The 144,179-nt window shown below is 42.6% G+C and overlaps 5 protein-coding genes and 4 long non-coding RNA genes across 12 annotated transcripts; 4 read left to right on the top strand and 5 right to left on the bottom strand.

Moving 5' to 3' along the window:
• The first annotated feature begins 4,061 nt into the window (after window positions 1–4,061).
• Window positions 4,062–20,538, top strand: LOC138975772 (uncharacterized). Its single transcript, XR_011458743.1, has 2 exons — window positions 4,062–4,104; window positions 10,914–20,538. It is a non-coding gene; the product is annotated as an uncharacterized lncRNA (long non-coding RNA).
• Window positions 20,539–20,964: 426 nt separating this feature from the next.
• On the bottom strand, window positions 20,965–60,885 carry LOC138975778 (sulfotransferase 1E1-like). Of its 3 annotated transcripts, none has more exons than XM_070348528.1 (6): window positions 60,645–60,885; window positions 33,129–33,334; window positions 32,514–32,837; window positions 24,043–24,146; window positions 23,488–23,674; window positions 20,965–22,779 (listed from the first exon to the last, which is right to left on the bottom strand). In XM_070348528.1, exons 2-6 carry the CDS (start codon window positions 33,310–33,312, stop codon window positions 22,670–22,672), a joined length of 909 nt encoding a protein of 302 aa, XP_070204629.1. In that variant the 5' UTR covers window positions 33,313–33,334; window positions 60,645–60,885; the 3' UTR covers window positions 20,965–22,669. The 3 variants fall into 3 exon arrangements, with proteins under 3 accessions (XP_070204629.1, XP_070204628.1, XP_070204627.1); XM_070348527.1 differs by having other exon boundaries at window positions 60,536–60,885; XM_070348526.1 differs by having other exon boundaries at window positions 60,513–60,885.
• Window positions 35,491–38,432, bottom strand: LOC138975773 (uncharacterized). The gene is made up of 3 exons (XR_011458744.1): window positions 38,392–38,432; window positions 37,323–37,420; window positions 35,491–36,176 (listed from the first exon to the last, which is right to left on the bottom strand). It is a non-coding gene; the product is annotated as an uncharacterized lncRNA (long non-coding RNA).
• Window positions 48,050–50,068, bottom strand: LOC138975775 (uncharacterized). Its single transcript, XR_011458746.1, has 2 exons — window positions 49,794–50,068; window positions 48,050–49,258 (listed from the first exon to the last, which is right to left on the bottom strand). It is a non-coding gene; the product is annotated as an uncharacterized lncRNA (long non-coding RNA).
• LOC138975774 (uncharacterized) lies at window positions 50,089–55,008 on the top strand. Its single transcript, XR_011458745.1, has 4 exons — window positions 50,089–50,227; window positions 50,812–50,909; window positions 54,341–54,854; window positions 54,894–55,008. It is a non-coding gene; the product is annotated as an uncharacterized lncRNA (long non-coding RNA).
• Window positions 60,886–60,931: 46 nt separating the features above from the next.
• Window positions 60,932–71,277, top strand: LOC138975777 (NAD-dependent protein lipoamidase sirtuin-4, mitochondrial-like). Its single transcript, XM_070348525.1, has 4 exons — window positions 60,932–61,544; window positions 66,863–67,094; window positions 67,780–67,923; window positions 71,040–71,277. The coding sequence occupies exons 1-4, from the start codon at window positions 61,108–61,110 to the stop codon at window positions 71,193–71,195; spliced, it is 969 nt and encodes a 322-aa protein (XP_070204626.1). The 5' UTR covers window positions 60,932–61,107; the 3' UTR covers window positions 71,196–71,277.
• A 1,982-nt stretch (window positions 71,278–73,259) lies between these two features.
• On the bottom strand, window positions 73,260–94,573 carry LOC138975776 (leucine-rich repeat and WD repeat-containing protein 1-like). Its single transcript, XM_070348524.1, has 13 exons — window positions 94,471–94,573; window positions 89,816–89,929; window positions 88,596–88,716; window positions 87,903–88,009; window positions 86,869–86,938; window positions 86,343–86,465; window positions 84,752–84,824; window positions 84,121–84,285; window positions 83,676–83,764; window positions 82,647–82,805; window positions 82,114–82,220; window positions 80,414–80,467; window positions 73,260–74,283 (listed from the first exon to the last, which is right to left on the bottom strand). The coding sequence occupies exons 2-13, from the start codon at window positions 89,867–89,869 to the stop codon at window positions 74,191–74,193; spliced, it is 1,215 nt and encodes a 404-aa protein (XP_070204625.1). The 5' UTR covers window positions 89,870–89,929; window positions 94,471–94,573; the 3' UTR covers window positions 73,260–74,190.
• Window positions 94,574–94,676: 103 nt separating this feature from the next.
• On the top strand, window positions 94,677–98,116 carry LOC138975779 (large ribosomal subunit protein mL50-like). Its single transcript, XM_070348529.1, has 4 exons — window positions 94,677–94,834; window positions 95,896–96,026; window positions 96,979–97,114; window positions 97,694–98,116. Exons 1-4 carry the CDS (start codon window positions 94,751–94,753, stop codon window positions 97,985–97,987), a joined length of 645 nt encoding a protein of 214 aa, XP_070204630.1. The 5' UTR covers window positions 94,677–94,750; the 3' UTR covers window positions 97,988–98,116.
• Window positions 98,117–100,250: 2,134 nt separating this feature from the next.
• On the bottom strand, window positions 100,251–107,275 carry LOC138975787 (uncharacterized). 2 transcript variants are annotated; one of them, XM_070348541.1, is made up of 4 exons: window positions 103,708–107,275; window positions 102,944–103,174; window positions 102,425–102,785; window positions 100,251–101,122 (listed from the first exon to the last, which is right to left on the bottom strand). In XM_070348541.1, exons 1-4 carry the CDS (start codon window positions 104,142–104,144, stop codon window positions 101,093–101,095), a joined length of 1,059 nt encoding a protein of 352 aa, XP_070204642.1. In that variant the 5' UTR covers window positions 104,145–107,275; the 3' UTR covers window positions 100,251–101,092. The 2 variants fall into 2 exon arrangements, with proteins under 2 accessions (XP_070204642.1, XP_070204641.1); XM_070348540.1 differs by having other exon boundaries at window positions 102,430–102,785; window positions 103,708–107,268.
• Window positions 107,276–144,179: the final 36,904 nt, after the last annotated feature.

Raw genomic sequence — 144,179 nt, forward strand, 5'->3', positions numbered from 1 at the left:
GTCAAAGTTATGTTAGAAGACATCCCATGTTTCAAAGCTGAAGGTCATTTGTTGCCTTGGGTCATAACAATGTGTCAGATAAACAAAAAGAATGTGTAAAAGACAATAGACTGACCTGTGAACAATACTACAGTTAATATATATGTACAGCACCAACTTTATGGAGGTCTTGGGTTTTTTTCAGTGCAATTCAGGGAGGTTGTTTCCACGAAGAACATATAATCTACTGTGCCTGCAGTGCAGACATTGGAAGAACAAGCTGCAGGCGGCACTCATAGTACCTGGCTGAAACAAGAGATACAGACACCAGATATACATGGTGTAGTGAACACTCAGTGATATCCGGCTGAAACAAGAGATAAAGACACCAGAAACACAAGCTGCAGTTAATAGTGGCAGTGACATGTGTCTGAAACAAAGTGTTGTAGTCAATGCTCATGGTGATATGTGGCTAAAACAAGAGATACAGACACAAGAAACACATACTGCAGTCAGCACTCACAGTGATACCTGGCTGAAACAAGAGATACAGACACCAGAAACACAAGCTGCAGTTAATACTGGCAGTGACATGTGTCTAAAACAAAGTGTTGTAGTCAATGCTCATGGTGATATGTGGCTAAAACAAGAGATACAGACACCACAAACACAACCTGCAGTCAGCACTTGCAGTGATGTATACCTGGCTAAAACAAGAGATACAGACACCAGAATCACAGACCACAAACAACACAGGGTCGGTCTATTTGAAGGATTCTCTGTTGATTTATACTGGGGAGAAAAAACATGCATGTACAGATCGAGTGTGATGCTAGGTTCAAAACGTCTGGCAATTTGAAGAAACACATGTTGACACATACAGGAGAGAGAAGATATGCATGTCGTAAGTGTGATGCTAGATTTAAACTGTCTGGCCATTTGAAGGATCACATGCTGACACATACAGGAGAACGAAGACATAGATGTACAGAGTGTGATAAGAGGTTTACACAGTCTAGTGATTTGAAGCAACACATGTTGACTCATACAGGAGAGAAAAATCATGCGTGTACAAAGTGTGATGCTAGGTTCAGAAAGTCTGGCAATTTGAAGCAACACATGTTAACACATACAGGCGAGAAAAAGCATGCATGTACAGAGTGTGGTGCTAGCTTTACATTTATTGGTTCTTTGAGGCATCACATGTTGACACATTCAAGAGAGAAAAAACATGTTTGTTCAGAATGTAATGCTGGATTTACTGTCGCTAGTTCTTTGGTGCATCACATGTTGACACATACTGGAGAGAAAAAACATGTCTGTAGAGAGTGTGATGCTAGGTTTACGCAGTCTAGTGATTTGAAGCGACACATTTTGACACATACAGGAGAGAAAAAACATGTCTGTAGAGAGTGTGATGCTAGGTTTACGCAGTCTAGTGATTTGAAGCGACACATTTTGACACATACAGGAGAGAAAAAACATGTATGTAAGGAGTGTGATGCTAGGTTCTTGTTGACAGGTCATTTGAAGCGACACATGTTGACACATTCAAGAGAGAAAAAAACATGCTTGTTGAGAGCGTGATGCTAGGTTTGCACAGTCTGGTTATTTGAAGAAGCACATGTTGACACATAGGAATAAGAGAATACACACAGGCATAGAGTTAGATTCATAAAATGTTCCATAAAGTGCTCTGAAGCTAGACAACTAAAGGGGGCAGTTCCAAAAACAAAGAGACTGCCAACGTTCCAAATTCAGAATAACAAAAAAAGAAAGGTAAGTTGTTGGAACGTTTGTTATTGACAAAACAATACGTTACGATCATAAATATATCGAACCAACAGTCTTTTAATGCACAGACAATAATTAGTCACAAAAATGTATTCATTCGCTTGGCTTCCTGGCAAGCGGTCGAAGATTCCATCAAGATAAGTTTTTGTGAATTGTTTGTGCACTTAAAAGATCGTTGGGTCGATGTATTTGTGATTGTAACCTATTGTTTTGTCAATAATAAAGGGGACAGTGGTACCTAGCCAGGGAACATTTTAATATAATTATAATTGTTGATTTACAAGAACTTCAAATTCGTTTGCAAACCTGAAACATGTAGCATTTTGAAAAAAATAATCAGTTTTCTGGCCAAATTGGTAATTAGGCTATTATAAAAAAATAAAGAAGGCACCAAACATTTTATCTTCTGCTGCCAAGAAAAGCATATAATATCACTGAAGTATGAACACATTAATAAGCAATAAACAATAAATACGTGTATTTCTATTTGTGCTTGTCTGCACTTATGTGTGGTCAGGTGTGTTCCATGTGTGTATTGTGGGTACATGTGTGTGTGTGTTTGTGTGTGTGTTGTATGTATGAATTCTTTGTTTTCTTTCTCTTCCTGTTTTGCTTTGTGTCAGTTTTAGTCATTGCTCATCTAAGGTTGGTTTTTTTAAGTCTTTTTTTGCCTTCTCATCCTTTTTTCATTTAGTCAAGTTTTGACTAAATGTTTTAACATAGAGGGGGAATCGAGACGAGGGTCGTGGTGTATGTGTGTCTGTCTGTCTGTGTGTCTGTGTGTGTGTGTAGAGCGATTCAGAGTAAACTACTGGACCGATCTTTATGAAATTTTACATGAGAATTCCTGGGTATGATATCCCCAGACGTTTTTTTTCATTTTTTGGATAAATGTCTGATGACGCGGCACTGTCACACCCTCATTTTTCAATCAAATTGATTGAAATTTGTGTAAAGCAATCTTCGACAAAGGCCGGACTTCGGTATTGCATTTCAGCTTGGTGGCTTAAAAATTAATTGATGACTTTTGTCATTAAAAATCTGAAAATTGTAATAATTTTTTTTTATATAAAACGATCCAAATTTACGTTCATCTTATTCTACATCATTTCCTGATTCCAAAAACATATAAATATGTTATATTTAGATTAAAAACAATCTCTGAAAATTAAAAATATAAAAATTATGATCAAAATTAAATTTCCGAAATCGATTTAAAAACAATTTCATCTTATTCCTTGTCGGTTCCTGATTCCAAAAACATATAGATATGATATGTTTGGATTAAAACACGCTCAGAAAGTTAAAACGAAGAGAGGCACAGAAAAGCGTGCTATGCATCACAGCGAAACCACTATCGGCGCGCTAAACAGGCTCGTCAGTTTCACTCCGTTTTGCACAAGCGGCGGACTACGGTCATTGTGAAAAAATGCAGTGCAATGCGTTCAGTTTCATTCTGTGAGTTCCACAGCTTGACTAAATGTAGTAATTTCGCCTTACGCGACTTGGTTGTTTTGTTCAGTCACTCTCTTTTCTTTTTATGTTTTATGTATTCATTGTTTTATCAATTCTGGTGAAGCCGGTGAGGCAATTAATGCACATAAAACTGACCATCACTAGAGGATCTCTTCCTTACCCTCCCATGCACATTTTTGTGTGCATCTTACAGGTCTGCATTTACCAGTTTTCCCAAGTACTTCAGTGTCTCTACATGCTAGGCACAACCGCTGAATAGAGTCACCTACCCCCCCCCCCCCCCACCCCCCCTCCCCACTTTGATCCAACGCTCAGTCTCTGGGTGGGGTGTACATGACATTCAACATCAATGAGAACACTGGTGGAATAATAAATAATAATAATAATTTACTTTTCTATTGCGCAAGTCCCATCAATTGGCTCTGCGCAGGCGCTTCACAAATTCACTCTAAATTAAACTAGCACAAATTAAACGAGCATACAAAGCATACATATAACTGAGATAAAACAACAAAAACCGAAGCACTAAGCAATCTGGGCTTACATTGGAATTCATCGACCATTTGATTGGTGTTTTCGTGTCCTTTGTTATTTTTTCCTCATTCCCCCACTCTGTAAACTTTATTCACATGTTTAATGGACATAACTGGATGGTGGACTGCATGCTGACAAGAGTTAATTTGAGACACCGTTCTTGAATTTATTATTGCTAAAACTAGAGCCAGCCAGAGATCTACTTCATGCGCCTGTGCACAGGGTAAGGGGCTGAACTCTGGTACTGTTGAAGGATACAGTCCCCTGGATCTTGCTTTCAACTTCATTGACAAATGGCGGACTGCACTCGAAGCGATCCAGGTAATGGTCTATTTTAAAGGACGAGGAGTAAATAATCACGATTTCTTTCGTGAACATGAGCGACTTTTTCCCCCCTTCAAAACCTGCTCAGTTAGGGATACAGTTAGTACTGTTACGGGTTGACCTATATGGGTCAATGGGCCCACAGCCTGTATACAGTGAAACCCGGCTATATTGAAGTGGGCTATATTGAAATCCCGGCTATATTGAAGAATTTGTCAGGTCCCGGCTGAAGCTCTTCTTTTTCTTTGTTAAAAAATGTTGGCTACATTGAAGTCGGCTATATTGAAATCCCGGCTATATTGAAACAAAAATTCAGCCCACGGGACGTTTTTACCTGGCTATATTAAATATTTTCTCCAAAGATTTGTTGAATTTTTTATTTTTAAGAACAATGATTGCGCGGGCGCCGAATGATATGACATGTCTCTGTCAGCGCAATCAGTTGAGGAAGGGGAGGTTAAACAAGTTACCCCCACTGTTCATCACTGACTGACTGACTGTTAGGTTTTAACGTCCTCTTAGACCAACTGGTCTATATTGGGACAGGTATTGGTAATATGCTGAAGATTGGGTTTGTCTCGTCAAAGTATCGAAATACGATCATGATAATCAGAGACGAGAGATGATGCATGCGTGTCTTTGTGTTTTCCAAGCCCTGAGACTTTTGCTGTGAACTTGGGATCTTTTTCGTGCGCATGTGTGCACACGGGGGTGTTCGGACACCGAAGAGAGTCATCACTGTGTCGTATGATTAATGTGTCGTGTTGTGTGATGTGTGCAGAGTAGTGAGGGGGGGGGGGGGAGAAGAGAAGGTTCAAAAGTTACTCCCGCTTCTCTTGACTGTGTTGTAGGATCGATGTGTTGTTGTGTGATGTGTGCAGAGTAGTGAGGGGGGGGGGGGGGGGGAGAAGAGAAGGTTCAAAAGTTACTCCCGCTTCTCTTGACTGTGTTGTAGGATCGATGTGTTGTTGTGTGATGTGTGCAGAGTAGTGAGGGGGGGGGGGGGGGGGGGGAGAAGAGAAGGTTCAAAAGTTACTCCCGCTTCTCTTGACTGTGTTGTAGGATCGATGTGTTGTTGTGTGATGTGTGCAGAGTAGTGAGGGGGGGGGGGGGGGGGGGGGGAGAAGAGAAGGTTCAAAAGTTACTCCCGCTTCTCTTGACTGTGTTGTAGGATCGATGTGTTGTGTGTGATGTGTGCAGAGTAGTGAGGGGGGGGGGGGGGAGAAGAGAAGGTTCAAAAGTTACTCCCGCTTCTCTTGACTGTGTTGTAGGATCGATGTGTTGTTGTGTGATGTGTGCAGAGTAGTGAGGGGGGGGGGGGGGGGGGAGAAGAGAAGGTTCAAAAGTTACTCCCGCTTCTCTTGACTGTGTTGTAGGATCGATGTGTTGTTGTGTGATGTGTGCAGAGTAGTGAGGGGGGGGGGGGGGGGGAGAAGAGAAGGTTCAAAAGTTACTCCCGCTTCTCTTGACTGTGTTGTAGGATCGATGTGTTGTGTGATGTGTGCAGAGTAGTGAGGGGGGGGGGGGGGGAGAAGAGAAGGTTCAAAAGTTACTCCCGCTTCTCTTGACTGTGTTGTAGGATCGATGTGTTGTTGTGTGATGTGTGCAGAGTAGTGAGGGGGGGGGGGGGGGAGAAGAGAAGGTTCAAAAGTTACTCCCGCTTCTCTTGACTGTGTTGTAGGATCGATGTGTTGTTGTGTGATGTGTGCAGAGTAGTGAGGGGGGGGGGGGGGGGGGGGAGAAGAGAAGGTTCAAAAGTTACTCCCGCTTCTCTTGACTGTGTTGTAGGATCGATGTGTTGTGTTGTGTTGTGTGATGTGTGCAGAGTAGTGGGGGGGGGGGGGGAGAAGAGAAGGTTCAAAAGTTACTCCCGCTTCTCTTTACTGTGTTGTATGATCGATGTGTTGTGTGATGTGTGGAAATTGGGGAGGGGGGGGGGAGAAGAGGAGGTTAAACAAGCTATCCCTGATGCTTATCACTGTGTCGTAGGATTGATCAGTTGTGTATTGTGATGTGTGCAGAGTGGGGAGGGGGGGGGGGGGAGAAGAGGAAGTACTTAAATACCCCAACTGTTCCTTACTGTGTCGTATGATTTGTTTGTTGTGATGTGTGCAGAATGGGAGGGGAAAAAAGGAGGTACTTAATGTATCCTCACAGCTGATCACTGTGTCGTATTTCTTTATTTGGTGTTTAACGTCGTTTTCAACCATGAAGGTTATATCGCGACGGAGGTACACAAGTTACTCCCGCTGTTTATAAATAAATCGTATGATTGATGTGAACAGCGCAGGAAACTTAATTACATCCTCCTGTCTCCCCTCCCCCCCCTTTCTTTTACAGCACTGCGAGTTTGGGGGAGGGGGTAAGAAGAGACGCTACCCCTGCTGCTCATTACTGTGTCGTATGATTGATGTGTCGTATGTTTGATGATGTGAGCAGGGTGGGAGGGGGGGGTGAGTGGATGAACAGGAGGTTAAACAAGTTACCCCGCTGTTCAATACTGTGTCGTATGATTAATCTGTTGTGTATTGTGATGTGTGCAGAGGGGGGGGGGGGTGGAAGAAAAGCAGGTTACACAAGTTACCCCCGCTGTTCAATACTGTGTCGTATGATTAATCTGTTGTGTATTGTGATGTGTGCAGAGGGGGGGGGGGGGGTGGAAGAAAAGCAGGCTACACAAGTTACCCCCGCTGTTCAATACTGTGTCGTATGATTAGTGTGTTGTGCTGTCTGATGTGTGCAGACTGTGTGGTGGGGGGGAGGGGGGAGGAGGTTTCTTAAGTTACCCCCACTGCTCTTTACTGTGTTGTAGGATCGATGTGTTGTGTTGTGTGATGTGTGCAGAGTTTGTGGGAGGGAGTAAGATGAGGAGGTTAAACAAGCTACCCCTGCTGCTCAACACTGTGTCGTATGATTGATCTGTTGTGTATTGTGATGTGTGCAAAGTGGGGGGGGGGGGGGGAGGGGTTGGAAGAAGAGCAGGTTACACAAGTTACCCCCGCTGTTCATCACTGAGTCGTATGATTGATGTAAACAGCGCTGGTAACTTGTGTACATCCTCCCCCCCCCCCCCCCCTCTCCTTTTTAGCACTGCGTATCGGACCTGCACATCTAATTAGGGATTTTGCTTGTTCGTTTGTTTGTTTGTCTGTTTATTTTTGTGTGACAAATGCTTCATTTGGCGTCGGTCTGATACTGTGAATGGCTCTGTGTGTTTGTGTGTGTAAGGGACCGGGGGGGGGGGGGGGGGGGCGTGCGTGTGTGTGAGTGTGTGTCCGTGTGTGTGTGTGCAGAAAAAAGCAAGGAGGCTCGAAGAACAACAGCCAACAGGTGAAAGATTAATGGGAATATATCTCACATCAAACGCAATGTGTGGACACGGAAATAAGAACGTATAGTGAAAAAAGTTTGGTTATATTGAATTTTTGAAGGAACAAGGAGGGAAATTCAATATAACCGAGAATTGCCTATATTGAAGTTCCGGCTATATTGAAGGTCTTCCCGGGTCCCGTGCCACTTCAATATAGCCGGGTTTCACTGTAGTTGGTCTCTGTCAGTCTTCTTCTTCTTAGTGATAGGTAGCCAACATCAGCATGGTGATGAATCTGCTACGCTTGGGTGATGGTGGTTCCGGTCTATTGCTTGGTCAGGGGTGAAGTTCAGGGGGGGGGGGAGGTTGGGGGTAAGGGGGGGGGGATGATGGGTCAGTGGAGAGTTGCCAGCCTGGCCTGAAACTTGAAAGGATGCCAGGGATGGCGCTGTGGCAGTTTCTACAGGCAGGCGGTTCCACTCTGGAATGGTGCGCGGGAAGAATGTTTTCTGCCTGTAGGCTGTCCTAGAGTGGGGGATTTCGTAGGATAGAGGGTGGATCTGCCTGGTCGTGCACTTGGGTGGGCTTGGCTTTGGTGCGTGGTTGCTCTTCACTGCGACAAGGTCGTGGTGGACTTTGTAGAAGGTTGTTAGTCTCGCTCGCCTCCGTCTGCTCTCAAGCGTAGGCCACTCTTACTCTTAGTGTTAGTGTGTATTTGAGTTTTGACTATTTCTAGTCTTCTTCAAATACGATTAGGGAGGAACTGAGACCAGCCGATCAGCATGCAAGCATTGTGTCAGAAATAGGAGCACTTGTACATTTATTATACGAGAAAAAGCAAGGGTATTCATTCACTCTAATATTTCCCAAATCATCCATTTTAATATCCAAAACAAAATCTGATTTGTTAACACGAAGGTGATTACATGTATTACAGCTATAATATCGCTGAATCAGACTCTGTCAGAGACACCTCTCCAAAATACACAGGTGTCTAGCAGTAGCAGCCACTGGGGAGCATGTCTATGTTCCCCCAGGTCTATGTTCCCCCAGGTCTATGTTCCTCCAGTCATACCATGTGTCATGTCATGCCATATGTCATATATGTCAGGTCATGTGTCATGCCATATGTCATTTCACATGTCATGCCACACGTGTCTTCAATCCGCTCAGTTTCCGGGGGGTGACAGTGTTGTTCAGCCCGTAAAACTCGGATGTTGTTTTCCACACCGTCCGCCAATTCGACAATATTGGTAGTCAACTTTGCTCTACAATTCTTGTTCGAGACAACTCAATAATGAAATGCTGTGCAGGTATTCTGTGAGTGTGTGCTCACCAACTGAGACCTCATTTATGTCAATGACCCATACTCAGTGCTTCATTTTGCCGGGGCGCCCGCGCCATTCACGCGTCATTTTTCAAAATGACGCACGGCGGAGCCGAGCTATGCGCCCGTTGGGCGCACATTTAAATTTTTTTTTTTTTCATTTACGTCGCCGATTTCTCCACGCTAGCGATCGGAGGTCGCCGACATGAGATTAAACAAGTGAGTCACTGAATCACAAGTGTGTCAGTGAATTTGATTCATTGGCTTTGCAGAGAGGAATCAATCAGAAAGCGTCTTTCATTTCCGCTTGTGTTTCAAAAACTGAGCATGACGTCACGTTGATCTAACGAACAACTTCGCCATGCCACCTCCTCCTGTGAAGACATTTGGCATTTGACCTAAATGCCAAATATTTCACAGACCAAACTCACTTTCAAGCTTCCTGTAGCTGTCAGTGAGTCTGACGAAAGTAAATATTTTCTGTTTTTACTGAACCCGTGGGAGAAGGGGAAAATGGGTGAGGGTGTGCAGTGCACATGGGTTTGACATCACATCTTTTCTGTTTGTCTTCCGATTTAATTGGAGACAGATTCTCCGACTTTTGAGATTACTCAAATTTACTGTTGCTGCTGTTTGGAGTGACTTTCTCAGTCTCTTATACACCCCCCCCCCCCCCCCCCCCCCCCCCCCCCCCCCCCCCCCCCCCCCCCCCCCCCCCCCCCCCCCCCAAAAAAAAAAGTTTTTGTGTTGCTGCTCGATTATCTCCCGTATGGCGCGCTTTCAGTTTTATTGACCCCTTATTTTCAGTGGTCAGGGGTCATTTGACCCCTCATGCTCTAAAACAAAATGAAGCACTGCATACTTTCCAGCTGAGACCAGCTGCCTGACCCAGTTGACAGACACTGACCTTCTTACGCGAGGTCAATGACCAAATTTTACCTATGAGACAGTCTCCTTTGATGTCTGAGATGAAACTCTTCCTGTCCCAATTTAAAGACACTGACCTAAAGGAAAACCTGTGAACATGCCCCTAATGGCTTTGCAGTGAGGGTGTCAAGCTTGAATTTCTTCCCTGCCTGGCGATCTAAAAAAATATTGCTATTTCATATGTTACGTGGATTTCCATTGGTCAATTGGGCAAAAGTGATATCGATGACATTTCCGTCGATATCAGTTTTGATATTGACGACCTCTTTATTGCTTCCCCACTTCAAAAACAAAAACACCTAAATTTAAAAACAAACAAATATATATGAAAATGTAATGATCCCAGAATTTAGTTGAGCAAGTGACTAAAGACTTTTTGAAAGAAAAGACATTTTTAAATACTGAAAAGTACAAGAAAAGAGTGAACAAAAAGAAATAATAATCAGAGGGAGGGATATGGAACAGCCAAAACTGAGACAAATACTTTTGTAATTTCTTTACAGTAAATACAAAATGTCCAGAGAGTTAGCAATATATCTAACATTGACTGACTGTGTGATGATATCTTTTGCTATTGGTCTGTTTCGACAGTGATATCAAAATCGAGACCGGAGGTCGAGATTTTGATATCACTGTCTCAACAGACCATAGCAGAAGATATCATCCCGTCGCGATATAACCCTTCGTGGTTGAAAACGACGTTAAACACCAAATAAAGAAAGAAGATATCATCACACAGTCCATCAATATTGGGTACTGTCAGTACCCTACCACCCTCTGTTTTGTGTGGGTATATGTAGCACTAGCATCAACATAATTATATAGCTACCCATACCTCCTTCCCTCCCTCCCTCCCTCCCTCCCTCCCTGAAGGGTGTATGAAGGGCTTTGCCTCTGTAAAAGCATTGGTGCCTCAGTTACCCACATTTGATTTTTGTTATTTGCATTTTTATCAAGTTTATTCTCCATTTTTAGGATTACAATATTTGGATATACATTTTTAAATTATACATTAAGTCTCTTGTTTGTGACATACAAAGCAAAAAACTATGGTAGTTTATTGTGGTGTGGTTGCCATAGTCACCAAGGGTCATCGGAGAAGGTGTCAGTGGTGTATATAGTCTGGGAATAAAAAAAAGAATATGTAAAAGACGTCAGGCTGACCTGTGAACAATACTACAGTACAGGTAATAATATATGTACAGCACCAACTTTATGGATTGGTTTTGTTTTCTTTTTCAGTGCCAGTCATGGAGGTTATTTCCACCAAGAAGAAAGCTACCATGCCTGCAGTGCAGACATTGCAAGGACACGCTGCAGTCAACACTCACAGTGATACCTGGCCGAAACAAGAGATGCAGACACCAGAAATACAAGCTGAAGTCAGCACTCACAGTGATACCTGGCTGAAACAAGAGATACAGACTCAAGAAACACAAGCTGCAGTCAGCACTCACAGTGATACCTGGCTGAAACAAGAGATACAGACACCAGAAACACAAGATGTAGTAAACTGTCACAGTGATACCTGGCTGAAACAAAGTGTTGTTGTCAATGCGAACGGTGATATGTGGCTAAAACAAGAGATACAGGCACAGGAATCGCAGACCACAGTCAACACAGGGTCTGTTCATTTGAAATATCAAACATTGCCGCGTACAGGAGAGAGAAAGCATGTATGTACACAGTGTGATGCTAGGTTTACAAGGTCTAATCATTTGAAGCAACACATGTTGACACATACAGGAGAGAAAAAACATGCATGTACAAAGTGCAATGCTAGGTTCATGATGTCTGGTGGTTTGAAGCGACACATGTTGACACATACAGGAGAGAGAAAATATACCTGTACAGAGTGTGTTGCCAACTTTAAATGTACTAGTTCTTTGAGGCATCACATGTTGACACATACTGGAGAGAAAAAACATGCCTGTATAGAGTGTGATGCTAGGTTCAGGCGGTCTGGTACTTTGAAGCAACACATGTTGACACATACACCAGAGAAAGTACATGCATGTACAGAGTGTGATGCTAGGTTTAGAGCGTCTGATACTTTGAAACGACACATGTTAAAACATACAGGAGAGAAAAAACATGCCTGTGAAGAGTGTGATGCTAGGTTTACATTGACTAGTTCTTTGAGGCATCACATGTTGAAACATCCAGGAGAGAAAAAACATGCATGCACAGGGTGTGATGCTAGGTTTACACAGTCTCGTAATCTGAAGCAACACATGTTGACACATACTGGGGAGAAAAAACATGACTGTATAGAGTGTGATGCTAGGTTTACACGGTCTAATGATTTGAAGCGACACATGTTGTCACACACAGGTGAGAAAAAACATGCATGTACAGAGTGTAGTGCAAGGTTTACATTGACTAGTTCTTTGAGGCATCACATGTTGACACATCCAGGAGAGAAAAAACATGCTAGGTTTACACAGGCTGCTCATTTGAAGCAACACATGTTGACACATACTGGGGAAAAAAAACATGCCTGTATAGAGTGTGATGCTAGGTTTAAATGGTCCAATAAATTGAAGCGACACATGTTGACACACACAGGAGAGAGAAAACATGCATGCACAGAGTGTGATGCTAGGTTTACAGAGGCTCGTCATGTGAAGCAACACATGTTGACACATACACGAGAGAGAAAATACACCTGTTCAGAGTGTGATGCCAGCTTTATATGTACTAGTTCTTTGAGGCAACACATGTATATACATACTGGAGAGAAAAATCATTTATGTAACATGTGTGATGCTAGGTTCACACGATCTTGTGGTTTGAAGCGACACATGTTGACACATACAGGTGAGAAAAAACATGCATGCACAGAGTGTGATGCTAGGTTTACACAGTCTAGTAATTTGAAGCGACACATGATAGCACACACAGGAGAGAAAAAACATGTATGTTCCGAATGTAACGCAAGGTTTACAAGGTCTAATGATTTGAAGCGACACATGTTGACACACACAGGAGAGAAAAAACATGTCTGTGGAGAGTGTGACAAGAACTTTACAAAGTCTAGTGATTTGAAGCGACACATGTTGACACATACAGGAGAAAGAAAACATGCGTGCACAGAGTGTGATGCTAGTTTTACACAGTTTGCTCATTTAAAGCGACACATGTTGACACATTCAACTATTATCAAAGTTACCTCCCTTATTTCGTTAACATAGAAAGAGTTACTTCCCTTTGCTTCTAGAAATTGTTTGTACTGTCCGGTTAATTGTTTTCCTCCGCCATTTTTCCTTCTCTAAGGAGCAACAGACAGTCTCTAATATCACTGGCATTATGTGCTTGCAACAGGTGAACAGTATAGGCACTGAACTGGCCTTGCACTATCTATCTATCTATCTATATATATATACGACTAGTGTCTGTGTGTGTGTGTCCGCGATGCACGGCCAAAGTTCTCGATGGATCTCTTTCAAATTTGGTGGCCATATTCAGGTACACCCCGGACACAACCTGGTCGATGAGATATTTTAACACGTGCTCTCAGCGCGCAGCGCTGAACCGATTTTGGTTTTTCTCTGGATCCATTCCCAGTAACTCTTCCTTATCTTCTCCAGTGTTTTTAGCGTTTATCTCCCTTCCTTCGTGTGGCGTCAATCCATATTCCCGTTTCTATTTTTAGAAGGTCACTGTCGACAACGCTCAATCCATATTCCCGTTATACTATTTTTAGAAGGTCACTGTTCAGGCAAAGCCGGGTATTACTCTTCTCCAGTGTTTTGCGCGTTTATCTCCCTTCCTTCGTGCGGTGCGCCGGCTAGCCGGGTATTCGGCTCGACTTCTTCCCGGCGAAGCCGTACCCGGCGAAGCGGGTATTCATCTAGTATTATATATATAGGCTGTATGCAATAAAGTGGAGGTTCATAATCTGAAAAAGGATACAATGAATCTAGAAACTAAATCTCAGGTGCACATCTTCGGCTCCTAGTATAGTATACATAAATAGATAGAGAGCGAGTTTTGGCGTCAACTAAGGTGACTCGAGTCGAACCGGAGGTCGCAAAAACTCGGTCCGGTACGACTGGAGTGACGTCACCGGTTAACCAACTTTCAACCTTGCTTCCTGCGTAGGGTCTCTCCAGTTCCAAGATGGCTGCCAAGGCGAGGTGAGAAACTTCTGTAAATATTTTTTGACAAAGTTACGGATTGTGAGAAGACATTTGTTGTAAATCACTTAGCCTTTCAAAAATTAAGGATACTGGGTTGGATACTGTCTTGGTTTTAATGCATTTTATTTTAGCAGTGATGTTTATTTTGGGAAGAAATGAGGTCAACAGGAGTTTGGGTGCGATTTCGGCTCAAATGTACTTTAGCGCCCTGAACTTTTACCCGGCTGTTTTGCGCTCGATTTTCACGCTCACTTCTTCATTGACGTTCGAATCGATAGTTCGATGTTTTGGCATTACATTCACATCAACAATAAAACGGTACTGCTTGTTCATCATCGTCGTCCATCAACTCTCCACAACAGTAAATCCGTAACGCGCTTGTCGCCATCTTGTTGCAAGGGACGCGACTGGACACAACCCAACAGCGTTTCCGCGAAGAAAAAACCCAGACATGCGCAGTGACCCTACCGTAGCTCAACCCTGTTCCTCGCGAAAACTCGCTCAGAGATAAAAACACACCTTTTCCACAAACATTTACCGTAAAATGCATTTTCAAGCCTGGTCCGTTCCTGATGGTCACTTTTGTCCCATGTACTGTACATAGTTTTTTACGTACCTTTTTGTGCGCGCGTGAGTGCGTATGGTTGTGATAATGTATTAATGTGCAATTTGCTTTATGTAGTGCGTGTGTGTGCCCATGCGTGTGTTTGTGATGATTTTTAGAGCAATGTGTTCTTCATTGATATGTGTGTGATTGCACGTTAAATGATGTTTTGTTGTCATAGGATTTTGATTGTACAGCGCTTTGAGCAGGGTTAACACTATTGTGACTAGCACTGCCACGGCGTTTACGTCCTGCCTGCCCAAGCTTGCCACCAAGAAACTTCCCAAAAATCAGTAACTGTAAAGAAATCTGTCTAGCAAGCTTGAATTAAGTCCAATCACCACCAAATTTTGTGTACTAATTCAAAAATGGATGCCCAGTTCAGTCGTGCTATTTATAAGTTTGTCACGCGATTTGTTTTAGCAAAGGGGGGTGAAAGGGGGATAATTTGTGTTTTTTAACGTTTTTTTGTGTGTGTTTTATTTTCTACTGCTTTTTTTAAGAGTTATTTTTTAACAGAAAGTATTATAAATAATGTTATAACCAAACAAGGTGTAAAACCTATGAATTAGCTGAAATATTGTTAACATTGTACACAGAAATAAGGAGACAGTACAAAGAAAAAAACAAGCAAATCACGCATTCACTCACAGCATCCTGACTCAAATGAAACAAAACTGTAACACTCACCAAATGATGTCTAGGTAATCCATATTGAATATAAGTCACATTTTCACAACAAAGTACCAACTGTACACCTATGAACAATTCCAAAAGGATTTGAAGGCTCCAGCCATCCATTGTTATCAGTGCTACCACGCCCCCATAGCTCTTGCACGATTCCGAGATACATGTTCGTCTAGCAGTATCACCGCCTACCACGTGTAGTTTGCCGACTCGTACAAGCAACAACGGGACTGTTTCTTCCTCACTTTCACTGCTTGTATCGCTTTCCTGAGGCGAAAACGATACGTCCGAATCATGCTCTACGGGATCCTCTAGGTCCAACATCCGGAGAATCTCCTCCCGAGACAAGGCTCGCCTTTGATTCATTTTTTTTTCTCAAAAACGCACACAAATCAGGCGAATTTGCAAATGGCAGAAGGGGACGCCAAGTGTATCAAGGGAAACAACTCAATTTATTTGCAAGCTTCAAAAACCGGGAAGCAATCACGAGTCGTGTACCCTCTATGGCTGGTACTGAAAAATGCGCGTCCCGTCCATGGGCGTGTCAGCGCTGGTACTGATTTATCAGTGTCCCGTCGCGAAAGTGTTAAACCCTGGATACATGCGCTACAGAAATATTATTTATTATTTATTATTATTATTATCTAAATGAGCAGTTAAGCCCGGCTTCTCGCGATATAACCCTTCGTGGTTGAAAACGACGTTAAACATCAAATAAAGAAAGAAAAGCCCGGCTTCGCCCAGGTGTAAGCAGAGACCCAAAGCGTTTTACCTCCCTTGTTTGGATAAAAAAAACACAGAAAAGTAAGAGTTACCTCCCTTAGCTTCTAGAAATGTCCGGAACTGTCCAGTTAATTTTTCTTTCTTCATTTCCTATTTTATTTATTATTATTATTAGGGTTTAATTCCCGCAGTGGGGCACTGCGGTTATGAAATTAAAGGCCCCTCCTGTTTTTGGAACCGCAGGAGCTTTCTAGTTTGCTGTTAGGTAGATTTTTGGTTCCTCTTTCCTGTCATGCTCTCTTTTTCTTCATGAATTCTTTTCTTTTTTTCTGCCTTCTTGCTCATTCACCTGTATTTTTTCCAAAAATCTCTTCTCTTGCCGCTTGTCTCGCGATTCATGTATAGTTTAATCTGTTAGTGTTCTGATGTAAGTCCAGCAGTAGATAGGTTAAGCCTATTTTAACATACTGGAAACTGGTAATCTTCCAGTAGGTATTAATTTAGTTTTACTAAAGCCTGCTGGGACACAAGTAATGGGTTAGTGCATTTGTAAACAGGAATCGCTTGACAAGTGGCCCCCTTCATCCCCCCCTTCCTCGTCCTGATATGGCTCTGCGTAGTCGGCTGGACGTTAAGCAACAAATAAACAAACAAACAAACAAATTAGGGTTTAATGTCCTCTTAGACCAACTGGTCTATATTGGGACAGGTATTGGTAATACGCTGAAGATACGGTGTGATACTTTGATTCGAACAAGCCCGCTGTGGCTGTCTTCTTCGACACACCAGCATTGGGTTTGTCTCGTCAAAGTATCGAAATACGATGATAATCAGAGACGAGAGATGATGCATGCGTGTCTTCGTGTTTTCCACACCAAATAAATAAAGAAAGAAAGATAGAATATCTGCAATCTGTCGGAGGTGTGGAGAAGAATGTTGTTGTAGTGTTGTTTGATGTACTGATTAAGAAGGTGATAACATGTGAGGTTCCTCTTTCTTCACCTGCCTTCAGTCATTTGTTTGTAAGATTGTGATTTGTTTAAGTGTTTTGATCGAGTTATGAAATACATTGTTAGTCTTGAAGTTGTCTAACTTGTGATTATAGTGGCTTTGTCCGAACCCTTTTTGACTCACATGCGAAGCAAAAGTGAGTCTATGTACTCACCCGAGTCGTCCGTCCGTCCGTCCGGCCGGCCGGAAAACTTTAACGTTGGATATTTCTTGGACACTATTCAGTCTATCAGTACCAAATTTGGCAAGATGGTGTATGATGACAAGGCCCCAAAAAACATACATAGCATCTTGACCTTGCTTCAAGGTCAAGGTCGCAGGGGCCATAAATGTTGTCTAAAAAACAGCTATTTTTCACATTTTCTCTGAAGTTTTTGAGATTTAATACCTCACCTATATATGATATATAGGGCAAAGTAAGCCCCATCTTTTGATACCAGTTTGGTTTACCTTGCTTCAAGGTCAAGGTCACAGGAGCTCTTCAAAGTTGGATTGTATACATATTTTGAAGTGACCTTGACCCTGAACTATGGAAGATAACTGTTTCAAACTTAAAAATTATGTGGGGCACATGTTATGCTTTCATCATGAGACACATTTGGTCACATATGATCAAGGTCAAGGTCACTTTGACCCTTATGAAATGTGACCAAAATAAGGTAGTGAACCACTAAAAGTGACCATATCTCATGGTAGAAAGAGCCAATAAGCACCATTGTACTTCCTATGTCTTGAATTAACAGCTTTGTGTTGCATGACCTTGGATGACCTTGGGTCAAGGTCACATGTATTTTGGTAGGAAAAATGTGTAAAGCAGTTCTTAGTGTATGTCATTGCTAGGTTTAGCTGAAGGTCAAGGTCATGTAAAGGTCAAGGTCAAGCATGTGAGTCGTATGGGCTTTGCCCTTCTTGTTTTTTATTATGCACATCGTAGTAGCATTTGAGATTTTTGTCAGAACTGTCCAGAACCTAACTGTAAGAGTGACACTTGAAGGGAGTGCATCTTTTGTTTGTATCGTGTAATAACACAGAGACAACATGATGTGGAGTTGGAGTGCATTGTACATGTGGGTTGGGTTGGCAAGGAGAGTCAGGACAGGAATTAAAGAGAAATGTGAACAGCAGCCATGATTGTTCTAGATTTGTCATGTTGTATCCAGTGATGCATCTGTCCGTGCCAGTCTTGTCTATAGTTCTCCAGCTGTTTTTCAGAGTGCAAGTCTAAAAGACACTAAGAGACGACCTAATGGTGATCTCCTTACAACCTTACTCTGTGGGTTACTATTTTACCTCACCGACAACAACTTTAATTGAAGTAGCTTCTGCCCCCCGCGGGTTAGGGGGAAGAATTTACCCGATGCTCCCCAGCATGTCGTAAGAGGCGACTAACGGATTCTGTTTCTCCTTTTACCCTTGTTAAGTGTTTCTTGTATAGAATATTGTCAATGTTTGTAAAGATTTTAGTCAAGCAGTATGTAAGAAATGTTAAGTCCTTTGTACCGGAAACTTACATTCTCCCAGTAAGGTCATATATTGTACTACGTTGCAAGCCCCTGGAGCAATTTTTTGATTAGTGCTTTTGTGAACAAGAAACAATTAACAAGTGGCTCTATCCCATCTCCCCCCCTTTCCCCGTCGCGATATAACCTTCGTGGTTGAAAACGACGTTAAACACCAAATAAAGAAAGAAAGTAGCTTCTTCCTCCTTGCACCCCAAGGCCATGAGCCAAGAAAGTGCTGCCACTTTCACGAAAAAAACCTGCAGAAAGTGACAAGCCAGTATAGGGCTACAGCGTATCGCCAGCTTGCAGATCGCTTGAAGTGACAAGCGAGTATAGCGCAGTAGAGTGTGACAGGCTAAACTGTCACGAGTTTAGGGTTTGTGTTGAAGGGAAGTAGAACAGAGCTTGGAATCTTAATTTGCATTTCGTTTTGGTAAATGAGAGTAAGAGTTCTGACTCGGTTGTTATTGTCCAGTTAAGTTTTATTCATTCACGATTTTTCAATTCATGAATTCATCAATCACTCGCTTGCGGCTTCGTGGCAGGCGGAAGGAAAAATCAGCCAGATAAGTTTTCGTTATTGTTTGTCTGTGCACTTAAAAGACTGTTGGGTCGATATATTTGTGAATGTATTGTTTTGTCAATAACAAACGTTCCAACAACCTACCTTTCTTGTTTTTTTGATTTTGTCCAGTTAAGTGTTTTTGACTCACATGCGAAGCAAAAGTGAGTCTATGTACTCACCCGAGTCGTCCGTCTGTCCTTCCGGCCGTCCGTCCGGCCGTCCGGAAAACTTTAACGTTGAATATTTCTTGGACACTATTCAGTCTATCAGTACCAAATTTGGCAAGATGGTGTATGATGACAAGGCCCCAAAAAACATACATAGCATCTTGACCTTGCTTCAAGGTCAAGGTCGCAGGGGCCATAAATGTTGTCTAAAAAACAGCTATTTTTCACATTTTCTCTGAAGTTTTTGAGATTGAATACCTCACCTATATATGATATATAGGGCAAAGTAAGCCCCATCTTTTGATACCAGTTTGGTTTACCTTGCTTCAAGGTCAAGGTCACAGGAACTCTTCAAAGTTGGATTGTATACATATTTTGAAGTGACCTTGACCCTGAACTATGGAAGATAACTGTTTCAAACTTAAAAATGATGTGGGGCACATGTTATGCTTTCATCATGAGACACATTTGGTCCCATATGATCAAGGTCAAGGTCACTTTGACCCTTATGAAATGTGACCAAAATAAGGTAGTGAACCACTAAAAGTGACCATATCTCATGGTAGAAAGAGCCAATAAGCACCATTGTACTTCCTATGTCTTGAATTAACAGCTTTGTGTTGCATGACCTTGGATGACCTTGACCTTGGGTCAAGGTCACATGTATTTTGGTAGGAAAAATGTGTAAAGCAGAAGGTCAAGCATGTGAGTCTATGGGCTTTGCCCTTCTTGTTAGTTCATGTTGCCGAATGCTTTGTTTTGTGTAATGTCATTATCTGTTCTCAATTAAATTTTGAGATGCACATGTCCAGTCACCGGTAGATCCTAAGCGCGCTTAGACGTCTGCGTCAACGTTCTGACTAGTCTTTGATCCTTTGAATTTAAGCCGCTCTCCTAGGAAGAGATGGGTAGCCGCTGGCCAGCAAGTGGTCAGTTGCGTAACTTTTATGGCCTAACCGGGATTAGCTTCCCGGAGGATGCTCTTGCCATGTCTTTTGACGCGCTCCGATCAAAGCCTCGTTAAGAGGTTCATTCCTTTGATCCTGTGGATCGGTTGCCAGCTCAGCTGGCAGGTAGTCAGTTGTTCACCCCCCCACCCCTTCCCTTCCTCTTGTCTTACATTTAACCAATGAAACACGGAACCTGCTTAGAGTGTCGTGGTTACGGGTGGTTACTTATACTAAGATGTTGATTGGTTGTTTGAAATGATTTCTGTCACCCTAGCTAAAGTTGGATTATGTGTGTACATGCTAGGGGTGAAAGAGAACTTGGAGAACTTCGGCAGAGTGTGGACGTATGTTGTAGTGTGCTCCACTAATTCAGGAGATGTAGTCAACTTTGTATGTTGTGGCTTGTGGCCACCCGGCTTTGGCCGGGTAGGCGGAGAGGAGGAGAGAAGATAGACACAGGAATAAAGAATACCATGCCAGTTTTGGATTCAGAAAATAAAAGGGTATACAATGCAATTTTTTTTTTTTAATTTGTTCATGTGAATGTAATTTTAGGCCTTATTTTAATAGACAAATGAATTAATTTTTAAATGTCTAGGGTGAAATGCAATGCCATAGTCTGTCTGGATCGGGTCAAAGATTATTTGATAAAAAATGTCTGAATTTGATTGAAAAATGAAGTTGACACAGTGCGGCCTCGACCTTTTCAAAGACGTTGAAAATGTAAAAGAAAAAATGAAAAAGAAAAAGCCTCGGAACATTATCTGGAAGAATTCATGTGTAAACTTTCATCTACATCTGTTTAGTACAGTAGTATCTGTGAATTGCTATAATATGCATTCACAAACACAGACACATGCACACAGAAATACACACTCAATTATTATTGCACACATACACATACACAAACACACACACAAGTCAACCTCATTTCTATTCCCAGCTTGCCAACAATTATTTAATCAAGTATGAACCAAATGTAAAGACACAAAGAATGTGACATGATCATAACAGATTATAAACCTTTGTAAAGGGCTGAGAGAGGGGAGGAGGGAAAGGAAGGGGAGCCTGGAGGGGAGGGGAGGGGGAACTTGAGGAAGGAGTGAGAGACGTAACTAAATTAGTATTGCTAACAGTTGAGCCCGTCCTTAATCGAGCACGAAGCGGACTTGGCGAAGCTTCGTGAAGTCTTTATACCGAAAACCCGCAGCTACGGCGAAGTACTTTGTACCCTCCTTCGCTTCGCAAGTTTTGACATAGCTCTGCGACGAAGTTTGTTTTTGTCAGAAGAGTGCTTTTTGATTCAAGATGGACGTAGAAATCACACTCGAAAGAGCAGAGTGCATTCCCTTGGACTTCGTGAAGCTATGCTGAAAGTAGTTCAATTAAGGGACGAACACTCGTTTCGGAAGCTTCGCAAAGTGAGCTACGCGAAGTCGACTTGGTCCAATTAAGGACATGCTTAACAGACGCCTAGACGACATCAAATTTACTTCAGGCGCCTGTGCACAGCGGAAGGCAGTGAACTCTTGACTGCACATTAATTAATTCACCAATGGATAGTACAGTCCCTTGAATCTTTCTTCTTCTCCTTCGCTCATGGGCTGAAACTCCCACGTTCACTCATGTTTTTTACCTTTTTTACCCCGCCCCTCGGGCAGCATACGCCCATTAAATTTTCGGGGGAAGCATGCTGGGTATTTTCGTGTTTCTATAACCCACTGACATGGATTAAAGGATCTTTTCCATGTGCACTTGGTCTTGTGCTTGCGTGTACACAAGAAGGGGGACAAGGCACTAGCAGGTCTGCTGCACACAAGTTGACCTGGGAGATCTGAAAAATCTCCACCCTTAACCCATCAGGCAGCGGCGGCCAGAATTTGAACTCACGACAGTCTGGTTAGGAGGCCGATGTCTTACCACTACGCCTGTCCCTGAAATCTTTCAAATTCAACGGCCGACAGCACTGGATTAGACGTCAAAGCGATCCAGGTCAGTCAGCTTTGAAAGATGCTGAGTACATAACAACGATTTGTTTCAGGTGTCTTTTCACTGTTAATGTTGAATGAAGCTTTGTAAATTCAGGAACAGTTTTCTACTGCAAGCCTAACGGTAATGTTGAACTTTAGCGTGATAAATTGATAGCTCACAATCCAGTGGCGTTTTTGAGTTATTTTTGATAGGAGTCCCTTTTAAATCAAACCAAAGAATATTTATCATGAAATTAATTGATGGATTGAGCTCCGAACTTAAGCAGAATGAATTTATTTGGTCCTTTGATCGACGAAAATGACAAGAAAATGCATACAAAATATCGACAGTCAGACAGAGTTGCCTCCCTTCCTTTGAAATGGCGGCTTTGCTGATGTGTTTTCCATCAAAAACGCATGTAATTGAAAAGCATCTGTACAGTTCATTTCGTGACTTCAAAGGTATCTAAAACGACTTGTTATGCTAACAAGGGCAGGTTCTGCAAAATTGGAGGCTAAAATGCCCCTGAATTGTGAGCTATGAATTCATCACGCCAAAGTTCAACATTACTGTTAATAACATTAGAGGCTTGCAGTAGAACACTGTTCCTGAGTTTACAAAGCTTAGTCTCTTCTTATCTAGAATAGTAACTTGAAGTGCAAGATCAGAGAGAAGTTCAGGTGTACTGCAGTGTGTAAGATGAACCAGGCAGCTTTTCCTGGATGGCACCGTCCATCATTTCATTCATGGCAACAGTCAGGTAGTTCTTCCAGTCTCCAACCTCGCCTGCAAAACACAGATGAGCAATTAATCAAAGGCTGCAGTAATTTAGTGCCTACTGCTTGGAAAAACTAAGGACAAGGCGAGAAACGGGTGTGGTCCAAAAGGGGTGGGAGGGGGGTGGTTGGGGGGGGGGGGGGGGGATATCTTGAATGGGGAGGAGAAATGCATAGGCAGGATAAAGGCTGGAATCTATACTGTCCATCATAACAAAAAAAACCAGGCAGATACGTTTTAGTACAGGTCGTTGTGATGAGGCCGTTAATTATAAAACCATATTGTACAAAAGGCTATCCATTCCACTACAGTACCATATTCAACACCAAAAAATTGATTGATTTTACACAAGGCAATGTTTGTACAGTGGAACCTACAATACATGTAGACACCCACAAAATCAAATTCATAAACGCTAAGTTCCTGCAATAAAATCGACAACAAATCAGAACAGCTTCAACAGAACAAGTTTTGCATGTCATTGGAAAGAACTATCAAATTTTGTTTTTATCACCTATCTTGTCTAAAGTATCCCATGCTGAACGGTGTAGGTGTAATTCCTCTTAGAACCTTTTAAAGGTGGTTTTTGAAGCTGTTTAAGCGGGTAAATGTAATGATCAAGACAAAAAAACACAAAACCGGTAACTTTCAGAAGGTCCTCAACGCATTGCCTCATTCAAACTTTAGGTGAAACACACATACACACACAAAGCATACCCTTTCTGTACATCTTTGTGTCCTTTGTCATCGTATGAGAAGAGATTTCTGATGGGAGGGTCTTAGATTGGTCCGCTTGTTTCATCTTCTGGAAGCTGCACGCCTCAGTGATTCTCTCGCAGAGGTCTTCTGATGCCTCAACTTCAAGAAACTTTGCCAGTCTCTGCACATGCTGCACTTGGTTTTCCTGGTGAAAAAAAATAAAAAGACAATAATACAGATCCTGTAAAATGTAGCACTATATGAACATGAAAACTATGATGGATAATTATAATTTTTGGTCATTTAGCTGGAGGAAAAGTGCACTTGCTTAGGTTTACCTTTTTTTTACACTTAAATATTTGACCGGAACTGAGTTCAGTGGGTTTGTTATTGCACACACAAAAAACTTACCCCCCGAAACACACAGAGAAAGAGTCACATAAAACATTTTGTAAACAAGAAGTTAGAATTCTTAACGCAGTCGCAGACAACAGTAAGCGAGAGCGATGCGAAGCCGAACACCTGGTTATATATACATGTATTTCTATGTAATATTGATTTGAAAAATGTTACCTTTCGCATTGCCTCATAGGAAAGCTGGAACACTGGAACATCAGGATTTTGTTGAATGAAGGCCTCCATTTGTTTTATGAAGCAAAAGTAGTTGCCGTACACCACTGAAATGAGATGCAATAATGATTATAAAATAAATGTATTAGAAACTCTGATTCTTTTCCTCAAATGTTCAGCAGCAAAGTGATCTAACTGGCAAGACCCGCTGCAGGAAGAAAAAAAGAAGCATGCTTGGCCGGATGAGACCCCCCTGCAGGAGAAGCTGTTTGGCGACCTGATGGCCCTAAAGAAGACTGCTGCATTCGTGCGTGCCACAGGAGTGGATGTCGAGAAGAAGAACGTTGGCAAAGTGGGGGGTGGTGTGAGGATAGTAAGAATAGTTGGAAAGAAGGAAAGGAAAGTCAGCAAAAAAAAACATCCTCATCAACTTGCACACACATATATATATATATATACTAGCATTCCAGGGCCCGGCTTCGCCCGGGTTTTACGTTTGAGAATGATAAAGTATGCTTGCATGGTAAGAGTTACCTCCCTTTCATGGCTAGAAAAGCCAGAGTTGCCTCCCTTGGCTTCGAGAACATTCCTGTACTTTGCAGTCAAGCTGTTTCTTCTTCATTTATTCTACGTATAATAGCAATATAGAATGTCAATTATCACTGGCATTATGCACAGATGAACAGTAAGACTCTGTTCCGAACTTTATACGGTGTATTCCATAATGGGGAGTTGCATGATCTGAGAAAGGAAACAATGTATCAGGAAACTCAATGTATCAGGAAACTGAAACCCAGGTGCACATCTGTGGCTTTTAGACAGTGTGCATGCACATTTTCTTTTTCTTGCCTTTTGTCATAATAATAATGGACATTTGCTATAGCGCATAATCGAAAATTTTTATCTAAATTTTGATTTGATTAATATACTTACCCGAATCACATGATTTGCATTGACCCACTTCGATGCTTAGGTTATGATAAAAGCTACCCCGTCTAGGTATAAGGGGAGCAACCCCAACTAAAAAAGTGACTGCACCAGCATGACTGGCACCCTGGGTTACGTCCCATGTAGCACACTACGTCATCAATGGTGCTGGTCACGTGATACCCCTTCAATCGACTAATAGAACATGAAAAAATCGAGCGGGGCAGGAGGGAGGGAATTACTCATGTGATTCGGGTAAGTATATTAATCAAATCAAAATTTAGATAAAAATTTTCGATTATAATTACATATTCTTACGCCGAATCACATGATTTGCAGATAACTCCAACCAGGCGGTGGGTAAGATCAAAAAAGTTCAAACTCACCATCAATTTCTGGAAAAGCACTGGCCCGCTGCCACCAAGGCAGGCAGGGACCTTGATCCATCGTTACAGAGCGAAGCAATGTCTCTCAGATAAAAGCTGATGAATACATCGTCTGATCGCCCATAAGCTGTATTCAAAACTTCGCTCATTCTGTGGGACCGCAAGACGGCCAAGGAAGAGGCCCAAGGCAGCAATGTCTCCCTATTAAACTGATAAAGACAAAAGCCGAGCACCAGTAAGCTGTGTGCAGGACATCATCCAACCTCCCAGACCGTAAAACGGCCGAGGAGGAGGCCCAGGCCCTGGAAAAAGAGCTCGGGCTGAACCTAGGGGAAAGATAGCCGATAGCTACGCCAAGGCGGAGGGGAAGAGAATCCCTCGCCAAAAAACTGGCCCACTGCCAAACATCAGGGAAAGAGCCGGTGAGAAAGAAAACATCTAGCTCACTCTAAAACCCTTGCCAGGAACTGGCCCACTGCCAAAAGACAGAACGAGGACCGAGAACCAACCTAAATGACAGTCGCAATGCCGCTCAGGCAAAAAATGCGAAAGACAGCATCAGAGAGCCCGTAAGCTGTGCTCAGCACTTCTTCCCATCTCCTGAACCATAAAAAACAGCCCAGAAAGGGGCTCAAGTCTTGAATAACCCGAGCCGAGTAGAGGGACAGACAAGCTGCCCCCCCCCCCCCCCCTTACTATTGGAAGGAAATGCCAAAAACCCTGGAAACGACTAAGCGTAAGGTTGACCGATCATAAATGAAAAGCACCAACCTTCCCCAGGACCGTAAGACAATCATGCCAAAGAAAAAACCTTGGCATGGAGAGAGGCCCGAAAGGCCGGAGAGATAACGGTCAGCTCCAGAGAGGAGTGACCTGTTTCCTAGAAAGAGAGAGAGACGTCTGAGTACAAAAAACCAGAGTCAAACTCAAAGAAACAACTCAGAAGAGACGGTCACCAGAAGTCCACTACCAGTCCATGCAGAAGCACAGAGGGAGGTAAACAGAGGAAGAAGCGGCCTACGAAAAGTGTAAGCCGCCAGCAGAGCGGAGAACGCGGTGGCCAAAGCCTGATGTGACCGGTGACTCTAACCGAAAAGACTAAAGTCAGAGTGATCACAAAGCAGTCTGCTTGTAGGTAAATGAAAGAAAATCAAAAACCCAAAACAGAAACGAGACTGGAAAGGAAAAACAGAAAACTGTGAAGCTAACCAGCCTTAAGACTCCCTGAACGAGAGTTCTCAAGACGAAGGGCCCGAAGTAAATTCCGCGGCCGACCGAGCCCAGAAAAATCCTGAGTCTGGCTGAAAAACCAAACACGTCTGATACCTCAGAACCGAGAATCAGACACGGAACACAACAGGCAAGAGTCCGTAATAGATGCAAGCGGTAGAAGGGTGACCTTAACAGGCAACCCACCCCACCGGAAGTCGACCCGACTCGCCTCATGGCAGGATGAGGGAGAAGAGGAAGACACAAATTCTAGAGACACGGAGACCGTAGTCGCCCATGCCAGGCAGGAGACTATTACACGAGCTAAGGCTGAGAGCCGGAACGCCCGTAGACCTGCCATCAAAGATGCTGGGCTGAAAGCCCGCACCAAGAAACCAGGAAATTAACTAGACCTCCACCGAAAGGGGAGGGTTAGCCAATAAAGCTGAGAAAAGTGATAGGCCACAAGAATGACCCCTCACCATGCATTGCTAAAACCAATGCAAACTCAGTAAAATCTGAATGTAACTTCCGAGGCCAACTCAAGAAACCTTAAGTTTGGACGAAACACCAGAACAAGTCCGATCGCTAGAGAAAGACTCTAAATCGGCGAAAGACCCACAAGGACCGAGTCCAAAAGAGCAAACAACAACCACCACCACCAACGGAAGAAATGGCTGTTGTACCAGCCGAGGCTAAAAAACCCGGATGCCCTAATGCCGGCTGTTGTTCCCAAAAAACACAGACTAAGACGTCTGTGAAAGGAAGAACCTCTCCGGATAAACCTGAGCGGAGGACTTAGCCTGAAAAAGCTGAGTCTGCTTAGGTAGAGCCCGTTTTGCTGCTTCAAAGCTTGAAGAGCAAAAGAAGAGACCTGAAGGTCCCCACAAATCTTTATCTCCTTGGAGGCCAGGAGGCCAGGGAGGCCTTGGAAGCCAGGAGACCTTAGAGGCCAGGAGGCCTTAGAGGCCCAGAGGCCATGGAGGCCTAAGAGGCCAGGAGGCCTTGGAAGCCAGGAGACCTTAGAGGCCAGGAGGCCTAGGAGGCCTTGGAGGCCAGGAGGCCTTGGAGGCCATGGAGGCCTTGGAGACCAGGAGGCCTTAGAGGCCAGGAGGCCTTGGAAGCCAGGAGACCTTAGAGGCCAGGAGGCCTAGGAGGCCTTGGAGGCCAGGAGGCCTTGGAGGCCAGGAGGCCTTAGAGGCCAGGAGGCCTTGGGGGCCAGGAGGCCTAAGAGACCAGGAGGCTTCAGAGACCAGGAGGACTTGAAGGCCAGGAGGCCTTAGAGGCCAGGAGGCCGAAGAGAGACCCATCCACCAAGGGTGAAGAACTAAGGGTGTCTCATTGATTCCTCACAAACTAGGAATGGGCGAGGAACAAGTCCCGTCTGTACATGACCGTATGGGCATTGTGCAGAGAGGAAGGCCTTCTCCGTTCTAAATTCGCCCTAGCAAAGGTGGAGAAAGCATCCCCTGCGTCCTGCTCTTAACTGAGTGTAAAGGGCGCAAAGAACTCCGTAAAGGAGTGTCTCCGAGATGGAAGCAAGTTCCAAAAGCTGTCTGCCCACTTCCTCAGAGGGGAAGAGAGTCTGCTCAGAGAGCAGGGGACTCGAAACGTTCCCCAAAGAAGAAGTTCCGGCGTGACCGGCAAAGGTGCACGCAGAGGGGCAAAAGACGACAGCAAATTCCGGGACATCTTGGGCAAAGGCAACCTCCTCTGAGCCGCTAATGTCCCGAAGCTGGGAAGGCCGGAGCCTGAAGCCCCTTTCCTGCAGGTCAACGGCCAAACTTCACCCCTGACTAAGAGGAGGATGAGAGGCGTCGAAGACCAAAGGCACAGGAAGTGAGGAGAACGGCAGAACCCACTACCGAAGTGTGTGGTAGCTGCTAATCCGCCTGAGGCAGGGAGCCTGCAAGCCCAAAGGGCACTGCTGACGAAAAAACCAGACTCAAACCAGATGGGACCATAGCAGGTCCACTATCCAGTGAGCCCCCACTTCCGGCCGGAGCCAGAAGCGCAGAGGTCGCGCACGATCGCCGACATAAGGCAAGGTTCAAACCGAACGTGACCATAGTCTGTGCACTAACCAGTGAACCTACGCTTCCAGCCGGAACCAGACGCAAAGCTGTCGCGGACGACTGCTGAAGTAGGGCAAGCTCGAACCAGAAGTGACAGCAGCCTGTGCACTAACCGGTGAGCTCACACTTCCGTCCGCAGCCAGAAGCGCAGAGGTCGCGTACGACCACCGCCGTAAGGCAAGGTTCGAACTGAACGTGCCAGTAGCCTGTGCACTAACCAGTGAACCGATACTTCCAGCCGGAACTGGAAGCACAGCCGTCGCGTACGACTGCTGCCGTAGGGCAAGGCTCAAAACCGGACGTGACAGCAGTCTGTACACTAACCAGTGAACCTACGCTTCCGGCCGTAACCGGAAGCGGCGCTGTCGCGGACGACTGCTGAAGTAGGTAAAGGCTCGAACCAGAAGTGACAGCAACCTGAGCACTACCCAGTGAACCTACACTTCCGGCCGGAACCGGAAGCCCAGCTGACGCTGACGACTGCTGACGTAGGGTAAGGCCCGAACCGGACGTGACAGCAGCCTGTGCACTACCGGTGAACCTACACTTCCGGCCGGAACCGGAAGCGCAGCTGCCGCGGACGACTGCTGACGTAAGGCAAGGCTCAAACCGGACGTGAACGTAGTCCGAACACTAGCCAGTGAGCCTTTTACTTCCGGCCAGAGCCGGAAGCAGCTGTCGCGGACGACTGCTGACGTAAGATGTGGGACGCACCGGACGTGACAGCAGGCTGCGCACGAGCGGAAGAACCACTGCTTCCGGCCGGAGCCGGAAGCCCAGCTGTCGCGTACAACTGCTGGTGTAAGGCGGGGTTCGGTCCGGACGTGAACGCAAGTCGCTCACTAGACGGTGAACCCCTACTTCCTGCCAAAGCAGGAAGCCCAGCTGTCGGAACCGACTGCTGGAGTACGGAGAGGTTCTGACCCGACGTGAACGCAAGTCGCTCACTAGCAGGAGAACATCCGATTCCGGAAACCGGAAGTGCAGCTGCCGTAAACGGCTGCTGCAGACACCAACCTTGAAGTGGCCGGATCCCCGGAGGGACATGCACTGTTGCGCTACCGCAAGCGGAAGGCAACAAATGCCGGCCAGGAAGAGGAGAAGAAGATCCCCAAGGGACCGTCCAGAAACATCGCGGTGGACAGCAGCCTGGTCCGGAGAAGACCCAGAGTCTGAAGGAGAGAACGTCGCCTAACCCCCAGGCGGGGGGCAGAGCTGGCGACGAAGTCCGCCGCGGCAAACCTCGCGAACGAGGGAATCTATTTCTGGAAATAAGCAAAAGATAAGTGCAGACCCCAGAGCCCTAGACTCTGGAGCCGAAACAGACGTAAAACGACAGCCTTAGAGGCCAAAACGGACGGCAGAGAGCCAGACGGCCAATCGTCCGTAACATAAAAAACGGCACAGAACAACGTAAAAAATTGCCTAAAAATGTGCCAACATGAACAACAACGGAGTTCTTCAAAATAAGAGGCTGCTGAGGGATAGAGCTTAGCAGGGCCCAAGCCCTAACCCTCGGCCTTAGCTCCCTCTAATTCTCATTAACGGCCATGTAAGCACCAAGAGAAAAATAATCAAACAACTGAAACTAGCAAAGTCCGAAAGGACGCCAACCTTTCAGAAGCCAGCAAAGAGGGCAGCTAAAACCAGTTTAGGAGCTACCAAAGGCAGCTAAACAACTAGCTATACGAAGAGTTAAGCGTCCGAGTACGGACGAAAAATCAACATAACAACAACATGCTAGCTAAAAATGGCGACCAAGGAGGAAGCCACAAGTCTGAAAATAATAAAGTCCGTACAGACACAAACATTTCAGAAGCAAGCAAGCAAATAGATAAGCACGTACGTAAAAGCTACCGACGGCAGCTACAAAGCAAGCTACGACAGCGTTAATAGACCGAACCCGGCTAAAACAACAGAAGCCAGACAACGTGCTAATGCAAATGGCGACCGTGAGGAAGCCAAACAACTGCTGAAAACTTCAGAGTCCAACGGACATGCGAAATTCACAGCAGAAACAATAAAACATTCAAGAAAAAATGAACGATCTCACCAGCTGCAAGCCAGCAAGAAGTAGACGGGGGCCGAGGCCGGTGGGTGCCGTAGACACAAAACCAGCCAGAGCAAAAGCAAACACAACCGTCACCCTTGAGTGATAGTAGTCGATTGAAGGGGTATCACGTGACCAGCACCATTGATGACGTAGTGTGCTACATGGGACGTAACCCAGGGTGCCAGTCATGCTGGTGCAGTCACTTTTTTAGTTGGGGTTGCTCCCCTTATACCTAGACGGGGTAGCTTTTATCATAACCTAAGCATCGAAGTGGGTCAATGCAAATCATGTGATTCGGCGTAAGAATATGTAATTATAATCATATATATGCTCAATGCGCTTTACATATTAATCCGTGAGTCATGGCGACCACAGACAGACACACACACACACATTTACATCCATTTTTATATAGTAGAGGTATATCCAGACAATAACAAAGCAAAACAAGTCGCGTAAGGCGAAAATACAACATTTAGTCAAGTAGCTGTCGAACTCGCAGAATGAAACTGAACGCAATGCAACGCAGCAAGACCGTATACTCGTAGCATGGTCAGTCCACCGCTCATGGCAAAGGCAGTGAAAAGGGTCTTTCCTGGCAAAATTGCTTAGGCACAGTTAATAATTGTCTACCTATACCTGTGTCACTTGGAATAATAGGCCGTGAAAGGTAAATATGCGCCGAAATGGCTGCAATTACTGGCCGTATAAAATTTCATCTCACACGGCATCACTGCAGAGCGCCTAGAACTGTACCCACGGAATATGCGCGATATAAGCGTCATTGATTGATTGATTGATTGAAATTGACAAGAAGAGCGGGGTAGTAGTTGCGCTGAGAAGGATAGCACGCTTTTCTGTACCTCTCTTCGTTTTAACTTTCTGAGCGTGTTTTCAATCCAAACATATCATATCTATATGTTTTTGGAATCAGGAACCGACAAGGAATAAGATGAAAGTGTTTTTAAATTGATTTAGAAAATTTAATTTTGATAATAATTTTTATATATTTAATTTTCAGAGCTTGTTTTTAATCCGAATATAAAATATTTATATGTTTTTGGAATCAGCAAATGATGGAGAATAAGATAAACGTAAATTTGGATAGTTTTATAAAATATTATTTTTTTTTTTACAATTTTCAGATTTTTAATGACCAAAGTCATTAATTAAATTTTAAGCCACCAAGCTGAAATGCAATACCGAAGTCCGGGTTTCGTCGAAGATTACTTGACCAAAATTTCAACCAATTTGGTTGAAAAATGAGGGCGTGACAGTGCCGCCTCAACTTTCACGAAAAGCCGGATATGACGTCATCAAAGACATTTATCAAAAAAATGAAAAAAACATATGGGGATATCATACCCAGGAACTCTCATGTCAAATTTCATAAAGATCGGTCCAGTAGTTTGGTCTGAATCGCTCTACACGCACGCACGCACACACACACACACACACACCACGACCCTCGTCTCGATTCCCCCCTCTATGTTAAAACATTTAGTCATAACTTGACTAAATGTAAAAACAGACTTACCAACAGATAGACACAATTACAGATTGGCACATTCATACACTACAAAGAAATCATTTGACATGTTTAATGCACTGATGGGTACACTACAATGACCTCATTTGACATGTTTGATGCACTGATGGGTTGATAGATATAATTATGCAAATGGGCAGACAGAGAGCAAGAAGATGGGTAGGCAAATGCAGGCAGACAAACACACCCCCCCCCCCCCCCCAACACCGCATACCCACAAAACCCACTGCATTCTCTTCCCTTTCAATAAAACTTACAAATCTATCTCTACTCACTGTCATCCTGAAGAAATATCCTCAAGAAATCCAACAAGGAATAATCTTTCAGGTGCGGGAAAACCTGTCTGAAGTGGAAATACATGGACACCACAGTGTCTTTGGGATTACGATACACGTGCAGAACTTTCACTCCCTTCTCCTTCATCTCCTTCACGGGCAGCATACTAAACGGCACGTGAGTGTTCATGATGCGAGGTGAATCAAGGTTGTCAATGGTTTCCTTGGTGATGAATTCCATCATCAGGTTTTCTTTGGTGCGTGTTTCGTATTCGACTTTTCCTGTCAGAAGCATGTGTGTTACCTCCCATAACCAGTGGGTTCCTGCAAAAAGACGATAATTTGTTTAGATTTTGACACCACAAATTTTCTTGGCGCACAGAAAAATCTGATTCCTGACAATGTTTTCAGGAGTACTTACTGTGACAGAGGAAGACCCTTGCATTGAAGACTCCCTCCCTTTTTCTCAATTTTTTTTGTTCATAACCTAGCTGTGTAAATTAACCCCCATTTTAAGACTCTCCTCTTTTTAAGATCCTATTTTCTCAGATTTTTGGAGGTCTTAAAATGGGGGTTCCACTGTATCTAATGGGTAAAAAAAATAAAGAAAATCACCTGCTTTAGGATAGGCACATATGAACACATCTGTTCTGCGGAGCTCCAGGGAACGAAGATTTTCGATGTGCTCTTTCCATGGAACGCCACAAGGTTGTCTGGGTGGGAAGGTCATACCATCGATGATGACGCCATTCTTTTTGACTGGGTCATAATGTTGATCATCTTGGATATTTTGCTCCATTTTATGCGAGGTTACTTGTTTTCTGACCAGGAAAAGATGAAACATATTATAAAGAGAAAATTACAGCAAACCCACATTCTTCCTTCAGAATGAAATCAACAGCAATGATCAGTAATGCTGCTCTCTTTCCCCTTAACCTTCTCCCCCCCCCCCCCCCCCCCCGCCCCAAACACCCCCTTCCCCCCACCTTCTAGTTCTACCCACATCGTAACATAAAGCTGACCATCAAATAGTTTTGACATGTATAAATTTGTTTGTTTGTTTTTGCTTAACGCCCAGCCAACCACAAAGGGCCATATCAGGGCGGTGCTGCTTGGACATATAACGTGCGCCACACAAAGACAGAAGTCGCAGCACAGGCTTCATGTCTCACCCAGTCACGTCATTATTCTGACACCGGACCAACCAGTCCTAGCACTAACCCCATAATGCCAGACGCCAGGCGGAGCAGCCACTAGATTGCCAATTTTAAAGTCTTAGGTTTGACCCGGCCGAGGTTCGAACACACGACCTCCCGATCACGGGGCGGACGCTTACTACTAGGCCAACCGTGCCGGTAGTTTTGACATGTAGGAGGTAGTACGTCCTCTTACAGAACAATGTTATGTAGCCAGGACATTTGGTGTTGCATGTTGTTACTAGAACCTAGATCAGTATGTTAATTCAGCAGCACCAATTACCCAGTCAGCACACGATATCGGGTCGATATCGGTCCGATATCGGATTTGACCGGATATCTCGGACCAAGATATCCGATATCGGTCCGATATCGGTCCGATATCGGATTCCAAGTTTGCTCATCAGATTAACATTAAATTAATGTTAACTTTTTACTTTAATTAAGTTAACATTAATTTAATGTTAATCTGATGAGCAAACTTGGAATCCGATATCGGATTCCAAGTTTGCTCATCAGATTAACATTAAATTAATGTTAACTTTTTACGTTAATTAAGTTAACATTAATTCAATGTTAATCTGATGAGCAAACTTGGAATCCGATATCGGACCGATATCGGACCGATATCGGATTCCAAGTTTGCTTATCAGATTAACATTAAATTAATGTTAACTTTTTACTTTAATTAAGTTAACATTAATTTAATGTTAATCTGATGAGCAAACTTGGAATCCGATATCGGACCGATATCGGATATAACGTTAAATTAAAGTTAATTTTGTTTACGGCTAATGTCAGTTTTACCAAATAAAAAGCATAATATAATGGTTAGATTAACGTTATTTAAACATGTGTTTTTTTACGTTGAGTGCGAAAATAAAAAGAACCAAAATAAAACTATAATTACATTTTTTATTGAGATTTTTTTTTTCTTTCCTCGGACCAAGATATTCTGATATCGGTCCGATATTGGATTCCAAGTTTTCACATCATCGCCAATACAATCCCATCCATCACACCAATATTGGCACGATATCAGACCAATATCGGATACGATATCGGGTCGATATCGGACCAATATTGGGTTCCGACATTGGGCCAATAAAGTTGACGTTAATTTAACGTTAATCTGATGAGCAAACTTGGAATCCAATATCCGACCGATATCAGGCAGATATCGGATATCTTGGTCCGAGATATCCAGCCAGCACCCCGATATCGGACCGATATCGGATTTCAAATCGGGTCGATATAGGATTACGACATTGGGCCAATATTGGATATAGGTCCGATACAAAGAACCAAAATAAAACTATAATTAAACTTTTTATTAGAATTTTTTTTCTCCCTCAGACCAAGATATCCCATATCTGCCCGATATCGGTCCGATATTGGATTCCAAGTTTGCTCATGAGATAAACGTTTAGTTTTTACGTTAATTTAACGTTAAATTAACATTAAATTAACGTTCATTAAAACAAAACCATAATATAAAGTTAAATTAAAGTTAATTTTCGTTTACGGCTAATGTCAATTTTACCAAATAAAAAGCACAATATAATGGTTAGATTCAAGTTATTCAAACGTGTGTTTTTTATGTTGAGTGCAAACATAAAAAGAACCACACATAAAAACGGTCATACACGTAAAATTCCACTCGTGCAAAAACACGAGTGTATGTGGGAGTTTCATCCCACGAATCCAGAAGAAGAAGAAGAAGGAAGTGTGCATGCTAACATGAAACAAAACAAAAGACAAATAAATAAAACCATTAGAAATATGTTGTGAGAATATGTTCTAAACATTTATTCATCATTTCCATGATATATATACTGTACATTTAAAAAAACACACACCATAAAACCATGATAAAAATGTCGGAAGTTGAATCAGTTCTAAAGTTTCTGGAAGTGAGTTTGGATACATGTATCCCACTTTTAGGTTCTGTACCTAGAAATTTACCAATTCTATTCCATCTTTTGGGTTTAAAAAAAATAGTCTTCGCACAGCTAGGTATCTTGTACATGTATCCGAATGATGCCAGAGACACAAGGAAAGATGAGGTTATTTGCAACACCACCAGCAGAGGAAGAAGTCATTCACTTTGCAGCAGCAGATAAAAAGAATTGTTGAATTTGAAGCAGGAGCAGACACAGAAGTTGTTGAATTTGTAGCGTCATCTGCAGACAAAGAAGTTGTTGAATTTGCAGCAGACGATATACTTGTTAAACCTGCAGCAGCAAACGAAGAAGTCATTCACTTTGCAGCAGCACCAGACAACAAGAATTGTTGAATTCGAAGCAGGAGCAGACAGAGAAGTTGTTAATGTTGAGTTTGCAGCAGACGATATATACTTGTTAAATCTGCAGCACCAGCCTTGGAAAAAGTTGTTGATACAACCAGTGCAGACGATGGCATGTCTGCAATAGGAGACTTTGAAGATCTGCTCCAAATGCTATGACATCTGCAAAGACAGAGAATGCAACAATCTTAAAACATAAAGAATTCAGTGTGATTTGAGAACTTCAGTGTAAACACTAGTATAATTATGTCTTCTTTGTTAATGCTCTTTGCTAAATATAGAACTGAAGGTAAATAAGGTTTACATTGTCTTTGCATTATGCCAATATTTGTTGAATTTACTTGTGTGTATATATATGCTAACTTTGATAGCATTCTTCTGTGTTTGAATGAAATGCTCTTAGTCAATACAGAATACAGAATACAGTATTTATTGAGCCAAGTGACATTAAAAAAACATTTAAAGCACAAGGAATTTAGCGTAGTGTTGGTAAAATCACGCACACACACACACCCACACACACACTGACACACACACATTCACTGACATACACACCAACACACACACGCCCACACTACAGCAGTCACGATCACACCATCACACGCAGGGCAGACATGAGGTAAAACAAATGACAATCATCTATTAAAAGAAAAAGTACAAAGAGTGGTCTAAGATGCTGGTGGAAGGGTCTACACAGAATACAATTTTATAATCTAATGCATAGTTAGAACTAGCCCATCCCCTCCACCCACCCACTCATGAATGACTAAAATAATGCAGCTAAAAATATAGAAAAAAATAAAAATCACACATCAAAGTCCCACTCAACCCCCCCCCCCCCCCTCCCCACCACCACCACCACCACCACCTAACACTGAGTGCTGCCTGGCATGGATAACAACCCCCCCCCCCTCCCCCCAACAAACACAGAACACCTTCCCGAAGTTTTTTCCAAGACTAAGACTGAGTAAGAGTAAGACAATAATATGTCAGTTGGACCTGGACTAAAAATATGTATAGGTCCAGATGTCCCGGCTACAACAAATTGTTCTGTCAGAAGACCTCTTATAGTTCTTTATGTCGAAATTGATGTGATGGTCGACCAGCCAAGATTTAGAACAATGCGTCATAAGCATGTATTAATGACCCCAGACCGAAGCCTGACAACAACACTGCCTTCTCTCATAAATGATTTTCAGTTATAAATATAATATGACTGCTGGAACATTCATCAAGCGTTAACGTGGATTTTACCTGCAAACACACACACACACACACACATACACACACACACACACACACACTTACTTGGCCTCAAAAGCCAGAATGTCACTTGTCAGGGTTGTAACTTGTAGTTTACATCCCTGTGAATGCTTTCTGGTATCCTCATGGTAATTCCTCCCACCCTGCAATGAAAGCATTGATGTGTGAGTTGCATTACAGTAGAGAACAGTGGTCAATCAAAACTTGTTTTAAGTGTCTTTGAAAAGACGATTTTCGAAAATAACTCTCTGAGATCTCTTATAAATGTTACTGTACAGTAATGGATTAGACCAGAAGCTGTGAGATTGAACAAATGTGAGACAGTGACAAAAGGTCAGGTGTCATGTCTACTGTCCCGAATGACACACGATTGCTGACATTTCACCATTGCCAAAAGAATAAACAAATAAGAAATAGGTAGAAAATGAATGTGAAAACTGACTTTGATTGTTGATCAGTATTTTCTATACCACTAACAAATAATCTACTTACACATAGCTGTTTGGCAAATGTATGTTGCATGGGACACACTGACATGAAAGTGGAAGATGTTTTTCCCTCTAGAGAAACTACATATCAAGTTACACTTTTTGTGCTCTTCCATTCCAGTTGGCAATCAATTGTTAACGCATGTTATTAGAAAAAATAGAACGAAAACAGATTAGATAGAATGAAAAATGTACTGGTGATGTCATTTGGGACATACTGACATGAACACGTCACCTTTTGTCATTGTCTCATGTGTGAAAATGTGTGGCAATTATCAGATTGACAGAGAGAGAGAGAGAGAGAGAGAGAGAGAGAGAGAGAGAGAGAGAGAGAGAGAGAGAGAGAGAGAGAGACAGACAGACAGACAGACAGGGAGAGAGAAACAGACAGAGAGACTGAAACTGAGAAAGACAGACAGAGCAAGAAACTAGAAAGACAGAAGGCAGGCAAGAAAGAGAAAGAGAGATAAATTCACCTTTCCAATCGTTATGCATGATATTGCTTTGATATTGGTGACTCGTATCAAAAATAAGTCAACAATCACAATGCCAACGGATTCTGAACTTATGAATATGATTATGAATTTACAACACAACACACAGTGAAGTAACACTAGTAACATTACCTGAAAGTTCCATTTGCCATTCGCTCAGCGTCATAAGATCTGTATTGTGTAGTCCTGATATATGCTGAAGTGCAGCATGTTATCTTATATCAGCAGACACACTGGCTTTGAAGTTGCAGGAGTGTTAAAAACGGTAAAAATACAGTACAAACTTTCTTGAGTTCGATTCGACAGAGAAAAGTCCGAGAGTAATGTCCCTTGGCGATCACGGGAGGTCACTCAGAATTACTTGTCCGGCAGTTACTGAGTAAACAAATGGCGAAATGCGTTGGGAAGATTGAAAACAGGCAGTTGCTAGAGCACTATGTAATACAACATCAGAAACGATCCTGACTGGACAGTCCAATACTAAGACAGAAGGAGGAAGACAGAACTGGACTGGTTTCAAGAGTGTTCCAAACAGTCGATCATCATGCATCACGTAAAACGTTGAGTGAGTATCGCCTATGCCCATGAACTTGGAAGATAGTCCCAGTCAGCACACGATATCGGGTCGATATCGGTCCGATATCGGATTTGACCGGATATCTCGGACCAAGATATCCGATATCGGTCCGATATCGGTCCGATATTGGATTCCAAGTTTGCTCATCAGATTAACGTTAAATTAATGTTAACTTTTTACGTTAATTAAGTTAACATTAATTTAATGTTAATCTGATGAGCAAACTTGGAATCCGATATCGGACCGATATCGGACCGATATCGGATATCTTGGTCCGAGATATCCGGTCAAATCCGATATCGGACCGATATCGGATTCCAAGTTAGCTCATCAGATTAACATTAAATTAATGTTAACTTTTTACGTTAATTAAGTTAACATTAATTCAATGTTAATCTGATGAGCAAACTTGGAATCCGATATCGGACCGATATCGGACCGATATCGGATTCCAAGTTTGCTCATCAGATTAACATTAAATTAATGTTAACTTTTTACTTTAATTAAGTTAACATTAATTTAATGTTAATCTGATGAGCAAACTTGGAATCCGATATCGGACCGATATCGGATATAACGTTAAATTAAAGTTAATTTTGTTTACGGCTAATGTCAGTTTTACCAAATAAAAAGCATAATATAATGGTTAGATTAACGTTATTTAAACATGTGTTTTTTTACGTTGAGTGCAAAAATAAAAAGAACCAAAATAAAACTATAATTAAATTTTTTATTGAGATTTTTTTTTTTATTCTCATATCGGTCCGATATTGGATTCCAAGTTTTCACATCATCGCCAATACAATCCCATCCATCACACCAATATTGGCCCGATATCAGACCAATATCGGATACGATATCGGACCGATATTGGATTCCGACATTGGGCCAATAAAGTTGACGTTAATTTAACGTTAATCTGATGAGCAAACTTGGAATCCAATATCCGACCGATATCAGGCAGATATCGGATATCTTGGTCCGAGATATCCAGCCAGCACCCCGATATCGGACCGATATCGGACCGATATCGGGATACGATATCGGGTCGATATCGGATCCCGATATCGGATTTCAAATCGGGTCGATATAGGATTACGACATTGGGCCAATATTGGATATAGGTCCGATACAAAGAACCAAAATAAAACTATAATTAAACTTTTTATTAGAATTTTTTTTCTCCCTCAGACCAAGATATCCCATATCTGCCCGATATCGGTCCGATATTGGATTCCAAGTTTGCTCATGAGATAAACGTTTAGTTTTTACGTTAATTTAACGTTAAATTAACATTAAATTAACGTTCATTAAAACAAAACCATAATATAAAGTTAAATTAAAGTTAATTTTCGTTTACGGCTAATGTCAATTTTACCAAATAAAAAGCACAATATAATGGTTAGATTCAAGTTATTCACACGTGTGTTTTTTATGTTGAGTGCAAACATAAAAAGAACCACACATAAAAACGGTCATACACGTAAAATTCCACTCGTGCAAAAACACGAGTGTACGTGGGAGTTTCATCCCACGAATCCAGAAGAAGAAGAAGAAGGAAGTGTGCATGCTAACATGAAACAAAACAAAAGACAAATAAATAAAACCATTAGAAATATGTTGTGAGAATATGTTCTAAACATTTATTCATCATTTCCATGATATATACTGTACATTTAAAAAAACACACACCATAAAACCATGATAAAAATGTCGGAAGTTGAATCAGTTCTAAAGTTTCTGGAAGTGAGTTTGGATACATGTATCCCACTTTTAGGTTCTGTACCTAGAAATTTACCAATTCTATTCCATCTTTTGGGTTTAAAAAAAATAGTCTTCGCACAGCTAGGTATCTTGTACATGTATCCGAATGATGCCAGAGACACAAGGAAAGATGAGGTTATTTGCAACACCACCAGCAGAGGAAGAAGTCATTCACTTTGCAGCAGCAGATAAAAAGAATTGTTGAATTTGAAGCAGGAGCAGACACAGAAGTTGTTGAATTTGTAGCGTCATCTGCAAACAAAGAAGTTGTTGAATTTGCAGCAGACAATATACTTGTTAAACCTGCAGCAGCAAACGAAGAAGTCATTCACTTTGCAGCAGCACCAGACAACAAGAATTGTTGAACTCGAAGCAGGAGCAGACAGATAAGTTGTTAATGTTGAGTTTGCAGCAGACGATATATACTTGTTAAATCTGCAGCACCAGCCTTGGAAAAAGTTGTTGATACAACCAGTGCAGACGATGGCATGTCTGCAATAGGAGACTTTGAAGATCTGCTCCAAATGCTATGACATCTGCAAAGACAGAGAATGCAACAATCTTAAAACATAAAGAATTCAGTGTGATTTGAGAACTTCAGTGTAAACACTATAATTATGTCTTCTTTGTTAATGCTCTTTGCTAAATATAGAACTGAAGGTAAATAAGGTTTACATTGTCTTTGCATTATGCCAATATTTGTTGAATTTACTTGTGTGTATATATATGCTAACTTTGATAGCATTCTTCTGTGTTTGAATGAAATGCTCTTAGTCAATGCTGCCTGGCATGGATAACAACCCCCCCCCTCCCCCCAACACACACAGAACACCTTCCCGAAGTTTTTTCCAAGACTAAGACTGAGTAAGAGTAAGACAATAATATGTCAGTTGGACCTGGACTAAAAATATGTATAGGTCCAGATGTCCCGGCTACAACAAATTGTTCTGTCAGAAGACCTCTTATAGTTCTTTATGTCGAAATTGATGTGATGGTCGACCAGCCAAGATTTAGAACAATGCGTCATAAGCATGTATTAATGACCCCAGACCGAAGCCTGACAACAACACTGTCTTCTCTCAGTCTCATAAATGATTTTCAGTTATAAATATAATATGACTGCTGGAACATTCATCAAGCGTTAACGTGGATTTTACCTGCAAACACACACACACACACACACACACACACACACACACACACACACACACACACACACACTTACTTGGCCTCAAAAGCCAGAATGTCACTTGTCAGGGTTGTAACTTGTAGTTTACATCCCTGTAGTGTGAATGCTTTCTGGTATCCTCATGGTAATTCCTCCCACCCTGCAATGAAAGCATTGATGTGTGAGTTGCATTACAGTAGAGAATAGTGGTCAATCAAAACTTGTTTTAAGTGTCTTTGAAAAGACGATTTTCGAAAATAACTCTCTGAGATCTCTTATAAATGTTACTGTACAGTAATGGATTAGACCAGAAGCTGTGAGATTGAACAAATGTGTGAAAATGTGTGGCAATTATCAGATTGACAGAGAGAAATAAAATATCAGAGAGAGAGAGAGACAGACAGACAGACAGACAGACAGACAGGGAGAGAGAAACAGACAGAGAGACTGAAACTGAGAAAGACAGACAGAGCAAGACACTAGAAATCAATCTAGAAAGACAGAAGGCAGGAAAGAAAGAGAAAGAGAGATAAATTCACCTTTCCAATCGTTATGCATGATATTGCTTTGATATTGGTGACTCGTATCAAAAATAAGTCAACAATCACAATGCCAACGGATTCTGAACTTATGAATATGATTATCAATATGATTATGAATTTACAACACAATTTACTGACCCACATGGAAAAGCACAGCATCCTCACCAACAACAACCATGGCTTCCGAAGCGGATACTCCTGTGAAACCCAGCTCCTAACTACCATGCACGACATCATGAAGTCCCATGACGCTGGTAGACAAGTTGATGTGGCAATCCTGGATTTTAGTAAGGCCTTTGATACCGTGCCCCATGGGAGGCTACTGAGCAAACTCCACCACTATGGAGTTAGGGGTCCGGTCCACCAGTGGATAACTTGCTTCCTCACCCAACGCAGTATGAGGGTGGTCCTGGAGGGTACGGAGTCCGAGGAAGTGACAGTCATGTCAGGGGTCCCACAGGGCACAGTGCTCGGCCCTTTGCTGTTCCTGTGCCACATCAATGACCTACCACAGTCTGTGAAATCAACGGTACGACTTTTCGCAGACGACTGCCTACTATACAGAGAGATACGCACCTTCCAGGACCACCTTACTCTCCAAGAGGACCTCAGACAACTGGAGCAGTGGGCACATAAATGGGGGATGAAATTCAACGCAAAGAAGTGCTACATCCTTAGTTCAAAGCCCACTTCCAACTTCTTCTACAACCTTGATGGAACAATCCTCAAGCAAGTTGACAAGAGCCCCTATCTCGGTGTCCAAATCTCATCCGACCTAAAGTGGTCACCACATGTGACGACCACCAGCAACAGAGCATCATCAACTCTTGGATTCCTCCGCCGAAATCTACGGAACTGCCCACAGACCTGCAGACGCACAGCATACATTGCCCTGGTACGATCAACCCTAGAGTATGCTGCAGTTGTATGGGATCCCCACCTGAAGCAAGACATCGAACGACTGGAGCGCGTACAACACAGAGCAGCCAGGTTCATCACCAAGGACTATAAGTCTAGAGAGCCTGGCTCTGTCACCAAGATGCTAAAGGACCTCGAGCTCACAACACTCCAAGAACGACGGCGCCAACATAGACTCACAACACTGTTCAAAATATCCACAGGGCAGATACCAGCACTCCCCCCCGAAAACTTCATCACCCCTGCAAAACAGACCCGCAGGAGGGTGAAGCCAACACAGTTTAGCGACTACAGTTCCAACAATGTGATCGAGAGGCAGGCCATCAACAACTCTAAAGGCCTAATCATACCACACTGCCGAACTGAACTGTTCAGACACTCATTTTTTGTAAAGACAGCTCAGGAGTGGAACCATCTAAGCGAGGAGGTGATAGGCTGCACATCAGCAAAAGCCTTTTCTACTGCCGTAGGAAACCTCCCTCCTCCCTCCTCCTCTTTTTAGGCCGCTGCGCCCACCAGTCCCGTCGCATATATAGCCAACTTGGCTCCTGCGACGTACTATACCAGAACCAGAACCAGAACCAGAAGTCACACAGTGAAGTAACATTACCTGAAAGTTCCATTTGCCATTCGCTCAGCGTCATAAGATCTGTATTGTGTAGTCCTGATATATGCTGAAGTGCAGCATGTTATCTTATATCAGCAGACACACTGGCTTTGAAGTTGCAGGAGTGTTAAAAACGGTAAAAATACAGTACAAACTTTCTTGAGTTCGATTCGACAGAGAAAAGTCCGAGAGTAATGTCCCTTGGCGATCACGGGAGGTCACTCAGAATTACTTGTCCGGCAGTTACTGAGTAAACAAATGGCGAAATGCGTTGGGAAGATTGAAAACAGGCAGTTGCTAGAGCACTATGTTATACAACATCAGAAACGATCCTGACTGGACAGTCCAATACTAAGACAGAAGGAGGAAGACAGAACTGGACTGGTTTCAAGAGTGTTCCAAACAGTCGATCATCATGTAAAACGTTGAGTGAGTATCGCCTATGCCTATGAACTTGGAAGATAGTTTTGCTAATTATTGAGACTTGATGTATTTTTTTTTCTTGGAATATATATGAGACAAAAAAGTGTGTTTGTTTCTTAGGTGTGTGTGTGTGTCACTGTGTGTGTTTGTGTCACTGTGTGTGTTTAGGTGGTTGCTGATTTTCTTTATTGTTGTTGTAAAAATAAAATGGTGATTTTAACTAAGAATCCTTTTATGGTTCTGTTGTGCATAATAAACAGTTTTTATTCTTTCAGATTTATAAAAATACCTCTCTACACACACACACACACAGACACACACACACACATTGAATGTAGACAAATAAATCTGCCAGTGATGGAAGAAATGGTGAAGAACAAATGAAAGGTGAGGGAGGTTTTGCAGACAGCATGTCTCCTTATGAAAGCACAAACATGTTCATACAATGTCAACATTTTATATGATCATCTTGTTGCGTCATACTCATAACGGTTAATCTTTTTACTGCAGCTGGCCGTGAGGAAGCGCCATATTCAAACCGACAACAAGCAATTCGAACAGGTGCTTGCCAAGTGGTTGACAGGATTGTCGGATCGTCTACATGGTGGGAGGATGTCGAAGATCAACACAGAAAACGAGGACGAGGACTAAGATGAAGATGGTAAATAAAATTAGTGCTAATGTGCTGACAGCCAGCAAGGAACACGCCTCTCGGATTCACTCTCTCTTCATTTTGTGTTATTTTGCCTCTACATGATATAATGCCTCTACATATATATATGATATAATGCCTCTGCAAGGATTCCCTAGGCCTACTGTTTTGGAACAAATGCTATGTGCAATTATGTCGGAGAATGGGCTGACATCGTTCAATACCGACTGTTGTGGCGACTGAACAATGGCGATACTGCGTTTTTGATGTTCGACAAAGGCGGCCATGAAAAAGTGCGTCGGTGGTGCTACGTTGTGTGTCTCCAACTTTCAATCGCAGCTGACAGTGTCAGATTCAGGCTGTATGGTGCGGAGTGATGTTGTTGCGAGTGACGCTGATAGGCGGAAGGTGACAGACGATGCCAGATATGACGGAGACAAAGAACATCAATGGTCTAACCTAGCTGATATGTTTCAGAGGATGAGCGAGGAAAGCACCGTGAGGATAAAAGAGATGGTCTGAACATTTCCCGTTCCCCACCCTTGTGAAGAATTGGAGCGTAACAATCATTTGTTTTGATTATCATGACTGGACAGAACCGTTGCGTGACCAGTCCGTTGTTTGTTGCAAATCGAAAGACTTATTTAGTTATATTGATTTCATAACTGGTTATCCGTTTGCGACGATTTTCCCGTCTCCTTTGTGTTTATTTAATTCATGCGTTTTGTGAAGTTATTGTTATTTCCCTATTCCAAGGGGGCTATCGCCTTATGGAATTAAATACTTTGACTTTGATGGGTCACATGAATCGTGACACTCCATAATTATTCGGTGGGGACCCATTGGTTAGTGGTCTGCTCTGCAATGCTGTGAGTCATGGGTTCAAGCCCGTCCTTTGGCAGCAGAGTGGATGAGTTATCTTATCACAAGGTCAGTTATTAATTGTATTAACTGTTGAATTTTAATTGATAGTTGTAATTTGTTTATGTTGCATTGGTAACTTATGTGTTTTCAATGATACAGTTGGTTATTAAATTATTCTCATTCTGCCTTTGACTCACTTTCATTTGTACTTGTGTGACAATGTTTATTGACTCACTTTCATTTGTACTTGTGTGACAATGTTTATCAACTACTTCATCTTATCATTTCTGTCTCCTTTTAAATTTTCTTCTGTTCTTGGGCCAGAAATCTAATATTTACGGATTACAGCAAGTTTTAGTGCAGGTCAAAGACGAACAAGTGCGAAAGCAATTGCCAAGCATGTTTTCATTAGTCAAGAAGTAAAGTCAGAGGTTCAAAGATGATCAGATAATTAATGCCAACTATTCGCTGGTTTTGCTTCATCGACTCTGCGGGCAGCTTCCAGGAAACCAAAGTTTTCAGGTTCCGGGGGAAGTATGGTTGCAAAGCTGAAACTTAAAGGAATTGACGGAAGGGCACCACCAGAGCACCATAGAAGGGCACCACCCTTATCGGTTCCCGATATCGGTCCATTATTGGTTCCCGATGTTAGGCCGATATCAATTCTCTATATCGTACCGATATCGGACCAATATTAGTCCAATGTCGGAATCCGATATCGACCCGATATCGTCCCGATTTGCAATCCGATATCGGTCCGATATCGGGATCCGATATCAAACTGATATCGACCTGATTTGCAATCTGATATCGGGATCTGATATCGGGATCCGATATCGATTCTCTATATCCCCAGCCAGCACCCCGATATCGGTCCGATATCGGACCGATATCGGATACGATATCGGGTCGATATTGGATTCCGATATCGGTCCGATATCGGATTGCAAATCGGGTCGATATCGGACCGATATCGGATTACGACATCGGACCGATATCGACCCGATATCGACCCGATATCGGTCCGATATAGAGAATCGGTATCGGCCTCATATCAGATCCTGATATCGGCGCGATATCAAATCCCGATGTCAGATTGCAAATTGGGTTGATACCGGGTCAATATCGGATTACGACATTGGTCCGATATCGGTCCGATATCGGTCCGATATAGAGAATCGATATCAGATCCTGATAGGGGACCGATATCGGATTGCAAATCCGGTCGATATCGGACCGATATCGGATTACGACATCGGACCGATATCGACCCGATATCGACCCGATATCGGTCCGATATAGAGAATCGGTATCGGCCTCATATCAGATCCCGATATCGGCGCAATATCAAATCCCGATGTCAGATTGCAAATTGGGTTGATACCGGGTCAATATCGGATTACGACATTGGTCCGATATCGGTCCGATATCGGATTACAACATCGGACCGATATCGACCCGATATCGGTCCGATATAGAGAATCGGTATCGGCCTCATATCAGATCCCGATATCGGCGCGATATCAAATCCCGATGTCAGATTGCAAATTGGGTTGATACCGGGTCGATATCGGATTACGACATTGGTCCGATATCGGTCCGATATCGGTACGATATAGAGAATCAATATCAGATCCCGATATCAGATTGCAAAATCAGGTCGATATCGGATCCCGATATCGGACCGATATCGGATCCCGATATCGGACTGCAAATCGGGACGATATCGGGTCGATATCGGATTCCGACATTGGACTAATATTGGTCCGATATCGGTACGATATAGAGAATTGATATCGGCCTAACATCGGGAACCAATAATGGACCGATATCGGGAACCGATAAGGGTGGTGCCCTTCTATGGTGCCCTGGTGGTGCCCTTCCGTCAATTCCTTTAAGTTTCAGCTTTGCAACCATACTTCCCCCGGAACCTGAAAACTTTGGTTTCCTGGAAGCTGCCCGCAGAGTCGATGAAGCAAAACCAGCGAATAGTTGGCATTAATTATCTGATCATCTTTGAACCTCTGACTTTACTTCTTGACTAATGAAAACATGCTTCATGCTTGGCAATTGCTTTCGCACTTGTTCGTCTTTGACCTGCACTAAAACTTGCTGTAATCCGTAAATATTAGATTTCTGGCCCAAGAACAGAAGAAAATTTAAAAGGAGACAGAAATGATAAGATGAAGTAGTTGATAAACATTGTCACACAAGTTCAAATGAAAGTGAGTCAATAAACATTGTCACACAAGTACAAATGAAAGTGAGTCAAAGGCAGAATGAGAATAATTTAATAACCAACTGTATCATTGAAAACACATAAGTTACCAATGCAACATAAACAAATTACAACTATCAATTAAAATTCAACAGTTAATACAATTAATAACTGACCTTGTGATAAGATAACTCATCCACTGAAATGTCATCCACTCTGCTGCCAAAGGACGGGCTTGAACCCATGACTCACAGCATTGCAGAGCAGACCACTAACCAATGGGTCCCCACCGAATAATTATGGAGTGTCACGATTCATGTGACCCATCAAAGTCAAAGTATTTAATTCCATAAGGCGATAGCCCCCTTGGAATAAGGAAATAACAATAACTTCACAAAACGCATGAATCAAATTAACACAAAGGAGACGGGAAAATCGTCGCAAACGGATAACCAGTTATGAAATCAATTATAACTAAATCAGTCTTTCGATTTGCAACAAACAACGGACTGGTCACGCAACGGTTCTGTCCAGTCATGATAATCAAAACAAATGATTGTTACGCTCCAATTCTTCACAAGGGTGGGGAACGGGAAATGTTCAGACCATCTCTTTTATCCTCACGGTGCTTTCCTCGCTCATCCTCTGAAACATATCAGCTAGGTTAGACCATTGATGTTCTTTGTCTCCGTCATATCTGGCATCGTCTGTCACCTTCCGCCTATCAGCGTCACTCGCAACAACATCACTCCGCACCATACAGCCTGAATCTGACACTGTCAGCTGCGATTGAAAGTTGGAGACACACAACATAGCACCACCGACGCACTTTTTCATGGCCGCCTTTGTCGAACATCAAAAACGCAGTATCGCCATTGTTCAGTCGCCACAACAGTCGGTATTGAACGATGTCAGCCCATTCTCCGACATAATTGCACATAGCATTTGTTCCAAAACAGTAGGCCTAGGGAATCCTTGCAGAGGCATTATATCATATACATATATGTAGAGGCATTATATCATGTAGAGGCAAAATAACACAAAATGAAGAGAGAGTGAATCCGAGAGGCGTGTTCCTTGCTGGCTGTCAGCACATTAGCACTAATTTTATTTACCATCTTCATCTTAGTCCTCGTCCTCGTTTTCTGTGTTGATCTTCGACATCCTCCCACCATGTAGACGATCCGACAATCCTGTCAACCACTTCGCAAGCACCTGTTCGAATTGCTTGTTGTCGGTTTGAATATGGCGCTTCCTCACGGCCAGCTGCAGTAAAAAGATTAACCGTTATGAGTATGACGCAACAAGATGATCATATAAAATGTTGACATTGTATGAACATGTTTGTGCTTTCATAAGGAGACATGCTGTCTGCAAAACCTCCCTCACCTTTCATTTGTTCTTCACCATTTCTTCCATCACTGGCAGATTTATTTGTCTACATTCAATGTGTGTGTGTGTGTGTGTGTGTGTGTGTGTGTGTGTGTGTGTGTGTGTGTGTGTGTGTGTGTGTAGAGAGGTATTTTTTATAAATCTGAAAGAATAAAAACTGTTTATTATGCACAACAGAACCATAAAAGGATTCTTAGTTAAAATCACCATTTTATTTTTACAACAACAATAAAGAAAATCAGCAACCACCTAAACACACACAGTGACACAAACACACACAGTGACACACACACACACCTAAGAAACAAACACACTTTTTAGTCTCATATATTCCAAGAGACAAAAATACATCAAGTCTCAATAATTAGCAAAACTATCTTCCAAGTTCATAGGCATAGGCGATACTCACTCAACGTTTTACGTGATGCATGATGATCGACTGTTTGGAACACTCTTGAAACCAGTCCAGTTCTGTCTTCCTCCTTCTGTCTTAGTATTGGACTGTCCAGTCAGGATCGTTTCTGATGTTGTATAACATAGTGCTCTAGCAACTGCCTGTTTTCAATCTTCCCAACGCATTTCGCCATTTGTTTACTCAGTAACTGCTGGACAAGTAATTCTGAGTGACCTCCCGTGATCGCCAAGGGACATTACTCTCGGACTTTTCTCTGTCGAATCGAACTCAAGAAAGTTTGTACTGTATTTTTTACCGTTTTTAACACTCCTGCAACTTCAAAGCCAGTGTGTCTGCTGATATAAGATAACATGCTGCACTTCAGCATATATCAGGACTACACAATACAGATCTTATGACGCTGAGCGAATGGCAAATGGAACTTTCAGGTAATGTTACTTCACTGTGTGACTTGTGTTGTAAATTCATAATCATATTCATAAGTTCAGAATCCGTTGGCATTGTGATTGTTGACTTATTTTTGATACGAGTCACCAATATCAAAGCAATATCATGCATAACGATTGGAAAGGTGAATTTATTTCTCTTTCTTTCCTGCCTTCTGTCTTTCTAGTTTCTTGTTCTGTCTGTCTTTCTCAGTTTCAGTCTCTCTGTCTGTTTCTCTCTCCCTGTCTGTCTGCCAGTGTCTGTCTGTCTGTCTGTCTGTCTGTCTGTCTGTCTGTCTCTCTCTCTCTCTCTCTCTCTCTCTCTCTCTCTCTCTCTCTCTCTCTCTCTCTCTCTCTCTCTCTCTGATATTTTATTTCTCTCTGTCAATCTGATAATTGCCACACATTTTCACACATTTGTTCAATCTCACAGCTTCTGGTCTAATCCATTACTGTACAGTAACATTTATAAGAGATCTCAGAGAGTTATTTTCGAAAATCGTCTTTTCAAAGACACCTTAAACAAGTTTTGATTGACCACTGTTCTCTACTGTAATGCAACTCACACATCAATGCTTTCATTGCAGGGTGGGAGGAATTACCATGAGGATACCAGAAAGCATTCACAGGGATGTAAACTACAAGTTACAACCCTGACAAGTGACATTCTGGCTTTTGACGCCAAGTAAGTGTGTGTGTGTATGTGTGTGTGTGTGTGTGTGTGTGTTTGCAGGTAAAATCCATGTTAACGCTTGATGAATGTTCCAGCAGTCATATTATATTTATAACTGAAAATCATGTATGAGAGAAGGCAGTGTTGTTGTCAGGCTTCGGTCTGGGGTCATTAATACATGCTTATGACGCATTGTTCTAAATCTTGGCTGGTCGACCATCACATCAATTTCGACATAAAGAACTATAAGAGGTCTTCTGACAGAACAATTTGTTGTAGCCGGGACATCTGGACCTATACATGGCCCAAAGTCAGAATAGGTGTCCATTTTTGTGACATACAAAATCAATTTTAAAAATGAACATTTTCTTTGTTTTGAAATTAGAGATGTATTTTAGAGCATAAATACGCAAGGAACAGCTATGATTTAAGAAAACTCATGTTTGATCACTTCACAGATTCAGGTTTAAAAGTTTGCAGGAGTTCATAACTTCACACCGTCACAAAATTTAGACTTGTTAAATCATTGTTGCTACATGTATTGGGTCTGTTTTAGACATCTGAGCAAATTGCTACAGCAAATTACTTTGCATTTCAAGCAAGTTAAACTTGTTTTGGCCACGCATGATGCAGATGTGAACTCCATTAATGGGAAGTTCATAACTTCACATAATTTACTTTTATTGGTATAATAAATTTAATTTATACAGGCAGGAAACAATTTGTTTTGTTTTTTAATCTGAAAAAGGTGAGCTGGAACATGAAGGTAATTTTTGAAGATGAAGTGTGGAGAAGATTTTTTGGTTATCTGTATTATTTATAGAAATTAATATTGTCACAATTTTTTCACAGCAAATATTGGCATAAGTTGTCATTAAATCTACAATGTTGCTGTTTTTGTGCAAAATGTGCTTGAAAAGTACCATCAAAAGGATTTCAATACACCAAAATGTTTGTCTGACTCAAAGAGTTGGCAGAAACTGAAAGTTTTTTTAGAATGTCCTAGGAGTTCATAACTTCACACTGTGACATCACAAACTATGGCTAATTCAAACCAAAGTAAGAAAGTGCATATGTCATCTTATTTTCTCTCCAGCGACTCTTTGTAATCAACATACAACTAAGTAATAAAAGTAAAACATTTGTGAAAACAAACGATAACAAAAATCATAAAATGTGAGCGTGCGCATAACTTCACAAGAATTTTTGTTATGTTGGTCTCTAGTACAGTTACTGTATAATATATTTGCAAAACAATGACAAACTGAGAACACAGAGTTATAGTATAGGCTAAAGCTGCACTTATATTACAAAATCAGATTTTAATTGCCAAAATAAAACAAATTGTTTGAAACTTGTGAAAGTTCATAACTTCACATCAATCACACATTTATACTAAAATAACTAACTAAAGTCTCTTGCAAATAATTCTAAACAACTTAATGATTTACTTAACCAAACTCAGTCATGAAAACTGTTACCGAAATCATTATTTAGTTAGTGTTTATGTCAGCTGACTGTGTGTTCATAACTTCACATCATTTATTTAACTGAAAAGCTACGTACTAAAATCTGCTGGTAAATTAAAATAAAAATGACATCAAACTGTAACAGCCTACTCTGGAGAAGAGCAGCACATCATTTGAGGTAGTGATTTAGTGTAGTAAATTAATTATTGTGTATAAATCATACTCATGGCATGTGTTCATAACTTCACACCGTGGGGCTGAGGGTCAGTTGATGTGAAGTTATGTACACCGTGCAGTCAACCCAGATTCATGCTGGAATTATCAAAATGTAATTTTGAGGGTTGATATTCAGAAAACTTCTTACAAAATGTCCAGATAAAGTCAAATGTACTCTTTTGCTATTAACAAGGCATTATTTTAAACACGCCCTTGAAAAATGAGCTTGAGTTATGTGAAGTTATGAACTTCATGACAAAACGGCTAAGTACTTCAGAAAGAAACAGTCAGCAGCCAGTAGATTCTTTTTGTGATGAAAATCATGGTACAGTGTAATTTGGAAACTGAAAATAGTCATTTTACATATATTTTGGGTTTTGACATGAGTTAGTAACTCTCACATAAAAATAGTGCGCAAGACACAGAGAAAATGGCTAACTAAAGCATACTGCTTGACTTTAGTGACAAAAATTGCTTAGTATCTAAACCTAATGTACTTTTATATGCAAAATTGCTGTTCCACTACAACCTTAACTTTCATGGCTAGCATTTAAGGACAAAAAACACTCTCAGTGGAGATAGTAGGAAAGTTCATAACTTTCTCACAAGAATTTTTTATTTCTCAATTACTCAAACACCAATGAATGAACTTGATGCAAACTTTCAGTGTGACTGCTGCTAGTGGATCCAAATGCATTACAAAGCTAGGTGTTCCCCAACCAGTCAATTTACTCTTTTTATAAGGCAAAAGGTTGGAAAGTTCATAACTCTTTTTTCACAAGAAAATCTGCACGTAAACTTCAAACTACTTTTGAACATGCAAAAACAAGTCAAACAACCCTTGTTATGTTTTATACCTCTGCAAAACATACTGTAAAATACTTTTTTACAAAAATATATCAGGTTTCAATCTTTAATTATTATTTAGAGCTGATCAGTGAACAAAAATGAAGTCTTACGGAAATAGTTATGAACTTTCTGTGAAATTTTGTCTCCCCATTTTCTGCAGGCTCACTGACAAAATTCAAAAACTTTGCTTTGTCAAAGGTACATTTGAGTTTTACTGGCTCAGTGAAAAGTCATTCATGACATTCTGTCCCATAAATATGACAGAGTAGACCATGTTTCAATATGCTGAAAGGTCATGTCACAAAAAATGGCCAAAATGTAGTGCTGCTGACTTCAGATAATGTCGACATTTTCATTAAAAACAACAACTGAGCACACAATGTTTCTCTAGGTGTGTACTTCATACTTTTTTTTACAAGTCTCATTAATCTTTACAAGGATTTTATTTTTCTTTGATGTACAAATCAGGTTAGAGCAAAGGTTGCACAGCTATTTCAGCTGTGGACACCATTTCAGACTTAAGGCCACATATTTTTAGTCCAGGTCCAACTGACATATTATTGTCTTACTCTTACTCAGTCTTAGTCTTGGAAAAAACTTCGGGAAGGTGTTCTGTGTGTGTTGGGGGGAGGGGGGGGGTTGTTATCCATGCCAGGCAGCATTGACTAAGAGCATTTCATTCAAACACAGAAGAATGCTATCAAAGTTAGCATATATATACACACAAGTAAATTCAACAAATATTGGCATAATGCAAAGACAATGTAATTGTAAACCTTATTTACCTTCAGTTCTATATTTAGCAAAGAGCATTAACAAAGAAGACATAATTATAGTGTTTACACTGGAGTTCTCAAATCACACTGAATTCTTTATGTTTTAAGATTGTTGCATTCTCTGTCTTTGCAGATGTCATAGCATTTGGAGCAGATCTTCAAAGTCTCCTATTGCAGACATGCCATCGTCTGCACTGGTTGTATCAACAACTTTTTCCAAGGCTGGTGCTGCAGATTTAACAAGTATATATCGTCTGCTGCAAACTCAACATTAACAACTTCTCTGTCTGCTCCTGCTTCGAATTCAACAATTCTTGTTGTCTGGTGCTGCTGCAAAGTGAATGACTTCTTCGTTTGCTGCTGCAGGTTTAACAAGTATATCGTCTGCTGCAAATTCAACAACTTCTTTGTCTGCAGATGACGCTACAAATTCAACAACTTCTGTGTCTGCTCCTGCTTCAAATTCAACAATTCTTTTTATCTGCTGCTGCAAAGTGAATGACTTCTTCCTCTGCTGGTGGTGTTGCAAATAACCTCATCTTTCCTTGTGTCTCTGGCATCATTCGGATACATGTACAAGATACCTAGCTGTGCGAAGACTATTTTTTTTAAACCCAAAAGATGGAATAGAATTGGTAAATTTCTAGGTACTTACCCACCAACATCGAACGCAGAAGAAGAAGAAGGTACAGAACCTAAAAGTGGGATACATGTATCCAAACTCACTTCCAGAAACTTTAGAACTGATTCAACTTCCGACATTTTTATCATGGTTTTATCATTATGGTGTGTTTTTTTTTAAATGTACAGTATATATATCATGGAAATGATGAATAAATGTTTAGAACATATTCTCACAACATATTTCTAATGGTTTTATTTATTTGTCTTTTGTTTTGTTTCATGTTAGCATGCACACTTCCTTCTTCTTCTTCTGGATTCGTGGGATGAAACTCCCACGTACACTCGTGTTTTTGCACGAGTGGAATTTTACGTGTATGACCGTTTTTATGTGTGGTTCTTTTTATGTTTGCACTCAACATAAAAAACACACGTTTGAATAACTTGAATCTAACCATTATATTGTGCTTTTTATTTGGTAAAATTGACATTAGCCGTAAACGAAAATTAACTTTAATTTAACTTTATATTATGGTTTTGTTTTAATGAACGTTAATTTAATGTTAATTTAACGTTAAATTAACGTAAAAACTAAACGTTTATCTCATGAGCAAACTTGGAATCCAATATCGGACCGATATCGGGCAGATATGGGATATCTTGGTCTGAGGGAGAAAAAAAATTCTAATAAAAAGTTTAATTATAGTTTTATTTTGGTTCTTTGTATCGGACCTATATCCAATATTGGCCCAATGTCGTAATCCTATATCGACCCGATTTGAAATCCGATATCGGGATCCGATATCGACCCGATATCGTATCCCGATATCGGTCCGATATCGGTCCGATATCGGGGTGCTGGCTGGATATCTCGGACCAAGATATCCGATATCTGCCTGATATCGGTTGGATATTGGATTCCAAGTTTGCTCATCAGATTAACGTTAAATTAACGTCAACTTTATTGGCCCAATGTCGGAATCCAATATCGGTCCGATATCGACCCGATATCGTATCCGATATTGGTCTGATATCGTGCCAATATTGGTGTGATGGATGGGATTGTATTGGCGATGATGTGAAAACTTGGAATCCAATATCGGACCGATATCAGAATATCTTGGTCCGAGGAAAAAAAAAAAAAATCTCAATAAAAAATTTAATTATAGTTTTATTTTGGTTCTTTTTATTTTCGCACTCAACGTAAAAAAACACATGTTTAAATAACGTTAATCTAACCATTATATTATGCTTTTTATTTGGTAAAACTGACATTAGCCGTAAACAAAATTAACTTTAATTTAACGTTATATCCGATATCGGTCCGATATCGGATTCCAAGTTTGCTCATCAGATTAACATTAAATTAATGTTAACTTAATTAACGTAAAAAGTTAACATTAATTTAATGTTAATCTGATGAGCAAACTTGGAATCCGATATCGGTCCGATATCGGTCCGATATCGGATTCCAAGTTTGCTCATCAGATTAACATTAAATTAATGTTAACTTAATTAACGTAAAAAGTTAACATTAATTTAATGTTAATCTGATGAGCAAACTTGGAATCCGATATCGGTCCGATATCGGTCCGATATCGGATTCCAAATTTGCTCATCAGATTAACATTAAATTAATGTTAACTTAATTAACGTAAAAAGTTAACATTAATTTAACGTTAATCTGATGAGCAAACTTGGAATCCAATATCGGACCGATATCGGACCGATATCGGATATCTTGGTCCGAGATATCCGGTCAAATCCGATATCGGACCGATATCGACCCGATATCGTGTGCTGACTGGGTCGTACCGATATCGGACCAATGTCGTAATCCGATATCGACCCGGTATCAACCCAATTTGCAATCTGACATCGGGATTTGATATCGCGCCGATATCGGTATCTGATATGAGGTCGATACCAATTCTCTATATCGGACCGATATCGACCCGATATCGACCCGATATCGGTCCGATGTCGTAATCCGATATTGGTCCGATATCGACCGGATTTGCAATCCGATATCGGTCCGCTATCGGGATCTGATATCGATTCTCTATATCGAACCAATATCGGACCAATATCGGACCGATATCGGACCAATGTCGTAATCCGATATTGACCCGGTATCAACCCAATTTGCAATCTGACATCGGGATTTGATATCACGCCGATATCGGGATCTGATATGAGGCCGATACCGATTCTCTATATCGGACCGATATCGGGTCGATATCGGGTCGATATCGGTCCGATGTTGTAATCCGATATCGGTCCGATATCGACCCGATTTGCAATCCGATATCGGACCGATATCGGAATCCGATATCGACCCGATATCGTATCCGATATCGGTCCGATATCGGACCGATATCGGGGTGCTGGCTGGGGTTTTGATATTGAGACTTGATGTATTTTTTTCTCTTGGAATATATGAGACTAAAAAGTGTGTTTGTTTCTTAGGTGTGTGTGTGTGTCACTGTGTGTGTTTGTGTCACTGTGTGTGTTTAGGTGGTTGCTGATTTTCTTTATTGTTGTTGTAAAAATAAAATGGTGATTTTAACTAAGAATCCTTTTATGGTTCTGTTGTGCATAATAAACAGTTTTTATTCTTTCAGATTTATAAAAATACCTCTCTACACACACACACACACACACACACACACACACACACACACACACACATTGAATGTAGACAAATAAATCTGCCAGTGATGGAAGAAATGGTGAAGAACAAATGAAAGGTGAGGGAGGTTTTGCAGACAGCATGTCTCCTTATGAAAGCACAAACATGTTCATACAATGTCAACATTTTATATGATCATCTTGTTGCGTCATACTCATAACGGTTAATCTTTTTACTGCAGCTGGCCGTGAGGAAGCGCCATATTCAAACCGACAACAAGCAATTCGAACAGGTGCTTGCGAAGTGGTTGACAGGATTGTCGGATCGTCTACATGGTGGGAGGATGTCGAAGATCAACACAGAAAACGAGGACGAGGACTAAGATGAAGATGGTAAATAAAATTAGTGCTAATGTGCTGACAGCCAGCAAGGAACACGCCTCTCGGATTCACTCTCTCTTCATTTTGTGTTATTTTGCCTCTACATGATATAATGCCTCTACATATATATGATATAATGCCTCTGCAAGGATTCCCTAGGCCTACTGTTTTGGAACAAATGCTATGTGCAATTATGTCGGAGAATGGGCTGACATCGTTCAATACCGACTGTTGTGGCGACTGAACAATGGCGATACTGCGTTTTTGATGTTCGACAAAGGCGGCCATGAAAAAGTGCGTCGGTGGTGCTACGTTGTGTGTCTCCAACTTTCAATCGCAGCTGACAGTGTCAGATTCAGGCTGTATGGTGCGGAGTGATGTTGTTGCGAGTGACGCGGATAGGCGGAAGGTGACAGACGATGCCAGATATGACGGAGACAAAGAACATCAATGGTCTAACCTAGCTGATATGTTTCAGAGGATGAGCGAGGAAAGCACCGTGAGGATAAAAGAGATGGTCTGAACATTTCCCGTTCCCCACCCTTGTGAAGAATTGGAGCGTAACAATCATTTGTTTTGATTATCATGACTGGACAGAACCGTTGCGTGACCAGTCCGTTGTTTGTTGCAAATCGAAAGACTTATTTAGTTATAATTGATTTCATAACTGGTTATCCGTTTGCGACGATTTTCCCGTCTCCTTTGTGTTAATTTGATTCATGCGTTTTGTGAAGTTATTGTTATTTCCTTATTCCAAGGGGGCTATCGCCTTATGGAATTAAATACTTTGACTTTGATGGGTCACATGAATCGTGACACTCCATAATTATTCGGTGGGGACCCATTGGTTAGTGGTCTGCTCTGCAATGCTGTGAGTCATGGGTTCAAGCCCGTCCTTTGGCAGCAGAGTGGATGACATTTCAGTGGATGAGTTATCTTATCACAAGGTCAGTTATTAATTGTATTAACTGTTGAATTTTAATTGATAGTTGTAATTTGTTTATGTTGCATTGGTAACTTATGTGTTTTCAATGATACAGTTGGTTATTAAATTATTCTCATTCTGCCTTTGACTCACTTTCATTTGTACTTGTGTGACAATGTTTATTGACTCACTTTCATTTGTACTTGTGTGACAATGTTTATCAACTACTTCATCTTATCATTTCTGTCTCCTTTTAAATTTTCTTCTGTTCTTGGGCCAGAAATCTAATATTTACGGATTACAGCAAGTTTTAGTGCAGGTCAAAGACGAACAAGTGCGAAAGCAATTGCCAAGCATGAAGCATGTTTTCATTAGTCAAGAAGTAAAGTCAGAGGTTCAAAGATGATCAGATAATTAATGCCAACTATTCGCTGGTTTTGCTTCATCGACTCTGCGGGCAGCTTCCAGGAAACCAAAGTTTTCAGGTTCCGGGGGAAGTATGGTTGCAAAGCTGAAACTTAAAGGAATTGACGGAAGGGCACCACCAGGGCACCATAGAAGGGCACCACCCTTATCGGTTCCCGATATCGGTCCATTATTGGTTCCCGATGTTAGGCCGATATCAATTCTGTATATCGTACCGATATTGGACCAATATTAGTCCAATGTCGGAATCCGATATCGACCCGATATCGTCCCGATTTGCAATCCGATATCGGTCCGATATCGGGATCCGATATCGGTCCGATATCGGGATCCGATATCAAACTGATATTGACCTGATTTGCAATCTGATATCGGGATCTGATATCGGGATCTGATATCGATTCTCTATATCGGACCGATATCGGACCAATGTCGTAATCCGATATTGACCCGGTATCAACCCAATTTGCAATCTGACATCGGGATTTGATATCGCGCCGATATCGGGATCTGATATGAGGCCGATACCAATTCTCTATATCGGACCGATATCGACCCGATATCGGTCCGATGTCGTAATCCGATATCGGTCCGATATCGACCGGATTTGCAATCCGATATCGACCCGCTATCGGGATCTGATATCGATTCTCTATATCGGACCAATATCGGACCGATATCGGACCGATATCGGACCAATGTCGTAATCCGATATTGACCCGGTATCAACCCAATTTGCAATCTGACATCGGGATTTGATATCGCGCCGATATCGGGATCTGATATGAGGCCGATACCGATTCTCTATATCGGACCGATATCGGGTCGATATCGGGTCGATATCGGTCCGATGTCGTAATCCGATATCGGTCCGATATCGACCCGATTTGCAATCCGATATCGGACCGATATCGGAATCCGATATCGACCCGATATCGTATCCGATATCGGTCCGATATCGGACCGATATCGGGGTGCTGGCTGGGTAGCTCACTGACAGTGGCAGGGTAACATAAACTTATTGATTCAAGGGATACTATCGATCTGATCATTAGGGAGGAGTTTATGACGAATCTGAAGTATCTGGGAAATCCACTGTACCTTAACCTAGAGTGCTCTTTCTTTGCCTATTCTATGACACTTTTCTTTTAATTAGGCTTTTATAAAACTCTTATTTTTAAAAACTTCTCCTGTGCGGTATAGCATTATTTGTAACCCAGAATCTTATGGTATATCTATGAAAGCGATCTTAAGGCCTCTTTTTCCTAAGGTATTATCCCTTTAACACGCATGATCACAACAGTCACAAACACACCAATACCTGGTAATTACTGGAGCACCCACCAAAGTTCAAAGGTGGTTAACTTTAAAATGCACACTGCGCAGTCAGATCCCAGGCAAGGACGGATATTGCAAACCTATTTGGAGCTAAATTCGTATATCCAACAATCACCGTTGCTGAAATCCACTTTGAAAAAAATCAGCAGTTAATTCATTGAAGCGTTCAGCGATTCTGGCTACTGCTCTGAAACCTCACAAAATGAATTCAGACAATTTACAAGTGCCTTATTAGAAGAAGAGGATTCGACCCGTTGTGCACTATAATACTGCCAACGAGAAAATATAACAAAAAGCACTGACAGAAAATATTCTGCGAGTGGCCGTAATTACTGCTGCAAGACTCATTATAATTTAAGCGTTCTTATTTAGCGCATTTCCCATTTATTCCAAACAAGGGACATCACTCTAGATAGTTTAGAAGGGCGTTCGAGCTGTCAGTGACCAGGGACGCTAGAGGAAAGTGATTAATTCTGCAATATTTGTGGCAGCATAGCGGAGATATCGGGAAGACTATTCCAAAGTCAACAAAGGAGCCCAGACAAGTTTACCTTGACAGTGATGTTCAGTTGAAAACGATGGCAGGAAGAATACGACAGTGTGTCCTTTCGTTACGAAACAGTGATCGTAAAAAGTTCGTCTGCTATTCCTGGAAACGACTCTGTGCTTCGACGTCGGCACAGAGCTTACCGTTTGTTCCTCAAAGCGGAGATGCAACAGAAGAAGACGTTGCACAAGTGGAGGACTTTGTTTCCAAAAGCAAGAGACTGTTCGTTTTGACTGGCGCTGGAATTTCAACAGAAAGTGGTATTCCTGACTACAGATCGGAAGGAGTTGGGCTTTACACGACCAGCAAAAACCGCCCAGTTCAGTATGGAGACTTTTTGAACTTCGCGGAGATTCGGCAGAGATACTGGGCAAGAAACTACGTGGGGTGGCCCAGGTTTTCATCCTTCCAACCGAACGAAGCACACCGAGTTCTCAGCCGTTGGGAACTTGCTGGAAAGATGCACTGGTTGGTTTATAACATTTTGTGCATATGTTCTGCGCGAACTTAGAATCCGGTTTCATTCTAGAATGGACCGGGTCCAGGTTGGAATTCTAACCCTGCGCAAGTACAGGGGTGCCATTCTAGAATGAAACCCTTGAATAAAGGGGGCCGTAATGTTTGTAGGTAAGACAGAGTTGTCTTCCCTTGAATTATCTCCACCTGCACCTTCCCTTTGATAAAATGGGGCTGATTTGTCTACCCCTGAAAAAATCCTTTGGCGATCTTGCGATGTCATGTCATGTCAAGAAAGTTGACACTCCTGAGTACGCAATAAACAAAGGCAGACCATAGCAAGGGGGACTACCAGGGCGGTATTGTTTGCAGGGCAGTTGTTTTTGTGATGAGAGCCGGTTGCGGCCGCGCCGCTTGCAATGTCAGCGCTGTCTCCCTCTCGGAAATGTCCGGTTTTTTGACAATTTTTTTGACAGACAGACAGACAGACGGTCAGACCGACTAACCGACAGACAGACCAACAGAAGGACAGAGTGAGTTATAGAGCTGTTGTCACAGGTTTAAAAAAAAGTTGACATTATATCTTCACAATTCAGAAGACCAACTTCATGTATATGAATAAGATTAAAAGTTACAAGCGAGATCGGCAAAACACTGTCAGTCCGGAAATTTCCGTTCGTAGCGATCAGTGCTGAGTGTCTCTCAAAATCGTAATCACTTTCAGAACATCACAATCCCAATTCACGATGTCTTTGAGTAAAGTGTAAAAAACCCGAAAAAAACACCCAACCAAACACACACAAAACAAAAACAAACAGAAAATCCACATTTGTGGCTTTGGCTGTGTGATAGTCTTACTGAAATGATTATTCCAACTTGGACCCAAATTCCAACCTTGCGCACGGCAGATTCTAGAATGGACCAGCAACAAGGGTTTCATTCTAGAATGGCACCCCTGTACTTGCGCAGGGTTTTTTTTTTTTATTTTTTCTCTTAGGAGATCAGACATTGTTAATCACACATGTGCGTGCGTTTTTTTTTTATATCGGAAGTTTTTTGAAAATTTTTTTTATAATCATTTTAATTCTTATTAAGTTATTATTGTTTTCCTTCAGTCTCACTCTTTCTCTCAGCTTCACACTCAATGGACAGTAAACAGATCATGGACAATTGTTTTTAATTTTTTTTTATTTACATTTACCCTCTCTCTCTCTCCTCTCTCTCTTTCTCTCTCTCTCTTTCTCACACTTGTCCACACAACATCTCTCTCTCTCTCTCTCTCTCTCTCTCTCTCTCTCTCTCTCTCTCTCTCTCTCTCTCTCTCTCTCTCACTCACTCCCTAGTCTGTCTTTCTCTGCATCCACTTTCTTTCTCTTCGACTTGTCTGTTTTTTTTCTGAATTTTGTTCTTCGGAATTTTCTGTCTTCTTCTTTGTTCTTCTTTTTTGCTTCGTCTCTCTCTCTCTCTCTCTCTCTCTCTCTCTCTCTCTCTCCTCTCCCCCATACTCTGTCGGTCTCTCTCTCCCCCTCTCTCCCATAGTCTGCCAATCTCTCTCTCTCTCTCTCTCTCTCTCTCTCTCTCTCTCTCTCTCTCTCTCTCTCTCTCTCTCTCTCTCTCTCTCTCTCACTGTCTCCTCTCGTTCTATCTTCTCTCTCTCCACCTATTTTTTTTCTTAATACATTTTGTCCTATATTTTCTTCCGTCATCATTTCTCCTTTTGTTACCTAACGTTTCTTTATTTCAATTTCACAGATAGCAACATATATGCGAGTCACAAGTCAATTATTTTTCTTAAACTTAACTCTTTTTCAAAAATACATCCGATCTCTAAAGGGGTACCGTATCTATAAATACCTATGCACATTTTTGCAATCAAGATCAGCAAATTGACATAGTTTGCTTCAGCGGATGAAATAGAATTCCTTTTAACTAGGCCAAATAGGGCATCCCGCACATCAACATGAATTCTTTTTGAACACGCGGTGAAGAAGGCTTCCTCAACAAGATTCCACACTTTGCTTATTTTTATACAATAATAAAAGAAATGTTCGATATAATCTGTCTCTTCTGTACAATGTGTACAACTAATACTCTCAGCAATGCCCATTTTATACAATATAATGTTCGTTGGATAAATGTTATGAGTTATTTTCCAGTGTAGCAGTCTCAATCTTACTTCTTTTGATGCGTTGCTTGCTATCTGCCAAATGTCCTTGTTTATTTCAATTCCCATCTTTCTTTTCCAGAAACTGACTGCAATAGTGTCAGTTTGATAAGCGTCTACCATTAATTTACGAAACTGCCTGGGTTTAAATGTACTTATTTTTTGATAATCCATTACCTTCATAGCTTGTATTCCATTATCATTCATCTTCAAAAAAAGGGATGCTATTGCTGTGCGAATTGCCCCATATTCAAATAGTCTTGTTGGTTTATGCCCAACTCTTTCACAAATCCTGTGAAATGGTAAAAACATATTATTCTCGTATAAATCCTTCACATAGCATATATCAGATGTAACCCAATCACGTAGAAACATTGTCTTGCCACGATAAGCAATTAGAGAGTTATTCCATAGGCATAAATTCTCCAGCTGGGTCATTTTTTTCACGCAAGGTAATATCTTTTCATGGTTGTCAAGCCAACATTCTAAAACGCTTTTCCAGAACTTGTTTGTAATCAACCCCAACCCTTTAAATAAGGCTGGTTTGACGTTTGCTTGAAAGCAGCATAGATTTTTTCCGAGTTTGGAGAACATACTGAGTGGAATACTTTTCCAAGCTTCTTCGTTTGGTTGCAGTAATTTCGAAAACCATCCAAGTACAAAGGATTTTTGAAAGTCACCCAAGTCAATCATATTTAGGCCACCTTTACTTGTTTTCTGGCACATAACTTTTCGTTTTACCTTTTCATAGGCTTTTGTGTTTGAAAATCTTTTTTTCCAAATGAATCTGAAAAACATTGAGTTCAGTTTACATATGATCTTTTCGGGTATAATCAAAGCTTGCAAAGCATGTGTTAATTGAGGGATCAAAAGTGATTTTACAAGGCAAATCTTTCCCATTATACTGCAGTTTCTCTTAGACCACTTAATCATTGTGCTCTGAATATGATTAATTTTTTCCGTCCAGTTTTCTTCGATTTCCGAGGCTTCTAAATTATTACTAAAATATATACCAAGAATTTTGACTTTTGATTTCCATCTGAAGCCACATGGCTGCTCCTCAGAGTACTTCTGTGAACCCAACCACATGGCCTCCGATTTCAGTCTGTTCACTGCCAGTCCTGAGAACTTGGAGAAATATGACACCAATGTCAGAGCATTTTGCACATCATCAGTGCCTTTCAGAAAAAGCGTAATATCATCAGCGTACAAGATCATTTTCAATAGTCTTTCTTGATTAGTACTATTGGCTGATGGCAAGAATACCCCTTTAACTGACTGATCTGCCCTCATCTTGACTGCCAGCAGCTCTAAGGCGAGCACGAAGGCCATTGGTGAGAATGAGCAACCTTGTCGAATTCCAGCGTTCATTTCTATAGGCTCTGACAACCACCCCATATAATTTACACAACTTACTGTTTCGTTCATGAGCGTAGTGACCCATCTAACAAAAGTGTTACCAAAATTGAAGCGTTTAAAGGCATACATTATGTATTCTTTTGATATTGTGTCGAAAGCAGCTTTGTAGTCTAGAGCTAGGAGTAGCCCTGGTTTGTTCGTTTGTTTGAGATGTGTAATTATATCATCAATCATTCTAACTGCTGTGCTACTATTTCTGCCTTTCATAAAACCAAACTGATTTTCATGAATTATTGTTCCAAGCACACTTTTTAGGCGTACTGCTAGACACTTTGCCAGTAACTTATAATCTGAGTTTAGTAAAGATATTGGTCGCCAGTTATTCAGATCATCCCTTGACAGTTGCTTCCCTTTGTGTATTAATGTTATAACTGCTCTCTTTTGGGTCGGAGACATTTGACCATTATCAAAAGAGGCGTTCAAGGAACATATAACCATTGTCTTTATCTGACACCAGAAAAATTTCATAAAACCAGTTGTTAGACCATCTCCGCCTGGTGCTGAGCCATTTTTCATTATTTTTAAAGCCTTTGTGATTTCATCTTCAGTTAAAATGCCCTCAATGCTATTTTTCTGTTCTTCGGTCAATTGTGGAACTTCTACGTCTTGTAAAAACATTTCAACATATTGTTCATCAAAGTTAATTCTTTTTTTGTATCTATTTGAATAAAAACGAGTTTGCTCTTTTACAATATCTTGTCTTTTTTTCAATACTTGTCCCTCCTCATTAGTTAGTCTATCCATTACTTTACTATTTGCTCGAGCCTTTTCTAGGTTGAGAAAATATTTATTGTTTTTTTCCCCGTCTTCAATAAATTTTACACGTGCCCGTGCATGGGCACCTTTTGCTTCTCTAATCGCATACAATTCCATTTCTGTTTTATACTTCTCCCGTTGATCAACTAATTCTTTGTCTGTCGGGTTAAGAGCCAAATTCTTCTCTATCTCATCTAATTCAGACTGTAACTCTGCTTTCCTTCTGTTTGATAATTTGTTCTTAGTTTTACAGTATGCCATGCACCATTCCCTTATTTTAATTTTGCAGAGTTCCCATTTTAGTTGATCATCTATTTCGGTGTTTTCATTAGCATAGTCTGTTAATAGTTTATTCATTGAGTCTACAAAAGTTTTATCGTGTAACAAACTGTCATTAAATTTCCAATATGAGGGTCCCCTCTTGATTTGAGACATGTTATGGGAGAGGGAAACGAGTCTGTGGTCAGATTGTGCAACCGAGTGAATTTCACATTCTGTTACCCTATTTAATACTGATTCTGTGGCAAAAATATAATCCAGTCTGCGGGCGATAAAAGGATTTTTCCTTGCGCAGGGTTAGAATTCCAACCTGGACCCGGTCCATTCTAGAATGAAACCGGATTCTAAGTTCGCGCAGAACACATACATGCAATCATAACATTTTTCTCAAAATATTTCTTTGATCGATTAAAACGGAACATCTTCCCCCAGCCAGTTCAGAGAAGAGTAGCTTTTTTTTAAGAGTTGCTTTTTTATCAACATATAATAATAGTTTGTGTGTGTTGGGAGGGGAGGGGGGGTGTCTGCTTATTTAGGGGAGTCTATTATGTCGTCTGATTTAATGTTGACTAAAAGGTGTATTCTCCGAGTTTTGACCTCTAATTGAACTCTGTATGACCAGTTGGAACTGAGCTGAAGTAAATGAACCTCAAAATGTACGTGCAGTGAAAACAACAGTGAGAATTGTTTTTTTCCCGCTTCTTTTAAACAGGTTGGTGACACAGAATGTGGACACACTCCACTACAAAGCACGCAGCACGCGTGTGACCGAACTTCACGGCAGTGCACATCGGGTCCTCTGTCTCTCCTGCCACCACAAAATACTGCGCAACACCATGCAGGAGCACATCAAGGCCCTCAACCCTGATTGGCATGCACAGTCGCTGGAGATGGCCCCTGACGGGGACGTTCAGCTCACCACGGAGCAAGTGGAAGGATTCAAGGTGCGGTGCCGTTACTGTGTGACGGCTTAATTTATCGCAAACTTTATGAGAAGCTATTCATACAACGCACATAACAGAAAAAGAGATAATAAAAAAACCACCCACAACAACAAATTACACTCATACGGAAAAGACAAATTTATTAGTTCAGTAAAATAAAATAAAACAAAGAAAAGGCAAAAGAGTAATTTATTAAGTTGGTTGTAAAGAAATACGAAGCCGGATAGCTGAGATAAATGTTGAACTAAAGAGGAGGGAGGGGGGTGGTGTGGAAAACAACAGTTACACCCAAACATAAAACAATAAAGGGGAAGAATAACTTAGAACATAAAACAAACTGCAGATGAAATATAAACCAATCTCCAAGAGATGAGGACTATATATAATAAACAAAACAATTCAAACTCAAGGGCTTATCGACTTGTTCTATTCAACACATGTTCATTCATCAAGTGAAGCTAGTTACACGTAACTCTTGTCTTCTGTTGAGAGGGCTTGTGTCACTCTTTCTTTCAACCCCTACAAACGTAGAGCTCTGGACTTCCTTGCTTTTGATACTCATGTCTAAACCCACTATTTAACACACACGCACACACAGAGGAATTACACAAAACAACACTAGCACAGAGAGATTGCAGTCAAAGAAAGAAAACAGACACTGAAGTATCTAACCCTTTTATTACAGGTACCAGAATGCCAGAAGTGTGGAGGAGTTCTAAAACCAGAAATTGTTTTCTTCGGCGACAATGTTCCAAAACACACAGTGGAATACGTCTTTGGCAGACTGGCTGAAAGTGATGCTGTACTCATCATTGGTTCTTCTTTAGAGGTAACAGTAACAGCTTTTCATTTCATTGATTAAAAAGTGATGTGTGTTTGCACCATCAATATTTTTGGGAACAGTAAAAGCCCAAAAGGGAGTAAACTGTAGTGGGAGTAAGTTTTGAAAGGAACTATTGTAAGATGTTGGCAGGATGATGCAGTACCGTATTTGACGGACTACAAGCCGCAACTTTTTTTCAAAAAAAATCACATTGCGGCTTATAAAAAGATGCGGCTAAAATGTTACCTAAACTTGAATAGTATTCACCTAATGGAAGTCGCCGCGGATTTTCATTTCGCTCGATTAGCGTTTACCGGTATTTTATTAGCTCTCTACTCAAGACTCGGCGCTTTTCTCTTTCTCTCGCGAATCTTCGTTTCACGTTTGTCAACAAGTCGTCGTGACAAGATAGCGTACAGAGAAACACCGGATGTATCAGGATCTCGCGCGCGCGAGATTTCGTTTTTTTGTGTCTCGCGATACAGTGGTACTCCCGACGAACGACCCCCCCATCAGAGACCCTCTCCCTTCTCAGACCTCATTCTTGCTGACGGATTAGTTTTGCTATATAAATCACCCCCCATGGCCGACTCCCCCCAGAACCCGATTTGCGACCGACTAGTTGTTACAATTTGCGACCTTGTAACGACATTTTCAAATCAAAACCTAACAAAAAATCGTAACGTTTTGCTTGAATCTCTGAAAAAAGATCGCAAAAATCACTCGGCCGGAAATATGACGACGCGTTTAGGTCTCGATTGCGCATGTCCGGCGTTCACAATTTTACGATCCCAACATGCCCTTTTCTTTGTCCACTTCCTTTCGAAAAATCAACAAACACACGTGCAGAGACATATCTATCTATGTCTCTGACACGTGCGAGCATCAACGATCTTCTTCTTCGACTCGAACTCTCCTTCAACTTTCAGGCCAGGCTGGCAACTCTCCACTGACCCATCATCCCCCCCCCCTACCCCCAACCTCCCCCCCCCCCCCCTGAACTTCACCCCTGACCAAGCAATAGACCGGAACCACCATCACCCAAGCGTAGCAGATTCATCACCATGCTGATGTTGGCTACCTATCACTAAGAAGAAGAAGAACTTCAAACGCTCAATCGCGCGGAAAGAAGAGGAAAATTTTGACTCTGGAACAGAGGATGGAAGTGGTGAAACGGAGCCGTAAGGGCGAAACGGCAATTTCGATCGCGCGGTCGTTTGAGGTAGGAAAAACTCAGATTCAATCGATCGTCAGCGACCAAGAAAACGTGGTCAATCGATGGGAGACCGGCGAAAATTGTGACCGCAAATACTCCAAGGCAAGGAAATGTATTTATGGTGACCTCAACGAACGCGTTTGGAGTTGGTTTTGTGATGCACGTCGACGCAACATACCCATCACAGGAAGACTCATCCAAGAAAAAGCCGTGATGGAGTCAGTGATTCTTGGACATGACGATTTTACCGCTTCTCTCTGTCACTGACTTTTTCTCTCTCACTGTCTTTTTCTGACCTGACCTCACCCCCCATGTAAGACCCCCCCCTTTTAAGACCTAAATTTGTCAGATTTTTGGAGGTCTTACATGGGGAGTACCACTGTAGTTCGAGGAGCGAGAGCCGCCATGTTGTGTTTTCGTCTGCTCGAAATGTGCGCAAAAGTCGTTAATCATCCCAAAAAAGCTTATTCTGGGCGGGACTACATGTGTGTGTTGGTTACAAATTGTGTGTGTGATATTTTTCTTCAAACTTTTTCACTTTTCTTCTTTGTTTCGGAGCCGATTTCGCCAAATACCGTACTTTCGTTTGCCTGGTTGTTTTGATTGATTAACACGATCTGATTATATTTTTTTCGACGGCGGCTAATATAGTGACGCGGCCTGTACGTGGCTCGTCCCAATTTTTTTGTTAAAAGTCGGGGGTGCGGCTTATAAAACGGTGCATCTTGTAATCCGTCAAATACGGTCATTTCTCTTTTCACAAGGGCTAAAGTGCTGTTGTTTCCCTTGTTCCTGTGATCAGTATTAACCTTCGCCCGACCGGTTTATCGATTACACACGTGTGACAGGGGAGGCTACCGCTCCTTTCACAGCAGACTCTGCACCCGAGTTGTTGGCCTTTAACTTTTAAGTCAACACCGGTGGATTGTGGAATTCTGTTTGTGATGGGGTCTGGTGGTTTCCGATTGTCTGTATGTTCATGGAAACCTTCGGGTTTGCAAAACAGTTTTTATAGGGCTAAGAAATTAGCCCTAACATTTTCAATCCTGTTTGATTGCACTTCGCCTCCCGAGGTGATCATAGTGTTACGGCACTTGGTTACACACGGAAGACATCGTGGGGCCGTGTGGACCCATGCTTCTCAAAGAAGGAAAAATATGCATACCCTTCTGTAGACCCATGCTTTCCAAAGAAGTAAAAACGTGCATCACCTTCTGTAGACGCCGTGGTTACATTTCCGCAAGAAGTAATTAAATTAAATTATTAATTTAATTATTACCGTGCGGACTAAAGCTTCTCAAAAAAGGAAAAACGTGAATACCCTTCTGTAGACATCCTGGGGCCGTGTGGACCCACATTGTTATGTATTAATTTTGTTCCACGCGACTTGCTTATTAACTCCAAAATTAAACAGATCATAGAAAATGATGTTTAGAGCCAATACCTGAAGGTTTGTGACATCTCTCCCTAGTTTTTATGTAAGTTCCTTCATTTTGAGAAACATTGGTCCGAATGGCCCCACAATGTCTTCCGTGTGTAGTCTAAATTTGACCTTTGTTTTGTTAATTACTTCTTGCTGAAATTTAATGATCTTTTAGGACATGAGCTTTTTAGGCATTCTTAAAAGCTCATTAAAAAATTCCAACTGGTTTAAGAGATATTTGCAACTAAACACCCTTCTGGGTCCACACGGATGGGATGGCCATAATGCGAATGTCAGTTCTGTGCTTTTCCTTTGAAAAAATAAAACAAAGCTAGTCCTTTTCAGTGGATTTGAATTGTATAAATTTGCCAGCAATGCCACTGATTAGATTGTGTAACTCCAAAGTTTAACAGGATGATTGACTACTTGGAGACTATCACCAGAAATTCTAACCCCACATGCTATTTGCAATGTTCTCAACAGGTCTACTCAGGGTACCGTTTTGCCAACAAAGCCAAAGAACAAGGCAAACCCATTGCTATCCTCAACATTGGCAAGACCAGAGCGGACAAAATCGCCCAACTGAAGATATGTGCACGTGCTGGACACGTCTTACCAAAGGTGCAAATCAGGTCATGACAAGGATTGAACCAATAGAAAAAAGAAAACGGTGCAAGATGTAAATAATGTAGAAAATAGAATAAAGACAGTGGAGAAGGGATTTGTTAATTTGCTTTGTACAAGTGTGTCATTGTTTGTGTGTGTGTGTGTGTGTGTGTGTGTGTGTGTGATTCCAGATTAAAATACACTATTTATAGTTTTATGGAATGGGCAGCACTATTGAAAATTGTGTGTAACCAGCACATGACAAACAGTTTTATGAAATAAGCATTGAATTACTGAATCTGTAAACTTTGACATTTTATTAACTTATTTTCAGTATTTATGAAGATAAGAAACACAGCCACATACAAAATAGCCTACAAGAACACTAGAATTTAAAAGGCACTACTGTAGGACATCAAACTGTTAATAATAAACAACAGAAATAAAGCAAGAACAATATAAAATCATGAAGCTGCCAGAAAATCAAACTGGTTAACAATTAAACACACAAATAGAATACAAACAATATAGAATCCCAAAGGTGCCAGAAAATCAAACTACATATTTATATATATATATAAACAATGACCTCTACAAATAGAACAATATAGAACCTTAAAGGTGGAAGCAAGTAATACTATTAACTGTAAAATCACAAAATTAAAAAGAAAAGATAGATAAGTATATAATCTTTGATGTGTAAACAAAAAAAAATGCAATTGCTTCAAATCGACCTTGCATGGAATTTTGGCGTAACTTATTTAAATCAACTTTTCAGCAGAAGGCCAAAACTGATAATTCTTCTTCCTCTTCAGCGTTCCAGAATTTTCTGATTACGTGTGAGCTCGTTTGCCCATTTGGGTTCCCCAAACTATACTCTGAGAGCATAGTCAGCTTCACTCCGCTTTCGTTGGGTAGGCATGCTGGGTATTTTCGTGTTTCCATAACCCACCGAACTCCGACATGGATGACAGGATCTTTTCCGTGCGCACTTGGTCTTGTGCTTGCGTGTATACACGAAGGGGGTTAAGTCGCTAGCAGGTCTGCACGTAAGTTGACGTTGGAGATCGGAAAAATCTCCACTCTTAACCCACCAGCGGCAGCGACCGGGATTCGAATTCACGACCTCCCGATTAGGAGGCCGACGTCTTACCACTGCGCCACTAACCTAAAAAATTCGTATCTGAACAGATTTTGAAAATGAGCCTTTGTTTTATAAAGTGAAACTACATATTTTTTTATGTTAAGAACAAAAGTTCTGAGAAAAAAAACTCACAGCATCACGCAGCTTCATTGACTTACTTGCAAGGAGTTGACAAATGCAATTTTTTCATTCGATGTCTATACAGCTTCTATTAACATCTTACAAGGCAGAAACAGCTAATGTGAAGTGAAAGTACTCGATCAGGCCTCGCACAGGAAATAATAACGACAAAAGCCAAAATGGAACCCACGGTCTTGTCCATGGTCTAATGCTATGTATTTACAGTCGGACGGAGGCGAGATTGTTAATGCCCTCCCCTTGTACAGAAACCGACATGCAACACACACACACACACACAGTCGGACGGAGGCGAGATTGTTAATGCCCTCCCCTTGTACAGAAACCGACATGCAACACACACACACACACACAGTCGGACGGAGACGAGATTGTTAATGCCCTCCCCTTGTACAGAAACCGACATGCAACACACACACACACACACAAAATGCTGCTCAGTCTTACTGCTCTGCCACATAACAATCGCATAAACACACATACAACTGCTTAAGTCTCAATTCCACACATTTATCTTTCTTACCATAGAACACTGTATTAGAAATCTAAACAACGAAGTGACTGTGGTAAGATGAACAAAGTTAAAAAACAAAGGATTACTGTACTCACCGATACAAAGACGACACAAGACGATAACGAATTTTCGCTTCTGGAAGCTTCATTTCGTCTGCTTTTTGTTGTCTTTTGTGTTCTTGTTTTTCCTGATGAAGCTTCCAGAAGCGAAAATTCGTTATCGTCTTGTGTCGTCTTTGTATCGGCGAGTACAGTAATCCTTTGTTTTTTAACTTTGTATTAGAAAACAAACTCCACTCCTCTTGAATTTGAATTCCTGTATTGAATTCTCCCACCAGAACATTTTGTGAAATACAATTCACAACTCTCTGACAATGTCACAATTTTGACTCTCATGGACTCTCACACAATACATATACATATACTGAACTTCCTTACTCATGTACGCAGTTGCGCAAAACACACACACAAAATTTCTGGTGGTAACACCAAGACTTTGAAATATGTTGCAAAACGCATTCCTTCCAGCTCTAAACCCAACCAAAGCAGCTTTTTAAAATGTCTAGTATGCAGGTATGGTGCAACACTATCTGCATGCACACTTCCTGCATGGTAAAAATTAAATCTGGCTTTACATTAGAAACAAAAAGAAGACTTTCAATTCTAAAAGCGGTTATCTAAACAGAATATTGATACAAAAGAAAATCAAAATCCCACTTTCACATCAAAGGCAAATAAAATGAGTACAGGTCATGCAACAGCTGAAAATAAAACCTTTTTGGCTGACTGGTTTAGGAGTGAAAAGACAGACCCCATGTTTTAATCAACATTTCATACAATGGTACATGAAAATGTCAGGCTTTTCTGATGAGAGTATACCAACTAATAAAGGCCACTTTGCCCCTAAGACTATTAACACGAAGCCAAATATCCCTGTCATGAAAGGCCACCTTCAATGTAGGGACACTTTCAGCTGGCCCCAATGGCGCCCCTTCATCAGTGGTACTACTGCATAACGCTTCATCATCAAAAAAGTCATAAAAACGATACATTTTAAAAAGAAAGGATATAAAATCATAAAAGAAAAGATGTAAAATGATCCTCTTGAATAAAATGGTATACTAATTCAATTGCAAAATTCATGATTGGCTTCCATTCAGACCTGTCTCTCCAAAGTGAAACCCACAAACAAGCATACGCCTCACAAACACACTCCCATTGTATTTGTTAGTTTCACGTCTGCTGCCAGACGCAGACAAGGTTGTTGTCGGTCCCTCCCGCCACGATGGTAAGGTCAGAAGTCAAGGCCACTGTGTTCATCACAACCTGCAACCACAAATGACGTTTGGAGCAGTTAGATTGCAAAGCCTTCTCTACATAATTGGCTTCTTGTAATTTGAGGCTGACAGGCAGAGGGAAACACACATGCAGACACAAACACAACCACAAAGGCAAAAATTAAAAATTTTAGTAATAAATTTTCATTTGATTAATATACTTACCCAACTCACATATAGCAATTAACCCATAGTTCAGTGCTGATACCGCTGTACGCGTCCCCTTAGCAACAAGGAAGACGCCTCTAAAAAAGTGACCGAGACCCGTAAGGGTATCTAGGCCAGCCCGTAAGGGAGGCTGCCTTCCATATGCGCGCGCATATGCCGCCATCATGTCATTCTACACGAAGCCCAACTCACTACTTTTTTAGACCCCCATACCCCCCACAGCGGGGAGGCGGGAGGGAATAAACGATGTGAGTTGGGTAAGTATATTAATCAAATGAAAATTTATTACTAAAATTTTTAATTAAATTACATATCTTACCCAACTCACATATAGCAGATTGCTACTATAGGAGGAGGGTACTTACCAACTTAAGACCGCAGGACCTGCCCTGCAGCCACGAGAGCCGGCAAAGCCGCACTGCCATCTTGCCGCCTTGCCGCAATGTCTCTCAAATAAAAATTGATGAACACGTCCTCAGATTTCCAATAAGCCGCCGCCAGGACCTCTGATAGGCGCCCTGAGCAAAGCACGGCCACAGAAGACGCCCAAGCCCTCGCTTCGTGAGTCCTGGCTGACGTAAGCGGAAGCACCGCCCTGACCTCGCCTGACTGGCGTTGCCACCATCCGTATGCTTGCTTAATGGTCAGTGACACCCATTTAGTCAAGGTGACCTTCGAGATATCCTTCGCCCGCACCGTGTTGAGGGATATAAACAATAATCTCTGAGTTTCCGAGCGAATCGGCGAAGACCTAGACAGGTAGCTGCTTAACGCCCTGACAGGACAATTTGACAGATCGGGGTCTCCAGGAGCGAGTATATCGCTCAAGGGGGGAATACAAATGCAAGGCGAAGCCTGACCGGGCTTTTGATTTTTAGCGAGAAAATTAGACGTAAATTTCAAAGAGTAGGAGCCATCCCTCTCCAGGGAAATATCTTTAGCCAGACCAGAAAGAGTGTGTACCTCGCTACCCCTCCTAGCTGTGGCAAGCAAGACCAAAAACAAAGTTTTTCTCGTCAAATTAGCTAAACTAGCCAACCGGAGAGGCTCAAAGTCCTCCGACGCAAGGAAACGGAGAACCACAAACAGATCCCAGGCAGGGAGCTGTGATCTTGAGAGAGCCGCGTCAAGGGCAGCTCCCTTAAGCACGCTTGAAATGACACCGTCAAGAGTGATCTTGCGACCGAGCTGTCTAAGAGTGGAAGAAATCGCAGACCTTCTAACTCGCAGTGAAGAAGGAGAGACTCCCCTACTAGCCAACCAAGAGAGGTGGTTGGCTACCTCCATGGATCTTGGAGAAAGATGTTGAACCTCATTCTCAGAGCACCACTTCGCCCATGCAGCCCAATGAGAAGAGTACACGGAGCTAGTTGAGTCTCTGTGTGCCTTCTGTACCAGTTTCAGAGTTGTGGCCGAGGCCCCGGCACGACGCAGAGCGACTCTGACAGAATCCAGCCGTGAAGCTGCAACGCTTGCGGATTCTCGTGCGGGACCCCTGACCGGGGCTGTAACAGGTCGCCCCTTTGAACGCCTAGAGGAATGGGTGGGCGCACTGCCAGCCGCAGAAGGTCTGGATACCAGTGCTGGCTGGGCCAAAGAGGAGCCACCAGCACCAGAGCTGGTCTTTCCAGATCCACTTTTCTTAACACCTTCCCTAGAAGGCAAAACGGAGGGAAAGCGTAAGCCGGCAGATTTGTCCAATCCAGATCCATCGCGTTCACCGCCCACGCCAGAGGGTCCGGGAACGGTGAGACGAAAAGGGGGAGCCTGGTCGAGAATCTCGTTGCAAACAGATCTATGCAAGGCTTGTCTACTTGAACCCAAAGACGGTCCAACGCCTGGTGGGAGAGGGTCCATTCTGAATGCAGAACCTTGTCCCCCCGACTGAGGGCATCCGCCAACACATTGAGCGTGCCCTTCAGGTACCTCGCTGAGAGAAGTATGTTGTGCGTGCTGCACCAAACCAACAGACGGCAAGCGCTCTCCGACAGCTTCTGCGAGTGTGTGCCCCCCTGCCGATTTATGTAAGCGGCCACAGTCGTATTGTCCGTGTGGACTTGGACATGACTGTCCCTCAGAAGCGGCAGGAAGGACCGTAAACCCAGAGACACAGCCTCCAGCTCCAGCACGTTTATGTGCTGAGGAGCTAGGGAGAGATCCCACAGACCGGAGGCTGTCTGATCGGCCAGATGAGCACCCCAGCCCGTCATGGACGCATCTGTAACTAGAATGTTCTCCGGCGCCGGAGGAGCGATCGGAACACCCTGAGAGACCCAGGGGAGCAGCCAAACACTTGTAGTGTTGCTGAACCAACTCCCCAGTTCTATGCGAACATTCCAGCCCTGAGAGGCTTGGTCCCACTGCCTCCGCAAAGCCGCCTGAAACGGCCTCTTGTGGACCCTGCCTAGAGGCACAAGGGGAGCCATCGATTCCATTTGCCCCAGGAGGGAGGACAACTCCCGGGCCGTGGACACATTCTTTCCGTTCAACAAGCGAACCAAGTTCTGTAGCTTGTCCACCCTCTTTTGAGAGGGGCGGACTAACCACTCCTGAGTATTGAAATCCATGCCCAGGTAAGTGAAGCGTTGGGATGGTTCTAACTCTGACTTCCCTAGATTGGCTGTAAAGCCCAGCTGAGCCGCCAGGCTGAGGACCCTCGCAGTATGAGTTCTGCACATGTACTGATCCTGATGCAGATTCAACCAGTCGTCTAAATAAGCCCGTAGGCGCACCCCCTCTTGTCTGACAAGGGAGCAGAGCTGGCGAACGACCAGCGTGAAGATCCAGGGGGCAAGGGAAAGTCCGAAGGGGAGTGCCCGAAATTGAAACACTTTCTCGCCCCACAGAAAGCGCAGCCATTTCCTGTCTTGAACATGCATGAGCACATGGAAATATGCGTCGGTGAGATCCACCGACGTGGCCCAATCTCCCGGACGCAGAGCTTCCCTTACAGAGAGAGGAGTCTCCATGACAAACTTGACTACCCGCAGGTATTTGTTCAGGGTGGACAGGTCCAAAACCGGCCTCCATGCCCCTGAGGCTTTGGGCACCACGAACAGCCTGCCGTAAAAGCCGAGGGACTCTCGATCTCGAACTTCCTCGATCGCACCCTTCAAGAGTAGGGAAGCCACTTCCGCATGAACGGCTGACTTGGCTTCCGGGTCTACAGGGTATCTGAAAGGCGGAGGTATCCTGGACAGAGGTGCCTTCCCCTCTGCCCAGAGGAGACGGAATCCCGAACGCACTATTCCCAAAATCCACCGGCTGGACACCAGGCGTGTCCAGGCGGCCAAGACCCTGGAGGGGCCACCCGCCGCCACCAAGGCGGGGGTTACTGGGAATAGTGGCTCGGGAGACCCTCATTGGGGGTGAGGCTTGTGCCCCGACCCCCGAGAACCCCCAAAGGAGCCTCTCTTCTGGTAAGGCGCGCCTCGCCCCCTACCCCGAAAAGAGGTCGACTGACTTTGCATCTTGTCCCCCCCAGATGAAGAAGGCTGAGCCTTATTCTGAGAGGTAGGCTTGCTCTGAGCCTTTTGAAAGCCGTGGTGAGCAATCCTCGCAATAGCCAGATCTCTAGCGTCCTGGGTTTCCTTCTGCAAAGCGTCCAAAGAGGAAGCACCCAGCAGCGAACCTTCCGTAAAAGGAGATACCTTAAGTTTGTCAATGGTACCCCTGTCTCGGATCTTTGAACCCGCCAAAAAGGCAGATCTGCGGGAATGCACAGCATGCGCGTAAAGCCTGGCTGACACGCTCAATTGTTCCTGAGAGACCCTGGCAAGCGTCGCCAACAGAGTTGTCACATCCTCCGGGGAGGCGTCGTAACGGAACTCAAACGGGTCTAAAGATGAAGCAATAGACCTAGACAAAGAGCGTTGCAGAGAACTAGAGACGGAAGACAACTCGAGCAGAGATCTACCCGTCTCCTCCAAAGCAAGAAGAGCAGACTCCGTGTAAGGGACTACTCTATCCCTGCTATACCCATCCTCCCGCAAAGAAAGCAGTTCCGGAGTCACCGGTAGAACTGATTTAGGCAAAGCGAAAGAGTCAAGTAACGTGACAGGATGAACCACCAGTTTAGAGCTCTTTGAGAGCGCAGAACTAGGAACATGTTGTCCCGCTTTAGCCAACCAAGGGCCCACCACCTCCGGAGCCTCACCATGCTGTGACAACAGCGGAAAGGCAGCGGACATAGCCCGATTGTTCGAAAAAACCTTCGACATCTCGACCGCCACAGAGGGGGACTCCCGGAATCGGAACGAACTTTTCGGTTCCTTAGCACTCCTGAAATCCCCCAAAGCAGAAGGAGGATGGATGAACTGAGATTTGTTCACCGCCACCTCCTCCTCGAGATATTTCGAAGCCACTCCAGCTGCCAAAGACACCGCATCTGGCAGCCGTCGTGGCAAAAAGAATCCAGCACCTTCAGCCTGAGAGGCGGCACCGTCATCCAGGTAGCCTTCGTGCCCTTCCGTGCACTCCGGAGGCTGGTCACCGTACTGACTAACAGAGTCAAGTCCGGAACCAGCCATACTACCACCAACTTCCTGCCCCCTGGGCGGAAGCAGATGCCTTTCAACCTGGCCCCAGTCTACTGACGAGGCGGGAAGCATAGGAACATCTGTTCGCTTGTCAGGGCCCCTTGCACCCACTGACGAACCGACTAAGCGGCCGATGTCAGCAAGTGGTTCAGAGCTTTCACCTGGGCTTTCACCAGAGGCTACTTTCTCAAGACAACGCTCTACACTTTCGCTGGAAAACCCAGCTACTCGTGTAGTCCACATACCTTGTGAGGAAGACCGGACACCGGCCGGAGACCCATCAGGCGCCAGAAACTGAGAGATCCCATCCTGAGACGCATGCACGTCCGCCCTCGTAACAGTCGCAGAGGGAGGCAAACGAACACTGGCTAGCGACGACGCACCCCCGACACCTGCCGGAAGCGCACGTAGCTCCGCCTTTGTTGACGAAACTTCAGCCGCTAAAGCCGAAACCTGTGAGCTTAAAGTCAAAAGCAAAGAGGCAACATCCACAGATGCAAGCCCAGAAACTACAGGCGAGACATCCCCTACAACATGCTTAACCACGAGCACGGGCTTCTCCGTAGGTTTAGCCGACGAACCGGAAACTCCGGGCAAGTCAACAACAACATCACTACATTTTTTGGATTCCGAACCCGAAAGAGACACGGGCGTATCGCCGTGCGATTTAGATCTTCTAGAACTTTTCCTAACGGGAGAGGGCGAAGCAGCTACATGTTTAGGTGTTGACCTCTTCCCGTCCGCATTGTCGGCCATGACGAAAACAACTCACAAACAAATTTAGAGAAAATTTTGTAAGTCCGAAAATAAGCCAACAATGTCGCCAAAATTCAGGTAAAAAATTGGAAAGATCTCACCTCAACAGCAAATGCGAAGTCCGGAGACAAGAAGACACCAAGGGGAACACAAACCAGGTCTGGAAGACCAAGCAAGTAGGCTGAAACACAGCCGGAGCGTACCAAAAGCGACCAGCTCCACTGAGCGCTGAGAGTAGAATGACAAGATGGCGGCATATGCGCGCGCATATGGAAGGCAGCCTCCCTTACGGGCTGGCCTAGATACCCTTACGGGTCTCGGTCACTCTTTTTTAGAGGCGTCTTCCTTGTTGCTAAGGGGACGCGTACAGCGGTATCAGCACTGAACTATGGGTTAATTGCTATATGTGAGTTGGGTAAGATATGTAATTTAATGACACATACACGTTGACAGAGACTTACATTTAAAACAATGAAAACACACACACACAAACCAAAAAGACAAAACGACATATACAAATGAATTTAGACTTACATAAACAAAAGAATAAATGCACATATACACATACAACCGTGCATGCACACACATGCACACTATCTCTCACACACACAGACACATGCACAAACACACACACATACACATGGAACAACCACCTACTGTTGCTTTCGCCTCCTCTTGAGTGAGATTTTCTACTGCAGGCCATTCTATCACCTAAGACAGAAAAAACAAAATAGATGACAATTGACACACATACATGCAGATTTGTATTTATTCCTTACCTCTTTGTGTGTATTCTTTACTAACTAAAATAAAAAAATAAATTTAAAAACAACCAACCGACCAAACAAAGAAAAATCAAACACCCTTTCTTGCCAAATATCTACTACACACAACTGTAACATACTTTTGACAAAGCATACAAGCAGCCGCATAACCTTGCAGTAAAGATCCTTTGCTAACCAGAACAACATTTGACAGCTATATGGTTTACACAACACACAATTTCACACATTACACACACATGAAATCTTAAGGACAAATGGAATCTCAGATATTTTTGCATACAGTATCAAAACAAAAGGGCAGACATGCTGTCAATCGCTTATGAATTCAATCGATGAACAACTTATTTCAGTATTGCATCACACTTGTAAAATCATCAGATATAACTCTGTTGGAGTTTTATAGGCTGTTGAAGAGTTATGACTCTTTGAAACAGTGAGGCATGGTCACTGAGCAGTGAAGGCAAGTACCAATCGTGCCCATGGCAGCGATCTGCGAACTCTGCTAAGCATATTTTCAACAAAAAACAAACAAAAAAGGGGGTAGTAAATCCAGCTGACACTGCTTATATTACACACTGGAGCTCATTATTCACTTAAATACCATGATCGTTTACTTGGACTCATCAGTGGCGCACTTTCTTAAAGTGGCACAACTCTTCCGTTGCAAATCAAACCCAGACAAGTGGCACAACTCTTCCGTTGCAAATCAAAGCCAGACAGAGTTATTTCAGAACAGTCTGCAAAGGGTGATGCAGTACCGAAATAAGTTGCAGAGGAAAATGAAATCTAGCGAATACTCCGAGTCACTTTATTTGTACGATAATTGATTTTGAGTAAACGATTCTGAGCATGTTAATATGATTGACCAATAACAAATTTGATGAGATGGGACGCTAAAATAGCCGCAAGGCTTATGGAAATCACTCCAGTTCAGACCTGTTTACCCCCATAAGTGTTTTGGAGTAATGCTCAGCCCCAAAAATAGTAATCCTGGCACAAAAATAGTAATCATCCAGCATTCGTCGCCAATTACAACGCACATGACAACTGTGTCTGCGAAACGCAATCATGCACATATATCCATCATTCACACATCAGTCAGTTTTTGTAGTCATCATAATTTCAAAGAAGATCACATCAAAAGCACATGCATCACTGATTCTTTTTCTTTTACTCGTAGTAGGCCTTTTTCAGTGTGTCAAGCGCTTCTCTACTGTACTTGCGCTTGCCGAATGAATGAGGGCGAGACTTCACCACTAGAATAAGGCTCTCCAGCGTCTCATCAGACAGACATGATCTCTGGTCAGTCCTGTGCTTTTTCACCCCATTTTGCCATTGAAAAAAACAATGCCAAACATGTGAATAGATAAAAAACAAAAACAAAAAAAAACAAAAAAATTTTTTTTTTTTTTTTTACATTTTTTTTATTTATGAAAATCGTAGTCTTGACACGGATAGCGGAATGGCGTATTTTTTTCAGAAAATCGTAATAAATTACGCCAAAATCGTAAGGGTAAACAGGTCTGCCAGTTCCTACCACTACTTCTACTACTTCGCAGATGCAACACTTACCCTTGAAGCGGGGAGCAGAGAGACTGAGGAAGTGGCTGAAGTCTTGACAGCTTCACCAAGATCGTACAGGTGAATATTTCCCTCATCGTCACCAACACCAAGCACACCTTGGAAAAGCATGGACAGAAAAAAATTAGAAATTAAATCCCAGCGGCAAAATTGCACCAATGATATCAGAAGCATGATCTCTCTGTGGCCATTATCTTTTTACTTTCTCAAAAGCTAATGTGCATTTGTGCCAATGTTTTTAATGGCGATAACAACTTTAACATTTTGCTTAAACAGCACCACAAATAACCCTGGTTAGCTTGTGAAATAGTCCCCACCTGACACCAATAAAGGTCAAACAAAATGAACATAAAAGCAGCTGATTGCAATATGTGCCCACGAGAAGCTGTTTGGAACGGCAGAGCCACTGCGACGAACCGTTGACTTTGCCATAACACAATGTTATTAAAAATATAGCATGGTCAGGACGCAGAAGAAGAACATAAAACTACACAAACATCTACAGACTAAATGCCCAAACCTACCGTTGACGTATGCCATGTTGATGTACTTGACGCTGGTGGCGGGAAACTGGAGGTGCAGCAGTGGCTTCACCTGTATCTCTTTCTTGGACCCCCCTGCTGATCGCACGTGGTCGTCCAGACTCCACACCAAGATCTCCCCGGATCCCACACACTTGGTGGCTGTGACAAAAATAAAAACAGTGGTAAACCCATTTCAAAAGGCACCTGCTGTACGCTTGCACAGCGTTGGTTTTTACAATTTTAGGCTGACTGATAAAATCGCTAAAAGCATTAATTAGTGCCACCAACAGTGACGCTGCTCCTTAATTCGCACATTATTCGAGTCTTCATTAATACACTGGAACCTGCCCTGGCAACCACCTCTCAATAATGACCACCTGCCTATTACGACCGCTCACAGGATCCCTGGTTTTTTTCCCTTTCTACTGTATATGGTATATGTATATTTTGCCAACAACCACTCATCCATAATGACCACTTTTGGAAGGTGCCTTAGATAGTCGTTATAGACAGGTCTGACCGTATAACTCTGAAACTTGTTCAGCAAACACATTTCCTAACGCTTTAAAAAAATAAAAAGTCTGCTACCCATTGACCCGACTCGTTGCTAGTGTTAAACTTTCTGGGTTGATCTGCAGGCAGTGTTCTGATTAGCGCAACAATGAAAGCAGGAGTAAGTAGTACAACTATAATCAAAAACACGAATCAGTATTCAGGAAGAATGTGTCCATCATCAGAAGCACGTTTTAATCACCTGAAACCTGACTGACTCTACAACCTCTGACTATCATACACAGTGATACCTGCGATGTGAGGCCCCTCTGATGAGAGGACACCTCCCAAAAAGGACACCTTGTGTAGTCCCTTTGTTTATCATTAATGGCGGATACGGTGGAGTCAACGTTGTGATAGCCAATAAGAAGTGACGCGCTATCCATTATTTTTAGATCAGTGGCTGCACATCAGAAATGGGAGACAATCCACTCTGCACACTAAGGTAGGCAAAACCGAAAAAATGTTTCTACTTACCAACAAGACCGTTGTCCAGAGCAACCAAGGAGTCTACTGTCTCCACGTCACTTCCACACTTGGGATGAGAGAAGGAAAAGTTGTGCTTGCTGAAATGAAGAGAAAGAGGCACACATCAAATATGCATCTGTGCACTATAACATAATCATCACGGACAAACCATTTTGATACTGTGAATACTTAGTACATGAATATTGTTTTATATATGGCAAACTGAACATTGAGACATGACTGCAAGCTCATTCAGATGACCAGCAATTGAAAATACAATTCATAATTATCCCCACAGTGTCAGCTAGTACAGAAAAATCTCCCTTTTAAGACCCTGCCTGCTTTCTCCGATTTTTTCTGTTCACGACCTCTGTAGAGTTACCTTCATTTTAAGACTCCAATCCTTTTAAGAACTGCATTTTCAGCAACAAAAAGCGGATATCACGGTACTTACTTCAACACTCGAGTCTTGTGTGAGTCAGATAAGGCACTGACTTTTCCAAGTGACCAGCCAACACAGCCCTTCTCCGTCACGGCCATCAGAGTTCCCAGCCTGTCGTTGAACGCCATGCACAGAGCGTCGCCTATGGAATCCGACATCTTCAGCTTAAGCAGTGGGCTGAAATAAAAAGTTTCATTACAAAGATCAGTCACTAAAAAGAAAGAGTCAATCTTGAACACTGTCAGAATATATGAGGAGTTGTAAGAAACAGTTGCAAGACATCTGACCCACAGACAGAAAATCCAAAAACTTTGAAGCAATAATTACAAAACTAACTCAAAAGAGCTGGCATAATTTTTCTCCTCGAACAAAGAAGCAACATAAGAAAGCCTTTTCCTGCATATTCAACCCTTTCGGTGTAATAAGATTTGCAACTGTTCATCAAGGTTGGCAGCGACAAGGAGCGTTAAACAATAATTGTTAAAAAGCAAAAAACCCAAAACAAAACAAAAAGCAAAAGCCATGAATATACAGGAGGTATCAGTAAGACCTAGCGATCGTGGGTGGATCTTCCACTATTTTAATGTATACACACATGCACATGTTTGTAATTTATAGACAAGACAATTAGCTGTTACATTACCTGTGATTCACTGTTCCTTCAGAGTCTGGTGCTCCTATGTTCCACAGCATGATGAAACCATCTTTAGACCCACCTGCAGACAGTCATGCTAAGATTTCAAGTCAGTACAAAGCACGTGTAGTACTGTTACTGTACAGTGCACGGCTGTTCCTAGCTTGTGTTTTAGTGTGAGTTAAAAATAGCCCAGCAGAGGGAATAGTTTGGCTACGAACAGCTGCAGCCATCACACTGTTAAGCTCGCTTTCCTGTTATACCTAACTGCTTCCGCGCTATACTGGGAGATTGACCTTCTCAGTGCATATCAATCAATCAATCAATCAATGAGTCTTATATCGCGCATATTCCGTGGGTACAGTTCTAGGCGCTCTGCAGTGATGCCGTGTGAGATGAAATTTTTTACGGCCAGTAGATTGCAGCCATTTCGGCGCATATTTACCTTTCACGGCCTATTATTCCAAGTCACACGGGTATAGGTAGACAATTATTAACTGTGCCTAAGCAATTTTGCCAGGAAAGACCCTTTTGTCAATCGTGGGATCTTTAACGTGCACACCCAATGTAGTGTACACGGGGGGAGGTTTGGACACCGAAGAGAGTCTGCACACAAAGTTGACTCTGTGAAATAAATTTCCGCCGAACCTGGGATCGAACTCACGCTGACAGCGGCCAACTGAATACAAATCCAGCGCGCTACCAACTGAGCTATATCCCCGCCCCGCATAGCACCGAGAGAGCTACTAGCTGCTGTGTTATCTCTGCTGTGAGGAAAGGATGGGTGCTAAAAATAGCCTGCAGCTAGAGTAGCAGAAATGAAGCCCTCTGAACAGCCGGTGGTAACAGCAACAAAAGGACACCCTTAGGACCAGCCAAAGGTGTCCTTACATCGCAGGTGGCCTGTCATGACATTGGCGGGTATATTTCGGTCATGGAAATACAGACAACGGGACAACAGAAAGTGTACTATCTTGGAAGGTGTTCCCTCATCCAAGGGGTTTCACATCTCAGGTACCACTGTAACACGCTGAATAACATTATCACTCAAAGACAACTGGCCCAGTTCACACACTCTAGTCTTAATCATACACGAAAAGTGTGTTCACTTGAAACTACTCCACTTGCAGTCCCTTCATTTCTCCTGCATTCTCCACATACATCCCAGCCTATTGCTAAGGCAAAAAAACAAAAAAAAGTTGTATGTTTCTGTTAACATGGCTACAAAATATAGGGTAGGTAGGTAGGGATTTTTCATTTTTGTAAAATTTTTTTTGGTCAGGGTAGAAAATAACTATACAGTGACGCAAAGAGACTGGACTTACTATACAAAGAGAAAAACACATTACAAAACAAATGAGACAAGAGATGCGGGGTTATCCCCCTTGTGTCGTCTGCCGTCTGTTACTTTCGTTTAGACGCTTTTTTTCTCTTTTCTTGTACAATTAATGCAATAAAAAAGTCTTGGGTCGGCGGGAAAAAACTAGGTAGGGTCGGGTGACCAGAAACATACAACGTTTTTGTTATTGGCCAAAACATCATCTGCTTGAACATGCACAGCGGAAGATCCTTAACATAATACAATTTTGTTTAACCTTACTGAAGAGAAGGTTTGGTGACTTGTCATGGAAGACGAGGCAGCTGATGTATTTTCGATGACCCCTGATCGTGCTGTAGCACACCAGCTGGTCAGGGTAGATCAGCTTGATCGCCGAGCCTTCACCTGAAATGAATAAGTCAAAGAATATGAGACGGCATATCACTCAACATTACATTGACTTTGCTCTATAAATCGTTTGGTAGTGTTACCGATGATAACATTCAAATCCTTTAGAGTTAGAGTAGGTGAGCATTCGCAGGAAAACTAAGTATAAAAAAACACTAATTTTACTTGTACTTTCCATTTCAATCATTCAGTTGCTTTTACATCACATCACTTACACTACAGACAACAAACTTGACTGTTGGTTCTGGCTGTCTAACAAATTTACAAGACATACAGATAACACTTCGCTCTCATGTGGAAAATAGATCATGAGAAATGTCCCCTTCTTCTATCCCCAGAATAAAACAACCCCGCTAACTAGTAGTACTACTAGCATCCAGTAGGACAAACACTAATTTACCTGCAGCTGCCAACACGTTTGTTTTCTTTTCATCTCCTTGCAGTGTTGTCCAAGCAAGCGTGTAGAAACTCTGAGCAGACAGATAGCAAATGAAAGGAAATGATAGTTTTACTCAACTAATTAACCTGTTCACTGCCAGTAAATAATTGTATAGAAAGCATTACCTGTATTGACCTGAATTGACAACTTACAATGTGCCCTTGATGTATAATGAATACATCACACACGCACACATTGTTTGTTTGTTGTTGGCGTTCTTCTTCTTTGGCGTTTATTGAACGGCTTGTTGCCTGTTATAGCAAGTTACCCAGATCATCAGCCGACATCCTACAGGCAATAAAAATCAACACAGGCGAAGAGCGCAAGTCAAAAACAAGACTTAAACACCATGCCAGGAAGAGGTGGTTTTATTTTTTTCAACCTTGCTGGCACTGATTTAGGGTCAGGCAATGCTTTGTTCCTCTATGTCTCACAAACCTTAGACTGAACTCAAAGTAAAACCAACTGAAATGTTTTGAAATTAGGGGAGAACAGGAGCAGACAATGTGTTAAGATGTCTAAGGTAAGTACAGTAAAAGCTGGAGATTTAACTATAGCTACATGAGGCCAGAAACAACAACAAAAGGTTTGTTTCTGATGACAAAGTAAAAACATTAGGGACAGTAAGTAGAGTCGGTTATTTATTTTTTAATGAATTTAATGTGGTTTTTAAAAAAAATGAATACAGTTGCATGTGGCTTGTTATTGGCCAGAAACAGTGCAAGCTGTGTCCCGACAGAGAGTAACTTTTCTTCAAGTTGTAAAATCTGCAAAATCCAGTTTCGTCAGTGTTGCATTTTTCTGTTTGAAGGGTTGCTTTCGAAAAATAGTTGTGGGGCAGGGGCAGTGGGAGTAAACAAAATAAGGGCAGTCGGCGAATCGAAAATACTCAGTCTGACTTTTTCCCCCTGGCCTTAAAGTTTCGGCCTGGGAGTACAAACAAACACCCTCACCTTCCTGGGGATAATAAATCAAGTAAATGAAACCTGCCTCACCTCAGCTTTATCAGTGTCTTTGAAGCGTTTCATCACCATCCCTGTCAGGACATCGATGAAGCAGACAGTGTTTCCTCCACACGTTGCTAGAATGGTGCCTGTCTCACCTGGAAAATATTCAGCATCATCAGTAGAACTAGAAGGGTATAAATGTACGGGTTTGTCTGAAGCATCTTTGTGACCTTTCTGGATCTTAATTCTTTGCATGAATTTGTATCTTCCATTCTTCAGCTAAAGACGTTTACTTAAAGTTTAAACTAGTTAAAGACTGACAAAAATCTGATTTCTGCTTCATCTTCTTCATTCATGGGCTAAAACCATCACGTACACGTGTTTTTACATAAGTGGGATTTTACGTGTATGACTGTTTTGACCCGAACATTTAGGCAGCCATACGCCGATTTCGGGGAGGGTGGGGGGGTGTGTGTGTGTGTGTGTGTGTGTGTGTGTGTGTGTGTGTGTGTGTGTGTGTGTCTGACTTCAAAATTGGAGGGAGTCTTATAATGAAGGTAAATGTACAGACTTTATGGATTGGATGAAAACTAAGAACGCGGGGTCTTAAAAATAATTCACTGATTTTAAAAAGAGTCAAAGCTTCTAATTAAACTGCATAACTTGAAATTTAAAACAAACTGCAAAGACTATATATATACAGCAATCTATTTAACTGCTTGCATGATACAGTACACATACCTGGTTTGTGAACATTGGGTTCAAAGGCACAATCCCAGACTTTGGTGTTCTTTCTCTTTTCTCCATCCAAAGACCCATGGCAGCACAAGAAGTGTTTGGGGTCATAGTCTTGCAACTCAGGCTACAAATGTGATAAAAGAAAAGATCTATAAAAATAATAGAATTCACTATACAACTTCAATTTTTATACGTGAAAGGTTATAGGAACTGACTGAAAGTTTAGCATAAAAAGACTATTCCCCAGACCTGGGAACCCCTGTTTTGCACTTTGAGTATTCTCAAACAAACTTGGTGTATTTTCAAAAAAATGAGCGTACTCCACACAGCGTTTGCACATCCATGATTAAAACATGCCTCATGCGCGTCCGTCACACCGTTAAATAAGTTTACCTATACATTTAAAACAAATGCTTTTTTCAATTTTTACTGACAAAAACTGTACCGTATTTGACGGACTACAAGCCGCGACTTTAAAAAAAAAATCGCATTGCGGCTTATAAAAAGATGCGGCTAAAACGTTACCTAAACTTGAATAGCATTCACCTAATGGAAGTCGCCGCGGATTTTCATTTCGCTCGATTAGCGATTACCGGTACTTTATTAGCTCTCTACTCAAGACTAGGCACTTTTCTCTTTCATTCGCGAACCTTCGTTTGTCGTGACAAGCGTACAGAAAAACACCGGATGTATCAGGATCTCGCGCGCGCGAGATTTCGTTTTTTTGTGTCTCGCGATAGTTGGAGGAGCGAGAGCCGCCATGTTGTGTTTTCGTCTGCTCGAAATGTGCGCAAAAGTCGTAAATCATCCAAAAAAAGCTTATTCCGGGCGGGACTACATGTGTGTGTTGGTTACAAATTGTGTGTGTGTGTGATATTTTTCTTCAAACTTTTTCACTTTTCTTCTTTGTTTCACTTGTTTATTCTCGGAGCCGATTTTGCCAAATACCGTACTTTCGTTTGCCTGGTTGTTTTGATTGATTGACACGATCCGATTATATTTTTTTCTACAGCGGCTAATATAGTGACGTAATCATGTGCCAAAATACTGGATCGGCTTCAGGATGGGCTTGTGAAGAAAAGTAGTCTAGGAATTTTTCTCGTCGTATTTTTTTCCCACTGACCGTACTGAGCGTATTCTCAACAATCATGCGTACAAAATACGGCGAAATCGTATGGGTTCCCAGGTCTGATTCCCATTATGTTTAAAAAATAAAAACTTACCAAACTATGTATTACATCAGCAGCATTTCCACCAGATTTCCTCTTCGGCTTCATTGCAATTAAGTTTCTGCTCCTTCTTTGTTACACCGGGAGTGACTGTTAGTGTTATGTTACCTGCAATCAAAGACAAACTAGCAATAATAACCTTGACAACTTCAGTTTAAAATTATATTAAATTTACAATTATAGTATACAAAGCAATAATACCTACACAGACCCCATATTGTTAATGTTATTTGTTATAATATATCGAGATCTGTTGTTTGCGTACCTGAGCGGCAGTTTTTGTGTTTCAACTTTCATGCGGAGGGCTGGCGGGGAAAGACACATGCCGAAGTCATTCAGACAAAAGAGATATATATTATAGTCACCAGGCGCAAAAAGAGCCTGGGCGATTTGTATCAAAAGCGTATATATCTTATATATCCATCCGACAGTCATGGTCCGCCCAGGGTGGATGTCATATTATGTCAATTATATTCATAGTTTAGTAATTTCATACTCATAGTCAATGATCAAGCCACAACCATTCTATGAAAAGTACGTTATACAACTGAGTCAACTCTCTCATTTGATTGGGATTACAAGTCAGTGTAATAGCTTGTCACACTGAGAACCCCGACCAAATTCTGCTTTTTGAAGAAAAAAAGACAGTGATACTGATAGTTAAAGGCACAGTAAGCCTCCTGTAAACCATCACAGATACGGTCAGGCTTTTACACACAGTACAAACACCCTTTCGTTTAAACACTCACCGCTTGAGAACATCCTAGGTGCGGCTGCAGCCCTACGTAAAGAGGCTTACTGTGCCTTTAAATAATTATTGATAATAATTGATTAACTCAATAACTGTTTACTGTATTCCCAAGTAACCCGCATATTGAATTCCCACTGGGTTCCCAGTGGTGAATAAGTGGGAAGAGGATGGGAGAGTGGGACCACTCCCATCCCACAGAACTCCCACAGTCAAAGCTATGGGAAGAAAGTGGTATAGACCTCGGCCGTCCCTTAGTCTGGGAAACAAGCTTGCACTTCGACAGAAATGGGATAAAAGTGGGAATTCCCTCTTCGTTCCCACACAGCGTGCGAGGAAAATGTTCCGACGCTGCGAGCGCGAGTCACACTGCGCGAGTCTGCAAGTTGCCCCATCGAGATCGGTGACGTCACAACACGCTGTTTACACTAGACTCGTTTGAATCGTAGCAAACGTTGAAGAATACTATCATTCAAAATACACCGAAGTATTTTATATGTGTGTAATTATTGCAGTTCTGTTAATAACAACTGTTGTCATCATTTTCACGAGTTTTCATTCACAAACACCTGGGAAATAAATCTCATGTTTCCCATAAAATAACTCGAGGTGGTGAATGGGTTTGAGCTTTCAGGTGAAACGTGGATTGTCAAAGTAAAAGCCAATCAGGCTGATTGTTTGATGTGTGGAACCATCGCGGCTTTGGATTTGTGTTTCCGAGGACAAAGATTGTAAGCATTCACTCTCAAAGACCCAATCAATGTTGATAATTACCGCGGCGACTCATGGTCAATTTGCAACTTATCTCTGTAATCGCAAAATCCACAACGAAGTCATAAACACTTAAAAGAAAAGAAATATGCTCAACACTTACTGAACTCACAGGTATGATCGCAGCTCTGTACATTTTCAGACTGGAAGAAAAGCGTCAACAAGCTACGTTTGACGTCACATACAAGTTTGACGTGTTATCTCGTGCTACTGTGACGATGCTTTGTCGCCCGGAGTTGGATTCTAAAAATTTGTCTCCAAATGATGACAAAAACGATGTTTGGTGGCTTGTTGTCAGACCAGCATTTTGTTGTTGGTCCTCGGGGAGCATATTGCCTTTTGTCTCATATTTATCAACCGCGGCCTTCGGCCTTGGTCGATAAAGATGAAACAAAAGACGATATGGTCCCCTTGGACCAACAAAAAAGCTGGTCTGTCAACAAGCCACCAAACATCTTATATTGTCTCTAGAATGGTTTATTTACTCACGTGATGACTAAATATTTTCAAGGATTTTTGTTTTCACTGCGGGACTATTATTCTGCCATGTTCAGTTCCGCGTTGGGCCTGTTTGAAATTTGATACGCGAATAGACTGTGAATACGTTCCGTGCGCGCGAGTATTGCATGTGCATGGATCAAAGATTACATCTGAAGAACACCGAGTGATATAATGGCGGCTTCATATTCAACAAAGCGAAGACGATCAGTGGGATTACTGTCAAACTCGAAGGTTGATGAACGCATCAACACGGCTTTCCCACGTGGCTGCGCGTAATCCAGCGTCAAGTTAATTTGAGTGATTAAAAACTAGTGTGTGTGTGCTTGAATATGTATCTGTGTGTATCAGCTGTTCTTGGTTTTTTTTTTCTTTATACATTGATGATTTTTAAATTTGCAGGACTCTTGAGACGTTCGCAAGAACCCAGTCCTCTACGGAAGTCAGAAGAAGAAGAATTAAGAAGAAGTCGCACACGTTTCCGATTTAAACCCCACTTGTTTCCCACCTGAATCCCACTTGCTTCCCACCTGCATCCCACTCGCTTCCTACCTGCATCCCACTCGTTTTCCACCCGTGAATCCCACTCGTTTCCCACCCTGATCCCACTCGTGCCCCACCCGTTTCCCACTCGTGTCCATTTACTTCCCACTGGGCTCCCACTGGAAGTCGTAATCAAATCCCACATGGCGCCCATGTGGGACTTCCCACAACGTCACCATGTGGGATCCCACTTGGGGCCCACATGGGATCCATGTGGGAAGGTTACTTGGGTTATAAGTTAGGCCTAAAAAAAAAATAGGTGTGGTTACGGTAACCCGACCTACCCTATTTTTAGGGGCCGATCCTATAACTTTTTATTACATTTGTCCCCCCCCAAAAAAAACGAGTGCAAAAAACGCAATGAAAGCGAAAGCGCCCGAGTCGCACACTTATTTCCCTGTCAAGTAGGTTTAATTTGTACACATTAGAAAAAAAGTTAAACAAAAAAATAAGTGATTGCTTACCTACCTACCCTATTTTGTTTGGCTATGTTACCGTAACCACACCTATTATTTTTTTTGGCCTTATAGATAGGTATATCTGACCAAATTCGTCACATCTTTCAATTCACTAATCATTCTGACACAAAATAAATGTTTTCAATGCCCTTCATAACTTGAAAAGCATTTCTAAAACTATGCTCTCTGACTCTGGGGTGTTCGCTTGAGGCATGACCTGCATCCGTAACCTATACATGTGTACGTATTTACAGATTTACAGACCAGGCATGGAAATTCCAAAATAAGAAAAACTCTGAAAATAGGCCGAGGTCCAGGGGCCGCCAAGCCCAGGCAGAGCCCCGTTGGGGGTACCAGGAGGGCAAAGCCCCCCGGAAGGAAAACGAATTTTAGCATTTTAGACCAATATTTTGATAGTTCTTGTGTAAGCAAATAATGGATCGAGAGACAATAGTATACATATAATTTAATGTACCTTTTTATATTTAGTCAAGTTTTGACTAAATATTTTAACATCGAGGGGGAATCGAAACGAGGGTCGTGGTGTATGTGCGTGTGTGCGTGCGTGTGTGTGTGTGTGTAGAGCGATTCAGACTAAACTACTGGACCGATCTTTATGAAATTTGACATGAGAGTTCCTGGGTATGAAATCCCCGAACGTTTTTTTCATTTTTTTGATAAATGTCTTTGATGACGTCATATCCGGCTTTTCGTGAAAGTTGAGGCGGCACTGTCACGCCCTCATTTTTCAACCAAATTGGTTGAAATTTTGGTCAAGTACTCTTCGACGAAGCCCGGGGTTCGGTATTGCATTTCAGCTTGGTGGCTTAAAAATTAATTGATGACTTTGGTCATTAAAAATCTGAAAATTGTAAAAAAAAATAAAAATTTATAAAACGATCCAAATTTACGTTTATCTTATTCTCCATCATTTGCTGATTCCAAAAACATATAAATATGTTATATTCGGATTAAAAACAAGCTCTGAAAATTAAATATATAAAAATTATTATCAAAATTTTTTTTTCGAAATCAATTTAAAAACACTTTCATCTTATTCCTTGTCGGTTCCTGATTCCAAAAATATATAAATATGATATGTTTGGATTAAAAACACGCTCAGAAAGTTAAAACGAAGAGAGGTACAGTAAAGCGTGCTATCCTTCTCAGCGCAACGAATACCCCGCTCTTCTTGTCAATTCCACGTGCACTGCCTTTGCCACGGGCGGTGGAGTGACGATGCTACGAGTATACGGTCTTGCTTCGTTGCGTTGCGTTCAGTTTCATTCTGTGAGTTCGACAGCAACTTGACTAAATATTGTATTTTCGCCTTACGCGACTTGTTTTTTGTTTTGCCGCGGACAATTTTTTATTTTCGTGGACAATTTTTTATTTTCGCTGAAACGTAATTTCCTTTTCGCGGAAAGCCGCGATTTCGCGGACAATTCGGAATTCCCATGCCTGACAGTGACAGACACCTTGTTTTACCAGCATTACTCCCATGGACCATGGTATTTAGAAACATGCACAACTCCAGAAAATCAACCAGAGCACATAATACCACCACACCGGCAGATGATGGTCAAAACGGGCTGATTATGACATAATTTGAAGTTATTTTAGAGTTTTACCTGTGATAAAGGCAAGAAATGAGCTCCCGCGAAAATCGACACATGTGTTAAGAGTAGCGTCCCTTGTGACCTTTTTTCTTTTTCTTTTTTTTTCCTTGTGAACTTTTTTCTCTTTCTATCTTGCTCTCGGCAATTTTCTAAAAGTAGAAATAACTGAATAAAAATACTCTATGACCGTTTACATCTATATATATTTTTTTTTACTGTATACACAAATAATTATTGTTTTATTTTTCCACACCACCATTTCACTTTATTCCTCTTTTTACAACCACCCAAGATGGCAGCCGCCTTGGTGAGAAGTTTTGCCCTGAGTGCGAATGCGAAAACGACATTTGGCTTGAGGGCAGTCGCAATAAACCAGGTAGGTTAACGCAAGCAATCTTTTGAGATGACATGTTATGCCATGAAAATGGTTGATGTCGAGTTCTTTCAAAGAATAGACATTCAACCAACCTTTTTATCGAGTGACTTTGAAGTTTGAGTTAGACAGAGTGTTTGTTGCAGTTGCAGACACTGAGACAGCACGGGTGACAGACAAGTCACAGTTAAACTCATTCATGCATAATCTGTGTTTAATTGTAAGCTGTAAGCTTCTTGTGTTTCATTGTCAGTGCGAATTCTTATTTATTTATTCAAATAGATTTACCCATGATTTATTTTCCATTTATTTTATTACAAATAATCACGATATAGCAATTAGCATGCAAAAGGCTTATCTAGCCTACAAGCCTACATATATGATATGATATAGATGATGAAGGTTGTGTATGTACAGAGTAAATCTATGAACAGAGTGGCTTGGGAACCGAGTAGTCGGTCACGAAGACCACAAGGCTCTGCAACCCACAGGCACCGGTATCTCACCAAAATAGACTCTCCTTATTTTGCCTTCCAAAACTGAAAACCGTTCATAGCTCAGCGGTAAGCGATATATATGCCATGGTTCAGGAGTTAGAGCCTTGCCTTCGCCTATTTAAAAATATGTAAATTCAAGTATAAACTTCTGTTGTGGGTTATATTTCCTACTAAACCCCTACTTTATTTGATTTGTTCTCCTCTTTTTTTATTCCAAAGTGTTCAAGAGATTTATGAAAGATTGAAGATCACCGCAACAAAGCGGCTCACACAAGTCACCATGATTCCATTCCGTGTCTGTCAGCGATTGCTGAATACGTCCGCTAACCAAGCAGCATGAATCACAAGGATAGAAAGCGGCATTTTTCAACAAAATGCAGTATGAATCATTAACCTGTGAAAAGTACCTGTTCTCAAGCCTATCCGGATTCCCCATAACCAACTCGTCAGTTCTCCAGCCATGGCCATATCGCGCATAGCTATGAAACTCTTCTTCTTATTCCAATTCATGAACTGGGTTCTTTTGGATGTTTTAAGTCCAGCAATATCTTACTTTTCATTCTGCAGACATGGACCAGGACAGCGTTTTTCCGCAGACAGAAAGACAAAGAGCAAGAAGCAGAAGTCACAACTGTTATTCCAGAAGAGCAAACAGTTTCCTCACCACTGAGCCTGGCTAAAACACTTCGCAAAAGAGTGTAAGTGCTTTGTTTTAATTGTATGTAAGAGCGAGGGGGGGGGGGGTGGGTTGTTGCTATGGATGTGGGTGCGCTTGCTGGACATAAAAGGGGGCTGATGCACTCACACATTGAGGCCTTGGAAACACGAATACATGCATGCAAAAATATGAAGCCCGGGTGTCCGTTCGGCCAACAGCCAAAAAAGTAACCATTTCAGCACTGACCCAAGACGACCCAACCCGGTCCCTAGCCCATTTCAGGTCTCCTCTAGCAGCCGGCAGCCAGCTGTCCCCCCCCCCCCCCCGCTTTTTTATTTTCATACAAAGCCGGGTTTTCCCATGTAACATGCCCCTAATGGCTTTGCCGTGAGGGCGTAAAACTTTCATTTTCTCTCACACATTGAGGTCTGTCGTTTGCATGGCTGAACGACGATTCTTGAGTGTCACACCGAGAGCTATGCTTGGCAAAGGCACATGTCGAAATAGGGCAGACAAAAGAGATAGTCACCAGGTGTGCTGACAAAAAAAGGCACGAAGGGCAATATTTAGAACAGTTATGCGCTGCTGATTTGCTCACCATTAGGGAAGGTATGCATGGATTGTGACGTCAAATTAATTGACAGACCTAGTTACAACTCCTCATTTGAGAATATATCAACAGTAGGAAAAGTGTTCATGCATGCGTGATACCTTGTATCTTATTTTGAATTATTGGATGAAGGATTTCATTTCACGTCATTTTTATTTGGGGTTCTAACATAAATTTCCCAACTTGCGAACTCTTATTGGTATGCTTGCATTTTTAGTGCAATGAAATCTGTGTGTTTTTATGATAAGAGTTCATTTCTGTGTGTGAACAAAAGTTGAGTTACTGGTACATGTATTTCATTTTGAGAGGGCATGTGTCCAATCTAATATTCTACCACCTGCATTAGTCCCCTTCAGCAAAATTGTTGCTTATTTTGTTCTAGTGGACTTCAGACGGTACGCAGTTATGCACCTCCCAGTGATGTTGAGGAACGTTTTCAAAGGATTTCTTCTGATGTGTATGGAGAAGTGGCCGAGTGGAAGGACTATCGCTTTGCTAACAACAGGATCAAATTTAAGGTTTGATTTTTGAATGGTCGATCTATTAAATTAAATTTACTTACAAGAGTTACTTGTGAGCTTTTTTTTAGTTATAAAACACACACATATATATTGTCTGTTTTATATGATTTTACACACACTAACTCACACAGACAGACATACACACACGCACACAATTACACCCCTCACACTGATTGAGGTCAGAAGAAGGTGAGTTATCTGTGCATTTACTTCTTCAATCATGAGGTTGCTTGAGAAAGACTTGCCATTATTGCTAAGAACAACAGAGCTTCACTTTCATGAGTGTCCTTTGCTGTATCTCTTGGGGGTCCATTGATTTGAGCTTGGGGGAAGAATCCGCAACAGGTGTGCTAGCTGTGCAGATGCTTTCCATATTGGCGTTTAATCTTTTTTTCACCGAATCATCATCATCAGCGATCCCAAAGAAATGTGCTTACCTTGTTTACTCACAGCAAACCCGCCATCATGCCAATCTTAATTCACAGTTTTCTAACTCTAATCTGTTACTCGGTCTATTTCTCCGTTTTATTTTTATTTTATTGATATGAATATTAATTTATACATTTCTTTTTACAGTTTTTGACTAGAGCTATGTCAGAGTTTGACCACTACGTTCCCAACACTGACCTCAACAAGATTAACACCGTGGGTGACGCCGTGGCCTTCTTCTCTGCGCCTGTTCGAGACTCCTCGTCGTATGAAGACATCACCAAGCTAGACCTTCCTCCCAACCTGCATATTCAGTTGGAACCTCTGAGGTTCGATCCCGAGACGGACACAATGTATGGTGGCAAGACTGCCTTTCCTGGCAGACCCTCAAAAGTCATTAGTTTGAAATATCAGAGGAAATATGGAAAGAAGGAAGAGTGATTGTGCGGTGTGTGACGCCCATCAATCAATGGCAAACTTTGTGATGTGTGGATTTTGTTGTTACTGTTTTGTCAATGTTAAAGGTCTGTTGTTTCAATATATGAGATAGTGAAAAAGACATGAATTACAGCATTGTGTGTGTATGTGTCAAGTGTGCGAGTTTGTGTGTGCAAATATTCATGCATGTGCATGCTTTTGAGTGTAAACATCGCGGATACTGATTCAACAAGCATATCTACTCATCCACTACAATACATACCATATTTGTATTTCATATTTTTTATTTGTCTTATTTAAATACAACAAGTCGCGTAAGGTGAAATTACAACATTTAGTCAAGCTGTCGAACTAACAGAATGAAACTAAACTCACTGCATTTTTACTGCAAGAGCATAATACTCGCAGCATCGTCAGTCCACCGCTCGAAGAAGAGCGGGGTAGTAGTTGTGCTGAGAAGGATAGCACGCTTTTCTTTATCTCTATTCTTTTTAACTTTCTGAGCGTGTTTTTAATCCAAACATATCACATCTATATGTTTTTGGAATCGGGAACCCACAAGGAATAAGATGAAATTGTTTTTAAATCGATTTCGGAAATTTTATTTTAACTCTTAACGTCCTGTACCGCGCGGTTCCGCTTGACGTCAATAATCCTGAACCGCGCGTTCTCTGCTAGTGTCATTAAACAAGAGTTACCAGCCTTCCGATGCTCTCCTGCATTGGAAAACAGCTTTAGTCCTTCGATGCACATGGCATGGCTGCCGGTCGTTTTTTCTCAGGACTTTTGAATGTGATTTCGATTTTTGTGGACGGATTTTGTTCGGATTTTTTGTGTTAGCTTTCAAAATTCAACATGGAGACGAGTGATAGTGATAGTGACACGTCTTTTCACGGGTTTGAGGTAAGAAATGTGGAGAATGACTTCGATGGTGGTGATGATGATAGTGGACAGAGTGATCTATGGTCAAAAAAAATATCAAGTAAATCCATCCATAAACAATAAAAATATGATTTTTTTATTGAACACACCCAAATTTTGTCTCTTTTTCCCAAATCCTTATAGGATTTGCACTGGGACATGCAAAAAACCTTACAGGACGTTAAGAGTTAATAATAAATTTTATATTTTTAATTTTCAGAGCTTGTTTTTAATCCAAATATAACATATTTGTATGTTTTTGGAATCAGAAAATGATGAAGAATAAGATGAACGTAAATTTGGATCGTTTTAAAAACAACTTTTTTTTTTTTTTACAATTTTCAGATTTTTAATGACCAAAGTCATTAATTAATTTTTAAGCCACCAAGCTGAAATGCAATACCGAAGTCCGGCCTTCGTCGAACATTGCTTGGCCAAAATTTCAATCAATTTGATTGAAAAATGAGGGTGTGACAGTGCCGCCTCAACTTTTACAAAAAGCCGGATATGACGTCATCAAAGGTATTTATCGAAAAAAAGAAAAAAACGTCCGGGGATATCATTCCCAGGAACTCTCATGTCAAATTTCATAAAGATCAGTCCAGTAGTTTGGTCTGAATCGCTCTACACACACACACGCACAGACAGACACACACACACATACACCACGACCCTCGTCTCGATTCCCCCTCTACGTTAAAACATTTAGTCAAAACTTGACTAAATGTAAAAAGAAACAAACAAATGTGAAGTGTATCAGCACTATCTTTGGTGTCTGTCAAATGTCAGGTTGTCAAAATAGAAGAAAACAAGACCCACCCTCAAACAGCAAAATATGCAAGACAAATCAAAATTTAATAAAAAAAAAACACACCAGAAATTAATTCAAGGACAAATTAAACACTAAATGAGTAACAAATAGTGCTTCGTGAGGAACAAACGAGCAAAAGGATTTTGCATGCAACCACAGGTCAGTTGAGACAAAACTTATGAAAACCTGGCATATGTTCATCATCAGGTTTTCATAAGTTTTGTCTCAACTGACCTGTGGTTGCCATGCCTCTTTCCTGGAAATAAACGAGAAATGGTACATTGTATGAATAGTTTTTTGTAACAGTGGTACCTCACATGGGTGTACCTTAATGTTTTTGCTACCGGCCAGGGTAAGTCTGCAATTTGAACTACCCCCACCCCCCCCCCCCCCCAACCACCTCAGCAGCTTGTACCCAAGTGCATCGCGCGTCTAACAGTAACACACACACACACACAAAACACGTACATTAATACTAACGATACACACAAACTTATGATAAATACCACAAAGAAACAAGACTTAATAACAAACAGGTTTTGGATGCTTTAATAAGAACTTATTAGGTTCAATAAATCAGTAAAATGAGAAAGTAGCAATAAAGCAACAACAAATGTTACCAAAACAACAATCACACCCTGTCACGCAATCAACCTCACTGAAAGTTTTCACATGCACACCCTCATACCATTTACATGCTAAGATAAACAATGGAAGTCAAGACACCACACAAACAAGTCAAATGATGTCTCATTCATCAGGGGTGGGACTTTTCCGCGGATTTCCGTGGACACAACTTACGAATTCCGCTGGAGTAATCTATTTTTCCGCGTCAAATGATATTTAACGAGTTTATTCTCAAACGGCATTTATTTCTGAAACAGTTCGGAATCGTATTTGGTACAGTCTTTGCCTTTTCCGGTTTGTGAAACAAAATGGTGCACCGCAAAGTCATTGTCGAACGAAGCAAATGTTCAACATTGGATGAAAGTTTGTAAAACAAGAGAGTCCCACCCCTGTTCATCATGGCAGAGTACAAAAAAACCCAAAAAAAGGCTTTCAGCGAAAGCGACACACATGAGGTCGTTGATTGAGGTGCTGTCCACGGAAGACCGCCAGTCGCTTTTTATCATCTTCATCACATTGAAGCCACGTTAGCACTCAACAGTGGATGCAAGGAAAGTGAGAATCATGTCGACAACAGCCAGGATGTTGTCATGGCCCTTGCCCCATCTCCTGTTGACTTAAACTGCCCAGCAGACGTCTTTCAAAGTTGTCTCCCAGTCTGTAGATGGTAGTCTTCAGGGACGTCCACTCTTTAATCCCCTGGCTGGTGTCGACTTAGGCAGACTCCAAGACGGCTTTGAAGTGTACAGTCAAGTCGTCCAAGCAGTCGTTCCCAAAGTCTACAGAAAAAATAAGAGTCCAAATAAACTTCAGCAAAAAAGAACAAGTCGCGTAAAGCGAAATTACTACATTTAGTCAATCTGTTTAACTCAAAGAATGAAATTGAACGCATTGCATTTTTCTCTCACCCAAACGACACCCCGCGGCATGTAAATTGCTGTCACTTTCATGTGATTAAGGTAGAGAAATTGACATGCCAATATAGTGCAGTAGCAGTTGCGCTAAACAGGAAAGCGCTCTTATTTATTTCTTTCTTTGTTTGGTGTTTAACGTCGTTTTCAACCATTCAAGGTTATATCGCGACGGGGAAAGGGGGGAGATGGGATAGGGGAAAGGGGGGGGATGGGATAGAGCCACTTGTTAATTGTTTCTTGTTCACAAAAGCACTAATCAAAAAATTGCTCCAGGGGCTTGCAACGTAGTACAATATATGACCTTACTGGGAGAATGCAAGTTTCCAGTACAAAGGACTTAACATTTCTTACATACTGCTTGACTAAAATCTTTACAAACATTGACTATATTCTATACAAGAAACACTTAACAAGGGTAAAAGGAGAAACAGAACCGTTAGTCGCCTCTTACGACATGCTGGGTAGCATCGGGTAAATTCTTTCTCGTCCCAACCAATATGGGACTCCCCCTAACCCGCGGGGGGTTCTTATTTATTTATTTTTCTAACTTTTAAGAGTTTGTTTTTAATCCAAACATAACATATCTATATGTTTTTTCGAATCGGGAAATGATAAAGAATAAGATTAAATGATTTTTGGATCAATTACTAAAATTTTAATTTTAATTGGCATTTTGAAATTTGTAATGACCAAACTCATTAGTTAATTTTTAAGCTTCCAAGTTGAAATGCAATCTCATAGTCATGGCTTCCTATAAGATTGCTTGACCAAATTTTCAGTCAATTTGATGGAAAAATTGGGGTGTGACAGTGTAGCCTCAACTTTTACAAAAAGCTGGATATGACGTCATCAAACATTTATAGAACACAAAAAAATTGGATAAAAATGTCTAGGGATATCATTCTCAGGAACTCTCATGTAAAGTTTTATGAAATACGGTCTAGTAGTTTTCTCTGAATCGCTCTACACACACACACACACACACACCAACCACCCTTGTCTCGATTGCCCATCCATGTTAAAACATTAAGTCAAAACTTGACTAAATGTAAAAAGCAACAACTCACATTACTATAATCTTAAACAAGAAGACACGAACTAAATATGTAACAGTTCTGCAGTACGTGTTAGTCACACAGTCACCCGCACACATTAAAAAAAAACCACCTTACCCTTGCTGCTGTCCTTGTGTGGCCACGATGAGAAGGCGGCTAGGATTGACGACAGCAGAACACCAGTGTCGACATCATCAAGGCGTCTGTCCAGACTGGCCAGGAGACCCTCCACAAGTTTGCGACAGGAGGCCTGGAAACTGGTGCTGTTTCCAATCTTCGTCAAGTGACGGGAGGCCTTGAAACTGGTGCTGTTTCCACTCTTCATTAAGTGACGGGAGGCCTGGAAACTGGTGCTGTTTCCACTCTTCATCAAGTGACGGGAGGCCTGGAAACTGGTGCTGTTTCCAGTGTTCATCAAAGGAACAGCCTCAAGCTCCAGCTTCTGGTTGAGTTTTTGCAGCTTGGGACCATCCCTAAAACAGGAACAGTCACATTAGATTTTAATTTGCGACTGTTAAACAAATAAGGCTGTGGAGGAGGTTGTAAGGAGAAAGTGTTCATTTTCAATACAGCCCCCGTCCCCTAATATAAAAGTATGATTAAAAACATGCTTGTGAAGAAAATAACATACCTGTCTTCATATTTCTGCAGGACAGCTCTTGTGACTTGAAGGCTCTTGAGCACCTCAGCAATGGTGATGGTCTTTCTTTGTAGGGTCAAGGACAGGTGGTTGAGTTGTTGCAGCACATCCAGCAGACAGCAGGCATACTGCACCACTTCAAAGGAGGTCGCCACTTTGTAGAACTTCCTGCTCTTCGCCTGTTGTTCAGGACGCGCCCCCCTGGGCATCAGGAGACTGGATCTGAAAAATGTGATTGAAAACTCATAAGTAACCTTCAAAAAGCTTTTGTGTAACTGTTGGTTCTAAAATCTATTTAAATATGTCTATCCTCAGCATTTACTCCAAATTGTGTGTTCTTACAGTTTATTTATTTGTTTATTTGCTTAACGCCCAGCCGACCACGAAGGGCCATAGCAGGGCGGTGCTGCTTTGACATTTAAGTGCGCCACACACAAGACAGAAGTCGCAGCACAGGCTTCATGTCTCACCCAGTCACATTATTCTGACACCGGACCAACCAGTCCTAGCACTAACCCCATAATGCCAGACGCCAGGCGGAGCAGCCACTAGATTGCCAATTTTAAAGTTTTAGGTATGACCCGGCCGGGGTTCGAACCCACGACCTCCCGATCACGGGGCGGACGCCTTACCACTAGGCCAACCGTGCCGGTGTTCTTACAGTTACAGCTCCTGGAATATGACCACTCAGTAATAGATATTAACCAAAACCTCCCCTGGGTCAGAAGCAGATCAGTGACACTAATGGTAATTACCCGTTGAAGATGTTGAACAATGGCAGCATAGCCTTCCAGGAAGTGGTCGAGGGGAGTGCGGACATGGCCCACCCATCTGGCATGATGGGCTTTACATCCAGCAGTTGTGGGTAGCTTTTCTTCAGATTGGCTCTGCTGAGGGGGCTGTTGTGGCAGAAGTAGCACAGGCCTAGCAGGAGGTCATCCAACTGCCTATGACAGGTGTTCTGTAATCCACCCATCTCGTTCCCCAGCACTAAGTAGCTTTTCTTCAGGTTGGCTCTGCTGAGAGGTCTGTTGTGGCAGAAGTAGCACAGGCCAAGAAGGAGGTCTTCGAACTGATTGTGACAGGTGTTCTCTCGACTGAAAGGCATCCCTGAAGGCCAGCTCCAGTCGATGCGCCATACAGTGAACTCCGATGATCTGTGCACCATGCTTGTCTTTGATCTAATCCACATCACCGTTCTTTTTCACAGTTGTTACTGCAGCCCCATCACTGCCAAACACCACCAATTTCTCTCCCCCCCCCCCCCCCAAGTCAAATTGGTCTGACTTTTCAGAGGTGGTTAGTTAGTTAGTTAGTTAGCTGTTGCTTTTCGGGTCCAGCGGACCATAATAGGCCAAATCAGGACCCCACAAGTTAATCATTGCACATTTTTAGATTAAAACACTTCTAATACATAAAATCCGCAACGTCACCCGAAGGCAACAAAAAAGTCAAAGCAAAACCCTATGTCAAATAAACTAGGTTGTTTTAAAATTCAAATCTTAAAGTCAGACCAGACTCCTTTAAAAACCCAAAAAGAGCTGAAGAGCTGACCTCTGTAAAAATACTTTTCAAGCTCGAGGTGCCAAAATACTTTTCTCGTTGATCATACAGATCAGCACACTCGGTGAGAAAATGACTCACAGTAAAACCGGTATCACATGCGTAGCACCATGGTGCCTCTTCTCTTTTAAGCAGATGAACATGAGTGGTGGCAGATGTTTGGTTTGGTTATTATGGTTTATCGTCTCTTCAGCAGTAACGCTATTCGAGACCGTTTGTTGCCTTTTTCATTTCACATGGAAAGCTCCTTACTTGAAACTATTTACAATTAGGTCTATCAGGTGGCAGATGTCATGAGAGGCTGGATTTCCACAAAAATATGGACAGCATGGCCTGTCTATAAAATTCTATACTCATCAAAAACGACCCGCCGCGCATCCTCTTGATGTGTTGTATTTTTGACGACACTCTTTTGATCAATTGCCTTTGCGATTGCGAAAGGTGACAAAGTGCTCAGTGTTGGCCAGGCCCCAGTCACGCCTTTCTGCGAGGACCTTATCCTCATGTCATTGTCGGAGTACAAATCTCCTTCTGCGTGTCGATGCTTGTTTATTGTTTTATCAAATTGGGGGGGGGGGGGGGGGGGGGTTTAGCCTCATCGACATTGTTATGGCTTTAATTTTCATCGCACTTGTTCCTCGCCCACCCCGGAACCCATCAAGGCGATGCTTCACTAAAGCGATCATCCAGCACCAAGAATGCAGGTGGATATACTCAGCAAAAGTAAAAAACATAAGGTAAGCTATCATTTAGCTGGGGGGTGGGGGGGGAAATCAGTCTGCAGGCGCTGTGAGAGCCAAGAGGGGAGAATTTTAGAATATGCTCACAGTTTGCAGGCTCCGTAGGTGAAGATGATTGCTGCTGTTCAAGTTCATGAAATGTTAAAGATGTTGCACTTCACGACTGTCTCATCTGTGGACTGTATTTGTCTATGCTGAGACAACATCTAAGGCTCTTTGTGAGACAACGTGAAAGAACCACTTTTGCTGCCGCCCATGCGGAAACCCTCAGATGGATGAGAGAAGACTTTGAAGAGGTGAACCAAGCGAAGAATACTGCTACAGAGAAGAGCTCTGAGCTCTTCTTGAAGGAGGTGCAGGTACAAGTCAATGCACTGATTGCGAAATCGACAATAAATTGACAATCAGTTCCATCACTGTAAAAAGAAGGTCCTAAGACTTCATCACTTTTACATTCTCTACTTCAAATCTTGTTTAAAATCTTGTCCGTGGGAACATCCCTGAATAAAACCTGCAGAGTTTCTGCACTGTTTGACCCAAGCCAACTGTAGTCTGTGCAGAGCTGAATCAAAAAGTCTTTACTTTGGTGCAGCTGCCGTGAGCATTAACAGCAACATGATTCCAAAGGTTCACATGGATGCACTAAAAAACAAAAAGGACAAGGCGTCAAAGAGAAAACGCATGGAGCTGCTGAACGTCTTAACAGGGCCAGAGCGAGGGAGTGTGTCAGCTATTAGCAAAGCCTTTGGCGTCAGGTGGCACTTTGTGGCGAAAGCTTCCATGACGGATTTGGAAAAGACAGTTAGAGCACAGTGGGAAACTTCTCCCCAAGGATCTCCGCAACAGCGTTCTGGAGTATTTTGAGCGTCCAGAGCATGCCGTAGTGTGCCCTGACAGAAAACTTGTGAAAAAAGATTTGGTGCCAAAGCGAGTGCTGAACAAAACCTTAAAAAAGATGCACAAGATTTTTAAGGACGAGACAGGCAGCGAGATTTCAATGTCGGCGTTCCGAAAACTCAGGCCCCAGAATGTGCAGACAGTAGATAACACCAAACAGACCAGCTGTCTGTGTCCGAGTTGTGCAAATGTGGCCCAGAAGCTACATGGTCGGAACATGAACGATCTTTATGATGCAGTGAACTGTACAATGTGCCCGGTATAAAGCGATTCTGGACCATCTAGGACATGTATTGACCCCAAGTGCCCCAGTTGTGGGGTTGACCAGCTGGACAGAGTTCCTCACCCCGAATCCTCCCTTAACCATGCTAGAACTAATTTAAGTATGTTTTAGCAGTAGGTTTACATTTTGGCGCCCAATAAGGGACTCAAGGTTATTTTTGTTTCACGAAAAAATTTTAACTTAGGAAATAAAAATTAGATAAAGGAAAAAGAAGTTATAAAGTGATAAGAAGAAGAACATTTTTTGCTTTTTGGATTTTTGTAGGACATATTTTGTTAATTTGTAACACACAACCAGGGTGATACAGATTTAAAGGAAATGCCTTGTGACACGGCCCCAACCGCTGAGGAGATGGCAGAATTGCGGGAGCAGATAAAGGAGATGGCCAACGAGCTAGGGCGTCAGAAGGAGCAAGCCGCTCAACAAAAGCAAGAAACGAACGACGCCGCTGCGGTCGAACTAAACGACCTGCGCGAGCGACTGGCCGGGGTCACAGAGGAGCTGGGGCGACAGCATATGCAGCCCGTCTCCATCCAAGTGGTGGCACCGCCCCAGACCCAGCGGTTGAAGACCTTCACTGGCTTTGCCCCAGCCGGTGGGAATGAGTGTGACTTCAGGACTTGGGCTCAGCAGATAGACTCCTTTCTGCTGACGCCCGATCTCAAGCCCTGTGATCCCCGCATCTTGGCCAGTTTGAGAGGAGTGGCCTTCAACGCCGTGAAGGATCTCACCACCAACGCTGACATCGTCGCGAAGATCCGCAGTCTGTTTGGGTGCGTCGAAGACACCGAGGCCCAGCTTCTTGCCTTTGCCGGCAGGAGGTTAAAACCCAAGGAGAAACCAGCAGATTTTTTTGCTTCAGCTCTGGCCGGGAGAACTTTTAGAAATAAATACCACCGCCAAGATGGAGAAGGAAGAGCTGCAGAAGAAACTGTACCGGACATTTTGTACTGGGTTACAGTCAACCTTGCCTCTGTTGGCCCTGGAAATGCGCAACAAATTTGGCTTTCCAGGGACAGCAGCGCCCACCCTGGATGATCTGCTGCTGATGGTCCGTCGGACAGCGGAGATGGCTCCAGCACCCGCAACAAAGGCCACCATACAGTCGAATGCCCACCAGGTGGAGGCCCCAGTCAACATTGACTACGACAAGCTGGCCGACAAAGTGGCAGAGCGCCTGCGGCCTGCACCGAGGGGGGGTAAAAGACTGTGCTTCAACTGTGGGGTGTTTGGAGCAGTGCACATCGCTAGGCGGAGTGCAGGAGTCCCCCCAACCCAGCGAAAGTTGCAGAGGAGCGATCGAAGATGGGCAGCCCGTTAAACGGCCGCCAGTCAATGGCAACGGGCCGCAATTGACTGATCTTCCTGCCATGGAGAGAGCCCGGAGACTCAACAAAGCAGCTGACATCATTGACAGTGGTGCATTGAGTTTCAATGCAGTCAGGCTGCAAAGTCCCCTCACTGTTAGTATTGATTCCGGAAAGACATTGGAACTACGGGGAAAAATAACTGACAAGGCTAACAAAGATATTAACATTTTTCCCCGAGATCCTGATTTACTTCCGCCAGGACTGGAGGTGCTTAGTGCGCAGTGTATTGATTTGACTGTAAAAGTAGTTGTGAAGAACACTTCCAGGAAATCTGTTAATTTAAACAGTACGGATGTGCTGGCTGAACTGGGGACTAATGACAATTGTAACCCAGGCGACAGTACACCCAGCCACTGTTCAAGAGTTGACAGATATCGCCAAGAAACGGAAACCCATGACAGAGAAGACTGACGTAGAGGACGACGAAGCCAGCCCTTTCCCCTCTATCTCACACCACGAGCTTCATCAAGCCAGCCCTTTCCCCTCTATCTCACACCACGAGCTTCATCAAGCCAGCCCTTTCCCCTCTATCTCACACCACGAGCTTCTTCAAGCCAGCCCTTTCCCCTCTATCTCACACCACGAGCTTCATCAAGCCAGCCCTTTCCCCTCTATCTCACACCACGAGCTTCATCAAGCCAGCCCTTTCCCCTCTATCTCACACCACGAGCTTCATCAAGCCAGCCCTTTCCCCTCTATCTCACACCACGAGCTTCTTCAAGCACAGCAGGAGGACTCTGTCATATTCACCATCTTGCCGTACGTGCTAGAAAGAAAGCCGGTAGTGAAGAAAGAAACGTCAGACATGGACCCTCGCACCCGTGCATTGCTCCGACAGCTTGAGCGACTTGAAGTCCACAAAGGTTTACTGTATCGAAGACTCACAGACCCGACGTTTGGACCAGTCAAACAGTTAGTCATTCCCGAGGCACTGCAAGGAACGCTTCTGCATTTGAGTCATGACCGAGCAGGACATCAGGGCCCAGACAGAACTCTTCAAATCCTTCGCAGGAGAGCTTTTTGGCCGCACATGCATTTAGATGTGGACGAATGGTGCCGACGATGTGAGCGGTGCCAAGTGGCAAAGAAACAAAACGTGAAGACACACACACCAATGGGTCATCTCTTTGCTACAAAACCGCTGGAAGTTGTGGCAGTTGACTTTACCCTACTCGAACCCTCCAGTGATGGTAGAGAAAATGTCCTGGTAGTCACAGATGTTTTCACCAAGTACATAATGGCGATTCCAACACGAGACCAGACAGCCGCAACAGTGGCCAGGGCCTTGATCCAACATTGGTTCGTACATTATGGTATTCCCCAGCGGATTCACTCTGATCAAGGCAGGTGTTTTGAGGCAGGGATCATCCAGCAGCTATGCCTCCACTACGGGATCAACAAGTCCCCCACCAGTCCGTACAATCCAGCTGGGAACGGCCAGTGTGAACGATTTAACCGAACTATGCACAACCTTTTAAAAACACTGTCTGCTGAACAGAAAAGGAAATGGCCTGAGCATCTGCTAGAGCTGACGCAAATGTACAACTGTACACCTGACGCAAATGTACAACTGTACACCTCACGCCACCACGGGGTTCTCGCCATTCTACCTCATGTTTGGCAGAGATCCGTGACTGCCCTTAGACCTCTTCCTGGGCGAAGAAAATTACACATGGAGAGCCATGACACCATCAGCCTGGCTGAACGGCCACCTGACACGTCTACGAGCGGCTCACGACAAAGCGGGGGAGCGCCTGAGAGTGGAAGCCGCAAAAAGGAAGGAGAGGCATGACAAGGGATTAGTGAGTCCAGACCTTAAACTAAAAGACCTTGTTGTGACTCTACAAACATATCAGGGGCGTTGCAAGATCTAGGATTTCTGGGGGGAAAGACTATGTAATCACCGGGGCGCCTGGCCCGGAAGGAGGACCTTTTACGATCCGGCCCCAAGATGGTTTGGATGGCCCAAAAAGGGTCACCCGTACTGAAATCAAGAAATTTTATCAGCCACTTAAAACAACACCAATGGGCACTAAAGAAACTCGCGAGCCGCATCATGAACGTTACGCTGAGCAAGACTGTGACACGGAAGATACATACGTTAAGTGGCACATTGTTAGTCCTCCGGCTTCGAAGACAAGGATTTCCACAAGACGAGCTTGTCCAAAAGAAACCGAAGTTCTGACGATTCGACCAGCGACACCCGGACTGCGTCGGTCGGCAAGGATGAATAAAAGTGTTCCACAGTGGAGACCATAGATGATCGAGTGAGTTTGCCATAGGTCACGTGTGATTCCTCGGATAGGAAAGAGTTGATAGGTTGTTTTGTTTTGTTTTCAGTAACCATTACAATGCCTTAGAGCAACAACGGTTTATCTGAAAAATAATCCTTTTTTTCACTTTTTTATATTTGATAGTATTTATTGTGTACATTATGTGAGTCATAATACAAAAAAGAAATTGTCTTTTGTTGTGAAGTTATTAAGCAAAAACCGTTGTTGCACAAATTAGTTTGGCGTGTTTCCACATGCAACACTGTTTCTTCTTCCCGTATGGCATTCCTCCATGGGACAAGCACAGAGCTTCAAGAAGGTGTTTTCCTGCATAAACAGTCTGCCCGTCAGTTGAACCGCACTGACAGAGAAGCTGATAGTAGGAGTTGGTGGCGGAAGCGGACAATACCAGTCTGCTACAAGATACTCTGGGACTGCCTGTGATACCTGCTATCAGCTGTGCCGTTTACAATGGGAATGGAATGTCTTGAGGCATGAATCACTTCCTTGCCTGGGGGATACTCCATGCTGGCCTGCATTCTCTCTATCAACAAGATGATTACTCTGGCACTGAAGGTAGCCTGGTCTGTTGGTTTTATGTGGGAAAGTCCACTTTCTTTGCTTGTTGCACTTGAGGAAAGACGTTTCTTCTCCACTGGAAATTAAACTTGTATGTGGTAAGTCTGCTTTTGTATTTTATTTTATTTTTCTTATTTTTCCTGTTAACCTGTTTCATCACATAAAAGAATGACATCGATTTCATTATTCATCACTGAATATATTAATGCTATATCATGTTTTTTGATGAATTTCTTTTCATTTTTAAATCTCCCTTTTACCAAAAAAAAGAGGAGATTTATTCAGATAGAACGAGAGGAGCGATGTCCGTGAGGGGGGGGTAGAGAGAAAGAGAGAGAGAGAGAGAGAGAGAGTGTGTGTGTGTGTGTGTGTGACTGAAAATGTGTCACCCAGGTCTGTCTCGGAAATGTACTGGCCGAGTTACGAACTGCTTTGAGCCACAACAAAATATCAGTGGCGTGATTAAAGAAATTTAACGTCATTAAAGCCATATGTACTCGATGACTATACACGCTAATTGCTTTACCAACAGCTGGAGACATGCTAAATTAAGTTCCCTGCAAAATATTGTGGTCTAGGACCCCTTCAATGTTGAGATATGTTAATTTTCATTTTGATCTGGGTCGTCCTATTTATAGATTTGCCAACAGAGGTAGCGTTGACGCAAGGGAAATAACTCCGCGTCTTTGTTTACATCCAAAGTTTTTGAGACTCTAAAACAAGCTGTAATGCATGTATATGGTCCGCGCATGGCGACATATCGTCATTACATGGTCTTATGGTGCGTTTGACATCGATTATGGGCAAACTACACTTTGTAAACACGGGAGCGCGTACATATGCCTTTAACATAATTATGTCCGTGTTATGACTGTTGAATGAAATACACTGTTCTGTTTTTATATCTCTCTTACAAAAACGAAAATTTATTCAAATAGGAGAGTAGATATAATGTCTCTGTGTGTGTGTGTGTGTGTGTGTGTGTGTGTGTGTGTGTGTGTGTATGTGTGTGTGTGTGTGTGTGTGTGAGTGTGTGTGTGTGTGTGCGCGTGTGTATGTGTGTGTGTGTGTGTTTGTGTGTGACTGAAATGTGTCACCCAGGTCTATCTCCGAAGTTTTTCGGGCAATCTTCACCAATTTTACACCATAATTATGTTGGGACTGGTATAACATTGATAATATGTCAGATTGAGGGGACAACACCTATGGTCAAGGTTATAATGATGCATTTACTGGCCGATTGTTATCGAACTTGTTTAAAATAATAATAAAAAATATTTTGTCATTTACAGACTGTAAGCACGGCTAGCAGTGACAATGTGGTCAGAAGACGATGATGACCATTTATGGATGAACATCCCAATGGACTTTGGTAAGTGTGTGATCATTACAAGCACAAGTGAATTATAAGTTTTGTTATTAATATCTGACTTTGATAACAATATAACAAGTAGTTAATTGTACCATCGGGCCTATCCTTTGAATGTGCTAGTTGTGTGCATGTTTCCTGATAAAATGGGATTATAAGAGCTCATTGCTCCAGTTTTCATGCCATGTACAAAATTAAATTTAGTGTTTCATTAGTAGATCTGCTACTGAACATGGCGATTGTGTGTTTTCATTGTTTTGACAGAAGCTCCTGCCAATACAGCTGATGGCGGATTGTCTGATGATGTTTTTGGTGAGAAATCCGCCGAGCCAGAGACAGCTGATGCTGTAGCTTCTGACCCTGTGTCTTCAGATCAGCCTGCAGTTTGTTTGTTTGTTTGTTTGTTTATTTGTTGCTTAACGTCCAGCCGACTACGCAGAGCCATATCAGGACGAGGAAGGGGGGGATGAAGGGGGCCACTTGTCAAGCGATTCCTGTTTACAAATGCACTAACCCATTACTTGTGTCCCAGCAGGCTTTAGTAAAACTAAATTAATACCTACTGGAAGATTACCAGTTTCCAGTATGTTAAAATAGGCTTAACCTATCTACTGCTGGACTTACATCAGAACACTAACAGATTAAACTATACATGAATCGCGAGACAAGCGGCAAGAGAAGAGATTTTTGGAAAAAATACAGGTGAATGAGCAAGAAGGCAGAAAAAGGAAAAGAATTCATGAAGAAAAAGAGAGCATGACAGGAAAGAGGAACCAAAAATCTACCTAACAGCAAACTAGAAAGCTCCTGCGGTTCCAAAAACAGGAGGGGCTTTTAATTTCATAACCGCAGTGCCCCACTGCGGGACAGCCTGCAGTGACAGACCTGATGGCGGCTCATGATCCTGTTGCAACTGCTGTTGCTGAAAGCCATTCTATTCACCAGCTACGACAAACAGCATTCAGAGTGCACGAAAAGAGACTTGACACCGCCCTGGTTCATAATGGCCTCCAAAGAGTGTCCATTGCCGCTGATGGCAACTGTTTTTTCCATGCAGCTGCTCTCCATGTTCTAGGACAAGAACATCAGTCCCTACGAGAGAACCTATGTCAGCACATGGAAGACAACATCGAGCATTATGAAGGATTCTTTGAAGCTGAAGATGACAATAAGCGGCGCTCAGCTCTTGACGGTATCAACCAGCTCCGAACAAATGGAGCATGGAATACAGAGGCCAATGATATCCTGCCTCAAGCGTTAGCGAACATGACAAAGAGAAGAATCAAGGTTTTCACCAGTTAAATAAATACCCCTCACTACGATATTATTCTAACCATTGGCCAAGCATCTGTCTTCCGGCCCATATACCTGGCTCTTCTGGCACCAAGAGGACAACCAGCGCACTATGACGGCTGTCTAGTGAAAGAAGGACGCAGCATCTATACAGAGTTTGCTGACACATCCAGGCCAGCCAGAGATGCTGAGCCAGTTGCTCAAATATATCATTGTAGTTCGTAGTACTTATTATCCTATTATAATCTTTACAGGTTGGTCCGGTATAGTAGGTAGAACGAATAAACAAGAGTTCAACATGAGAAGAGACTCTGTTTTGATGTTGATCGAATCCCTCCACATTAATATTATCTTTGACCTGTGGTTTAATAGCTGATTTACCATCAGCGAGGTGTGTGATTCAGACCGGTGATGCGTTGAACAGTCCCGCCGTAACTTCGTGTGTGTTTAGTTCTTCATTGAGGAGTGAACTATAAGTAGATGTTTCTTTTGGTTATATTGTAGTTGGCTTGTCTATAATATGTTTTGATCATATGAATGATGCTATGGTGTGCACGTATGTATGTAGCTATTTTATTCCAGTGACATTATAGCGTCAGTTTTGTTGTTTTTCCCGTTTTCCCGCGCTAGCCTAGTTCCTTGTTTTGTAATAGCGTGTCCTCAGTTATCTATTGTGTAGGGAGTTAGTCCCGTCTCCCCATCACCCTCTACCCCTCCCCCCCTTCTGTTCACTTGATATAGTAGGTTTATTGTGGAATGTATGTATGGTTAGGATGCATTGGTATGAATGGTGCGTTGTTGTGCCATGTACTTTTATTATGATTTCTTTTCTTTTCATGTGTCATCAGACACTGCTTTCTGGTGTACGATAAATAAAAGTCACGTTATCACAACCTCTGTCTTGGCGTCTCATTTATGCTTCCCGGCCTATTTTCCCCCTTCCACTCCACCCGATCACATCTGCATGGAGCAGAGATACATTGTCAGTACAAAACCCTGTCCCTAAGCAGAATAGTCACAGTCATTGTTCTTGACCCTGCAATAATTGGACATCAAGAACAGAGACCCGCCATGGCTCAGAATCCGAGGCTACCCTGAAACAGGGACGCTGGTGGTGCTGGTACTTCAGGGCTTGAGGTGGTTGCTGCAGGGCCACGATGTGAAAGTCGTCTCAAAATGGTACACACCCTGGCCCTCAGCAGGATAGTCATAGTCATTTTTTTATTGACCCTGCAATAATTTTACATCATAAACAGATTACATATTTTGATCTCTTTTAAAAAAAGTTAAAAAATCTTGTTTGGAGTTTGGTTCTTCTAACGGTGATGAGTCTGATCGTGTCATTCAAGCTGATCAGTACATACAAGCCTATCAGGACGAGTATGGAGCAGAACACGACTCAATACAAGCTGATCAGGACGATGGTTATTATTGTTAATCGTCTCTTGAGCAGGTAATGCTATTCGAGACCAAGTCGTTGTAACGTTGTCAGAACAAAACCCTGTCCCTAAGCAGAATAGTCACAGTCATTGTTCTTGACCCTGCAAGAACTGGACATCAAAACCAGAGACTCGCCATGGCTCAGAATCAGAGGCTACCTTGAAAAGGGAACACCGGTGGTGCTCGTACTTCAGGGAGTGAGGTGGATGCTGCAGGGCCACAACGTGCAAGTCGTTGTAACGTTGTCAGAACAAAACCCTGTCCCTAAGCAGAATAGTCACAGTCATTGTTCTTGACCCTGCAAGAACTGGACATCAAAAACAGAGACCCGCCATGGCTAAGAATCAGAGGCTACCCTGAAAAGGGAACACCGGTGGTGCTGGTACTTCAGGGAGTGAGGTGGATGCTGCAGGGCCACAACGTGCAAGTTGTAACATTGTCAGTACAAAACCCTGTCCCTAAGCAGAATAGTCACAGTCATTGTTCTTGACCCTGCAATACCTGGACATCAAGAACAGAGACCTGCCAAGGCTCAGAATCAGAGGCTATCCTGAAACAGGGACGCTGGTGGTGCTGGTGCTGGTACTTCAGGGCTTGAGGTGGTTGCTGCAGGGCCATGATGTGAAAGTCGTCTCAAAATGGTACACACCCTGGCCCTCAGCAGGATAGTCATAGTCATTTTTTTATTGACCCTGCAATGATATGACATCATAAACAGATTACATATTTTGATCTCTTTTAAAAAAAAAGTTAAAAAATCTTGTTTGGAGTTTGGTTCTACTAACGGTGATGAGTCTGATCGTGTCATTCAAGCTGATCAGTACATACAAGCCTATCAGGACGAGTATGGAGCAGAACACGACTTAATACAAGCTAATCAAGACGATGGTTATTATTGTTAATCGTCTCTTGAGCAGGTAATGCTATTCGAGACCAAGTCGTTGTAACGTTGTCAGAACAAAACCCTGTCCCTAAGCAGAATAGTCACAGTCATTGTTCTTGACCCTGCAAGAACTGGACATCAAAACCAGAGACTCGCCATGGCTCAGAATCAGAGGCTACCCTGAAAAGGGAACACCGGTGGTGCTGGTACTTCAGGGAGTGAGGTGGATGCTGCAGGGCCACAACGTGCAAGTCGTTGTAACGTTGTCAGAACAAAACCCTGTCCCTAAGCAGAATTTTTGTTTGTTTGCTTAACGCCCAGCCGACCACGAAGGGCCATATCAGGGCGGTGCTGCTTTGACATATAACGTGCGCCACACACAAGACAGAAGTCGCAGCACAGGCTTCATGTCTCACCCAGTCACATTATTCTGACACCGGACCAACCAGTCCTAGCACCAACCCCATAATGCCAGACGCCAGGCGGGAGCAGCCACTAGATTGCCATTTTTAAAGTCTTAGGTATGACCCGGCCGGGGTTCGAACCCACGACCTCCCGCTCACGGGGCGGACGCCTTACCACTAGGCCAACCGTGCCGGTCCCTAAGCAGAATAGTCACAGTCATTGTTCTTGACCCTGCAAGAACTGGATATCAAAAACAGAGACCCGCCATGGCTGAGAATCAGAGGCTACCCTGAAAAGGGAACACCGGTGGTGCTGGTACTTCAGGGCTTGAGGTGGATGCTGCAGGGCCACAACGTGCAAGTTGTAACATTGTCAGTACAAAACCCTGTCCCTAAGCAGAATAGTCACAGTCATTGTTCTTGACCCTGCAATAACTGGACATCAAGAACAGAGACCTGCCATGGCTCAGAATCAGAGGCTACCATGAAACAGGGACGCTGGTGGTGCTGGTACTTCAGGGCTTGAGGTGGTTGCTGCAGGGCCACGATGTAAAAGTCGTCTCAAAATGGTACACACCCTTGCCCTCAGCAGGATAGTCATAGTCATTTTTTTATTGACCCTGCAATAATTTTACATCATAAACAGATTACATATTTTGATCTCTTTTAAAAAATCTTGTTTGGAGTTTGGATTTTCTAACGGTGATGAGTATGATCGTGTCATTCAAGCTGATCAGTACATACAAGCCTATCAGGACGAGTATGGAGCAGAACACGACTCAATACAAGCTGATCAGGACGATGGTTATTATTGTTAATCGTCTCTTGAGCAGGTAATGCTATTCGAGACCAAGTCGTTGTAACGTTGTCAGAACAAAACCCTGTCCCTAAGCAGAATAGTCACAGTCATTGTTCTTGACCCTGCAAGAACTGGACATCAAAACCAGAGACTCGCCATGGCTCAGAATCAGAGGCTACCCTGAAAAGGGAACACCGGTGGTGCTGGTACTTCAGGGAGTGAGGTGGATGCTGCAGGGCCACAACGTGCAAGTCGTTGTAACGTTGTCAGAACAAAACCCTGTCCCTAAGCAGAATAGTCACAGTCATTGTTCTTGACCCTGCAAGAACTGGACATCAAAAACAGAGACCCGCCATGGCTCAGAATCAGAGGCTACCCTGAAAAGGGAACACCGGTGGTGCTGGTACTTCAGGGAGTGAGGTGGATGCTGCAGGGCCACAACGTGCAAGTTGTTGTAACATTGTCAGTACAAAACCCTGTCCCTAAGCAGAATAGTCACAGTCATTGTTCTTGACCCTGGAATAACTGGACATCAAGAACAGAGACCTGCCATGGCTCAGAATCAGAGGCTACCCTGAAAAGGGAACACCGGTGGTGCTGGTACTTCAGGGAGTGAGGTGGATGCTGCAGGGCCACAACGTGCAAGTCGTTGTAACATTGTCAGTACAAAACCCTGTCCCTAAGCAGAATAGTCACAGTCATTGTTCTTGACCCTGCAATAACTGGACATCAAAAACAGAGACCCGCCATGGCTCAGAATCAGAGGCTACCCTGAAAAGGGAACACCGGTGGTGCTGGTACTTCAGGGAGTGAGGTGGATGCTGCAGGGCCACAACGTGCAAGTCGTTGTAACATTGTCAGTACACAACCCTGTCCCTAAGCAGAATAGTCACAGTCATTGTTCTTGACCCTGGAATAACTGGACATCAAGAACAGAGACCCGCCATGGCTCAGAATCAGAGGCTACCCTGAAACAGGGACACTGGTGGTGCTGGTACTTCAGGGCTTGCGGTGGTTGCTGCAAGTCCACGATGTGAAAGTCGTCTCAAAATGGTACACACCCTGGCCCTCAGCAGAATAGTCAGTCATTTTTATTGACCCTGCAATAACTTGACATCATAAACAGATTACAAATCTTTAAAAAGTAAAAAATCTTGTTTGGAGTTTGGTTCTTCTACAGGTGATGAGTCTGATCTGGACATTCAAGCTGATCTGTAACGGTATGGAGCAGAACACCACTGAATACAAGCTGATCAGGACGAGTGTGGAGCAGAACACGACTCAATACAAGCTGATCAGGACGAGTATGGAGCAGAACACGACTCAAAACAAGCAGATAAGGACGGGTACGGAGCAGAACACGACTCAATACAAGCTGATCAGGACGAGTGTGGAGCAGAACACGACTCAATACAAGCTGATAAGGACGAGTATGGAGCAGAACACCACTGAATACAAGCTGATCAGGACGAGTGTGGAGCAGAACACGACTCAATACAAGCTGATCAGGACGAGTATGGAGCAGAACACGGCTCAATACAAGCTGATAAGGACGAGTATGGAGCAGAACACGACTCAATACAAGCTGATCAGGACGAGTATGGAGCAGAGCACGACTCAATACAAGCTGATAAGGACGAGTATGGAGCAGAACACGACTCAATACAAGCTGATCAGGACGAATATGGAGCAGAACATGACTCAATACAAGCTGATAAGGACGAGTACTGAGCAGAACACGACTCAATACACGCTGATCAGGACGAGTGTGGAGCAGAACACGACTCTGTTCCTACAGTTCCTCTAGTTCCCAGAGGAACGTTTAAGAATACTGGCAAGGGGAAGGCGTGGGCAAGGTTATACTCTGTATCCATCTGTATCAGACCATTATGTGTTATTCTTTTGCTATCTTTTTCCATGTGCCTGTAGAAAGCTGACAGTGCGGTGTGGGCTCTGCACTGTGACACCAAAAGCCTAAGGCTAAATCAACCTGTAGTCCGCCCACATCTTCGTATATAGCATCTCCAGCAACGCCTGTGATGGGTAAAGGAGCATTTGTTGTGGACACAACAGCAATGGTAAACTATCCACTTTTTCCAAATGAGTCCCGATTTGATGTTACGGCACTTTAAGTGACGGCGGAATCAGGGTGTATCTGCCAAGTGGAGAGAGGAATGATACTTCCTGTGTGCAAAAAATAAAATATGATGGGCATATGTGTTTTTTTTAAATTAGTGTTATGCGTCCCTTGAACCCATGGGGTCATGCGGGACCGATTCAGCGTTGATCAGGGGTTGAGGTGGTTGCTCAAGTCTTTGCAACATTGTACAAAACCCTGGCCCTCAACAGAATAGTCGATGCACGGAGAGGGTTCGTTGGTTGTTTATTATTGTTAATTGTCTCTTCAGCAGGTTATGCTATTCGAGACCGATGCAAGTTTCCTTTTTCATTTCACATTGTAACCTCTATGCTTACAATCGGTTCTATCACAATAAAAAGAGGGTCCTAAGACTTTATCACTTTCACATTCTCTACTTCAAATCTTGTTGAAAATCTTGATCTCTTTTAAAAAAGTTAAAAAAACTTGTCCGTGGGAACATATCGGAATACAACCTGCAGAGTTTTTGCACTGTTTGACCCAAGCCAACTGTAGTCTGTACGGAGCTTAATCCAAAAGTCTTTATAATGGTGCAGCTGCAATGAACATAAACAGGATTCCACAGGTTCACATACTAAGAGAGGTAAACTCATCACAACAGACATGTCCGGCAGTGATTGCCCACTGTGAGTACACTCGCTACTGAATGACTTTAAGATACTTACAAACACTTCCTCATTAGATGTTTGTTTGTTTGTTTGCTTAACGCCCAGCCGACCACGAAGGGCCATATCAGGGCGGTGCTGCTTTGACATACAACGTGCGCCACACACAAGACAGAAGTCGCAGCACAGGCTTCATGTCTCACCCAGTCACATTATTCTGACACCGGACCAACCAGTCCTAGCACTAACCCCATAATGCCAGACGCCAGGCGGAGCAGCCACTAGATTGCCAATTTTAAAGTCTTAGGTATGACCCGGCCGGGGTTCAAACCCACGACCTCCCGATCACGGGGCGGACGCCTTACCACTAGGCCAACCGTGCCGGTCTCATTAGATGTCCAACTCCGATTGAAAAAGCAGCAGACATTCCCCATGAGATTAATTTAAGATACAAGCAAGTCACAATCATGGTTTCTGACACTGCATCAACTCGACATGCTCAATAGAGACCCGCCATGACTCAGAACCACAGACTACCCTGAAAAGGGATCACCGGTGGTGCTGGTACTTCAGGGGTTGAGGTGGCTGCTGCAGGGCCACATTGTGCCAGTCCTCTCAACATGGTACACACCCTGGCCCTCAGCAGAATAGTCACAGGCATTTTTATTGACCCGGCAATAACTGGACATCATAAAAAGAATAAAAATCTTGATCTCTTTAAACAAAAATTAAAAACAGAAACTTGTCCGGGGGACTTTCCAGGAATTAAACCTGCAGAGTTTCTGCATTGTTTGATCAAAGTCAAATGCATTCTGTACGGAGCCTAATCCAAAAGTCCTTACTCGGTGCAGCCTGTGATGCTGAGCCACACCAGTGGTGCTGGTACTTCAGGGGTTGAGGTGGGTGATCAAGTCCTTGCAACATTGTACTAAACCCTTTTCCTTTATTTCCTTTATTTGGTGTTTAACGTCGTTTTCAACCACGAAGGTTATATCGCGACGGGGAAAGGAGGGGAGATGGAATAGAGCCACTTGTTAATTGTTTCTTGTTCACAAAAGCACTAATAAAAAAATTGCTCCAGGGGCTTGCAACGTAGTACAATATAATTATTACCTTACTGGGGTACAAAACCCTGGCCCTCGGCAGAACAGACAATACACGGAAAGGGTTGGTTGGTTGGTTATTATTGTTAATCGTCTCTTCAGCAGGTTATGCTATTCGAGACCGATGCAAATTTTCTCCAGTTCAGATGGTAACCTCCATGCTTAAAACAATGTACAATTAGTTCTATCACTGTACAAAGAAGGTCCTGAGACTTCATCAGTTTCAAAACGTGTACTTCAAATCTTGTACAATAAATCTTGATCTCTTTTAAAAAAGTAAAACATCGTGTCCAGAGGAACATCCCGGAATAAAACCAGCATTGTTTCTAGAGTTTCTGCATTGTTTGACCCAAGCCAAAGGCAACCATTACTTTGGAGAAATGTGCTGTTGACTCCGTTGAGCCTGCTGTGTCTGGAGTCAGCGGGTTGCTACGTATATATGGACAAGAAAAAGAAGAAGCAAATGCTGCTGCCAACATAACAACACTTCAGGAAGAAGCGTTCATAATCTTGGGGAACTTCTTCACCCTTTGCAATTGCAGAGCCGATCGCAGGAATCCGACAACAGAGAAGAAGCAACTACTGATGCAGCTGAGATAGATCATGCACTGCTGACTGAGGCTACAGAAGAAGCAACTACTGATGCAGCTGAGATAGTTAGTTAGTTAGTTAGCTGTTGCTTTTCGGGTCCAGCGGACCATAATAGGCCAAATCAGGACCCCACAAGTTAATCATTACACTTTTTTAGATTAAAACAATTCTAATACATAAAATCCGTAACGTCACCCGAAGGCAACAAAAAAGTCAAAGCAAAACCCTATATGTCAAATAACTTAGGTTGTTTTAAAATTCAAATCTTAAAATAAAGACCAGACTCCTTTAAAAACCCAAAAAGAGCTGAAGAGCTGACCTCTGTAAAAATACTTTTCAAGCTCGAGGTGCCAAAATACTTTTCTCGTTGATCATACAGATCAGCACACTCGGTGATAAAATGACTCACAGTAAAACCGGTATCACAGGCGTGGCACCATGGTGCCTCTTCTCTTTTAAGCAGATGAACGTGAGTTAGATAAGTGTGACCAGTATGTAACCTGGCCAAAACACTTTCTTCTTTTCTATTTGAAGCCACTAAAGGAAGTGGCTTTAACAGGTCAGGAAGAGTTTTATACAATTTGTTTTCCGTGCAGGTAGACCAACGGTCTTGCCAGAGTTTTAAGCTGTAACAAAGGGTCTTCCTACGCAAGTCAGTAAAAGGAACAGACTGCTCAGGGAGACGAGGAACCGTCAAATCTAGAGCATCCAGCAACAATGAAGACCAGTTGAACCTAAAGAAGGATTTTGTTGACACAGGTTCACATACTAAGAGATGTAAACTCATCGAGACAGACATGTCTGGCAGTGATTACCCAATGTTGATACACCCGCTACTGAATGACTTCGAGATACTTGCTCAACACTTCTTCATTAGATGTCCAAGTCCGATTATAAAAGCAGCAGGCATTTCCCATGAGGTTTATGTAAGATGCAAGCAAGTCACAGTAACTGTTCTTTCCCTCCAGTAGCTTGACATGCTTAACAGAGACCCGCCGTGGCTCAGGATCACAGGCTAACCTGCAACAGGGACACCGGTGGTGCTGGTACTTCAGGGGTTGAGGTGGTTGCTGCAGGGCCACGATGTGTGTAAATCGTATCAACGTGGTACACACCCTGGGCCTCGACAGCAGAATAGTGACAGTCATTTTTATTGACCCTGCAATAACTTGACATCATGAACAGATTAAAAATCTTGATCTCTGTTCAAAAAATTAAAAAATCTTGTCCAGGGGAACATCCAAGAATAAAACCTGCCGAGTTATTGCATTGTTTGACCCAAGCCAAATGCATTCTGTACGGAGTTAAATCCGAAATTCTGTACTCTGGTGTAGCCTGTCATGCTGAGCCACACCAGTGGTGCTGATACTTCAGGGAGTGAGGTGGTTACTCAAGTCCTTGCAACCTTGTACAAAACCCTGCCCCTCAGCAGAACAGACTCCGCACAGAAAGGGTTCGTTGGTTGGGTGTTATTGTTAATCATCTCTTCGGCAGGAGATGCTATTCGAGATGGATGCAAGTTTTTTTTTTTTTAGTTTACATGGTAACCTCCATGCTTAAAACAATTTACAATTATTCCTATCACTGTGAAAAGAAGGTCCTGGGACAGCATTACTTTCACATTTTGTACTTCAAATCTTGTTAAAAAATCTTGATATCTTTAAAAAAAAAAGAAAAAAAAAAAGAAGTAAATAATCATGTTTGAGGGAACATCCCGGAATACAACCTGCAGAGTTTCTGCACTGTTTGACCCAAGCCAAAGGCAGTCTGTACGGAGCTTAATCCAAAAGCCTTTACTCTGGTGCAGCCGACCAGAACACAAACCGCAACAAGGCAGACTAGTTGAACCTAACGAAGCATTTTGTTGACATGCTAGTCATACATCGTCACCACGGAATAATGATTGCGCCAATCATACGTAAGAAGACAACCTCCTTGCATAACAAGAATAATTGAGGGAGGGTTCTGAGTGACTTGGTCACACAGTCTGCAATCCACCAGGCAATTCTCCTTCCTGGCACGACTAGACATTGTGTTGAGGAGGTGCTTCGGAACGGGTACTGGCTACTACCGTGAGCGTCACTACCGCGTGTAACACTATCGCGAGTGTAATACAACCGCATGTAACAGTACCGCATGTACCGTAAAATCCCTAGCAAACGCCCCCTCTGCACAGATTTCAGGTAAAAGTAGGGAGTGGGCGTTTGCTAGGTATACACCCTTTAGCACCCCATCACATTTTCACAAGAAAAAAAAGTGATACAACTATGTTAGAGAAATACAGTGGAACAAGAAACACACACACACACACACACACACACACACGCGTGAGCGCGCACACGCGCGCACGCACGCACGCACACACACACGCACACTTTGACAGATGTTGAGGCTGGCTCACATTTCAAATCACTGTTGGTTTCTTTTGGGACTGTATATATTTTGTAAAAAAAACACAAAAACAACACTATTACAATAGAATCAGGTACCTTTTTCTGTAAAAAAAAAAATAAATAAAAACCGGGTGGGCGTTTGCTAGGTAGTGACCCCTCTGCACAACTTTTGGCCAAAAGTGGGGGGTGGGCGTTTGCTAGATACTGGGCGTTTGCTAGGGATTTTACGGTAATACTTCCGCGTGTGTAACACTCAATCGCGTGTGTAATACTACCGCGGGTAGCACTACCGCGTGTGTCTTGGATCACGAAAGAAATGTTCTCATTCTCACAAATAATTATGGGAAAGTAAGCGAGAGGGAAAAAAAGAAATTGAGTGTGTGAACACGCGCTCAAATGAGATGACAACCCAGAATAGGCCTAGAAGCAGTGAGTTAGTGTTCAGGCATTCCGAGTGAAGTGTGTCGATCATTTGCAGTCCAAACTTTGGCCATGGAGGTAATACAGTCTCGTTACTCCAATGACAAGATCCCCTACAACTGGTATATGTGACCCTCCACCACGAAATGAGTCGCATGTCACCTCGCGCGGTTCTGCGCTAGGCTTGATATAAGTCCGGGGAGTGCCTGGTAACAGTGTGTGGGTCACCTTAGTCACAGGCTTATAACTCAAACAGTTTTCGCTCTTTTCTAAAACGGTTTTCACCACTGAATAGAGCATAAAAATCTCGTTATGAAAATGTAAAAATATGAAAATCATGCAAAGGTGACATGCGACTCATTCCGTGGTGGAGGGTCACATATTTACCGTGAGACCGTGTACATAAAACAACAGTCAACTGGCGTTGCGTACAGGTCAGTGTGGCTTATGCAAGTGGTTTATGCAGGGTATAGGGCATTGTAAATGAAAAGAAATTCACGTTGCTTTACTATTGAAACTTTTAGTCACTGATTACTTACTTATATTTGCAAATATCTTTACTTTGCCAATGAAACAGACCTACATGATCAGATGAGGTAGCTAAGTAAGCTAGGCTTTTACTCAACTCTCTGTGTAAAATGTATGTGCCATTATCCACACATCGAGGTCAGAGGATGCTTCTTCTACTTAAGCCAGTCAATCTGGAGAAAGATCCAGGATCTTGGGTTGCGAGTCACCTATACCGACGACGAAGACATCCGGGTGTACTGCCGCATGCTCGCATCATTGGCATTTTTGTCACCAGAAGATTACAGGGCATTTCGAGGAACTGCAGGAAGACATGAGAGAGAGAGAGAGACATGGACCCACGCTTGGGTGAACTCTATGACTACTTTGAGGACAATTATGTTGGATGACTCCGCCGAGGGAGAGGACGGGGCGCTAATCCCACGCGGTCCCCTCCACGTTTTGCTCTCGAGTTTTGGTCTGTACACGACAGGAACCAAGTTGATCTCCCGCGTACAAATAATAAACTGGAAGGGTGGCACAGGGGCTTGCAATCCATGTTTGACGGCCCAAATCCATCCCTCTGGAAATTCATCGCCGGAATCCAAAAGGAACAAAGTCTGCAGCACGGTGTTTTTTGTTTTGTTTGTTTTTTTCAAACAATTTTATTCAAATAAATAACTACAATTAACAATAATTTTGCAGCACGGTGTTAAAATTCAAATGGAAGGTCGTCACCCTGGCCCAGCGTCAAAGAAACGTTTCTTGACCATCAACAAACGACTCCTGACGATCATCTAGTCGTACGAACGGGCTAAAAACAACGAGAACGATGATAACGATGAAAACGTCAAGGTTCGTTTCTTGAATTCAATGTGTGTTGAAACAATCGTGACACTTGACACTGACACCTGAGAGAAAGAGAGAGAGCAAAAGACAGAGAATTTTTTTTAATCTTTTTATTTTTCATTTTTATTTTCAATTCAGTATTGCTTTTAATACAAATATGTTTTGTAAATTAAAAAACCCTCAATTTATATGCATTTTGTATGTGCATGCGTGTGTGTCCATCTGTCTGTCTGTCTGTCCATCTGTCTGTCTCTCTCTGTCTGTCTGTCTCTCTCTCTCTCCGTCTCTCTCTGTCTCTCTCTCTGTCTCTCTCTCGCTCTCTCTCTCTCTTGTTAGTGGGACACATGCGGAAGTGTTACACGCAGTAGTGTTTCACACGCAATAGTGTTACACACGCGGAAGTGTTACACACGCGGAAGTGTTACACGCGGTAATGTTACTCGCGGTAGTGTTACACACGCGATAGTGTTACACGCGGTAGTGTCACACGCGGTTGTAACGCTCGCGGTAGTGACGCATAACGCTGTAAAAAGGAGCTTTTAAAACTTCATAACTTTCACATTTCGTACTTTAAATTTGTTTAAAATCTTGATCTCCTTGAAAACATTTAAAAATCTTGTCCGTGGGAACATCCCGGAATAAATCCTTTTGGGGTTTCTGCACTGTAGTGTTTGTCACGGATCTCTTGAAGGTCCACACACTTGGTAAGGACACTGAACACATGTAGGACGACCTTAATCAGATGACTGGTTGGTTATTATTGTATATAATTTCTTCAGCATTTCATGCTATTCGAGACCGATGCAAGTGGGGTTTTTTCTTTTTCAGTTCACATGGTAACCTCCAGGCTTAAAACAATTTACAATTAGTTCTATCACTGTCAAAAGAAGGTTATAAGACTTCATCACTTTTAAAATGTGTATTTCAAATCTTGTTAACAATTTTGATCTCCAAAAAGGAAAACAATCTTGGCCGAGGGACACTCCCGGAATAAAACTTGCAGAGTTTCCGCACTGTTTGACTCAAACCAAAGGCAGTCAGTACGGAGCTTAATCCAAAAGTCTTTACTCTGGTGCAGCCGACCAGAACACAAACCGCAACAAGGCAGACTAGTTGAACCTAAAGAAGCATTTTGTTGATATGCCAGTCATACATCGTCACCACGGAATAATGGTTGCCACAATCATACGTTAGAAGACAACCTCCTTGCTTTGTTGACATACTGGTAATCCATTGTCACCACGGAATAATGATTGCGACAATCATACGTTAGAAGACAACCTCCTTGCATTACAAGAAGAATTGAGGGTTCTGAGTGACTTGGTCACACAGCCTGCAGTCCACCAGGCAATTCTCCTTCCTGGCACGTCCAGACACTGTCTTGAGGAGGTGCTGCGAAACATGAGCGATGTAAGTCAACACCTGAGCTGCACTCTTGGTACAGAGCAACATTTGGGCCCTATTTCTGTGGCTGTCTCTCAGCCCTGACGTAAATCCCTTTCTTTTTTTGGTGTTTAACGTCGTTTTCAACCGTTCAAGGTTATATCGCGACGGGACGTAAATCCCACTGAATACATGTTGGTTAGTGATTATTTGTTCGTCTCTCCAGCTGGTATTGCGATTCGAGACCAATGCAAGTTTGTTTCCTTTCACATTGTCTTCAGGAGCCGCTTCGATTCATGAGCGTTGACTTGGTCACACAGTCCACCAGGCAATTGTCCTTCCTAACACGACTAGACATTGTCTTGAGGAGGTGCTGGGAAACATGAGCGTTTACTTGGTCACATAGCCTACACTCCACCAGGCAATTGTCCTTCCTAACACGACTAGACATTGTCTTGAGGAGGTGCTGGAAAACATGAGCGTTTACTTGGTCACATAGCCTACACTCCGGTAGGCAATTCTCTTTACTAACACGACTAGACATTGTCTTGAGGAGGTGCTGGGAAACATGAGCGTTTACTTGGTCACATAGCCTACACTCCACCAGGCAACTGTCCTTCCTAACACGACTAGACATTGTCTTGAGGAGGTGCTGGAAAACATGAGCGTTTACTTGGTCACATAGCCTACACTCCGCTAGGCAATTCTCTTTCCTAACACGACTAGACATTGTCTTGAGGAGGTGCTGGGAAACATGAGCGTTTACTTGGTCACATGGCCTACACTCCGGTAGGCAATTCTCTTTACTAACACGACTAGACATTGTCTTGAGGAGGTGCTTGGCAACATGAGCGTTGACTTGGTCACATAGCCTACACTCCGCCAGGCAATTCTCTTTCCTAACACGACCAGACGTTGTCTTGAGGAGATGCTGCAAAACATGAGCGATGTAAGTAAACACCTGAGCTGCACTCTGGCACAAGCAACATTTTGGTCCTACGTCCGTTGCTGTCTCTCAGCCCTGACGTAAATGCCACAGGTTTGGTTTGGTTTTCGGGTTTTAATGTCCCTTCAGCAGATGCTAGCTGCTATTCGAGACCGATGCAGTTATTTTCTTTTTCACTTCACGTGACAAGTTCTACGTTTTAGACTATTTACATTCAGATCTATCACTGTAAAAGAAGGTTCTAAAAATTAATCACTATCACTTCTGGTACTTCAAATCTTGTAAAAAATCTTGATCTCTTTTAAAAAGTTAAAAACCTTGTCCGGGGGAGCATCCCAGAATAAAACCTTCAGCGTTTCCGCATTGTAGTGTTTGTCTCGAAATTCTTGAACGTCTACACATTTCTTTCTTTCTTTATTTGGTGTTTAACGTCGTTTTCAACCACGAAGGTTATATCGCGACGGGGTCTACACATTTGGTGAGGACATGTTCTAATGTCCATGGTTCGTCACATCCAAAACAATATGGTGGGTCTTCACCTTTCAGCAGATAAGGCCTAAAAAAAAATATAGGTGTGGTTACGGTAACCCGACCTACCCTATTTTTAGGGGCCGACCCTATAAATTTTTATTACATTTGTCAAAAAAACACCCAAAAAAACCCCAAGAAAACGAGTGCAGAAAACGCAATGAAAGCGCTCGAGTCGCACACTTATTTTCCTGTCAAGTAGGTTTAATTTGTACACATTAGAAAAAAAAGTTTAAACAAAAAAAGTGATTGCCAACCCTCCCACCCTATTTTTTTTGGATATGTTACCGTAACGTATAACCACACCTATTTTTTGGGGGGGGGCCTAAGAATGTGTAATGTGACTGTGCCCAATGTGTAAGCGACAGAGAACTGTCTCTTCTTTTCTGTTGAGGCGACATTGGGGTAGGTTGTCCGACAGCTGGGGGACGATCTTATGAAGTTTATGTTCTTCACATTCGTCCCATTCGCTCTGCCATAGGTGCTTTAAATATGTACATGTTAGTGCGAGTTCTGAAATCTGAATGCTTTGTGTGTTTGTCAGTGATGCACAGAACACACGTTGGTTAGTGATATTTTTTCGTCTCTCCAGCTGGTATTGCTATTCGAGACCTATGCAAGTTTGTTTCCTTTCTCAGTTCACATGGCAAGCTCCATGCTGAAATCTATTAACAATCTGGTCTATCGCTGTTAGTTAGTTAGTTAGCTGTTGCTTTTCGGGTCCAGCGGACCATAATAGGCCAAATCAGGACCCTGTCTATCGCTGTAAAAAGGAGGTTCTAAAACTTCATAATTTTCACATTTCGTACTTCAAATCTTGTTAAAAATCTTGATATCTTAAAAAAAAAAAGAAGTAAAAAATCTCGTCCGAGGGAACATCCCAGAATAAAACCTGCAGAGCTTCAGCACTGTTTGACCCAAGCCAAATGCAGTCTGTACGGAGCTTATTCCAAAAGTCCTTACTCTAGTGCAGCCGTCCAGAAAACAAACAGCAACGAGGCAGAACAGTTGAACCTAAAGAATGATACTGTATTGCAGACCCGCTGGTCATTCACCGACACAACGGAATAATGATGACGAGAATCACACGTCAAAAGTCAACCTCCTTGCATTACAAGAAGAATTGAGGGTTCAGAGCCACAAAGCCTGCTCTCCACCAGGTAATTCCTGACACGAACAGACGTTGTCTACAGGAGGTGCTACTAAACATGAGCGTTGACTTGGCTACATAGCCAACACTCCACCAGGCAATTTTCCTTGGTTGGTTAGTGATATTTTTTCGTCTCTCCAGCTGGTATTGCTATTCGAGACCAATGCAAGTTTGTGTCCTTTCTCAGTTCACATGGCAAGCTCCATGCTGAAATCTATTAACAATCTGGTCTATCGCTGTTAGTTAGTTAGTTAGCTGTTGCTTTTCGGGTCCAGCGGACCATAATAGGCCAAATCAGGACCCTGTCTATCGCTGTAAAAAGGAGGTTCTAAAACTTCATAACTTTCACATTGTGTACTTCAAATTTGTTTAAAATCTTGATCTCCCTGAAAAAATTTAAAATCTTGTCCGCGGGAACATCCTAATATAAATCCATTAGAGTTTCTGCACTGTAGTGTTTGTCACGGATCTTTTGAACGTCTACACACTTGATAAGGACATCGAACACATGAAGGACGACGTTTATCAGATGACTTTGTCGCGATATAACCTTCGTGGTTGAAAACGACGTTAAACACCAAATAAAGAAAGAAAGAATCAGATGACTGGTTGGTTATTATTGTTTATTTTTGTTTGTTTGTTTGTTTGCTTAACGCCCAGCCGACCACAAAGGGCCATATCAGGGCGGTGCTGCTTTGACATATAACGTGCGCCACACACAAGACAGAAGTCGCAGCACAGGCTTCATGTCTCACCCAGTCACATTATTCTGACACCGGACTAACCAGTCCTAGCACTAACCCCATAATGCCAGACGCCAGGCGGAGCAGCCACTAGATTGCCAATTTTAAAGTCTTAGGTATGACCCGGCCGGGGTTCGAACCCACGACCTCCCGATCACGGGGCGGACGCCTTACAACTAGGCCAACCGTGCCGGTCCATTATTGTTTATCACATCTTCAGCATTTAATGCTATTCGAGAACGATGCAATTTTCTTTCTTTTTCAATTCACATGGTGACCTCCATGCTTAAAACATTGTACAAATAGTTCTATCACTGTAAAAAGAAGATCCTAAGACTTCATCACTTTAAAAAATGTGTACTTCAAATCTTGTTAAAAATCTTAATATCTTTTAAAAAAAATTAAAAAATCTCGTCCGAGGGAACATCCCAGAATAAAACCTGCAGAGCTTCAGCACTGTTTGACCCAAGCCAAAGGCAGTCTGTACGGAGCTTATTCCAAAAGTCCTTACTCTAGTGCAGCCGTCCAGAAAACAAACAGCAACGAGGCAGAACAATTGAACCTAAAGAATGATATTGCAGACCTGCTGTTCATTCACCGACACAACGGAATAATGATGACGAGAATCATACGTCAAAAGTCAACCTCCTTGCATTACAAGAAGAATTGAGGGTTCAGAGCCACAAAGCCTGCTCTCCACCAGGTAATTCTTGACACGAACAGACGTTGTCTTTAGGAGGTGCTACTAAACATGAGCGTTGACTTGGCTACATAGCCAACACTCCACCAGGCAATTTTCCTTGGTTGGTTAGTGATTATTTTTTTGTCTCTCCAGCTGGTAATGCTATTCAAGACCAATGCAAGTTTGTTTCCTTTCTTAGTTCACATGGCAAGCTCCATGCTAAAATCTATTAACAATCTGGTCTATCGCTGTAAAAAGGAGGTTCTAAAACTTCATAATTTTCACATTTTGTACTTCAAATCTTGTTTTAAATCTTGATCTCCCTTGAACATTTTTAAAATCTTTTCCGGGGAAACAACCCAGAATAAATCCTTTACAGTTTCTGCACTGTAGTGTTCGTCACGGATCCGTTGAACGTCCACACACTTGATAAGGACATCGAACACATGAAGGACGACCTTTATCAGATGACTGGTTGGTTATTATTGTTTATCACATCTTCAGCATTTAATGCTATTCGAGAACGATGCAATTTTCTTTCTTTTTCAATTCACATGGTGACCTCCATGCTTAAAACATTGTACATATAATTCTATCACTGTAAAAAGAAGATCCTAAGACTTCATCACTTTAAAAATGTGTACTTCAAATCTTGTTAAAAATCTTAATATCTTTTAAAAAAAATTAAAAAATCTCGTCCGAGGGAACATCCCAGAATAGAATCTGCAGAGCTTCAGCACTGTTTGACCCAAGCCAAAGGCAGTCTGTACGGAGCTTATTCCAAAAGTGCTTACTCTAGTGCAGCCGTCCAGAAAACAAACAGCAACGAGGCAGAACAATTGAACCTAAAGAATGATATTGCAGACCTGCTGTTCATTCACCGACACAACGGAATAATGATGACGAGAATCATACGTCAAAAGTCAACCTCCTTGCATTACAAGAAGAATTGAGGGTTCAGAGCCACAAAGCCTGCTCTCCACCAGGTAATTCTTGACACGAACAGACGTTGTCTTTAGGAGGTGCTACTAAACATGAGCGTTGACTTGGCTACATAGCCAACACTCCACCAGGCAATTTTCCTTGGTTGGTTAGTGATTATTTGTTCGTCTCTCCAGCTGGTAATGCTATTCAAGACCAATGCAAGTTTGTTTCCTTTCTTAGTTCACATAGCAAGCTCCATGCTAAAATCTATTAACAATCTGGTCTATCGCTGTAAAAAGGAGGTTCTAAAACTTCATAATTTTCACATTTTGTACTTCAAATCTTGTTTTAAATCTTGATCTCCCTTGAACATTTTTAAAATCTTTTCCGGGGAAACAACCCAGAATAAATCCTTTACAGTTTCTGCACTGTAGTGTTCGTCACGGATCCGTTGAACGTCCACACACTTGATAAGGACATCGAACACATGAAGGACGACCTTTATCAGATGACTGGTTGGTTATTATTGTTTATCACATCTTCAGCATTTAATGCTATTCAAGAACGATGCAATTTTCTTTCTTTTTCAATTCACATGGTGACCTCCATGCTTAAAACATTGTACAAATAGTTCTATCACTGTAAAAAGATGATCCTAATACTTCATCACTTTAAAAATGTGTACTTCAAATCTTGTTAAAATTTTCTTTAAAAATGTGTACTTCAAATCTTGTTAAAAATCTTAATATCTTTTAAAAATTTTTTAAAAAAATCGTCCGAGGGAACATCCCAGAATAAAACCTGCAGAGCTTCAGCACTGTTTGACCCAAGCCAAAGGCAGTCTGTACGGAGCTTATTCCAAAAGTCCTTACTCTAGTGCAGCCGTCCAGAAAACAAACAGCACCGAGGCAGAACAATTGAACCTAAAGAATGATATTGCAGACCTGCTGGTCATTCACCGACACAATGGAATAATGATGACGAGAATCATACGTCAACAGTCAACCTCCTTGCATTACAAGAAGAATTGAGGGTTCAGAGCCACAAAGCCTGCTCTCCACCAGGTAATTCCTGACACGAACAGACGTTGTCTAAAGGAGGTGCTACTAAACATGAGCGTTGACTTGGCTACATAGCCAACACTCCACCAGGCAATTTTCCTTGGTTGGTTAGTGATTATTTTTTAGTCTCTCCAGCTGGTAATGCTATTCGAGACCTATGCAAGTTTGTTTCCTTTCTTAGTTCACATGGCAAGCTCCATGCTAAAATCTATTAACAATCTGGTCTATCGCTGTAAAAAGGAGGTTCTAAAACTTCATAACTTTTCACATTTTGTACTTCAAATCTTGTTTTAAATCTTGATCTCCCTTTAAAAATTTAAAAATCTTTTCCGGGGAAACAACCCAGAATAAATCCTTTACAGTTTCTGCACTGTAGTGTTTGTCACGGATCCGTTGAACATCCACACACTTGGTAAGGACACTGAACACATGTAAGACAGCCTTAATCAGATGTATGGTTGGTTGGTTATTCAACTTATTGTTGTTTATCATCTCTTCAACATGTAATGCTATTTGAGACCGATGCAAGTGTGTTTCCTTTTTCAGGTTAACATGGAAGGCTCCATGCTTAAAACACCTTAATCTGATTCAGAACATGTGGGATGACCTTAATCTCATTTAATACCTGTCTGATGTCCTTGATTGAGAAATCTGAAGGCTTGAAGTCCACAGCGTGGCCACTTGGGGGAAACTATTGTTTGATTAAATATTGTTGTTTCTCCTCCTTTGATCCCAGGGGGTCATGCGAGATAGATTCAGCGTTGAACTTTCTCTCTGTTTTGGACTCGCGCACTCTTAAACAATACCATTTTTTTCCCATTAAAATGTCCCGCTTGGGACATGATTCCACAAGCAAAGGTAGGTCAACTCCATGAGACAGAGATGTTTGGCAAGGTGCAACTGCTACTGAATGACTTTGGGTTAGTTAGTTGTTTGCTTTCTGGGTCCAGCGGACCATACAGGCCAAATCAGGACCCCAAAGACTTTGGGAGAATTACTTAACACTCCCTCATAAGTTTCTTACCCTGAATATTCAGGGGCATTCCCTCTACTAATTGTCTTTCAGAGAAACACTTAACACTCCCTCATAAGATTCTAAAGCCATTGGTAGTATCCCTGCAACAAATCAACCTGCTCTTGACTCCTCTTGAACAAGAACATCGGTGGTGCTAGTACTTCAGGGGTTGAGGTTGCTGCTATAGGGTCACAATGTATAAGTCAGATGCAACCAATTTCTTTCTTTCTTTATTTGGTGTTTAACGTCGTTTTCAACCACGAAGGTTATATCGCGACAAGATGCAACCAATTCATCGCCATTGGTTCTGACCTTGCATCAAATTGACCTGCTCAATAGAGATCTGTCAGGGGTAGTACATCAGTTCTCCTTTCAAACAGGAACAACGGTGGTGCTAGTGTTGCAGGGGTTGCGGTTGCTGCTGCAGGGTCACAATGTATAAGTCAGATGCAACCAAATCATCGCCATTGGTTCTGGCCTTGCATCAAATTGACCTGCTGAACAGACAACTGTCAGGGGAAATAAATCCGTACTCCTCTTGAACAGGAACATCGTTGGTGCTAGTTTTTCAGGGAGTGAGGTTGCTGCTGTAGGTTCACAATGTACAAGTCAGCTGCAACCAATTCATCGCCATTGGTTCTGACCTTGCATCAAATTGACCTGCTCAATAGAGATCTTGTCAGGGGTAGTACATCAGTACTCCTTTCAAACAAGAACAACGGTGGTGCTAGTGTTGCAGGGGTTGCGGTTGCTGCTGCAGGGTCACAATGTATAAGTCAGATGCAACCAATTCATCGCCATTGGTTCTGGCCTTGCATCAAATTGACCTGCTGAACAGACAACTGTCAGGGGTAGTAAATCCGTACTCCTCTTGAACAGGAACATCGGTGGTGCTAGTACTTCAGGGAGTGAGGTTGCTGCTGTAGGGTCACAATGTACTAGTCAGATGCCACCAATTCATCGCCATTGGTTCTGACCTTGCATCAAATTGACCTGCTCAATAGAGATCTGTCAGGGGTAGTACATCAGTTCTCCTTTCAAACAGGAACAACGGTGGTGCTAGTGTTGCAGGGGTTGCGGTGGCTACTGCAGGGTCGCAATGTATAAGTCAGATGTAACCAAATCACAGCCATTGGTTCTAACCTTGCATCAAATTGACCTGCTCAATAGAGAACTGCCAGCTTTTTTGTTTGTTTGTTTATTTGCTTAACGCCCAGCCGACCACGAAGGGCCATATCAGGGCGGTGACATTGAACGTGCGCCACACACAAGACAGAAGTCGCAGCACAAGGCTCCATGTCTCACCCAGTCACATTATTCTGACATCGGACCAACCAGTCCTAGCTAAACCCCATAATGCCAGACGCCAGACGGAGCAGCCACTAGATTGCCAATTTTAAAGTCTTAGGTATGACCCAGCTGGGGTTTGAACCCACGACCTCCCGATCTCGGGGCGGATGCCTTACCACTAAGCCAACCGTGCCGAAAGAGGTCCAAAGAAAAAATTACGGTTATGGTTTGTGGCAATATGGACGGCAGCGAGAAATACCCTCTTCTGACAATCAGAAAATATAAAAATCCGAGATGTTTCAAAGGCGTCAAAAATCTGCCGTTGAAGTATTCATCAAATAAGAATGCATGGATGACATCAGAGGTATTCAGGGAGTGGTTGAGGGACTTTGACTACTCCATGGCTACCCAGAAACGGAAGGTGCTGTTAGTCCTGGATAATTGTTCAGCCCACCCAAAGGCTGCCGTGACGGGCTTGAAAGCAACGGAAGTACTTTTCCTGCCGCCGAACGCTACCTGTAAACTTCAGCCATGCGACCAAGGCATCATCCGCAGCATGAAGGTGCATTACAGAAATGCCACTCTGATGAGGCTGATTAATCACATAGACGAGGGAGGGGAATACAAAGACTTCCAAATAACACTGCTCGATGCCATCACGACACTGAAGTCAAATGGAGCAAAAATGCTTAGAGCTCCAGATAGAAATGGAGACGAAGCGCTTAGAGCTCCAGACAGAAATGGTGCGTATTCAAAATGAGCACGAGGCACCACGCCAAAGAGATAACCAGCAGCAAATGCTACACAGGGCACCGAAACTTCCAGCATTCCCTGACGGTAAAGACCAGATCGACTGCTACCTTGCAAGATTCGAGAGGTTCGCTGAGAGTGCTAGATGGCAGCGCGACGACTGGGCGATTCAACTCGGCGCACATTTGACTGGGGCAGCACTTGAGGTCTACACTAGACTCTCAAACGATGACGCCAGAGACTATGATGTACTGAAGGAAGCTCTGTTGCGTTGCTACAACTTCACTGAAAGGGGCTACCGTCAACGTTTCCGCGAATGCCAGCCCCAGACACCGAGCCAGTTTGTGGAGCGCCTGTCGTCATACCTGCAGAAGTGGGTGGAATTATCAGGTGAAGAGCAGTCATACGAGAGTCTGGGGGACTTGATCGTGAAGGAGCAATTCCTTAATGCCTGCCCGAAGGACCTGGCGACCCGCTTCGAAGAGCAAAAACTGCGGGGTTTGAAGGACATTACTGATGCTACTGAGCGTTATCACATTGCTCATGGAAGGACCCTGGGGACGTCAAAGTCAACGAAACCTTTCCAGAAGAGTGAACTTTGGTTCAGTTTTGTGTGTTGCACGTAGTTGACTTATTTGTACTTTGTGGGAAAGTACCGATATTATATTTTGCAAACACAATATTTATGTTTGGACGAGAATGCAGGTGAACTTTCTAGTCCTGTCAAAACAAGTTGTTTACCACGTTGTTTTGGGTCGTGGGTTCGTGGCGTTCGCTCGGATTAAGTGCGTCGGCGCTTTTGATGTACGTCACAGAGAATGTCACTATTCTAGTCCATGGACAGTTCATCTAATTTTATATCATGTTCAGTCTGGAATATTCTCGAGATTGAGTATTTGCTATATAGGCCAGCGCGATTTGTATGTTAAAAAAGGCTTCTACTTTGAGTTCTGCTACGATGTGCAGTTGTATGACTGTATGGAATGCTAAAAAAATCCTCGAACTCAATTTGACGAGTTTTTGTCTGCTGCTGTGAAGACGGGCCACATATTTTGTTTGTTTGTTTGTTTAACGCCCAGCCGACCACGAAGGGCCATATCAGGGCGGTGCTGCTTTGACATATAACGTGAGCCACACACAAGACAGAAGTCGCAGCACAGGCTTCATGTCAATTTTAAAGTCTTAGGTATGACCCGGCCGGGGTTCGAACCCACGACCTCCCAATCACGGGGCGGACGCCTTACCACTAGGCCAACCGACGGGCCACGTAGAATAGAAGAACACAACTATACGACATTTGAGAACTTCGTCAATCTCAAGTGTCGTGTAACAGTTTGGTTATTATGGTTTATCGTCTCTTCAGCAGAAACGCTATTCGAGACCGTTTGTTGCCTTTTTCATTTCACATGGAAAGCTCCTTACTTAAAACTATTTACAATTAGGTCTATCAGGTGGCAGATGTCATGAGAGGCTGGATTTCCACAAAAATATGGACAGCATGGCCTGTCTATAAAATTCCATACTCATCAAAAACGACCCACCGCGCATCCTCTTGATGTGTTGTATTTTTGACGACACTCTTTTGATCAATTGCCTTTGCGATTGCGAAAGGTAACAAAGTGCTCAGTGTTCTTTTTGAGTCTGTTGACTCAACCCAAAACAGGGCCAGGCCCCAGTCACACCTTTCTGCGAGGACCTTATCCTCATGTCATTGTCGGAGTACAAATCTCCTTGACGGATTTGGAAAAGACAGTTATAGCACAGTGGAAAACTTCTCCCCAAGGATCTCTGCAACAGTGTTCTGGAGTATTTTAAGCAACCAGAGCATGCCGTATGTGACAAATGGATTTGTACATAGTTCAGTCTAAAAATTGTTTAACAAATGTGTACAGATTGGCTTGCCATACTTTTGGTTCACATGAGTGAAGGCATGAGTGTAGATATCACCTGTTGGAATGGGGTGATCTGTTTTTGCAAACTGTATTTTCATTGGATACTGAGTTGTAGGATTGACCAATGAGAGAGGAGATTGCTTACAGGGGGTAGCCATGTTGGATTGTTTGTTTGTTTGTTTGTTTGTTTGCTTAACGCCCAGCCGACCACGAAGAGCCATATCAGGGCAGTGCTGCTTTGATATTTAACGTGCGCCACACACAAGACAGAAGTCTCAGCACAGGCTTCATGTCTCACCCAGTCACATTATTCTTACACCGGACCAACCAGTCCTAGCACTAACCCCATAATGCCAGACGCCTGTTGGATTGTGAAAGGTAGAATATTACTGACAACTGGAGAAGACAGACGTCTCTGTTATTGTCTCCATGTTTGGTCGGAATATTGCTCACCGGACATTGAAGTCGAATGCTGTACGACTCGTGTTGTGGAAGAATCATGTGTGATTCTATGCTGTGAATATACAGGTATTTATTGAATTGTATTTTGCTCAGTAATCTTGACTTGTGAAATGACTGTGAGAGTCATGTTGTAAATTGGGTTGGAGAAGCGTGAGCTGTTGTCAGCCATTTTGAAAAGGAATGTTTGTATGTTCTTTTGTAATGGAGTCATTTGTAAATGAGCTGTTGAAAATACTGTAACAGCATAAGCTAGTTGACGGATGAATGAGTATTGAGAAAGAATGGAAGTATTATTTTGTGCAGAAGTTTATCTAAGAATTGAGACTTATGGTAGCATAAACTTTTTACACAGCACCCCGGTGGGAGTGGAGGATGCACTCGGCTGCGGGAGAGAGAGAAGAGACTGTCATCCCCTCCTTGGCGCCACGGATCGGTAGATTCTGGGCGCAAGGTTGTATGCAGCGCAGGAATTCTGGAACCCGGTGGAACCCCACCCCATATCACCGTGAGCTTTATTTTGTCATGGGCGTGATATGGATCCAGTGAATGTACCCGCTGATATGTGTGTAGTCACTGTAATTGTGAATTACCACCGAAGAATACGTAACATGTGAAATGTGCGTAACGTGATACTGTGATTAACAGGAAACATAATCGACAGAAGGATTGTGTTAGTTAGTTAGTTAGTTAGTTGTTGCTTTTCGGGTCCAGCGGACCATAATAGGCCAAATCAGGACCCCAAGAATTGTGTGAAACGAGAACTTCGTCAATCGAGAGACAGTTATTCTTCTACGTGTTATTCAAGCTATTATTATTATTACGTGAATGCAAGAGATTTGTTGATTGCATGAGATAACATATTTGTATTTTTGTGTTGATGTTTTGAATATAAGTACGAGGGCAAAGGGCAGTAACGTGTTTAAGTCTTTGTGCCTAGTTTGAGTGCTGTGTGCGTGTGAGAAGGAGTGATTTGGTAAACAGAGTAGAACATGCATTTTCTGATAGAGTAACAAATACAGACAGACACTTACACGAAAAACCCTCCGTAACATTTGGTGACCCCGTTTTCTCTGTGTTAGGTAAAATTGTTATTGTTTCCCTTGCATTGTTAAATTGAATTTTTTCCCCAGTGGTAGTCGTTCAGATATTTTTTTTGGGTAGGTCACGCACAAAAGGATTTTCGTAGATTTCAGGTTTGAGTGATTGTGTTGTTCATGTCTTGTTTTGTGTTCGGACCGTCTCCAGCTTTACGGTAGTGCTTATTGTAGAGTTCTGAGCACTGAGGGCTTAACTTCATTTTTCTTCCTGTGGGGTCTGTCAGTTCTTTTTCACTGCTCTTTTCTGTGCTTTTATTAATAATTTTGTAAAATATTCTTTGCTTTGGAATAGGGAACTATCCTTTGGGAACCCTTTGCCCTTATTTTAATTGTGGGTTGTTCGCCTTTGGTTAAATTTTTCATTTGTGTAGTTTGGCTTTGCTGACTTTGAATATTTTTTTTAAAAAATTTTTCTTTGAGTTGTTTGGTTTTGTTTGACTTTGTGGTACTTGATTAAGTTGATTTAATTAGTTGTTGTATATAGAGTTGGACTATATTTAGTGAAAGTTTTTCTTTTGGTTTGCTATTTGAAACTTAAGATGGTGTAGATTGTGCACTTTGGAAATTTTGGGTTTAATTTATTGTGCAGTTTGGAGTGATTGCTTCACTTCAAATATTTTTTGGTTTTATTTGCCTCCAACTACATTTTTTTTTTAGTGTCGGTTGGACTTCATTTATTTGGAGTTTAGTTTTGTAGCGTTGTATTTGGATTGTTTTGATATTATTCCTGGATATTCAGTTGTTGGGTTTTTTTTTTGGTTGGCTGGAACTTTGTAATATTTTGAATTCTTCTTACAAATTAAGGTTTGTGTTGACTGTAGTGTTTTGTACTTGTATACATGTTTTGAAACAAGCTTCATTTATTTGACTTTATTTGACTTGGTATCTGACTTTGATCAGAATTTCTGGATTTGTGCGTAAGACTTACGCCAAAGCGTGTTTTGATATGGTTTTGTGTTGACTAATCTATCTTGTGCCAGATTTTGTGTGGTACTGGACAGTTTGCAAGTAGATTGTTTGGACTTGCATTACAACATATTTGTATTTTTGTGTTGATGTTTTGAATATAAGTACGAGGGCAAAGGGCAGTAACGTGTTTAAGTCTTTGTGCCTAGTTTGAGTGCTGTGTGCGTGTGAGAAGGAGTGATTTGGTAAACAGAGTAGAACATGCATTTTCTGATAGAGTAAAAAATACACACAGACACTTACACAAAAACCCTCCGTAACACCGTAGTGTGCCCTGACAGAAAACTTGTGAAAAAAGATTTGGTGCCAAAGCGAGTGCTGAACAAAACCTTAAAAAAGATGCACAAGATTTTGGACGAGACAGGCAGCGAGATTTCAATGTCGGCGTTCCGAAAACTCAGGCCCCAGAATGTGCTGACAGTAGATAACACCAAACGGACCAGCTGTCTGTGTCCGAGTTGTGCAAATGTGGCCCAGAAGCTACATGGTCGGAACATGAACGATCTTTATGATGCAGTGAACTGTACAATGTGCCCGGTAGAAGGCGATTCTGGACCATCTTGGACATGTATTGACCGCAAGTGCCCCAGTTGTGGGGTTGACCAGCTGGACAGAGTTCTAGGAGATCTGCCTCTTAACTGCCCTGTGAAATGGATGCGATGGGAGACGGATGACTCTGGCAGGAAAGCCAATTTGACTAAGCAGGTGAGTGGTTACATTTTAATTTGTTACTGTCTTGTGTCATAAGGAATACAGAAGGTTTTCCCTTACAGTATTATCTGTGTAGCCGTGTGGCGATTTCATGTACTGGACATTGTTCCTTTCTTTCGTTCCCTACCCCAAGTATTCCCCTTGACCATGCGTGTATGTCTTCGTTCCGTGGTGTCGTGTATGTCTTTGTGCATAGATGCTGCGTTTTAATTGGTTAATCCCTGAACGGATGCGTACGCATCCACCCCCGACAGTGTGAGTTCGGGCAGTCTGACCGGTGATTTCGTTGTGTGTGTTTAGCCTTGAGACCGGTGTTATATTTGAAACAGTTCTTTGTGTTAGTGTGACATCTTTTAACATACATGTGGCCTGTGCTGGATTGTTAGTATTATCTTTGACCTGTGGTTTAATAGCTGATATACCATCAGCGAGGTGTGTGATTCAGACCGGTGATGCCCGGTAGCTCAGTTGGTAGAGCACTGGACTTGTGATCGAAAGGTCGCAGGTTCGAATTCGGGCCGGGACGGACACGGGTCAACTTTATGTGCAGACCCAGAGACGGAAGCCATGTCCCACCCCCGTGTCATCACAATGGCACGTAAAAGACCTTGGTCATTCTGCCATAAGTGCAGGTGGCTGAATACACCTAAACACGCAGACACCTGGGTAGCGCGACTCCGTTGCTGCTAGCTTTCCACTGGGAGGAAGCGACCCGAATTTCCCAGCGATGGGACAATAAAGTAATGAAAATGAAAATGAAATGAAATGAAATGAACAGTCTTCATTGAGGAGTGAACTGTAAGTAGATGGTTTTTTTGGTTATATTGTATTTTGCTTGTCTATAATATGTTTTGATCGTATGAATGATGCTATGGTGTGCACATATGTATGTAGCTATTTTATTCCAGTGACGTTATAGCCTCAGTTTTGTTGTTTTGCCCGTTTTCCCGCGCTAGCCTAGTTCCTTGTTTTGTAATAGCGTGTCCTCAGTTATCTATTGTGTAGGGAGTTAGTCCCGTCTCCCCATCACCCTCTCCCCCCCTTCTGTTCACTTGATATAGTAGGTTTATTGTGGAATGTATGTATGGTTAGGATGCATTGGTATGAATGGTGCGTTTTTACTTGTTATGCCATGTACATACTTATATTATGTTTTCTTTTCTTTTCATGTGTCATCAGACTCTGCTTTCTGGTGTACGATAAATAAAAGTCACGTTATCGCAACCTATGTCTTGGCGTCTCATTTATGCTTCCTGGCCTATTTTCCCTCTTCCACTCCACCCTACCACATCTGCATGGAGTAGAGATACATTGTCAGTACAAAACCCTGTCCCTAAGCAGAATAGTCACAGTCATTGTTCTTGACCCTGCAATAATTGGACATCAAGAACAGAGACCCGCCATGGCTCAGGATCACAGGCTACCCTGAAACAGGGACACCAGTGGTGCTGGTACTTCAGGGCTTGAGCTGGTTGCTGCAGGGCCACAATGTGCAAGACGTCTCAAAATGGTACACACCCTGGCCTCAGCAGAATAGTCTGTCATTTGTATTGACCCTGCAATAATTTGACATCATAAACAGATTACATATTTTGATCTCTTTTAAAAAAAAGTTAAAAAATCTTGTTTGGAGTTTGGTTCTTCTAACGGTGATGAGTATGATCGTGTCATTCAAGTTGATCAGTACATACAAGCCTATCAGGACGAGTATGGAGCAGAACACGACTCAATACAAACTGATCAGGACGATGGTTATTATTGTTAATCGTCTCTTGAGCAGGTAATGCTATTCGAGACCAAGTCGTTGTAACGTTATCAGAACAAAACCCTGTCCCTAAGCATAATAGTAACAGTCATTGTTCTTGACCCTGCAATAACTGGACATCAAAAACAGAGACCCGCCATGGCTCAGAATCAAAGGCTACCCTGAAAAGGGAACACCGGTGGTGCTGGTACTTCAGGGAGTGAGGTGGATGCTGCAGGGCCACAACGTGCAAGTTGTTGTAACATTGTCAGTACAAAACCCTGTCCCTAAGCAGAATAGTCACAGTCATTGTTCTTGACCCTGCAATAACTGGACATCAAAAACAGAGACCCGCCATGGCTCAGAATCAAAGGCTACCCTGAAAAGGGAACACCGGTGGTGCTGGTACTTCAGGGAGTGAGGTGGATGCTGCAGGGCCACAACGTGCAAGTCGTTGTAACATTGTCAGTACAAAACCCTGTCCCTAAGCAGAATAGTCACAGTCATTGTTCTTGACCCTGCAATAACTGGACATCAAGAACATAGACCCGCCATGGCTCAGAATCAGAGGCTACCCTGAAACAGGGACGCTGGTGGTGCTGGTACTTCAGGGCTTGCGGTGGTTGCTGCAGGGCCACGAAGGCGTGGGGAAGGCGTGGGCAAGGTAATACGTACTCTGTATCCATCTGTATCAGACCATGATGTGTTATTCTTTTGCTATCTTTTTCCATGTGCCTGTTGAAAGCTGACAGTGCGGTGTGGGCTGTGCACTGTGACACCAAAAGCCTAAGGCTAAATCGACCTGTAGTCCGCCCACATGTTCGTATATAGCATCTCCAGCAACGACCTTGATGGGTAAAGGAGCATTTGTTGTGGACACAACAGCAATGGTAAACTATCCTCTTTTTTTCAAATGAGTCCCGATTTGATGTTACGGCACTTTAAGTGACGGCGGAATCAGGGTGTACCTGCCAAGTGGAGAGAGGAATGATACTTCCTGTGTGCAAAAAATAAAATATGATGGGCATATGTTTTAATTTTTTAAAATTAGTGTTATGCGTCCCTTGAACCCATGGGGTCATGCGGGACCGATTCAGCGTTGATCAGGGGTTGAGGTGGTTGCTCAAGTCTTTGCAACATTGTAAAAAAAACCTGGCCCTCAACAGAATAGTCGATGCACGGAGAGGGTTCGTTGGTTGTTTAGTATTGTTAATTGTCTCTTCAGCAGGTTATGCTATTCGAGACCGATGCAAGTTTCCTTTTTCATTTCACATTGTAACCTCTATGCTTAAAATCGGTTCTATCACTATAAAAAGAAGGTCCTAAGACTTCATTACTTTCCCATTTTGTACTTCAAATCTTGT

Source organism: Littorina saxatilis, linkage group LG9 (assembly GCF_037325665.1).
Source record: "Littorina saxatilis isolate snail1 linkage group LG9, US_GU_Lsax_2.0, whole genome shotgun sequence".
Taxonomy (NCBI): Eukaryota; Metazoa; Mollusca; class Gastropoda; order Littorinimorpha; family Littorinidae; genus Littorina; species Littorina saxatilis.

What these genes read in the sequence shown, in the direction of transcription:
- LOC138975778 (XM_070348528.1), bottom strand. Translation starts at nt 33,312, where the DNA reads ATGGAGCAAAATATCCAAGATGATCAACATTATGACCCAGTCAAAAAG. An exon ending in GATATTTCTTCAGGATGACA is followed by an intron (nt 24,147 to 32,513) that starts GTGAGTAGAGAT and finishes ATCTCATTTCAG; the next exon opens with TGGTGTACGGCAACTACTTT. An exon ending in CACAAAGATGTACAGAAAGG is followed by an intron (nt 22,780 to 23,487) that starts GTATGCTTTGTG and finishes TGTGTTTTGCAG; the next exon opens with GCGAGGTTGGAGACTGGAAG.
- LOC138975777 (XM_070348525.1), top strand. Translation starts at nt 61,108, where the DNA reads ATGGCAGGAAGAATACGACAGTGTGTCCTTTCGTTACGAAACAGTGAT. An exon ending in AGCAAGTGGAAGGATTCAAG is followed by an intron (nt 67,095 to 67,779) that starts GTGCGGTGCCGT and finishes CTTTTATTACAG; the next exon opens with GTACCAGAATGCCAGAAGTG. An exon ending in TCATTGGTTCTTCTTTAGAG is followed by an intron (nt 67,924 to 71,039) that starts GTAACAGTAACA and finishes TGTTCTCAACAG; the next exon opens with GTCTACTCAGGGTACCGTTT.
- LOC138975776 (XM_070348524.1), bottom strand. Translation starts at nt 89,869, where the DNA reads ATGAAGCCGAAGAGGAAATCTGGTGGAAATGCTGCTGATGTAATACAT. An exon ending in AAGACACTGATAAAGCTGAG is followed by an intron (nt 86,939 to 87,902) that starts GTGAGGCAGGTT and finishes CTGTCTGCTCAG; the next exon opens with AGTTTCTACACGCTTGCTTG. An exon ending in TCTGGACAACGGTCTTGTTG is followed by an intron (nt 82,806 to 83,675) that starts GTAAGTAGAAAC and finishes TTTTTGTCACAG; the next exon opens with CCACCAAGTGTGTGGGATCC.
- LOC138975779 (XM_070348529.1), top strand. Translation starts at nt 94,751, where the DNA reads ATGGCAGCCGCCTTGGTGAGAAGTTTTGCCCTGAGTGCGAATGCGAAA. An exon ending in GGGCAGTCGCAATAAACCAG is followed by an intron (nt 94,835 to 95,895) that starts GTAGGTTAACGC and finishes TTCATTCTGCAG; the next exon opens with ACATGGACCAGGACAGCGTT. An exon ending in AAAACACTTCGCAAAAGAGT is followed by an intron (nt 96,027 to 96,978) that starts GTAAGTGCTTTG and finishes ATTTTGTTCTAG; the next exon opens with TGGACTTCAGACGGTACGCA.
- LOC138975787 (XM_070348540.1), bottom strand. Translation starts at nt 104,144, where the DNA reads ATGTGGATTAGATCAAAGACAAGCATGGTGCACAGATCATCGGAGTTC. An exon ending in TTGTTCAACATCTTCAACGG is followed by an intron (nt 103,175 to 103,707) that starts GTAATTACCATT and finishes CACATTTTTCAG; the next exon opens with ATCCAGTCTCCTGATGCCCA. An exon ending in CTGCAGAAATATGAAGACAG is followed by an intron (nt 102,786 to 102,943) that starts GTATGTTATTTT and finishes TTCCTGTTTTAG; the next exon opens with GGATGGTCCCAAGCTGCAAA.